We start from the raw sequence: 140,895 nt of genomic DNA, 5'->3' as shown, positions 1-140,895 counted from the left end.
TGCCATCTTCACTTGCATCCCTGCCCTGTTGGTCCTCCATTGTTTGGCCTTGTGTACTCAGTGAAGGACGCAGAGGCAGATACTATAAGACCTTATAGAGGAGCAGCAAGTAGTGATCATTATATTGGTGGGCATACCAATTTTAAATAATAATAAATAAATACCACAAAGAAGAAGCCCTGTGGAAAGAGCCCTGTTTAGGAGCTACCATTTTTCTGCCCCCCCATCTGTCAAAACTACAACTCCTTTAAATTGCTCTTGATTGACATATCGGTTAGCACTTCAATTCCCTCTTACGCAACTATAAATAGTTCAGTGGGTCTTTCTATTGCTTATTACTTCTATAGCTGGTTTGTTGCGTATCATTCTTCACTATCTAATTGAATTGGGTCTTCTCTCTACAAGTGTTTCAATCATTCTAGAATTATTTGTTTTATTTTTCTATCTGGTTTTAGTTTTAGTTTAGTTCAGATTATTGATTATTTTTGAAATTCCTACCATGGATGCAGCAAACATTTTTTTCTGATTTTCTTTAGAATACCTTGTATTTTTCATTTTTTGTTTACATTCTAATCTAATTTATTTAGTTGTCAGTGTATTATTGCATTTATTTGCTTCACTCGTGTTTGTTTTGTTCTTTTAAACTTTGCTGGGCATTGACCAAATAAATATTATTGATTCAATTATGTCCTGCAATTTGTTGACCTTTTGGGGTGAACTAACTTTTCCTATTTACTATTTTCCTGGATTATGTTGAAAGTGTATGTTCAATAATCATATGTCCATATTGTCCAAAATGTCCATCCTCCAGCATTTTATATCATAATTATATATTCTGAAGCCATAAGGAGATTTATCTCTTTGAAAGTTTGGAAATATGTTTCCACTTAAATTTTCAAAGAAAGTTTTCTGTATCTTCCCATAGTTCCTCAGGTTTACTTTTGCAAATATTTAATGTATATAATATGTTCCTTATTTTGAGTTTAACTCATGTGATAATCTGAATTAAAGTTCTGGTCCACCTTAACTGATTTATTTATTTCTCAGATGCCCACTTTAGTGTGCCTTAATTCTGCTTTGATAGTTTCAACTCTTTCTTGGTTTATGCTTCTTGCTTCTCATATTGCAATTCACTTTTCTTCTCTTTCACTATCAGTGACCAGACTTCCTTGAAAAATTGGTCTGGTAACATCATCACATGAAGATCTACTTGTGAAGTTCTACAATCTGGTTCTATAATTTGTATTATCCGATCAGCTCCTTGTGATTTGATTTGGGAAATTCTTATTTTAGTGGTTTGTGTATTATTTTTAATTTCCACATTGTTAGGCTTTGCGTTCAAGGGTGATTTTGCCAGGATGGCTGTTAGGGTCATTACCATATAAAGATAATAATCCCCAGAGAAGAAGACTAATTTAGAGAGATTTTAAAAATTTAAATTCCACTTATGAAATAGGTGTATTCAGAATTATGAATTCTGTCAGATTGTATAAAGTACAGAAACATGAACAAATTAATTTTATAATGCCAAATGATCATACATTGTTATTACAATACAGGTCATTGTGGCTACAGCATAAGAAGCATGCACAGATGTATCCTGCATCTTCCCCAGATAAAATCAAAGATAGAAAATTTCCATAAATTTTGTACAGAAACTACTTTTGCTCGGAAAGTATTTGTAGCTATTTTACTAAATAATCAGGCAATACCTTAGTCACATTCAGTTTGTCATCTTGAATTTATTTCCATTGAAAAACTGTGACAAGATACAAAATTTCTTAGTAACTCAAATGGGACATCAGTTCCTTTTGAAAAGAAAGGAGGGTAATAACTGGAGAAAAAAATTCAGAAAAGACTTAATACAAGGCATGATTCACAGAGGACCCACATGAAATGTTCTCAAAACATGTGCTAGGTCATCCTTTAATGAACAGTATTCTGTTTCTGCTGCTCCTCATAAATAGGGAAGAGCAGAGATCTGGAGATGTCACATAATCAAAGAAACTGATTATATAAAACAGATTAAAAAGGAGTTTTAAAAACAAGATAACTAACATCATGATTATATTTGTAGATACTTTATCTACAAGTTTATCTAAAGATTTTGTTTTACTGTTTTACTTATACTTGAAAGCCATTTTAATAGGAGAAATTATTAATTTCTAGGCATATATAGCACAAGATGTAATTTTACTAAAGAAAGCTGCTTTTTTTGGAACTTATGAATCATTTCCTTAAACTCTCTTTAAATTAAACTATTTGAGACTTTTTTATATTTCTCATCTAAAATAAGTTCTGTTCATAAGTTTAGTCTTGTTTAGTGTAATTAAATACTAGTCATGTACAGTCATGTACAGAATATATTATGCCTGCTGTTTTAAAAAGATAGGCACTACATTCTCGATGTACACAAAATGTGTACAATTACCATAAAAGAGAAAAAATAATGCTTAAAAGATTAAAATTATATTAAATTATATTAAGAATTTTTGGTATAAATTTGAAAGGTGAGAGGACAGAGAAGAGAAGAAAACTTACTTTCTTAATGTTTGCAAAAAGAAATCATGAATGAAGAGATGAGTCTTTTTTCAGCAGTTGCTTAAAATACATTCTGGCAGAACCATTTACTGGTATGTGAATGCTGGGAGCAAAAGCGTAGTTGTGAAGAACCACAAGGTGGCAGTTTGCAAGTTCAGGCACAAGTAACAGGATCAACTCTGATTATCTTAGTAATTATCTAACTCAATTGGTGATACAGGCATATTTTTAAGCTGTGCATATTCAGGTTAATTTGACAGCATTCAGCATTAATTGAAAGGCTTTTAGTAAATGTATATACATGATAGATTTACATCAGGGTCATAGTGAGATACTATAGAATGTCATTGATATTCAGCATGTATGTTAGTGCCATAAATTAGCCATATGGATTGGATCTCAATTATTGTTTGTGTAGGTGTTAGTTGTTAAATTTATTTGCCCTTTCTGTATCAGCTCTTCTATTTCCCCCTCTATTTTTTCCTGACTGCATTTACAAGATTAAAATTCTGTACTAGGGAACCTTAGACCCATAAATTTGATCTTAAAAATTCATTGCCTATTTTTTTCCCACTTTGGTTCAGTAATTATTTAGCTTTAAATATGCTAATCAAGCAGCTGCAAAGATTTAGAGTTTTCTGCATCTCTTTGCTGCTGTCTAATAATTTCAGATTTTTGCAGCCCAGATACAGTATGGTAGCCCTAGGATGGTAAGAAAAAATACTTACATTATTATTTTTATACTGTAATTTAATCTAAGAGCTCCTTAAGGCAATGTAATGCTATTAAGAAAAACATTGTAATGCAGTGTAATGAGCTAAGGATATAGCTAAATGTCATTCATGGTGGATATATGAACTCTTATAGACTGTAATGAAAAGAAGGTTTAAAAAAGGCTAAGGTGAAATATCTTTGCTATTAGCCCTATCATAAAAAATTATTTAGGCATTATCCAACATTAGCAAGGTCCAAAATTACAATATATGTTATTGTTACAAGAACTTTATGCCTTTTGATATCCTTGTCTCCTATCTCACCATAGTTAGCTACTGCTTTGCTTCCTCAAGAGTCAGACAAAAAGTACTTTGTCTCAGTTTCCTCCAAATTAATTGGAAAAATGTTTATTTTACTAACTAGCAGTCATAGAAGCGAAAAATAATACTGCTCAATTCTTAGCTTCTATTTCTAGCCATCCTGGAATGGCAAGTGTTAGTCAGTCATCAATGGTTAGATTTTCAACAAATACTTTTACATTATCAAATTTCAGGCTTGGGTGATTGTTTTTGCACCATAAACCAAGAATATTTAAAGAGAGAGAGATCAAGGTAATTATACTAATAATCTGTAGGCTCTGGGGACTTGAATATAAAGAAAAATTAGAGTTGAAAATTGCATATTTTCAAGCAAGAGATTATCGTCTGCAGGTGAGTATTACCAATCCTTTCTGGTCAGGGCATGCTTTGAGCTGAATCAACATCCTAACTGCATTTCTTCTGGCTTTTCTATTAGTATATTCCTGAGATTAGCAAGTGAAGCTGCTGTCAGTGTAGTCACATCCTTATATCACAAATGTAGGCTCCTATTTCATTGCAGAACTTGCTGTTTTGCTATGCCAAAGAAGAACAGAACAATCTACCAGTTGTTTGCCAACAGCAGATGTTCCCAGATCACCCCATCCCCAGGACTCTTTAAATGAACAAATGCCTAGAGACAGGAACCCATCTTGTCCCAAACAGACAGAAGATTACTGAGGGGGTTCAGTTCCACAGAATTCTGAGTAATTGTGGCTGAATGGAATGGTCAATGACCTAATTCAGACATAACTATGGCATTGTTTAATTATGATTTGTTAAATAAAATGCAAGTCTTTAATTTCACACAATATATACTAAACTTTGACCAAACACATTATGCTCAAGACAGCAGAGGAATCCAGTCAATGTGAGTGTAGAATATGATTTGCTCCTACAGGTCCCCCATTCAGCAGTCTTTTAACAGTAGTGTCTCTATGTGCAATGAACAGTCCACTAACCTCAAGCTGCCTGTTCTATTTTTATGCATTTCACACTATAAGTTGTCAGTTGTTTCGGATCACTCAAATGTCTAAAGATTTCTTTCATCAATTCATATTACATTTTGTTCTTAGTTACAACTCAAGAATATTTAGCAGATATCAATTAAAAAATATCTTTAAAAAAAAGACCATGTTTCAAAGTCAATTCCAAAAACACCTTAGAGCATGTGGGGGTACAAATACATCATTCAGTTGCAACTCTTTAAAGTAGCTGTGGCTTCCCCCCCCACCCCCACAGTGGCAGCTGCATAATTCCTGGAAAAGATGCATCTGCCTTAAAGAGTTGCAAAGAGATTGCATGCATACTTTCCCCTCCCAGGGATCTTCAAAATCAAAATTATTGGCTAGCTTCGGATGAAAATAATACAAGATTAAAGTCCCATCAAACAGTCATGAAAAATGATAGCAGCAGCAAATTTGTCAATTTTAATTATTAATATTGAAAATATCAATAAATATAACCCAAGTACTTTGGAGTTCTCCATAAGCACTGAGAGCAAAATATTTAAGAAGCAGTGTTCTATAGTCTTCATTTCTGATGACATAAGAGCAAAGAAAGCAGGTTAAACTGGGAAACATAGATCTCTAACAACTGCCAGTACTTCTCTTGTCACCCCCAAACATCACCTAACTATTCATTTTTCATATTTGTGCTGATGCATTACTGCTGGTACAGAGGTTTGTTGCGTGATAATAGCTTGGCAATCAAATGTTATTGCTATAGTAGTGTATTTCTCTTCACTGTGATACTGTAAGAGCAAAGAAAATTGAATATAGTTCATGATGCAATCTATCCAGAAGATGTAACTCATGATACAATCACTCTTAACCAGGGATGAAATCTAAAAATTTTCGTTACCGGTTCTCTGGGCGTGGCTTAATTGGTGGGTATGGCTTGGTGGTCAGGTGACCTGGTGGGCGTGACCTGGTGGTCAGGTGGGCATGGCCAAGTCGCTGTCACTTCTTTGCCATTTTTTTGACCTACAAAAAGAAGATATACCAATTATTTCATGCAATCAATACTTAAATAATAAATGAAGTACACAAAACAGTAAGAGGTACACAAATACTTACATAAGAGCAATAAAAGTGTTGTCTTCAACATCGTTTCTTGCACCAATGATAATAATGACCTACAAGGAGATACAACATGATATACAAATTAAACCATTTAATACGTAAATAAGAATAACAGAAGTACACAAAACAATAAAAAAAATAAAAGAGGTACATAAATACTTACATAAAACTGTTAGTTGTCTTTAGCTTTGAGATGTTTCCACATAGCTATTTCAGTGGCACTCTCCTCACTTCCACTTTTCTTGCACTTGATGCGCGGATCATTGGCTGAGCGATGGTGTTCTCTGAATCATTTTTTCACTGCAGGAATAGGGTCCCATTTTGGAAGAGGTAGCCTGGTAACACTGATGGTCATCAGGTTAGTTAGATTGGAAACAGCTAGGTGACTTCTGCTCTCTAAACATATGAGGTTCATTTTTGAAAAACCCCTTTCCGCTTCTGCAGAACTCCTTGCAATTGTTCTGACAATATCTTTTGCTTTTTTGATACTGTCAGGAATTGTATACCTCTTTGAATCTTTTCAGGCATTCTCCACAAAATCTCTATAGTCGTCGATGTCAATGTTGTAGTTGAAAATGTCACCAAATGTGCCCAGTTGTTCTTCAGCTGCTGTCCATGGAACGACTATTTCCTCAAAATCCCAGTACTCTGGCACCAAAAACTATAGAAACTGTAGTTTATTTGTGGTGTCTTGCAGTTGGTTCCCAGTTTTTATATGCTCACAGTCCATCAGTCGTTTCTGCAAATTTTTTATGATACTTTGTAGAAGTCTTTCTCGATGAAGACCAACAAATCGATGGTTTTCTATGAATTTTATATTCCTGAAGGTTTCTGAGGTAATTAGTCCTTCAACTTTTCTTTCGTATGGGCCCTTTCCCTTTGTTAGCAGTTCAAATGCCTTTATTGATCTTCTCACCAGTTTTTCCAGCTTTTATTATGTCCGTATTGCGTGCTTGCAGTGCAGTTGAAAGCAGTGAAATTTCTTCCAAAATGTCTATTATTAACGCCAAATCATTTATGTTTATTTTTCAGACGGGCAGCCATGCCTGAGTATTTTGCATTCGCATGAAAATATTGATATAGCACAAGCTAAGCACACCACATAGGTATCGTTGCCCATAAACTAGAGGCAGCCCATCTTGGCCCAAAAAATTGACCAATCCTTATGATATTAATTTCAAGTTCTTCAGATATTTTGTCAAGTTCAGTTCAGTTTTTATTAGATTGCTGGAAAATGGAGCATATCTTATCAATAACATTTTTAAATGATTTACTTGCTTTATTTCCTTTATGGCATCATCTAAAATAAGTTGGAGGTGATGGTTCAAGCAGTGCCATATGATGATGTTTGGAAACTCTTTTGCTATTCTGGTGCTCACTCCAGATTTTCTCCCAAGCATAATGCTGGCACCCTCAGAGCAGAACACTAATTAAATTTTTTTTGTAGGTAGTCCTGGGTAAATCCAACCTTATGTAAACTTTCAAAAACTGCAAAACATATTATCTATGCATCTTGTTTCTTCAATTCAACAAGCTCGACAAAAATTGTTGGTGGGTCCTCTGAGTCCTGAAATTTTAAGAAAACTATCAGAACTGGTTTGCAAGACTGTTGAGGTTTCATCTGTGCAATGATGCTGGAAAACATTTGGGTTTTAATTTCATCTGCAATGCACTCAACTATTTTCACAACTGTTGGCCTTGAATGCAATCCTACTCCCAGATCTACTCCATTTTCAGTTTTTAATTCTATCAATGCTTGAAATTGGTCTTTCTATGCTTGGTCTGCATGCTTTTGCCAGGCTGTAAACAGTTTTAAACATTTTAGAAGTGGTGCCAAATTGCCTTTCAGAAATCTTGTCCACTGCTTTTGTTATGGCTTCCTGGGCAGCTTTTTTTTACGTTGTCTCTACAAATGGTGTGCGATTTTGATACGAAATGTTCTCTCATTTTCTTCCTTAGAGATGCTTGGTGCACTTCCTTGTTTTTCCCATCCGGTTCAGTTTTGAAAAGCTTCCACACTTTGGACACATGAATACCGCTCTCCATTATGAAACCATGTTTCGCACAGTATGTACAACCTAGTTGCTTGTTTGAAACTTCCAACCTGTCATACTTCTCTTGGAAGTAGTTGTACTGTTGCATGTTCCAGCAGTCTGGAAGAAAGTTTCTGATTTCAGGTGCGGCGGGTGACTCTATACTTGCTTTGCTGCTTTCTCCGGTTTCAGGTGGTTGTGTTTGTGGTGCTGGTGTTGGTTTTTGTTCCACTTCTGCTGTTTGTTGCTTTTTCATCCTTCCTGTTAAAGGCAACAGCTACTACAAAAAGAAAAAAAAGGAGCTTTGTTAGCTGATGACACAAAATGTAAAAGCACACAAAAAGCCTCAAAAAGCTCAAAAACAAACTTTCACACTTTACACACACACAACACAACAGAACTGACTCACCCTCAATGTAAAAGCAGCTGCGTTTGACCCAAAATGGCCCTGCAACAAGCAGGAACCTCACACAGCCACAAAAAGCCCTAAAACCAACTTTCACTCTTTTTCCACACAAAATGCCACATACAGCTTTGTGAGATTGTGTGTGTTTGTGTAGTTAGAGTAAAATACTACAGAAACACACCAAATCTCAGAAAGCTGCACAAATATTTTATTTTATTATTTTATTTTTATTTTTAGATAAAATCAGCTAAATTTAAAACTTCCTAAACTTTAAATGGCTACGTCTAAAAAAAAACCAACCTCCTAAAACCCCCCCAATTAACTATTTTTTAAAGCCCCCCCCCAAAAAACCCCAGTTACTTACCCAATTAAAGACACAAGGCAGGCATATTCAGTTGCTCACCAATGAGATTCAGTTGCTTGCTGATGCAATCGATTGCAGGGATTGCAGCAAGCGAAGCAAGGCAGGCATTGAGACCAGCTGCTTGAGATTCAGTCCGAAGAGTGAAGGTAAGCAAGCTGGAGGCTGGGGCGGAAGGTGGGTGGTTAGCTAGGAGGCTTAGTCAGGCCAGGTAGGCAAGCACAGGGACCCAGGGACCAGGGGGATAGCATGAGGCTCGCAAACAATCCCTGCCAGCTGCGCAAACTACGCAAGCCCGGGGATTGGGGGGGGGGCGGTACACTAGGCCGCAACCGGCAATGCTTACTTTTTTGAGTGAGCAGCAGTCGGCGAGGTGTCCAAGCGAGGCAAGGCGAAGTCCAAGCAACCAGGTGTTGGCGAACTTCTGGGTGAAGTAGCTGGGCCACGTAGAAAGGGGAACTTATATAGGCCGGAAGTAGGGTGGGTGGGCCAGAAGCGCTGAGTGGCGGGAAAAGCAACTGGCGGAAGCAGAAGCACCGAGTGGCGGGAAAAGTGGGTGGCGGAAGCAGTGAGTGGTGGGAAAAGTGAGCAAGCCGAAAAGAAGCAACAAGTGGCCAAGCAGGCGACCAGGCGAGTGGGTGGGCATGAGCGGGGAGGGGGGGCAGGGATTTTTGCTACTGGTTCTCCGAACTACCTGCCGCCATTGCTACCGGATCGCCCGATCTGGTCCGAACCGGGAGCATTTCACCCCTGCTCTTAATACTGTGTCAGACAGAGCAAAGCTTTTTAAAATTGTTTTGCTTAACTGCAGGCTGTAATAATAGATTTTGAAATCTGTGGTTCAGATCTTATGTATGGTTTCTTAAGAATCAACATAAATTTGTATGATTCAGTGGGCAAGGAATTTTGGATATAATGTGATGCTTGAACAATGGGAAAATATATAGACAAAGGGTTTAAAATTTACATTAAGTTATAATCTAAAAGAAACATTTAATAAAATAATATATCTCTGGTATTTAACACCAGATAAGTTATCTAAGATGTATAAAGGTATGTCAAATGAATGTTGGAAGTATAAAAGTAAAGAAGGGACTTTTTATCATTTATTGTGATCATGTGATAAAGCAAAAAAACAACAAAAAGAATTGGAATACAATCCATTTTTTAATACAGAAAGTTTTGAAAATGAAGATAAAGATTAAATCAGAAATTTTCCTTTTGGGCCTAATGGAAAAAGACTTGGAGAAAAAAATTTGAACTTTGTTACTATATATGTCAACAGCAGCAAGACTATTGTACACACAAAAATGGAAGGACCCTTTGATTCCCACCATGCAGAAGCTGATGGAGTTGGCTCAAATGGCAAAACTGACCATTTTGATTAAAGAAAAGAATACAAGTACTTTTGCTTCCACATGGAGACTGCTTCTGAACTTTGTACTTGAAATGGAAAAGAATGAAACTTTGATTTTACCGAATAGACTGACAGATCCTTATAGAAATTGCTAGTTTATATTATTATGAAAAAACGAAAAGTTGTGATTTGATATTAATGCCTTATTTTACTGCAACAAGTCGGAAGTTAATGCTTCTTTTTCCTAATCCTTCCTCAACTTTTCTTCCCCCCTTCCTCCCCACTGTTTTCCTATTTACTTTTGTACTTTGTATCTTATTTTATCTTATAACTCAATAAAAAAAGTTAAACTGAAAGAATCAACACAAATTTATCTGACAATAGACTTAGAAATTGCAACATGAGACCAGACCTAGAAACACTTCTTTAAAACTGATTATGGATATGGATATGTTAGAAATAAGCTTATATAAATAATCTGCCTATAAAATAGCTTTCAGGAAATGCCAATAGATGATGGATGTTAATAACAAAAATTGCCTTATGTGAATAAATAGTTGTCTAGATTAATCTATACATTTTTGGAATTGGGATAGAGAAAGAAAAATAGTAATTATTTCTTTTTTTTTAAAGGGAATGTGCAGCCAGATTTTTGCTGTTCATTAAATTATTGAGAGGTATTGCACACTTCATTACTTTCATAACCCTCTTGAAAACAGTCCTGAATTTTGGAATTTGTATGTATGAATGTTGGTCTCTGAATGCACTGCATCTACCATACAATGGAAGTGAATTAAACAGAATTCTTAGTGAATTATTTTTAATAATTTATGAACAAATTGATGTTTTATTGATACTAAAAGCATGTTAGTTGGGAATTCGAATGCTGTGTACCTTTGCATGACAATATTATATGTTGGCTGAGAATCTGAATTATCTGCAAGCTAATGCAATAGTGTCTTTAGGAAGTCAAAGCAGGCACAATTGTAGTTGCAGCATTGCGATCAAAACCCTATCCTTTTATACATGTATTTGATGTCGATACACATCTAAAAAGGATAAGGCTTAAATTGTTTGAAGATATATAATGTTTCTGTTTATCTAATATGCTTTCTATGTAATTCAGTTCAGGTAAATTACCTGCATTGTTGCTTCATCATCAAGTAAATAGATGATCTTTCAGCCAACCCTGATCCTAAAATTAGTCAGCCATCTTCATCACAGGAAGAAAACACTGGAACTCTATATTTCACAAAAGGAACAAATCTTAAATTCTAGTGTTGGTTGTATTAATCTATCACTGTCTGGTAAAACAATAATGCATTGTTTAAATTTTTAAAAAAATAGGAACAGGTATTTTCAAGGACAAAGCATTCCCTCATCCCATCCATGTCATGGCAAGAATTTATGTAATATAGAAGTTAATTATTACTGCTGGATTACCATCCAACTTTCATTATAGACATTTTAGTACCTTCTGTTCAGTATCGGTGTTACAACATATTTTAGTGCAATTGTTTGCTCTTCCTTATCTTCTGCTAATCTCTGTATCTTTCTCTTATCTATGTACCGCAGTAGAATTTATGAAGGTTTCACTTCACTTCCAGTTTATGGGAATGACTGTAAAACATAGATACTTTTTCCAAAGAATGCTGAGAGGCTTTGTTGAGGTAATCAATGCAAATATAAATATACATGTTCAGTTTTACATTGGCCTCAGTAAAGCAGAACTGGGAACTAGAATTGATACAGATCATGCACTCTGCCAGCCTAATAAACTCCAAAATATTTTTAGTGATTTGAAGCATAAAGCTGTAATATATAATTATCTTAACAGCTCCTCAGGAAAGGATTCAGATCTCTTTTCCCATTGCTAATAATCCTTTGCACTTAATTGATGGCAGGCTCTTGGTTCAATCCTCATCTTTAATGGCGATTTTCCCATATGTTATTCCCATTTTGAAAAACAACCTATCAATTGAACATTTGTTCTATTTTTTTTGTAGCTTATTTTGTTGTTTGGGCTCAGAATGGGTCAGTTGGCTCATACAGATTTTCCTAAGAATTAATAATCATGTATTTAGCATATATAGTCTATGTCCATTAATTGTGAATAACCCTCAATCTAAACCGCCCTGAGTCCTTTGGGAGATAGGGCGGTATATAAGTTTAAATAATAAAAATAAATAAATAAATAAATTATAAAAAAATAGAAATACACCTAAGGCACCATAAATAATGTCTAAATATTTGAAAATTGGCCCCATATTTGATATTCTTCCAGAAGTCCCTTATGACTGTGCCAGAAGTCTAAGCAGTTTAATGTAGTGATTAAGGCACCAGGCTTGAAACCAGGAGACTGAGACTGAGTTCTAATCTCTGAGTGCATGCTTTAGGCATGAAAGTAGGCTGAGTAACTTTTATACTCTCACTCTAAGCCTCACAGGGTTGTTGTTATTGTGTGGAAAATAGAAGGAAGAAGTGTTAGCTATGCTCACTACCTTGAATTAGTTATAAAATCAGTAAAGGTGAGGAAAAAATAAAATGATTTCCTTGTTTTTTCGTATTTTTTTCTTTGATGACTTATAGACAACATTGTAATCCTGCTTCTTGTCTCTTCCAACCATTCTCTGCTCTTAACTTCCTTCCTTAGATCTTGTCCCTCTTGGCTTTGGTATCTCATATTAGCAAATTCCATTATTTCCTGACATTCAGTTTGCTTTCTTCAGTTTCTTGCTCTCTGATATTCTTTTGATATTCATTCTTAACAGGTCTTTTGATTTCATTCTACAGTTCCTCCTCTGCTTCTCCTCCTATCAGTGAGATCCAGGATTTCAAAGTGATTACTCAGGATTCTCCTTGAAAATGATGGATGTACATTAAGATCATATTGTGGAAACTGATTGGCTTTATTCTGCTTTAACTTGACTTGGAACTTGCACTTGAGTATTTCTGATATGTTCTACACTGGTCTGCTGGCCATGCTTTCCTCTTATAACTGAACTCTTCTATCTCCTTTACCAGTAATAAGGTCAATTTGGTTAGGGAGCTATCCTTTTGTAGAAATGTTGCTTTGGTTGTTTAAAGATTGTGTTAGCAATGAATCGTTCTCCTGCCTCATTTCTGTTTCCTAGACTGTATAATCCAATTACATTTTACTATTTCCAATGTTAGCATTCTAATTTCCAACTACAAGCACCACATCTTGTTTGTACTTTCTGTCAATTTTAATAATAATAATAATTTAATTTTTATACCGCCCTTCTCCCGAAGGACTCAGGGCGGTGAACAGGCAGATAAAATAATACAATATATTACAATAAAAACACTATTTAAAAAACTTATTCAATATGGCCTAAATTTAAAATACAATACAAAATATAAAATAAACCCCAATAAAATCCATGTTTAAAAACCCTATTTAAGCCAGTCCTGCTCGGAAGAATAGATATGTCTTCAGCTCGCGGCGAAAGGTCCGGAAGTCAGGAAGTTGTCGAAGTCCTGGGGGAAGCTCATTCCAGAGGATAGGTGCCCCCACAGAGAAGGCTCTCCCCCTGGGGGTTGCCAGCCTACACTGTTTGGCTGACGGCACCCTGAGAAGACCCTCTCTATGGGAGCGTACCGGCCGGTGGGAGGCATGTGGTAACAGAAGGCGGTCCTGAAGATATCCCGGTCCTATGCCATGGAGCGCTTTAAAGGTGGTAACCAGCACCTTGAAGTGCACTCGGAAAATCGCAGGTAGCCAGTGCAGCCTGCGCAGGATCGGTGTTATATGGGAGCCACGAGTGGCTCCCTCTATCACCCGCGTGGCTGCATTCTGAACCAACTGAAGTCTCCGGGTGCACCTCAAGGGGAGCCCCATGTAGAGAGCATTGCAGTAGTCCAGGCGAGAAGTGACGAGGGCGTGAGTGACTGTGCATAAGGCATCCCGGTCTAGAAAGGGGCGCAACTGGCGGACCAGGCGAACCTGGTAAAAAGCTCTCCTGGAGATGGTCACCAAGTGATCTTCAAAAGATAACCGTCCATCCAGGAGAACACCCAGATTGTGCACCCTCTCCATTGGGGCCAATGATTCGCCCCCAACAGTCAGCCACGGTTGCAGCTGACTGTACCGGGATGCTGGCATCCACAGCCACTCAGTCTTGGATGGGTTGAGCTTGAGCCTGTTTCTCCCCATCCAGACCCGTATGGCCTCCAAACACCGAGACAACACTTCGACAGCTACATTGGGGTGGTCAGGGGTGGAAATGTACAGCTGGGTGTCATCCGCGTACAGTTGATAACTCACCCCAAAACCACTGATGACCTCACCCAGCGGCTTCATGTAGATGTTGAACAGGAGAGGCGAGAGAACCGACCCCTGTGACACCCCACAAAGGAGGCGCCTCGAGGTCGATCTCTGCCCCCCTGCCAACACCGTCTGTGATCGATCGGAGAGATAGGATGAGATAGGGCCGCGGTGTGGCTCAGGCTGTAAGAAGCCTGTTATTAAAACACAGCTGCCTGCAATTACTGCAGGTTCTAGTCCCACCAGGTCCAAGGTTGACTCAGCATTCCATCCTTTATAAGGTAGGTAAAATGAGGACCCAGATTGTTGGGGGGGCAATAAGTTGACTTTGTAAATATACAAATAGAATGAGACTATTGCCTTACACACTATAAGCTGCCCTGAGTCTTCGGAGAAGGGCGGGATATAAATGTAAATTTTAAAAAAAATCAAAAAAAAAACCCACCGAAACACGGTGCCTCCCACTCCTAATCCCCCCAACCGCCGCAGCAGGATACTATGGTCGATGGTATCAAAAGCCGCTGAGAGATCTAGGAGAACCAGGGCAGAGGAGTAACCCCTATCCCGGGCCCTCCAGAGGTCATCCACCAATGCGACCAAAGCTGTCTCCGTGCTGTACCCGGGTCGGAAGCCGGACTGGAATGGGTCTAGATAGACAGATTCATCCAGGTACTGGGGTAGCTGCCATGCTACCACACTCTCTACAACCTTCGCAACAAAGCGAAGATTGGAGACTGGACGATAATTTCCCAAAATAGCTGGGTCCAGGGAAGGCTTCTTGAGGAGTGGTCTCACCACGCCTCTTTCAAGGCGGCGGGGAAAACCCCTTCCACCAAAGAAGCATTTATAATTCCCCGGAGCCAGCCTCGTGTCACCTCCTGTGTGGCCAGCACCAACCAGGAGGGACACGGGTCCAGTAAACATGTGGTGGCATGTAACCTCCCCAATAACCTGTCCACGTCCTCGGGAGCCACAGGATCAAACTCCTCCCAGATGGTCTCAACAAGACTAGCCTCCGTCATCTCGCCCGAAACTACCCAATTTTGGTCCAAACCGTCCCGAAGCTGAGCGATTTTGTCAAACAGATACCTGCTGAAATCCTCAGCACAACCCTGTAAGGGATCATCGCAACCCTCCTGATGAAGGAGGGAGCGAGTCACCCTAAACAGGGAGGCTGGGCGGTTCTCTGCTGACGCAATGAGGGTAGAGACATAGGCCCGCTTGGCCTCCCTCAATGCCACTAGATAGGTCTGAGTAAAAGACCTAACTAGTGTTCGGGCAGCTTCAGAACGGCTGGACCTCCACGCGCTCTCTAGGCGTCTTCTCCGGCGCTTCATCTCCCTCAGCTCCTCGGAAAACCAAGGAGCTGGTTGAGACCTATGCCGGGTCAGAAGCCGCAAAGGCACGACACGGTCCAAAGTGCCCACCGCGGCCTGTTCCCAGGCCTCAACAAGCTCCTCGGCCGAGCCGTGGGCCAGATCGCCAGGGAGTGGCCCAAGCTCCATCAGGAACCTCTCCGGGTCCATCAGTCGCCTGGGACGGAACCAACGTATTGGTCCCGTCTCCCTGCGGTGTTGAGCGGTGGTCCGAAAGTCCAGACGAAGGAGAGAGTGGTCTGACCATGACAAAGGTTCAATGACTAATTCTCGTACTTCCAGATCACTCAATCACTGTCCAGAGACAAAAATCAGATCCAGTGTGCTTCCCCCGACGTGGGTGGGGCCGTCAATTAATTGGGTCAGGTCCCGAGCCGCCGTTGATGACACACCGGCTGATGGCAAGTTGAAATCCCCCATGACCATAAGCCTAGGGGTATCAACTGCCATCCCGGCTATCAACTCTAGCAACTCGGGCAGGGCTGTTGCCACGCAGCAAGAAGCCAGGTACGTGATCAACAAGCCCACCTGCATCCTACGCCCCCACTTCACGTAAAGGGATTCACAACCGGCTATCTGAGGAACAGTGGCCTCCATCGGCTCCAGACTCTCTCTAATAACCACCGCCACCCCTCCACCCCTACCTTGGGCCCTCGGCTGATGAAATGCCCGGAAACCCGGTGGGCACATCTCCACCAGGGGAACCCCCCTTCAATGCCCAACCAAGTCTCCGAAATGCCCATAAGGTCCGCAGCCCCCCCTGTATAAGATCATAAATTAGGGGGGCTTTATTCACTACGGACCTAGCATTGCATAACATCAGCCAAAGGTCCAAGCCCTGGGGATACTGGCCACTCGGGGAACGGGAGAAGTCTGAGGGGCCGGAGCGCACAATCGCTCTCAAACAGCGAGTGCGCACCCCCTGAACATGATACGGCCCCCCACTTCCGCCATATCTGCCTCTTCCACTTACCGTACTGATGGAACGGCCCTCTGGAATTGGAGAATAAGACTTCCCCTTCACCTCCGAACCTAATGAGGTATCGCCGTGAGCAATTGCAAGGACTGGCTCCCTCCCCGACGGGTTTCCCCCGATACCCGTCTTTGCCCTCCCTCCCCTTAAAAATTGTTTATCTAAAAAGCCCCAAAGGTTCTTTCTTGACGCATGCCATCTCTCTGGGTCCCAAAACCCATCATTGAGATAGGCCCCCGATTACGTAGAGGGCCATTTCTGCGAGGCGGAGGACCCTCGCAGACGATGAAGTTCTAACGAAGAATAAATCGTATCTCGTATCAGGCATAATTGGCGCAAAAATGAGTTTATCCGTAACCGTAGATGATGATAAAACAATCATATTCAGAACCGATGACATAGGTCCCACAGATGGTAAAAGACGATGGACGTTCTCGCAAGGAGTCCCCGTTCAAGATGGTAAAAATAATAAAAGATATAAAGATGTTAAAAAGTAGCCGCTGCCAACCTCCTCCCCCTGTAAACACTTCACACCCAAACAGGGTAAGTGGGAAGGGGGGGTAGAAGGAATCCAGGATAGGCTGGTCTTAACCTGGTTAGCCCGAAGGCAAATCCCGGGCAGCAAACAAACGCTGACCCAAGCCCACGCATGATCGTATAGCGATCCTGATAGGTAGTCCCAGCTGGCCCCCATCCAACGCTCCAGAGTCCAGGGGGTGGGGGGAGACTGAGCTCCAGAGTCTAAACTCCCCATTCTAACTCCGAAATCAAGGGGAAGAAAAGGAGACCTCCATGACTAAGTACATATCCAATTGAACAAGCAAAGCGAAAACGACCAGCCCTGAGACAGTCTCATCAGATCTTATCAGGTCCAGGAGAAAAAAATCCAGGGAGAGGAGGGAGAAGAAGGAGAAAGCATGCTGCCGCCGCTGCTGCTAGGAAAGCTCCGACGCCGCCATTATCCACGACAGACGTCCTCGCTGTCCCCGCTGCAGCCACGGACATGTCCCCCCCTCAACAACCCCCGTTCCGTGGGGGACCTCGTCGGGGCTCTCCCGTCAAGAGCAGAAGATTTACGGGGCTCTCACCGCTGCCGTCGCCCCCCCCGCAGCAAAAGTTCGACAATGCTGCCGGGGAATAGGCCGGACGTCGCCCCGCCCCGCACCAAGATGGCCGCCGCCATTCGCTGCTGTTCAGCCCTGGCTCGGCAGCTGCGAAACTCTCAGGGGTGAAAAACCCCTTTCGCGGCTGCCAAGAGGATCACCCATCTGGCCAGGAAGCCCAGGCAGCTCAGGTCGTCCGCTGGCTGCATCTACGGCCCGGGAACAACTCCGCCTGCCGCTCCGAGAATCGGTCAGACTTCCATCTTTGTCATGCGCAGAATTTTAGATTGAACTTGATCATAAAACTTGTCAACCTTCTCTACTTCTGCATCAGTGGTTGGAACATAATCTTGGATAATTGTTATATCAATTGGCTGTTCATGAAGTTTAATTGATATTACTTGATCATTGGTGGTATTATACCCAAATACTATCTTTGGTATACCGTTTCTTCATTTTTGCTGTGTTTGTATGTGTCCAGTTTCATTTCATTTCATTTCATTTACTAAGGTATCAACATGGAGTCAATTTCACTTTCACTGTGTCAAGTGTTCCTATGTACATGTTTTCACACGAAAGTGTGATTGGTGGCTAGAAATTTGATTGATAAATAAATAAATAAATAAATAATAAATAAAATTCTATGTTCCCATTGTAATTCTGTTTTTGCAGCTTGGGGTTTTCTTTTCCTGAATGGCAACTTCAGCAAATAGGTGTCTGAAGAGCTTTATTCTGTGTCATAAATACCATTAGCATTCTGAAAGCCCTCAGTAGTCCCTCAGTAGCACCTTGAGTGCTCCAAATCGGAGGAGCCAAACATCCAGCACTATATTGTAAATCACTTTATTTTGTCTATCCATGTGATTGTCTGGGCAAAATACAAGTTTGCCACAGCCTTCTTCCATGCAGTAAAAATAATGTCTTTGCTTTTGTCACTAAAGTAATAGCAGTAGCATTTAGGCTTATATATCACTTCACAGTACTTTACAGCCCCCTCTATGCAGTTTATAGTGTCAGCATATTGCCCCCAACAATCTGGGTCCTCATTTTGTCAATCTCAGAAGGATGGGAGGCTGAGCCAATAATTTGCCTTCAGCATCTTCCCATATCACAGATCCCAATATAGATAGCTGTTTGCCTGTTTGCAATATAGGTACCTGTAGGCATCTGAAGTGACCTTCATGTCTTTGGTGACCCTGCTAAGAGAATATAATATTGGCATAAATATCCAGCCTTCTTTGTTCATCCCTCTCAGGACACACACACAAACACACACTTGCTGTTCCTGTTCCCCATTCCTATCATGCAGCCTCTGACTTGCTGTCAAATCATGATGTCATGATTTCATATGTCCAGAGTATATTAAGTCATTTGTTAAACCCTAGGTTGATGCCATCTCCTATTCTAAGCCTTATCAAGTGATGGGAACCATCTGCTAATCATAGCAGTGGTATGATTAGCAAATGTTTTTGGTAAATAACTAGACTTTTGGATTTAACTTCACCATTTCTTCATGCTTCCTCATCAGCAGACTGGAAGAGCCTTAAATTAGCAAGTAAATCTACTGCCAAAATCTGCTGCTTCCCCAATCACTGAATAATTGATTCAAAGGCTGAGATGTTTGCAGGTTTGAAACATACATATTTTCCTGTTGTACCCACTATGTCCTCAAGCGGTTGGGCAATGACTATAAGGATAGGGCAGAAAAAAGAGAAGTCGTCAAGACTGTCCTGTGTTTTATGCAGTAGAGAGAGATTTATAATCCTTTCCACTTCTTGAAGGCAAATTCTTGAAGGCAAATTCTTGAAGGCACTTCTTGAAGGCAAAAAAAGGGGCGTGGATAAGAGCACAAAAGTGCCTACCGTTCCTGTCCTATTGTTCCTTTCATTATATCAGATTAACGTAACTGTTGCATACTTTATTTATATATACATATTTTTTCTTTCATGATGTGTTGTTTTGTTTATGACGATGTTTGTGTATTCTGTTGTGACAAAAATAAATAAAAAAAAAATGCGGCACATCACTGTTTCAGAATGCATCTGACTGACAGCGTCCAATACAAAATACTAGGGTAGTTTCCTCCTCCCCATTTCTCCTAATATTGAATTTCCCTGCTGCTATCTAAAAATAGAGGAAAGGAACGAATGGGGGTAAACTGCACTTGACAGCAGAAGGATTTGAAGAGCCCTCGTCGGAATGTGGAGTAATATTCCGAACCGAAATGCTCTCTGAGCGCACGCCTCAGTCCCGGAAACCGGCCTGCTCTGCTTGTGCCGAAGGAGTTCTGGCCCGATCGCAGGAACTTTTCTTCCAAGCGGTCACAACTTGGAATCAGGCCGAAGGAATCCGCGCGAATCGGCCCGCTTGCTTCGCGCGCTCTTTGGCTGCTCTCGGGACACTCGGGCGGGGGAGGCCGAGGTGGAGAAGTGGGGAGGGCTGGCCGGGGAAATCAGTCTCTTCTCACTGGACTGGACACCTCCTGTGTCACTCAAAATAAGGTCCCGCCCCTTTCCTCCTGGCTCTTCGCTCCTGCAGTTTGTTTGAAGCAGCCGGTGTCAGGCGTAGCTGCGGCTACCTCAGAGAGGCTGGTTGGCTGCCGTCACTTCGGTAAGAATAAGGCAGCGCCTGGCAAAACAGGCTTGCTGCTCCTGAGGCCGCTGTCGCTGCCGACTGGGCTCTTTATTCGCTCGACTTAAACTCTTATAAACTCTAATATTGGTGCTCTCCTCCCCTCGCGCGTATTTCCTTGCTCTGCTTCTTTCGAGTAGGAGATGGGCATCTTTTCCCTGCTTCTTCTGCTGCCTTTGGCATCCGGCTTGGATTTCCGCTACCATCGCACCAAGGAATTGGAAGCTTTTCTGAAGGAGGTGCAGAAGAATTACACGGCCATCACTCACCTGTACAGCATTGGCAAGTCAGTACAAGGTAAGGCTGGGTGGGTGGATCTTATGCTGGTTCTCTCCGGCCTCTTTGCCCAGCATAGAATTTAGAATTTGCAGAAGGAAGAAAAGTCGGTATCACCCAGAGGTCTGGCCTAAACCTTGCCTAGAACAGGGCTCTCCAACCTTGGCAACTTTAAGCCTGGAGGACTTCAACTCCCAGAATTCCCCAGCCAGCGAATTCTGGGAGTTTTAAGTCCTCCAGGCTTAAAGTTGCCAAAGTTGGAAACCCCTGGCCTAGAATACAGTGCACTGAAACCGTCAGGCAGCCGCTCCAGACAAGTTGGGCTACACTTCCTACACACACTAGTTATTCCTGAGGGCCTAAGGTTTTCATGGGACAGTGTCCTCATCTAGCTGGAGGGTGTGCAAGTTTGAAAAGGGCTGTAATATCTCCTCTTCAGGGAAAGAAGACTGCTGTTACTTTTTAAACATACCATTTTATAAGGGGCCCATTGGACTATTTATGACAGTTGCCTTCTGTCATAAGTAATCCAAATCTTGCCAGTTCTTTTTTCTTCGTCCCCCTCTCCAGTTAAAAAGGAAATAAGTGCACCTATCTTTTGGTTAGTTAGTTTAACCATTGAGGAGCAAATGAAATCCTCAGTGCTATTTTCAAAGAATAATTTGTGCAAGATCAGTTTTTTTCTTTGATCGAAGGCAATAAATTTAAGATTGAGGTTTATATTCTAGTTAAACATTAATACAGTGTAATCCCAAACATAGTTAAAACTAATAAAAACTAAACTAAAAGAAAAAGAAATAATCTTTTTCATCCTGGTTCAGCAAAAAGTCCATTAGGAGTTGTCAGAGGTATCAAACAAATAGGGATTGCAAGATTTGATCTTTCATCATTTTGATGCTTAAAAATGTCTTCAAAGATTTTACTAGGATACTCTGTAAATCCCATAAAGAGGCATCATCCAGGTTTTCTTGTCACAGCTATTCCCAGTTCCAGTTCCTTTTCTTTCCATAAAGCGACATCATCCAAAATTTCTTACTGTATCTTTCCCATATTTTTTAAATTGTCTTTGGACTTGGATAATGTCAATTTTGTTGTCTTCCATGTGTCCAAACCAGTGGTGGAATTCAAGTAATTTAACAACCGGTTCTCTGCCCTAATGATTTCTTCCAACAACCAGTTTGCCAAACTGCTCAGAAAGTTAACAACCGGTTCTCCCGAAGTGGTGCGAACTGCCTGAATCCCACCACTGGTCCAAACTCTGTGTAAGGTCTATGTCACATAAAGGTTTTTGAAATTTTTCTCATCATCTTTTAAATCCTTACCCTTTCTGAGATATTAGCCCATGTAAAAACACTCTTTAAGAAATACTCAGCATGGCAATTTTAACTCTTTTCTGCTTGGCTCTTTGTTTCCTCTACTATTTATTTATATTTATGTACTGCCCAGAATTGTTTGATAGTGAGATGGATGGGATGTAAATTTAATAATTAAATAATCAAATAAATAAATTCTTTTTGTGGCTTCATCAAGCCTTAGTTCCTAATATGGATTTAGTTCCATTTCATTTTTTTCCAGTGAATATATTATTTATATATTAGTGTTTTGAATCTTTCATAAAAAATGCCCAATATTCTGAATTTCTCTTGTCTCCCAATATGTTTAAAACTTTCTTAAAGCAAAATCCATTTTTTTGCTTTTAGCCAGTTATATTTAATATTCTTGAAGCTGTATTTAAAATTTTTAAAATCTGAAGGTGGGATTCATCAGGTGTCAGATTGATCTCACCATTTTAAAAGTCTCTAATATCCATAAAGTAGTTAAACTGAAAATTTCCAAAGATGATTAAAAAGGGAGTTTAACTGGCTTTGTGTTGTTATGAAAGGCTCTACTGTTGTGAAGTCAAAGCAATTTTTTCCCTTGGCTCTTGGAGCTCAAACCTATGGGAGACCATTGTTTTATGATCTCCTCATGAGGAGCCGAAATTCAGAGTACTTGTGGACAATTTCCCAATTTTTCTTTCTGTGGAGAAATTCAAAGGATCTGTCTCCTTTTCAGTTTTTTTTAAATTTCATTTTGTCACAACAGTATACACAAACATCGACATAAAAAAAACAACACATCATAAAAGAAATATATATATATTATATATATATATATAAGCAAAAGTATGCAACAGCTATGTTAATTTGATATAATGAAGGGAACAATAGGATAGGAACGGTAGGCACTTTTGTGCTCTTATGCACGCCCCTTATAGTCCTCTTAGGAATGGGGTGAGGTCAATAGTAGACAGTTTTTGGTTGAAGATTTTGGGATTTTGAGTAGAGACTATAGAGTCAGGTAATGAGTTCCAAGCGTTAACAACTCTGTTACAGAAGTCATATTTTCTGCAATCAAGTTTGAAGCGGTTGACATTAAGTTTGAATCTATTGTTTGCTCTTGTATTATTGCGATTGAAGCTGAAGTAGTCTTTTACAGGAAGGATATTGCAATAGATGATTCTGTGTGTTAAACACAGGTCATGTTGGAGTCAGCAGAGTTCTAAGTTTTCTAATCCCAGGATTTCAAGCCTGGTGGTATAAGGTATTTTGTTGTTTTCGGAGGAACGAAGAACTCTTCTAGTAAAATATTTCTGGATGCGTTCGATTGTATTAATGTCAGAGATGTGGTATGGGTTCCAGACGGATGAGCTGTATTCAAGAATAGGTCTGGCAAATGTTTTGTATGCTCTGGTTAGTAGTGCAGAGTTTTTGTTCTACACGGCTTTGTCTCCACTCATTCATTGAGTTATATTTGGGCAGCTAGGACTCACAATACAATGTAATCCTTTTTGTCTTAATGAGTGACATGGTGGCTTCCATAAATTTTGGAAGAGCATGGGATTTTTTCATAAGTGTTTGCGTGTATAGATGTGTTTGGTTAATGATAGAGATTCAGTCCCGGTATTAATATGCACCTTGAGCATAGACTAGATTTTATTTGGTCAGTTAGGGTTAGAATATTTAACATTAAATAATATAATTATATAAAATATAAAATATTATACAATACATTTAATATTATTTAATATTTAATAATATTTAAATAATATATTATTTAATATTATTATTTAATGTTATTAAACATTATTATGGTTGATCACACAAAGTCAGCCAGCTATTTAGACAGGATTTGGCATTTTATGCACTTATGAAGTCCTTCTCAAGGACCTGGGATAGACAAATGTTATTGTTTGATAGTATTAAAGATTCTGTCGTAGGATGTAAACTGTTCCAAGAAAATCCACCTTTTGTAATTGATTGGTGGTGATTTTAAGAATATTGTTGGTGTTCAAATGGTGGTCTAGGTGTTTTAGGACTCTGTTACTATTGGTACTATCTTTGCTTTCTTTTTCTTGTTCTATTTGCAAGTTTTTGCACTTTGGGATTTTCCCCAGTTCTTTTTTTTCTATTCTGCTGTCTTTAGGTACTGCCATGGCCACTAGCCAGACATTTTTGCCTTTCTTATTGACAATTGTTAAGCCTGGGGTGTTATGTGACAGGTGCCTGTCTGAATTCTAAAGTCCCAGGGCAATTTAACTTCTTCATTTTCTATGACTTTCTCTATTTTGTGGTTGTTTCTCCACCTCCTCCTCCCCTCCCTCCTCCTCCTCCATCAAAATAAACTAGTTATAGATTTAATGTGGAGTCAGTTTCTTGATCTGGTACACTCAAAATGCTGACATGTACACATTGTTTTAACTTTCTTCACAAAGGCAAAGACTTGGATTATGCTTTGGAGTTTGAAAATGTCAGCATTTTCAAGTATTAGCCTTTCTTTTTATTGTGCCCACAAATTAGTCCTGATGGAATGTGGATAGATTTTTTATTATTTTAACCTATGTATTTCTAAACACGTCAGAAATACTAATAATTTGTGAAGCTAAGGAAGTCCCTTATTTAAAGACTCATTGGGGACTAAGAAAAATGATTTACAGGTTTGAAAGAAACAGTGAATGATCATTGAGTTGGGTAATATGAGCATGGTTAATTCTGCTTAATTACTGATGGGCATTAGGCCCGTTTTTAGCTCCATAACTACAGGCATAATCAAATTTCATACCCCTCTCTGCTTATTTAAAAAAAATCTTTGAATGAGATTAGTTTAGCCTTTAGTAATAAGTATCCCTCCCTTCCCCATAACATAATGCATGGGAGAGACAGGAAAAAAAAGTGTCACAAAAAGAATGAGAGAGAGAGAGAGAGAAATAGGTGTCAGAGAGGAGTGGGGGAAGTTTTAAAAACAGAAGTACTCATCCACTTTTGGCTATTTCACCCCTACTGATTATATTCCTCCCAACAAATTACATTTCTTGAGCCTTCCAATTATATAACCAGAACAAATTACCCTGGATGGAATATGGACTTCATTTTAAAACAATGCTTTCTCTGACTTAAATCATATCATATTTGTAATAGAATGAGGATGAAGGCTATGACATTAATGTCACAATTGTACTCTATATGGAATACCATCCTGTATATACTTGTCTTCAAGAGCTTGCATGCAAACAGTTACTTAGCATTTTTCAACTTAACATTAATTGATAGTGTAACAGAGTGATAATAAAGGCTAATTTACTTTTTCCTGCTTTCCTATACATTTTTATGATGGAGCCAATTCCATCTGACAGTCTAGAACAGGGGTATCAAACTCAAGGCCCAGGGGCCAGATCCAGCCTGTGGGGTGCTTCAATCTGGCCTGTGGGGCTGCCCTGGAAACAGCAGTGCCTCAGCCCTCCCAAGCTCTATTTTCACTAGCAGAGAGTTGCCAGGAGGCCATCGCAGCCAAAAATGGTGCTCGGGAGCCCATTTTCACTGGCAGAAGACTTGAGCCACCACAGATGCTCCTGACACGAGTGATGTCGAGCTGGCCTCACCCCCCTGCCTCCCCACCTCCGAGGTCAAACATAACCCTGATGTGGCCCTCAATGAAATCGAGTTTGACACCACTGGTCTAGGATTTTATATCACTTTGTTCCAACTCACATTGTCTGTCATATCGCAAACTAGAACTGTACAAATCCTTCTAAAGTTGTGCTTCAGAATGTGCAAGCATGTGCAGAACATTCTTTTTTAATTGTTAAAGTGGTTATAAGAGTTGATTCCCATATTGATAGAAATTCAAGAGACAATTACTGTACTGTACATACGCTATACCAGTGATGGCTAACTTTTTCTGGACTGAGTGTCCAAAGTGCGTGCACGTGCCCGAACCCCAAAAATGCAATGTGTGCATAGCCCCGACATGTGCATGCACCCCCAGGCACACACAGGTGACCCCCTCATGTGACCCACCCCACACATGCGCCCACCCACCCCCATGCCCCCCGTACATACACCCACCCCCTGCATGTGCCCCACGCCACGCGCATGTGCAGCAGAGACCCAAAGACAAGCTGGCTGGCGGAAGGTGCACATGCATGCACAGTGGAGCTGAACTGGGGTGACGGCTCATGTGCCCACAGAGAGGGCAAGTCATGCATGCCATAAGTTTGCCATCACGGCTCTATACATACTATATAGCTACTGCAAAATTCCCCTTATGCAGACAGCTGTTGGTTCATTAGAAGACTATTAGAAGGAGAATCAGAAAGATTCCATTGTAATGTGCATGGAGATATATTAGTTCTAAAGCAGGTGTCCCTAAACTCTTTGCCTTATTGATCCCTTCATGAAGTTCCATATTGTTCACCATTCACAAATAATTACTACATGAAAATAATATAATAAATGCTACTTTAATTAATAACTAGCTGGTAACCCAGTGTTGCCAGGGTATTTATAGATGTCGAAGCTTTTGTCTGACAGGGAGCCATTGAGAGGGGCCTTTCTTCCCCCTACTCCCATTGGCCATCATCCCTGCCCTCTCCCTTCCCTCTCCCATGCACTCCTCTTTCCCTCCCTGTCTATGATCCTGGCACTTTGCCCCAAATTCATCAGGCACTTCATTCACTGGAGGGAGAACGTCACTTTTGCCTTTCCAGAGGAAGTTGCGAAAGAACTGACATCACAGACAATTGCCACTCTAGGATGCCACACTCATTCTCCTTAACAACCCAGGCTCTCCCTTCCACCTCCCATGACATCACAAACAATTGCCGCTCTAGGACGCCACACTCACTCTCTTTAACGGCCCAGGCGTTCCAGAGTTATGCTGGAACACACACACACACCAGCGGTGTCTTACTCCCACAGTATTTGTTTCCAGATAGTAAGTCATCTGCATACCAAGTTTGGTTGAAATTGCTCAAGGTGTTCCAGAGTTATGCTGGAACATATATACATACAGCCTTTTTTATATAGATAGAAGAAGATACTACGAATAACAATAATAGTAGAGACAACTTAAGGCCTCTCTCACTGGTGGCTGATCATCAGACACTGGGTTAAGCTTGCCTCGCTGCTAGACTCATCATCTTCAGGCCTAGAGACAAGTTCTACAGAGACCCCAAAAAATTAATTGTCTCCAGTGAACCTTTCAATATTTATCAAACTACATACTGATCCCACCAGCAATTTCTGACTCACTTTTGATCCACAGCCATTTATCATCTCCTTGGATAGTCCCATTGATCTTTAGGGGATTGGTATTGATCACTTTGGTGAATTGTTCTAACTGAAATAATTCAGTTGTTGGAATTCTTATAACCTCATTTTTTTTCAAGCTAAAGTGTATATTGTGAGACTCATGCTTGAAATAGACTCTCTTTCATTTAAGCAGCTGCCATGGAGCCTGAGAGAAACTATGTCGCTTCCCAGGCAAATGTGGTTGTGCCAGTCACTCTTTCTGAGACCAATTCACTTTACAAGTTTATTGTTGTGAGGAAAATAGGAGGAAGAATGAATGTTAGGTATTTTCCTGCCTTGGGTTATTTATAAACATAATAAAGTGTTGGAAGGAAAATCCATCTGGTTCAATTCCAAGCTGAAAGAAAGATGCTGGAAATAAAATGGAGGCTGGAGGCTTATTGGAAAGAGGGTCCATTTATTGGTGAACAGAACCACACAAAGACAGTGTGCAGTTCTGGGTCAGCTGAACAACTACTAAATGATAAACTACTAAAGGATTTTTTATGCTGCTGGGGTGGGTGTGTTGTGCAGTGAAGGAGCTTGTGTTCTGAAAGGGTGTTGGGCAATTCCTATTGTGGCTAATGGCTTTCGTTCTATGCTAGATCTTGGGTGAGGGGCTGCTATACTAATCCTACCATTCTGCTTTTGTTAGCTATCAAATTTTGCTGCAAGGACTTTCAAAATATCCTGTCTTGAATTGATTTCTGCCTGCAGTATTTGCTTTGCTTATGAAGAGAGCCATCTAAATAGTTCAATATTATTTATTAATTACCGTATTTTTCACACTATAAGATGCACCTGACCATAAGACTTTTCTAGGTTTAGAGGAGGAAAACAAGAAAAAAAAATCAGGCGGAGCCTGAGAGGACCACAGATAGGTGTCCTCTCATGTGCCAGCTCTGCCTATTGACTCCTGCACTGCGGAAAAGAGACAGAAGAGATGGGCAATGAAAAAGGCAGAAGAGGTGGGGTTCAACACTGTAAAAGGACCACGCCGCAATGGCCCGGCTGCTATTCACCAAAGGACTGGCACTGACACACATACATTTCCACCCACTTTTGGGGGGAGGGAAAAGTGTATCTTATGGAGTGAAAAATACGGTAAATAAATAATTGAAAGTTTATCTTTCAATAAGCTCTTTATCTCCTTAAGTGCTGGCATCTGCTGTGGGCTATTAAGAAAATGTAGGAGCTGCTTTCTGTCTTTAAGAGCATGTTTCCCCATTTCTCCTTTAGGGAAATATAATATTCTGCCTTTTTTAATATTTCCCAAAATATTTCATTCTTCTAGGAGTGGGAGGTTTCCCATAATAATAAACAAAGAAAAAATAAAAATAAATTTAAAGACTGAAGAAAAAAGAAATTAAAAAATAAAAATTATAAATACAATAATAAATTATATTGGCTTTTTTGCAGCTGCTCATGTTTAGAATAGAATAGAATAGAATAGAATTTTTATTGGCCAAGTGTGATTGGACACACAAGGAATTTGTCTTGGTGCATATGCTCTCAGTGTACATAAAAGAAAAGATACGTTCATCAAGGTACAACATTTACAACACAATTGATGATCAATATATCAATATAAATCATAAGGATTGCCAGCAACAAGTTATAGTCATACAGTCATAAGTGGAAAGAGATTGGTGATGGGAACTATGAAACGATTAATAGTAGTGCAGATTCAGTAAATAGTCTGACAGTGTTGAGGGAATTATTTGTTTAGCAGAGTGATGGCCTTCGGGAAAAAACTGTTCTTGTGTCTAGTTGTTCTGGTGTGCAGGGCTCTATAGCGTCGTTTTGAGGGTAGGAGTTGAAACAGTTTATGTCCAGGATGCGAGGGATCTGCAAATATTTTCACGGCCCTCTTCTTGATTCGTGCAGTATACAGGTCCTCAATGGAAGGCAGGTTGGTAGCAATTATTTTTTCTGCAGTTCTAATTATCCTCTGAAGTCTGTGTTTTTCTTGTTGGGTTGCAGAACCGAACCAGACAGTTATAGAGGTGCAAATGACAGACTCAATAATTCCTCTGTAGAATTGGATCAGCAGCTCCTTGGGCAGTTTGAGCTTGTGATTCACCAAGATAACCAGATTCTTTTCAAATGTACTGCTGCTCAGTATGCTCTCCCTATACAGAATAATTCCTTTTATTTCTCCTTCCTAAATGTAGTCCTTTTGGTTTGTCCCCCGTGTTTCAGCTTGATGAGGTCTTCCTAAACCTTGATACTGTCTTCTAAGGTGATTACTATTCTCCCTATCAACTCTAAATGTGAACTGTGCTAAAATTTTGAACAGAGCCTAGAGAGGACATGTAGAATAGATTGTTCAGTCAGTTCTATGTCCATCTAGGTATCACATCTGCCTCATTTTTTGCCATCTTTTCTATTACAATCTCATGGGAAACTTTGTTAGATGTTTTGCTGAAGTTAAGCATTCAGCAAAGTTTCCATGAGATTCTAACAGATAACAAAATATATCATCCTCAGCATTCCCTTGAACAAATAATCTGCTTGATCTATCAAAAAAGCAGAATCAGTTGGTTTAATACATTCACCCTTGGCCCCTCCACAGTGCTCTGATCTTTTACTTGACCATGGAAAAAACTGATGTTTCAGAACTCATTCCATCCTTTTGCATCACACATTGTTTGAGTAATCCCTCTTGCCCAGGCAATTTGTGACATCCCATTCAGTGATGCATACAGCTGCAGGGGAGGTGTTATCTGCAGTTTGAAAAACCCTGTAATGAAAATAGGACATATTCAGTCAAATACTCAGCTGCAGGAGATAAAGATGCACAAATAAGATGGCTTATTTTGGTGGGGAGGGGAGATACTGCAGATTAGAAGCTTGAAAACAGAACATACCACATTGATGTATATCACTCAAATAATGATTTATTTAATGAAGAAAGGGTAGATCATCTCCTTTATTTTTTATTACCGGTATCATTTTAGAGGATTTTTTTTGAGACCTTCACAGCCCTTCTCCCACAGTCCATAGTTACAGTATTAAGAAATTTTGGTGAAGGATAAAAAATGTGATAATTAATGTTGGCGAGACACTTGGGAAAAGTTGCTAAATAGGTTTTATAGGTCCATCCATTCCTGCCGATTAGCGATAAGAATGCCTTCCATGTGGAAAAAACTGGAAAAATAATGGCAAGACAAGAAAGAGAAACCTGTCACATTCACAAGTAGGGTTGGAAAATGACCTGGTAGAGATCATGCAAGTGCCACAGCTTACCTTCAGAGATAATATTCAGAGGAAAAGAGATATTGTAGCAATAATAAAAATAGTCATACAGAAAAAAATTCTTACCAATGATACCACATATGGTTATTGAGATAGATTTGAATATGTAGAATTATATCATTTTAGAAGCATTTAGCAGTATTGTTTCTGCTGCTTAATTAATGCCTGCCAGGTATTCCACACTTTTGCAGATTTTTATAAGTTCAGTCTTAACTGCATGGGGAATGCATGCCTGATTTGATTCCACATTCACAGTTCACCAGACCGAAGATGAAGGCTGACAGGAAAGGCAAAAGCAGAGGAACATCTAAGTCCAAGAAGAGATGAGAGAGGCAAAGCCTCAAAGGAGGTTTTTGCTCTATGTCTTGTTTTGCAATACATTATTTTTACCATATTTTATGAAATAGATTTTCAGGAGATAAATTTTTTACTGTATAAAATATAACAACTCATTTTAGGGCATTTGGCTTGGAACTTTTGTGTTCTGGTTCGGGAGTCTTCAGTATTCTCTCCTCCAATTTAGAAGTGCTTTCTCTAACAGTGTCAAACTCTTCCGAAGGATGGGAGTTTTAATTTAACATACAGGATGGGGGGCACCATTTGGAAAGTGGATAGCATTAGAATTAGCAGCTTCTTAAGGCATACTGCTCATTGTCCACTTATTGCTTAAATGTTTATATCTTTTTCTATTTTTTTATGTTGTTTAACAAATTTTATTACCTGTGTAGGACTGCTCTGAAATGGAAGCATTTCTATTTCATTTTTTGTTGCTGACTGTCATTTCTCCTTGATTTTCTTTTCTTTTTTTCTTCCTGAGCTGCCTGACAACTTCTACCTGTTTTGTCTAAGGTTTCTTAACCCTGTTAAATGAGAAGGGAAAGAAGACAGACATAAAATTAAGAATGGAATGAAAGTTAAGCTGTGAAATCATAGTTATCTATGATTTATTTAACCTTGTTTATATAGCATTCTAAATTAATCACACTGGGTACATTGACCATTGTCTATTAATCACACTAGGTACATTGATACTACATGCCTGACTATAAAGTACAGTTGCCCAGTATCTAGTTCAGTCTGTTATGAGAACATAGCCTGGAAACTTATACATTATTAAAAAGGACATTGTTTTTTCAAAGGCATCAAGAGCAAAGATTGGAGTGATAACTTGACTTTGACTTAGTCTACAATATATAGACAAAAGAAACTTAATTATTCCTTCTCAGTTAAAAATCCACCAAAATAGGCCTCCTCCTTCCATCTACCTCTTTTAAACTTAGCAAAATAGTTTCCTTTGCAATTAATTGATATGGGCTCATAGCTATCTGGGTATAAGCGAGTGATTTTGCTAGGTTTATAAATAAGGAAGGCGGGGGGGTTAAACTTCAGCTCCCTGAATACTGCAGGCCTTCCATTCTTCCAAATGATGCTTTTCTTTTTCAGTGTATAAGACACACCTTTTTACCCCCAAAAAGAGGGTGAAAATCTGGGTGCGTCTTATACACCAAATGTTGCTCCACCCACTGCTGCCTCCCCCCTTCGGAGGTTGTGCATTGCACAGCCGCATGTCCTCATAAAAACGGTCTTTCAACTGCCATGGTGCTTCAAAGGGCCGCACTACACTGATCAGCGCTGTAGGCAGCTAGCACACCGGTGCTTCTATTTTTAAAGAAGGTAGACCGGTGTGCTCCCCAAAAAAAGCAATTAGTAGACCTATGCCTGTATTTTTAAAGAAGGTTGTCAGGAAATTGTTATTTGCCTAACTAGTTGGCCAGGCAATATATAAACTAACTATGTATGTTTGTAGAAAGGCATGATATTGCTTTAAGGCTGTGCTGTGCTGCATCATGCAAGCATCCTGATTGGTTGAGCTCTGTAGCCAATGTATAAAAGGACTATTAAATTGTGGTTTGTGGGGAATCTACAGGGACACTACAGCATTGTAACCTGATGACATGCTGCAACTGTATATTTGAGCTTTATGATCGTTGCTTGATCATGGCTAGTTACTGATTCCTCAAGATACTGACTATTGTGAATTAAACTGTGTTTTGCTGAACTGAAAGAAGACCTTGTTTGTTGTGCAAGTCTACGTTGGTAAGAAGACTTGATATTCGTATCATCCCTGACTGGCTTTATATGTGTATGACCTGGATTGTTTTGGACTATGTCTTTGCCTTTTCCCTAAAAGTAAAGGAATATCAAACCCCAGTTTGTCTGCAAGTGACTGTTATTGTATACAACCAGTCTCAGTCGTTTTCTTGCATAGGGTACTCTGCTCAACAGTCCACAACCTTGGTTGTGAACCCAGATTACCCTTAACAAAGGTAGACCGGGGCGCTCCCAAAAAAGGCAAGTAGACCGGTATGGCTCAGCTAGACTGAAGCAGGGGTGGTAGACCAGTATGTTTTCTGATTAGAAAAAATAATTTTTTTGGTTAAAAAACTCACATCGACTCTGAAAGAATCAAACAGAAATGGGCTGGAAGCCATATCTGCTATAGATGTTTCTCTAAGGCCGACTGAGTCGAAACTGGGCCCAACAGGAAGGAGGAAGGGGCATGGTCAAAAAACTATGACTCAGTCTCTAGGCAGATCTGGCTGTAGCAACCCATGTCTGACTGATGTCTCAGCCTCACTGGAGAACTGGTGGCTTGCTGGGCGCTGCGCAGGAGGTGTAAGGCAAGGCGCTGCCACCCGAAAACTGTTGCCGCGATCTCTGCTGCCTGGAACCACCCAAAAATGCAATGCTCTTTCTTTGCCTCTACACACCCCATTTTTGGAACTGGGGAGGCAGCGGAGATCTCCAGGTGGCGGAGATCGCGGCAACAGTGTTTTTCGGTGGCAGTGCCTTGCCTTTTGCCCCCTGCGCAGCACCTGCTTCGCCACGCAAGTCCCGACCTCCGCGCTTCCCCAGGCCACTCTCATTATCAAAATCTGAATGGAAGTGAGGATGCCGCTGATCCAGATGCTGGTAGGCAGAGGCAGAATTCTTTTTTTCTTGTTTTCCTGCCCCAAAATTAAGGTTTGTCGTATACTCCAATGCATCTTATGCACCAAAAAATACGGTAAATATTTGTTTCAGCTACTCAGAGAAAAGGGTTTGTGCAATTCTTCCAAGTGCTTCCAAGTATTCAAACAAGAATTTATTCTGTTTTAATATTAATTGTATATTATATTTGATCTTTTAAACATTTGCAACTCTCTGTTGTCTCTCACTAAGCCTTATTGATCTGACCTCTTATTTATCACTCACTCTTTTTTTTTTTTTTGCAGATTTCTTGTTCATATATTTTTAAACTTAGCTCTCTTCAGTAAAATTATTTAGTTATTATTAATGAATTCTTTTAGGAATGAATAATTTTTTTATCTTTTTTAATTTAAAATGTTTTGGTTTAAACCTACATCTAAAACTCATTTATTTAATGTCATGACAAATGAATTAAAGATAAGACAATTAGCTTAGCTTAGCTCTTAGCTTAGCTCTTAGCTCTTCATTGGTTTTTTTGTGTTATTATTTTACAACTATGTGCCTACATTCTGTATTTAGTAAAGGTAAAATTCTTTTCCATTCAAGGTAGAGACCTCTGGGTTCTTGCTCTGGGAAGGTCTCCAACCCAGCATAAGATTGGCATACCAGAGTTCAAGTACGTTGGTAATATGCATGGGAATGAGGTACGTCTATAACTTCAGTTGTTGTGGTTTCCTAACAGCACCGTTTATAGGAAGCACCCCAATTTATATGCATGTGGGAAAAGTTTAATATTTTATCTAAGCAGCCTCCCCCAAAAAAGACTGATATTTTCTCTCTCTTTCTCCCCCTCCTCCCCAAAGATTGTACAAAGTTATAAAAATGCTACCGTACAAGACAGGGAGGTCTGCTAAATGCTATGTGTTTTCCTTAATTTCATGAAGTAAAAAGAGTTATATTTTGCTATTATTAATGAGCATGATCTAGTAAGGTACATGTGACTTTCAGTGAAAAGGACAAGCCATAAATAGCCTGTTGAAATTTATGTCACTTAATAGATTACCATTCTAGTAGTGCTTATAATTAGGAGTAGAATTACAGTGTCATTTATATAATTTTATTAGTATTACCTTTTACCATTTCCAAGAATCTTTTCCCACTATAAGTTCAATTTCGTAAAGCAACATTCAAATAAAAGTTCATTTTTTTTTGCTGGTTCTGCCATTTGCATTTTTCTATTGAAGTTGATTGGGAATATATGATCCTGATAGTCTATCTGTAAAGAATAAGGGGTGGGGGGAGCATAACAGTTCCAAAGAAAGTTTAAGAATCAAAACATTTCTGATTTTTTAATCCTTGTGGCCATTATTATAAAAATATTTACGTTATTTTAGAAACCAACCATATGGTTTCAATAATGCTTATCAATAAAGAGACAACATAAATGGTCCTATGATTACTGGCAGTCAAATTTTGGATCTCTGTGTTCCTTATGCCTTGCCATACAACAGCCAAATAGTTTTTCCATTCTCCCTCTCATAAATAGAAACATAATGACATCTAAAGGTGAAAGAAAAAACCTGTCTCGGCTCCAAAGGTTTGTATTTATCTGGTTCCCCAAAGAGAAAGAGCAAAGTGGGAACAATTGGATCAGACATATGTATTAATTGAATAAACTAAAGCAATGCCTCATTCACCTCCTTTTTCTTGGTGTGGTATTACTCCTTTATTGTGAGGCTCTGGACAGGGTATAGAACAGGGGTAGTCAACCTTTTTATACCTACCGCCCACTTTTGTATCTCTGTTAGTAGTAAAAAAATTTAACCGCCCACCGGTTAGTAGTAAAATTTTCTAACTGCCCACTGGTTCCACAGATTGGGTTTGGAGGGGTGGGGCGCTGGCTACCAGCTCTGCTTGTCTGTTACAGCTGGGTGGTGCGCGAGCTATTCTGAGACGAGGCTTTTGTTTGCGGTCGCACTATAGTGCCATTTAGTTTTACTTACGTAACATGAACTAAACTTATGCGCGGGTGATACATATAGTATATTTTCAGAAATTTTGTCACGGGGAATTTTATGAAAACGTAATGAAAATGTTTTTAAATAATGCTATGAATTTTTTTTAAAAAGTCAATTAAATAAAAAAAAAGGAAAGTGCTTCAGTATTGGACAAAACCCCTACCGCCCACCATGAAAGCTGGAACGCCCACTAGTGGGCGGTAGGGACCAGGTTGACTACCACTGGTATAGAACATCAACTCAGAAAAATGAAAATAACTGATCAGAATGAACATCCACAGTCAGTCCTTTATGCCCCAAAACATAAGAATATAAGGTGAAAGGGAAGTATTCACTTATTTATTTGTTTGTATGTTTCAGTTTTGATGCCACCCAACTCCAAAATGCTAAAGGAAATAACAAAGTGGAATCAACAGAAAGGCAATCTAGACAACTTGCATCAAAACATATGTACATCTCTAAGAAGTCATATCCAAAGAATGAAATTCCTATCAATTCACTAGATGTCATATGCAGACTATTCAAATGGTCCCACTGCAATGCAGAGGTCCATGGCATCATGATGTCCAGTTTATTGAAGTACTGATCTAATTATGGTAAAGGGTACATGTAATTTCCTCCATTCTCAGATCGTATCTCATCTGCTCTGAAACAAAGACTAGGTCAAGCATGTACCTGCCTGCATGTTTTGGGGCTATACTGGTAGTTGCTGTGACAGAACATGGAGGTTGAAGTCAGCCAAGGAAATGATAACATGACATTCAGGATTTGCAGAGAGATGCTTGTAGTTGGTACATCAGCAATGGCCAAAGATCCTTATTGTAGCACAATTCTATTCAAAGGAACTAACTACCTCTGGAACAGTGCTTGATCACTGTGAGCCTCTTTATGATGTCACAGCTGATGAAGGCCCTGAAACAGGGTGGCCAGCTTTTTTTCGGATTTCATCATCATCATGCCTGATTCAATAAACCATAAAAAGGCTGCATGTTCATTCACTTATCATAGATGGACGTGGCCATGTTCTCCATAGTCTTAGCATTTACCAAAACTACTAGGGAATCAAAATGCCCAACAATTAGACTACTTGGACTGGGCAAAATGGCTTAGAATAAGGTTATATTACTGAATAGTTATATTGTTGAACTCCAGTATTTGATTCGATTTATAATAATTATAAATCAGTAATTAATTAGCTCAGTATTGGATCACATATTGTTCCTATTGGCAAAAATTTATGGAGTTAAAGCATTTAGGGATGTGAGAACATGCCATTAAGTGGTGTAATGGTTAAGGTGCTAGACTAGAAACAAGGGGAACATTACTTCTGTTTTTCTCTTAGGAATGGAAGTATAGTCATTCTTTCTTAGCCCACCTTCTACCTTGGAGGGGTTTTGTCAGAAAAATAGGAGGAAGGAGCATTATATACACGGCCTTGAGTTGAATATCAATGTAATAAATAATCCAGTTGGTTAATGTGTGTTTATATTGAAGCTTGTTTATTCATAAAGGAGTGCTTGTATAAGAAATTACCATTTTTAATACAACAAATAATGTATCAAAGTCAGTTGGTCATCTGAGCATAGATGAAAAAATAGATAGATTTTTCTCTGACTAATTCTAAAAAAACTAGAGGAAGATAAACTATTCAGTTCCCTTTTGCACTTTGACTTGTAGCAATTTGTGTGACAATGGAATGAAGGATAACTATTAAAATTCATAATTAAATAAAAACAATAACAGTTAAGTGTTTTAACTATGCAATAGGTTTGTCCCAGTGATACAGGATTCCTGGAAATTTTTAATACAGGAAGTCTCTTTACCTAGTCCCTTCAGGTATGCTGGACTTAAATTGCCATTATTGTCATCCAGTGTATCAAATACGAAAAATGTCACCCAACAATATTGGTTTAAAGCAGGGAGGGTATTTTGGCTAGCTGGTTTAGGAAAAGGGAATTAGTGAGAAAAAGTGGCAAAGAGATTAAACAGCTACCGGTTTTTAACAAAGTACTATTATGGATACTTCATTGAACCCTGAGGAAAAAACAAAATATATAAATTGTAATTTTTTAAAACAAGTCTCCTTTTTTTCTTTCTTGAAAGCATTAAGCAATAACATACTACCTTGGTGGAATTGATTGACAAGTTCTACCCTGCTGACAAAGAATCATCATTTACAGCAATAATCCGCATGCAAGCACAATACTTATAAATTATACAACCTGTTCCAAGGAAAATAATAAAAAGAAACCATTTGGGAATTGTCTATCTGCTGTCAGATTATTTAAATTAATATTAGAATTCTTCTAAAGGGTCTTGTTATTCTTAAGTTTTATTAGTTTGTCAGGATATTTGGATAGACAATTGTATCTCTACATGGGGCTTCCCTTGAAGGGCATCCGGAGGCTGCAGTTAGTTCAGAATGCGGCTGCGCGGGTGATAGAGGGAGCCCCTCGTGGCTCCCGCATAACACCCATCCTGCGCAGGCTGCACTGGCTACCTGTGGCCTTCCGGGTGCGCTTCAAGGTTTTGGTGACCACCTTTAAAGCGCTCCATGGCATAGGGCCGGGTTATCTACGGGACCGCCTACTGCGACCAGATACCTCTCACCGACCCGTGCGCCCTCACAGAGAGGGACTCCTCAGGGTGCCGTCAGCTAGGCAGTGTCGGTTGGCGACGCCCAGGGGAAGGGCCTTCTCTGTGGGGGCTCCCACCCTCTGGAACGAACTCCCCCCAGGACTCCGTCAACTTCCTGACCTTCGAACCTTCCGTCGCGAGCTTAAGACACATTTATTCATCTGTGCAGGACTGGCTTAGATTTTTTAAATTTAGTGGGGTTTTAAATTGATTTTAATATTTATATTTGATTTATATTTCTATTTTTAATAATTCGGGCGCTAGAATAAGTTTTTTAAGGATTATTTTAATTTGTATATTGATAATGATGTTTTATATGCCTGTAAACCGCCCTGAGTCCTTTGGGAGATAGGGCGGTATATAAATTCGAATAATAAATAAATAAAATAAATAAAATCTCTAAAAAATTGATTATATTGGCATTGATCTAGTAGATCTCTGTATTTCTATCCTCTCTTGAGGGTTGTGATCAGCAGACTGTTACTTGAATAGGAAGAGCAATTCTTACCAATTCCGCCCTACTTTTGTAGCCCACATTCTTTCTCTGCATCCAAAATGGGCTCAAAAATTGCTGGAGAAATACCGTTACAATGCTGTAGACTGCAAATAGGTTAGAGACAATCAGTAAAGTGAGTATTTGGCTTTCAGAACAGACAGAGCAATCTGAGCAGATCCCTCAAGGAAGGTCCTTTTGGTCAGAATAGTTTTCTATATCTAAGTCACAATCTATGCAATATGGAACCAAAATAATTTTATTTATTTTATTTTATTTATTTATTTTATTCGATTTTTATACCGCCCTTCTCCCGAAGGACTCAGGGCGGTGTACAGCCAAATAAAAACCCGCAATATACACTTTAAAACAAGATTAAAACAAAACATATTACAAGATGGCCAAAATTAAAACAGTTTAAAACCCAAAAATATAAATAGCCCCAGTTAAAATTTAGTAAAACTTCTAAGCCAGTCCCGCTTGAATAAATAGGTGCGTTTTAAGCTCACGGCGAAAAATCCGAAGATCAGGCACTTGACGTAGACCAGGGGGAAGTTCGTTCCAAAGCGTGGGAGCTCCAACAGAGAAGGCCCTACCCCTGGGGGCCGCCAGCCAACATTGTTTGGCGGACGGCACCCTGAGAAGGCCCTCTCTGTGTGAGCGTACGGGTCGGTGGGAGGCATAGGGTAACAGCAGGCGGTCCCGTAAGTACCCGGGCCCTAAGCCATGGAGCGCTTTAAAGGTGGTAACCAAAATCTTAAAGTGCACCCGAAAGACCACAGGAAGCCAGTGCAAACTGCGCAGGAGTGGTGTTACATGGGAGCAACAAGTTGCTCCCACTATTACCCGCGCAGCTGCATTCTGGACTAGCTGCAGCCTCCGGGTGCACTTCAAGGGCAGCCCCATGTAGAGAGCATTGCAATAATCCAAACGGGAAGTGACAAGAGCATGAGTGACCGTGCATAAGGCATCCCGGTCAAGGAAGGGGCGCAACTGGTGAACCAAGCGTACTTGGTGAAAAGCCCTTGGTGAAAAGGAAATTTCCTTTCCTTTTGCTTTTTAAGCTATTAGACACTTTAATTCTTTTTTCTTATCTTCAACTACAACAATTTATTAGATTTTTCTGCTTTTTTATAATCTTTCTTGGTCTCTCTATCCATACAATACAAATAATTACCATAATAAACTTTTAATCCTAAATTGCTTCATCTAGAAACTTTCCTTTTATATTTGTTCAGGCATTTTGGTATTATTTTAAGTAGTTACCTTATGGTAAGATGGGCAGCCAATAAATTTTATAAATAAATACATTTATGCATTTTGGCCTGATTTAATTGTTGGTTTTTTTAAATTGAATTTGTATTTGTTTTACTGTATTAAGTGGATAGGAACTTGCCTTTGATAATACCGTAATACCTGTAAGACAATGGACAATAATCTCTTAGCTTGATTTCACTGCTGTTGCAAGTTTGAGGGTTGATATTACAGGAATAACTAAGTTTAAAGTTAGCAATTACTACAATAAAGAAAATAAAAATATTCTAATTTCTTTTAAAGAACTACCTTGTTTCCCCAACAATAAAACCTATCCCAAAAATAAGCTCCAGCATGTTTTTATGTGTGTGTCTAATATAAGCCCTCCCCCTCAAAATAAGCCCTACTTAAGAGCCTGCACAGCTGGCCGGCAGCCTATTCTGTCTGGTTGCTTGCGGTGCCATGGCCACGAGGCGGGGTGTGTGTGTGTGTGTGTCTGCTTTATAAACCCCACACTAGCTTACTCAGGGTCCCTGCAGCCAGGCCATCCATGCCCCAACATCTGCCTCATGGCGGCAACATCAACAGCCATGTGCAGCAGGAGCCCACATGGCCACTGGCCCACTTCTGCTTGTTTGCAGCTACAGTGGAGCAGAAGGCTGAAGTGGTGTGTTGGTGCTGCACCTGCAAGATGAGGCAGCTGTTGGCGCATGAATGGCCTGGCTCTGGGGGCCCTGAAGTAAGCCAGTGTGGGGCATGTGGGGCAGGTCCACTCCCCATCTCATCGCTCAGCATCCTCTGTTGTGACCGTGAGCAAGCAGAAGAAATGGGCCAGGGGCCACACAGGGTCCTGCTGGACGGGGTTGCCAGAGTTGCTGTTGTGAGACCAGGCAGATGTCAGGGCTTAGGTGGCCTGGCTGCAAGGGTCCTGAAGTAAGCTGGTACAGGACGCATGGGGCAGCTCCACCTTCCCCTGCCTCATGGTGCCACCACTGCCCTGCCATGAGCAAGCAGAAATGGGCCTCTCATACATGGGGGAAAAAATAAGACAACCCCCCAAAATAAGACCTAGTGCATATTTTTGGGCCCAAAACAAAATAAGAGCCAGTGTTATTTTCAGGGAAACACGGGTAGTTAAATGTCAATAATAGTTATTTATTTTTACCAAAAATATAACGTAACATATGCACATAGTTACATTCCCAAGCATGAAATCCCATTGATATCTGATGTTATGAAATAAACAGGCTGGCTTCTGTTATGAAATCTGTTTCTCTCAATAGCTGAAATCATATATGTGTCAGTCCTGGAGAACATCTTTTGCAGTGAGCCTTCAGGTCTGCCACATTTAATGGTGTTGGAAACTGGGAGGGGGCATTGTATGAAGCAGGGGTGATATATAATCACAATAACATTCCTTTCTCAAAGAGTCAAGGACATCTTGCCCTGCACCTGGAAGGATTTGACTGGGAGGCATCTCCAGTTGAGACGGTGCTTTGATTGAACCATGTGATGGACACGTGGGTGCTGGGCAGGGACTTGGACCTTCTTTTGGGTGGGGAAAACCTGGAAGCTTTCAGATTCGGGTTTTCCCAGATGTGCCAATATGACATCTTTGAGGAACTTCAAGCTTAGGAGTCTTCTTTCGTTGGGGGTGTTACTTGGAGCCCCGACAACATATTGCTAAATCATTGCATGGTTTGTTTTTGGTTTGGCAAGCTATGTCACTCCAGCTATTGTGGTTTGTAATCCATAATTACAGATAGTTCTCGACTTACAACACTTCTTTAGTGACTGTTCAAACTTATAACGGCACTGGAAAAAGTTATGATTGTTTTTCACAGTTATGATCATTGCAGCATCTCTATGGTCACATGATCAAAATTTGGATGCTTGACAACTGGTTCATATTTATTATGGTTTCTGTGCCCCAGGTCATATGGTACCTTTTTGCAGCCTTCTAACAAGCAAAGTCAATGGGGAAGCCAGATTCATTTAATAACCATATTACTAACAACTGAAGTGATTCACTTATCAACTGTGGCAAGAAAGGTCATAAAATGAGGCAAAATCCATTTAACAATTATCTTGCTTAGCAACAGAAATTTTGGACTCAATTGTAGTCATAAGTTGAGGACAAACTTGTATAGTTTAGTATATAGCTAACTCAACTGATTTTGGCTGATCATGGTTAAATGAAACTTTATCACAATACATGAATCCATGATGTATTTGTATGATTATATGAAGCATACCCTTTAATTAATTAGTCTGGCTGTAAATTAAACTGATATTTTTTATAAATTCTGTTTTGTACACATGCATGCTGTACATATGTCCATACATATATATCCAATAATTAGGTACATGCATTATGGCATTTCTCTATATGTGGTATTAGGAACTGTTTCATGTAAATAAGATAGCCCTTTTTTTTTTCTGACTCTTCAGTTTTTAGGGAGATTATTTGTAAATTGAAAACATTAGCCATCACATTTGCTTGTTTTGTCTTACTTTTGTATCATGTGATTTTTGCTCAACTAATATTGGTTTGTTGCCTCTTATTATCAATTTAATTCAAGTACGTATTTCTCTGCTTCTCTAATAGGCTATTGGGCGGGAACTGCTCCTCCAATTGATTAAATATTTGGTGGAAAATGATCAAAGTGATCCAGTCATCACAAAACTCATTAACCACACTCGAATACACATCATGCCTTCAATGAACCCTGATGGTTTTGAATCATCAATAATGCTTCCGTGTACATCCATAATTGGCAGGTAAGAAAAAAGCAACCTAGGATATAGTGAGGAATGTCTTAGGTATGTTTTCAACATGCTACTTAACCCACAATACTTTTAGCAGAAGAACAATTTTGTAGGTTCAGTTCTTAACTACCATATTATTAAATCAAGTTATAGTTTCTTGAGCAGGAGTAGGAGATTTTATTTAGCCTGGTCTTTCCCACTTTCCTTTATATGTAGCAAGGAAGATTTTATTAACTCAAAAGCAGGCGGGGGGCAAGGGAATGGTAGTTGGTGAGTTTTTGCAAAGAGGTTTTAGAATTTCATGTAATCCTGCCCTCAGTCCACAAGAATGAATGTTCATCATTCCTCTTCCAATGTTTGGGTCATCTTTAGATACTTCTTCAAAAACTTATGTGCCTCTCTGAATTAGCCAGTCTCATATAATCCTTTATCAATACCTTCCATAATCATGTCCATCTTTCATTTCAGATTAGCATAAATTTCTCTGCTGGTCTTTAACTTTCCTTTGATTAAAAAAAATCCCCCTTCCCTGGGTTCCTTTGAGATGAAGGTTTCTATTACTCTTCCTACAGGCTTATGCCTTGTTTGCTCTCCCTACAGGTCATCTCTTTGCTCCTTAGATTTACTTATTTTATTATCTACTCATCTTTGCTCTGTTTCCTTGGAATTGTTCTTTCCTTATCTACTTGATAACAGATCATCCTGACTAATCATCAAGATACTTTTAGACCACCTTTCCTGGTAAAGCCAGTGCAGGTACTGTTATGTTACTATTTCCTGCAATTCTGTTAGCATTAGCCTAGCCTCCCTGATTCAATTATGACTGAGCTCATATACTCAAAAACTATATTAAAGATTATATAATAACAATGTTATCTCTTCAAGGTACAATGCTAATAGAAAAGATCTGAACAGGAATTTTCCTGATCATTTTGTCACCAATAATCAAATTATCCAGCCAGAGACTAAAGCAGTTATGAACTGGATAAATACTGGAATGTTTGTTCTTTCTGCTAATCTGCATGGTGGAGCACTGGTTGCAAGTTACCCCTTTGATAATGGCAATCACGGTAAGCTAATACTTGGATGACCATGAGGATACTACAACAAACAGTTCTCAATTATTTATTAATGTTACACAATCCTCATATCAAAATAAATGAATGAATTTATTAATAGCAAGTATTATAATAAATCAAAATTATTTTAGATTATATATATATATACGTATACACACACACACACACACATATATACTGTACTGTATATACATATATACACACACATATATATATACTATACTGTATATGTGTATACACACACACACACACACACACATACACACACACACATATATACAGTACTTTAATTTATCAACTCAACTCACATGCACATTTTATTTGTTAACTTATGCACATTTTTTATAGCTCACTCACTTCCAGAAACTCAAGGTGGTATGCAAAAAAAAAAAAAAAAAAGTAACACTAAAAAGCATAAACATTCAGTTTAATGAACTAATTTAGGCTCTGTTAATCCAGTCCATGATTTATCTAATCCAGATCAATTCCAAGGCAGGGAACAATTAGAAAACTTAACATTTTATCTGCACGTACATACTCATTTGCATCTAAATTATCAGAAAAATGTGAACATTAAGATTTTTTTTAAATGTAACATTTAATGGGATTTGTCACATGAAATCCATCTTATAATAATAGCCAGCTATCCTATAGGTAACAAACCAAAATAAATTTCCACTGAAATGCAGGAGAGTTCTTTCTTCATTCTGAATTGACAAAAGGAAAATTTACTACTGCAGTGAGCATTATAAATATAAAAATGTGAATTGTGAAAGTGACTATAAGAACTATAAGAATAATGCTAATAGAAAAAAAAGAGGGAGGATCTGCTGTGACATCATCATTGTTGAAAACTTCCCACCATCACCAGAAAGGCAAAAGAGCAGCATATAAATCTACAGAACTGGAAGCCTAACTTCCTGCATAATACAGTTATCCAAATTAAAGCTTCCCTAACAAATAGTTGTTAGCTACCATCTGAACATGCACGATGAAAAACAGCTCACCATTTCCCTCAGTAATTGCTTCCCTGGTTGAACTACTCTTACGAGTAAGTTTTTCTGAAAGAAACTTAGGAAAACATTCAACTGGAATTTTCTTTCTTGTAACTTATGAATGTTAATTCATGGCTTGCACTTTGGAACTAGAAAAATATATCTTGACATTCTCTGCACCACTTAATTGTTTTCCTTTTTTCACAGTCAGATATATCCAGTCCCCTCAATCTCTCCATATAAGATTTTGTTTCCACTTCCTGGAGCATCCCTGTGTTTTAGGAAAAAAATCTGTTTCAATTTCTCTGATTTTTTTTTAATGTGGTGCCCAGAACTAGAAACAATACTTAAGGTAGGGTCTGACCAATGAAAAATACAGAGTTTTTAAATTTCTCATCACGGAAAAGTAGTCCTGTTGATGCAGCTTAACATTGTATCAATCTGATACAGTATATTACAGAAGTGAGTACACTCCCTCACATTTGGTAAATATTTTAACATTTAACAGTGACAACACTAAAGAAATGACGGCTACAATGTAAAGTAGTGAGTGTACAGCTTGTATAACAGTGTAAATGTGCTGTCCCCTCAAAATAACGCAACACACAGCCATTAATGTCTAAACTGGTGGCAACAAAAGTGAGTACACACCTAAGTCATAATGTCCAAATGGGGCCCAAAGTTTCAATATTTTGTGTGGCCACCATTATTTTACAGCACTGCCTTAACCCTTTTGGTCATAGAGTTCACCAGAGCTTCACACGTTGCCACTGGAGTCCTCTTCCACTCCTCCATGGTGACATCATGGAGCTAGTGTAGTGTTGTGTCTGTGCCACCCAAGCCGGGCCCCCTGCCAGAAAGTGACTCGGAAAGTGAGGGGGAAGGGCCATCAGGACTTACCTCTGGAGCACCGGCTCCTCTGGCTCAGCTCCAGGAGCCAGAGGCAGGCCAGGTGGAGGAGATAACGAGGCCTCCATCTCCTGACTCTTTCCCCCCAGGCCACGCCTCCAGACCCGGCTGCTGGCAATCAGGCCTGACTGGATCCCAGGTTTCGGAGATACAAGAGGCGGCTACAACAAAGGAAGGGGTGGGGCAGGTCTAGAGAATGCTGAGTCATGGAGCCACACCCCACAGAGTATAAAAGCAGCCCTGGCTGCTCTTCTGCTCTGGGACGAGCAAAAATTGAGGTGAACTATTTGACTCGTGGAGAATTGAGCTGAACATTCGGTCTGGATTACTGACTTCTTGGTTGCCCGGCAACCCCAAGATAAGGGAGACTTTTGGGCAGGCAGCTGCAGATTCCCTGCCAGGACTAATAGCAGCTGTGAACTCAATTACTGGCTCGTTTAGCCAGCTCGCGTGGCTGAGGCCGGGAGGGGACAGAACAGGATGTTAGAGACCTGCGCACCTTCACCTTCTGTTTCAGGATGCCCCACAGATGCTCAATAGGGTTTAGGTCTGGAGACATGCTTGGCCAGTCCACCACCTTGTCAAGGTTCCAGAAAAACCTCTTCTGCATAAAAAAAACTCAGAAGCCATTGTCTTTCAGAGTTCTTTACTAGCATAAGGAAACTGGCACACAATGAGTGAAATTCCAAAACTGAACTTCCGGATTCTTTTCCCAGTTATACAAAACCCAAGAGTCCCACCCCCCTAACCCCTGTGCTGGTCACATGGTCCCACATTCTCCCAGTTCATTTGAATATCTTCTCGCCACTCCTCCTGCAGAAGTGAACGCCATCCGACCTTGACCGCTTGAAGAATGTTACCATACCCCTCAACCCCCCTTCTTCCCCTCAGGGGAAAAATGTGGCAGCGTCTGGAACCCTAAGGCCTAGTATGGTTTCCAGGCCTGACAGGCATCCCCCCTTGGAAAAGAAGCTATATCCTAGGAAAGAAAACAAAGAATTAATAAAGAAGAGTGCCGGTGGTCCACACTTCCCTTCTACCCCCCTCTCCCCCCTCCAAGAGGTTTTCTAGGTTTGTCAGGGAAAGTGTCGTGAAATTGTTTAATCAAATTGTCTGCATTTACTTTCCAACTTTTGACCCAAGTAGATTCAGATAATGGATATCCCTTCCAGTGGACTAAATATTGTAATTGACCTCTGTATAGCCTAGAGTCAAGGATTTTCTTGATCTCATAGTGGGTTTCACCTTGGATTATCAAGGGTGGTGGGGGAGCGGCAGGTTGAGGTCTCAGTCCAGATTGTCTAGCAGGTTTTAATAAATTGCTATGGAATACCGGGTGTATTTTCCCCAACATTCGAGGGAGCTTGAGTTGGACGGTAACGGGATTAATAATCTTTACAATGGGGAAAGGACCCAAAAATTTTGGACCGAATTTTCTGCTGAGTATTCTCAACCTCAGATACTTAGTAGATAAAAAGACTTTATCCCCAATGCGAAAAGGGGGTTGAAGGGAACGGTGTTTGTCAGCTTGGGCTTTGTAATTTCGAGCTGTTACAGCTAAGGCCTTTTTTGTATTTTCCCACCCTTTTTTCAACGAATTCATCCAGTCCGTTAGAGAAACGGAAGTGGGGGGTTGCACGGGGAGTTCAGGCATTGGAACGAAGTCCATGCCGGTGGTTATTTGAAAAGGGGTTAACCCCGTGCTGCTGTGTACAGCATTATTATATGCGACCTCTGCAAATGTAACAAATCTGACCAGTTTTCTTGTTGGTAATTTACATAACACCGTATGTATTGTTCCACCATCGAGTTCAATTTTTCAGCCGCCCCATTGGTCTCCGGATGGAACCCAGAACTAAGTCCTTGAGACGACCCAATGGACCGTAGGAACTCCCTCCAGAACTTGGCTGTGAATTGAACACCCCTGTCGGATATTATCCTTTTAGGAAGTCTATGCAGTCTGTAGATGTGTTTGACGAAGAGCTTTGCTAATTTTCTCGCCGATGGCAATCCGCTGCACGCAGTGAAGTGGGCCTGTTTAGAGAACAAATCCACTGCGGTCCATATCACTGTATTTCCCCCACTAGGTGGGAGTTCAACAATAAAATCCATGGCAATCTCTTCCCAGGGTCTGGTGGGTTCGGCTATGAGTTGTAGGAGTCCAGGGGGTTTCCCTGGTCTGGACTTCATGGTGGCGCAGGTAGCACAGCTCCACACATAGTCTTCGACATCTGATTTCATTTTTGGCCACCAGAATTGTCTTCTAGCCAAGTGGAGAGTTTTCAAAAATCCAAAGTGACCTCCTAGGTGAGAGTCGTGGCTTCTCTGTAGTATAGGCAGCCACATAGCGACAGGTACATAAATCTTGGTTCCCTTCCAGGGTAGTCCATCCCTTAAGGTGAGGTGTGGCAAGTTTTCTTTAAACCAAGTATCGTCAGCGAGTGCTGATTTTAATTCGGCTAGTAGTTTATTTGGTGGGATGTTAGTACCACGGCGTGATTGCGGTCGAGTAAGTGCTTGGCTGGCTGGTTCGCTATTGGGAATCATCGCATGTATTACCTCTTCAAGTTGGCTGTCAAATTGCGGTTTCCTAGATAGGGCATCAGCCAATAGATTTTGGTTGCCGGGGATGTATTTGAGGGTGAAATGGAACTGTTTGAAAAACTGAGCCCATCGAACTTGTTTGGGAGAAAGCTTTCAAGGGGTTTTTAAGTATTCGAGGTTTTTGTGGTCCGTCCACACCTCGAAAGGTTCCTTTCCCCCTTCAAGGAAGTGTCTCCAGGAGAGGAGTGCCCAGCGCACTGCAAAGGCTTCCTTTTCCCAAACTGCCCATCTGCGTTCAGTGTCTGTCAGTTTTTTTAGAAACGTACGCGCAGGGCATAAGATTGTTGTTGGTATTCCGTTGTAATAAGACAGCAGCTACTGCTACATCACTTGCGTCAGCTTGGACCACAAAAGGTTGATTTGGATCTGGGCGTTGAAGAATTGGTTCCATCGAGTATAGGCGTTTCAGGTGTTCAAAGGAATGTTGGCAGTCCATTGTCCAAGGTAGGGGTTGGTTAGGCTTGGGTTTGGCTGGTAATGGCCCAGTTTTTAGCAATTCTGTTAATGGTAGAGCTACTTCTGCGAAAGAAGGAATGAATTTGCGGTAAAAATTTGTGAATCCCAAGAAACTTTGAAGTTGTTTACGTGTGCGTGGCGGTTGCCAATCCAACACCGCTTTCACTTTTCCTGGGTCCATTTCGATACCTTTGTTTGATATCCGGTAACCTAGGTAGTCTAGGGATTCCTTATGGAATTCGCATTTGGAAAGTTTGACATATAGCTTGGCCGCTAGGAGTTTTTTAAGGATTTGTCTGACCAATTGGATGTGTTGTTCGATATTGTTTGTGTAGATAAGAATGTCATCTAAGTAGACAAGAACCCCATTGTAGAGATGGGGGTGCAGGGTTTCATTAATTAGTTGCATGAAAACAGCTGGAGCCCCCTGGAGGCCAAAAGGCATGACATGGTATTGGAAACTGCCCAAGGGGCAGTTGAAAGCTGTTTTCCATTCATCACCTTCCTTGATGTGGACCCGGTAATAGGCTTCCCTTAAATCCAATCTGGTGAAAATTTTGCCTTTTGATAAGTGGTTCAACAAATCGTGCATAAGTGGTAAAGGGTATGTGTTTTGTATGCAAATTGCATTGATATTTTTGAAGTCAATACACAATAAGCGAACCATCTTTTTTTTGTTTAAATAGCACGGGCGCAGCTACAGGTGATTTTGCTGGTTCAATGAACCCTCTGGCTAAGTTAGTGTCAATGTATTTCCTTAGTTCAGACATTTCGGCTGGCGTCATTGAGTACATTTTGGATTTTGGTAATTTTGCCCCAGGGTGCAATTCAATTGCACAAGCAGTTTGTCGGTGGGGGGGGGGGAGGAGGTTACAGTCATCCTCGCTAAAAACGTCTGCTAAATCCATGTGTGCTTTAGGGATGCGTGGTTCATTAGGAGATGGATTGGATTTGGTGGTTGTTGGTTCCCTCTGGTGGTCATTTTGGATAAGGTTTTTTTCGGTAGGGGGAACTGGGTCTAAGGGTATGAAAGCCCATATAATTTTCCTGAATCCATCCTCCCATTTGATTGTGGGTTCCCATTTGTCCAACCAAGCTAACCCTAGGATGATGGATTCTGACATCTATGGAATTTTTTTTGTTTTTTTTTGTTTTTACATTTATAACCCGCCCTTCTCCGAAGACTCAGGGCGGCTTACAGTGTATAAGGAATTACTATGAATCTTATAAGTTCATGATGGGCTCCAATTTCTAAGCGAACCAGTTGCGTGATTTGGGTCGCTGGAACGCCGCCAATTAAGGTTCCATCTACTTGGTGGAATTTAATTGGGTGTTTCAAGGGAAATGTTTTTATACGGAGTTGGGCGACCATAGAGGTTGAAATTAGGCATCTGGTACATCCTGTGTCCACAATAGCCTCTAAATCTTTTTTGGCCTTTCCCTCTGGAATTATTAAGTTTACTTTGATAGCAAAAGGAGAAATGGGTGCACTCACCATTGGGTCGTTTTCTGCTTGGTTCAAGTTGTCAGGAGGTGAATCAGCTGACGGAAGGTTAGTGGATACTTCAGTAGGGAGGTCTATGGCTTGTCTCGCAAAGCGACTGGTATTCGGATTTTTTCGAGGGGGTTTGCGTGGTCGAGTAGCAGTTGGTGGGTGATATTGTGGGAGGGGTGTTGGGCTAGGCAAACTGACGCCCAATGTCCTAGTTTTCCACAACGGTAGCATTTAATTATTGTTGAAGGTTGAAAGGTGGAGGGTGTGGTAGGTCTTAAGAGGGAGGGTCTTGTAGGTAGCCGCTGTGGAGTTGTAGTTGTTGATTGGCTTTGGCGGGGGTTGAATTCTCTGTCCAGAGCTACGGACACGTTGTACCAGTCATTTAGTTGTTCTGGGATTCCTCTGGTGGAGCAGGCTTTTCTGATTTTTTTGATCGATTGCTTCTTTGAAGTAGTGGAGGAGGATGCGGTCTGGCCAATGTCTAAGATTACCGGCAACTCTGCGAAAATCCCATACAAATTCTTTTAGAGGCCTGTTACCTTGTTTCATCTTTTTAAAGGTGGTTTCACATTCTGCAATTAGGTCATCATCCTGAAACCGGTTGCGAAGCAATGCCATAAATGAACATCATTTAGTTCTGGTGCACGTTCATTGTGTAGTTGAGCTATCCACTCTGAGGCTAGCCCCACGTTCATACCATCCGAGATGGCGTTCTTTCTGATGGGTATTGATGTCTATATTGTTCAACATAAGCCTCAATTCTGTTGAGAAAGTAAGCCAGGTGGTGTGGATTCCCATCAAAGGTTGGTTTGAAAGGGGGAGGGGCTGGGGGAGGGGGTGCAGGTGGGTTTAGCTGGCCTGCTTGCGGTTGAAGAGGAATTTGTGGGAAGGCTGTTGCTATCGTGGCTGGTTGCTGAGCTGTAAAGGGGGGTGGAATTCCCCCTGGCTGCTGAGAAGGAAGTCCTTGAAATGCTTCAGCTGACGTGGCAAAATTCGGCCTGGGGCCCCCAGGAAAGAAAGGTGCTGATTGCTGGTTGCCATTGGTATTGGATCCATCCTTGTCCAGGATAAAATGCCCAACCGGGAGGAATAGAAGCAGCAGGAGGCAGCGTAGGCCTCTGTTGACGGGAAAAGTCAATTGGGGGGGGGAGTTGCGGTTCCCCCCAAGTCCCTGATACTGCCTGAACTCCCTGCCATCTGAAGGAGGGAAGGGAGGTCCTCCTGCGTTCATCGGAATGGCTTCGAGCTTCAGTAATTTCTCCCTCTCTGGTGGGAGGGAAGGTGAATTTAGGCTGAGCTAAACTCAAAGGCTCTCCAGGTGGGTGAGCTGAACTTATACGAGGCCTCACTTCCAAACGCTCAAAAGTTTCTGGCAGGTCCAGTAGGGACTGGGATTTCAGGGGGTTTCTCAGGTCCCAATCCAGTGACTCTCCCGATTCTCCGGTTTTTACTGTCCTCCATTGAGGTTGAGAAGAGGGAGGGGGCTCTCCATTCCCCCCGGGGGAAATGTTTTCTCCCAGGGATCTCACTTCTTGCAATTGATGGGGTGGGGTTTGGCCGCTACGACAGCTTACCCATGAATCGGAGTCTTTAGGCCGTGACCAAGCTGACAAGCAGGCTCTACCACTTCGGGTTTTTGAGTCATATCTTCCGATGGGAAGTAGGTGATTTCGACCAAGTCCTCAGATTCTAGCCTTTGTGCTCCTTCCACGCTTTCAGCTTGCTGCCCTTCCATCTTCGCTGGGTCTTTGCACCACTGTGGAGGTTGCGGAGGCTGGGGCCTAGCACCCCCCTAACGGGGCCCCCCCAGAGCGGAGGAGAGGGTACCATTAAGCAAAAGAAAGTTAAGAGTTTTGGAATAATGTCAAGGTTCCAGAAAAACCTCTTCTGCATAAAAAAACCTCAGAAGCCATTGTCTTTCAGAGTTCTTTACTAGCATAAGGAAACTGGCACACAATGAGTGAAATTCCAAAACTGAACTTCCGGATTCTTTTCCCAGTTATACAAACCCCAAGAGCCCCACCCCCCTAACCCCTGTGCTGGTCACATGGTCCCACATTCTCCCAGTTCATTCAAATATCTTCTCGCCACTCCTCCTGCAGAAGTGAACACCATCCAACCTTGACCGCTTGAAAAATGTTACCATATCCCTCAACCCCCCTTTTTCCCCTCAGGGGAAAAATGTGGCAGCGTCTGGAACCCTAAGGCCTAGTATGGTTTCCAGGCCTGACACACCTTTACCTTCAGCTTCTTTAACAAGGCAGTGGTCGTTTTGGAGGTGTGTTTGGGGTCGTTATCATGTTGGAATACTGCCCTGCGGCTCAGTCTCTGAAGGGAAGGGATCATGCTCTGCTTCAGTATGTCACAGTACATGTTGGCATTCATGGTTCCCTCAATGAAATGTACTCCCTAGTGCTGGCAGCACTCATGAAGCCCCAGACCATGACATTCTCACCACCATGCTTGACTGTAGGCAAGACACACTTGTCTTTGTACTCTTTACCTTGTTGCCGCCACACACGCTTGATACCATCTGAACCAAATAGTTTTTTCTTGGTCTCATCGGACTACAGGACATGGTTCCAGAAATCCATGTCCTTAGTCTGCTTGTCTGCAGCAAACCGTTTGTGGGCTTTCTTGTGCATCATCTTTAGAAGAGGCTTCCTTCTGGGAGGACAACCCTGCAGACCAATTTGATGCAGTGTGAAGCATATGGTCTGAGCATTAACAGGCTGACCCTCCCATCCCTTCAACCTTTGCAGCAATGCTGGCAGCACTCATATGTCTATTTCCCAAATCCAACCTCTGGATGTAACGCTGAGCACAGACACTCAACTTCTTTGGTCGACCATGGCCTGTTCTGAGTGGAACCTGTCTTGTTAAAGCACTGTATGGTCTTGGCCACCGTGCTGCAGCTCAGTTTCAGGGTCTTGGCAATCTTCTTATAGTCTAGGCCATATTTATGTAGAGCACAATTCATTTTTTCAGATCCTCAGAGAGTTCATTGCCATGAGGTGCCATGTTGAACTTCCAGTGACCAGTATGAGAGAATGAGAGCGATAACACCAAATTTAACACACCTGCTTCCCCTTCACACCTGAGACCTTGTACTACTAATGAGTCACATGACACCAGGGAGGGAAAATGGCTACTTGGGCCCCAAGTGGGGTGTACTCCCTTTTGTTGACACCAGTTTAGACATTAATGGTTGTGTGTTGCATTATTTTGAAGGAACAGCACATTTACACTGTTATACAAGCTGTATATTCACTACTTACATTGTAGCCAAGTGTCATTTCTTCAGTGTTGTCACGTGAAAATATATACTTGAATATTTACAAACTGTGAGGAGGTGCTCACTTCTGTGATATACTGTATATGGAAAAAGTAAGTAACCCTGAACTGCATGATTAAGCTGAATGCACAGGAATATGCACTTGAGTCAAATAATGGAGGTTTCCTATATCATGGCTCTGAAAGGGAACAAGTGAAGTTTTAACTAGTACAACTCCTAAAGATCCAGTCAGTGGAGAGATCGATTGGAAAAAGTATGGAACATCAGAAAATGTCCCAGGATAATGGATTGCATTGTTCTATATTCAGATAAAGAATGGAGAACAAAGTTAGGAAAGCATGCCAACAAACCATTACTGTAGTTCAAATGAGACACTACCAAGGCATTAACTGTATGGCCATTTCAACAGTAAGAAATGGATAAATTTTCTGGACATTTAGGAGATAAACATTGCAGGTTCTTGTGGCTTTATCAATCAAAGGTTTTAGGTAAAATTTCTCCTTCATAAGAATGCCCAAATCTTGCACCAGTGGTAACACTACAGCTGACAGTCCTGAAAAGCAAAAAATGGGAGAAGGATGATCAAGATAAGGGACAAGCTTGGTCTTCTTCATATCTAGTTTAAGGTGATGAGAAACAGACTCAACTGCAAATTCAACTAGGAAGGCAACAGAAAAAGGATGATCATGCCTGAGAATGATATCTCAGCATGTCATCAGCATAAATACTATATGATAGTTTAACTAAAAGAAGAAATGAGAGCACTCAAAGACAAAATGTACAAGGTGAACAGATTATTGAAAATTGAACTTCAGGGTTGACACAAAATATTTGTGGTTCTATTTTGGGTTGTGAAACGGAATGGACTTTGAGATCCAGGGATCCATAGCATGAGGGGTAGGATTCAGCTGGTTCAGACCGGTTCAGGCAAACCGGTAGTTGGGACCTACGGGTCCACCCGCCCCAGCGTTATGCCATTCTATTTAGATGCGTTTTTTAAGGCTCGCATGCTCACATTTTCAGTGCTGGCAAACTGGTTGTTAAATTATGTGAAGCCCACCTCTGCATAGCATCATCTCATATTTCATACCTCCAAATATTTTTATTTACCACTGTTGTAAAATTTTCAAATTTGAAGAGGCATCAGCTGTTTTTAAGACACTGTCTCTAAGTACAATCATCTTTCTGTCCTTGTAGGAGAAAACAGAACATTCTATAGTCTGTGGAAGACCTGTAGGATTTCTAACTTATTACCTTTATTTGTATATTAATTTGTTAAACTGACTAAACATTAATATGAATTTCATTGCAACCTCCTTTCTACAGTTACAATTGATGCAAATGGTGTTAGCAAAACAGTGGATGATGATGTTTTTGTTCATCTTGCAAGCACATATGCTAACAACCATCGCACAATGCATAAAGAGATTATGTGTGATGATACAAATTACTTTAAAGATGGCATTACAAATGGATATTACTGGTATGCAGTGAAAGGTACAATTTCCCATTCTTTCCTTGTGCCTCTTCTGTTTCTTTGATAGTATAAGGCTTATTGATTTTAAGATCTTTGTCATCCATAAAGAGTTTGAAGAACTCACAATAGTGAATGTTGAGATTAATATGGAATCCAGTATGGATTAATTTTATGCTAAAAACATAGAGACAGATTTTCACTTACTTTTGGGGCCAAAGATGAAAATAAAGAAGAGTAGGGAGCTATTTATTTATTTATTTATTTATTTATTTATTTATTTATTTATTTATTTATTTATTTATTTATTTATTTATTTATTAAATTTTTATACCGCCCTTCTCCCAAAGGACTCAGGGCGGTGTACAGCCAAAATAAAAAGTTGATATACATACAATTTAAAACCAAAATTTAAAACTAAGCAAATTGCAAAAGGCCAATATTAAAATTTTAAAAAAGTTAAAAACCCTAAGGCAATAAAAACCCAATTTAAAATTAATAACAATATTAACAATATTATGCCAGTCCCGCTTGAATAAATAGATGTGTTTTCAGCTCACGGCGAAAGGTCCGAAGATCAGGTACTTGGCGTAAGCCAGGGGGAAGTTCATTCCAGAGCGTCGGGGCTCCAACAGAGAAGGCCCTACTCCTGGGGGCCGCCAGCCGACATTGTTTGGCGGACGGCACCCTGAGAAGACCCTCTCTGTGGGAGCGTACGGGTTGGTGGGAGGCATAAGGTAACAGCAGGCGGTCTCGTAAGTACCCGGGTCCCAAGCCATGGAGCACTTTAAAGGTGGTAACCAAAATCTTGAAGCGCACCCGAAAGACCACAGGAAGCCAGTGCAAACTGCGTAGTAGCGGTGTTACATGGGAGCCACGAGTGGCTCCCATTACTACTCGCGTAGCCGTGTTCTGGACTAACTGCAGTCTCCGGGTGCACCTCAATGGCAGCCCCATGTAGAGAGCATTGCAATAATCCAACCGAGACGTAACCAGAGCGTGAGTGACTGTGCATAAGGCATCCCGGTCAAGGAAGGGCCGCAACTGGCGAACCAAGCGAACTTGGTAAAAGGCCCTCCTGGAGACAGCCGCCAGGTGTTCATCAAAGGACAGCCGTCCATCCAGGAGGACACCCAGGTTGCGTACCACCTCCTTTGGGGCCAGTAACTCGCCCCCAACAATCAGCTGTAGGTGCAGCTGACTGTACCGGGGTGCCGGCATCCACAGCCACTCCGTCTTGGAGGGATTGAGCTTGAGTCTGTGTCGTGTCCCACTCCTCCGCTGACGGCCGGGTCAGGGAAATCCGAATCAGGCTTGCCTCTGCAGCTCTGCCCAAAGTCCTAGCAAAGTCCTCAGAGCAGGCAGGAGACCAGAAAGTGACTTCAGCAAGATAAGTTCGACTTTGCCTGACTCAGAGACTGCCAGAAAGCAGATCCTTTATATAGGCCATGGGGTGTGGCTCCATGACTCAGCACTCATTAAGGCCTGCCCCTCCCTTCCTTCTGTTGCCTCCGCCTATCCAGTTTTCTGATGCGAGGGTCACTCCAATCAGCAGCTGTTGGAAATAAACCTTCCTCAGGCTCACATGCTGTGGAGGAGGCGGAGGGGTCTAGCTGCTCCGTTTGCCTGGGCATGGAGCCAGGGCTGGGGCCGGGGGGTGCTCCCTCCTCTGCAGCCTGCTTGGGCATGGAGCCAGGGCTGGGACCGGGAGGTGCCCCCTCCTCTTCAGCTTGTCTGGGCATGGAGCCAGGACTGGGAACGGGAGGCATACATTCCTCCGTGTTCGGGAGCAGATAAGAAGGCCCCGGCTGCTGTGAGAGCGGGCAAGACACAACAGTCTGTTTCTCCCCATCCAGACCCGTACGGCTTCCAAACACTGGGACAGCACTTCGACAGCTTCGTTGGGGTGGTCCGGGGTGGAAAAGTACAGCTGAGTATCATCAGCGTACAGATGATAACTCACCCCGAAACCACTGATGACCTCCCCCAGCAGCTTCATATAGATGTTGAACAGGAGAGGCGAGAGAATCGACCCCTGAGGCACCCCACAAGTAAGGCGCCTCGCGGACGACCTCTGCCCCCCTGTCAACACCGTCTACGACCGGTCAGAGAGATAGGAGAACCACCGATATACGGTGCCCCCCACTCCCAATCCCTCCAACCGGCGCAGCAGGATACCATGGTCGATGGTATCAAAAGCCGCCGAGAGATCTAACAGGACCAAGGCAGAGGAGCAACCCCTATCCCTGGCCCTCCAGAGGTCATCAACCAACGCGACCAAAGCTGTCTCTGTGCTATAACCGGGTCGGAAGCTGGACTGGAACGGGTCTAGATAGACAGCTTCATCCAGGTACCGGGGAAGCTGCCATGCAACCACACTCTCTACAACCTTCGCCACAAAGCGAAGGTTGGAGACTGGACGATAATTCGCTAAAATAGCTGGGTCCAGGGAAGGCTTCTTGAGGAGGGGTCTCACCACCGCCTCTTTCAAGGCGGCGGGGAAAACCCCTTCCAACAAAGAAGCATTTATAATCCCCTGGAGCCAGCCTCGTGTCACTTCCTGGGTAGCCAGCACTAACCAGGAAGGACACAGGTCCAGTAAACATGTAGTTGCATGCAACCTCCCCAGCAACCTGTCCACGTCCTCGAGAGCCACAGAATCAAACTCATCCCAAATAACCTCTACAAGACGCGTCTCTGTCATCTCGGTTGGATCATCGCAATTTTGGTCCAAACTATCCCGAAGCTGAACGATTTTATCATATAGATAACAGTTAAACTCCTCGGCTCGTCCTTGTAAAGGGTCATCCCGTCCCCCCGATGAAGGAGGGAACGGGTCACCCGAAACAAGGCGGCCGGGCGGTTATCTGCCGATGCAATGAGAGTGGAAACGTACGAATGTTTCGCCTCCCCCATTGCCACTAGGTAGGTCTTAGTAAAAGACCTCACTAGTGTCCGATCAGCCTCGGAACGGCTAGACCTCCAAATGCTCTCTAGGCGTCTTCTCCGGCGTTTCATCTCTCTCAGCTCCTCGGAGAACCAGGGAGCCAATTGAGATCTACGCCGGGTCAGAGGCCGCAAAGGCACGACACGGTCCAAAGCCCCAGCCGCGGCCCGTTCCCAGGCCGCAACTAGTTCTTCAGTCGTGCCGTGGGCAAGATCCTCAGGGAACGGCCCAAGCTCCGTCCGGAACCTCTCCGGGTTCATCAGGCGCCTGGGACGGAACCAACGCATCGGCTCCGTCTCCCTGCGGTGGTGGGCGGCGGTCCGAAAGTCTAGGCGAAGAAGAAAATGATCTGACCATGACACCGGTTCCATCACTATGTCTCCTAATTCCAGATCATTAACCCACTGACCAGAGATAAAAATCAGGTCTAGTGCGCCTCCCCCCGTGTGTGTACGGCCATCAGTTACTTGAATCAAGTCCAAGGCCGTCATGGAGGCCTGGAACTCCTGAACCACCGTCGACGACAAGCCGGCTGATGGCAAGTTGAAATCCCCCAGAACCAAAAGTCTGGGAATCTCAACCGCCACCCCAGCAAGCATCTCTAGTAGCTCAGGTAGGGCTGTAGTCACGTAGCAAGGAGCCAGGTACGTGATCAACAGACCCATTTGATTCCGATGGCCCCACTTCACAAGGAGGGATTCACAACCAGCTATCTGAGGTACAGTGGACTCCCTCGGCTCCAGACTCTCTTTAATCACAACCGTCACCCCCCCACCCCTACCTTGGGCCCTCGGCTGATGGAATGCATGGAAACCTGGAGGGCACAGTTCGACCAGGGGTACACCCCCCTCTGTGCCCAACCAGGTCTCCGTAATGCCCATAAAGTCCGCAGACTCCCTCTGAATCAGATCACAAATCAGGGGAGCCTTATTCACCACGGACCGGGCATTGCACAACATCAGCCGAAGACCCAAGCTCTGAGGGTCCTGACCATCCGGGGAACGAGTAAGGACTGAGGGGCCGGAGCACGTGATCACATTTAGACATCGAACACGTGCTCCCAAAGGACGATACGGCCCCTTGCCTCCGCCATATCTGCCTCTCCCACTTACCGTACAGATGGAATAACAATCTCTGCTCTGCCCATTCCCCTCCCCCCCTGTCTTCGGACCCGCTAAAGTAATGCTGTGAGCGCACGCTGGGACTGGACATACCCCCTCCGACGGGTTCCCCCCAACACCCGTCACTACCCTCCCCCCCTTAAAAAACCTCTTTAAAAAACCCCAAAGATTCTTCTTTGACGCATGCCACCTCTCCGGGTCCCAAGACCCCTCGTAGAGGTAGGCCCTCGATAGAGAGGAGGGCCATTCCCGCGAGATGGGGGAATCCCGCAGGCCAAGGAGTTCAGTCGGAGAGTAGCACATATAACGCAAATCGGCATACGAATGAGTTCATCCCTATTGACCACGATGTTAAAACAGTCCGGATTGAACCGATCTTAAAGACCAGCTTTTGATGTCACCAGGATGGCAGCTCCTCCATGGTAGGCCCCCTTCAGGCCAGCAATTCTCCACCCTACAACCCACTCCACAAGAAGGGGGAGGGGAGCAGGTCCAGGCAGGCACCGGGGAATAGTCCTTAACCGGGTCCTACAGGTCTTACGACCCTAAGCTGGCAGTCCTGATCGTCAAACCCTCCCTCAAACCCCAGAGTCCAGACGCCAGCACAGAATCTGGAATCCAGAGTCCAGGGGGAGGAAGGAAGGGAGACCACTGCAGGAGGGGCACACCAATTCCTATGCCTCACTCCCAGCCTGGTCCATTTGGTCCAAAAGTCCAGACCGTAGGCAAGCAGATAGCAACATAAGGTCCAGATGGAAAATATACCAAGGGGGAAAGGGCGAAGAGGAGGTAATTAGCCGAATCCACAGCCGAGGGAGCTTCACCGCCGCCATCACCACCCAGAGGCTAATTATCCCGGATGCTGTTGCGGCCATCTTCACCACCCCAGCTGTGGCCTCGGTATCCCCCCCCTCCAACACGCTCTCTCCGCGTGGAGGGACCTTACAAGGGCTGCCTCCTCACCGAATCCGTCGCTGCTGCCCTCCATGCTGGACCGGAGGGCGCCGTCGTCGTCGCCGGCAAAGAAGCCGGGAAAAAACGCTGCTGTGGCGGAGTTCAGCCTCTTCTGCCTCCTCCGCCCCCGCAGCCCTCCACAATGGACCGCAGGGCTCCATACGTCGATTCCCGGCAAGAAACGCCGGGAAACAACTCCATTGCGGCGGTTCTCGGCCGAGACGCCGCCCCTTCTAGGCTCTGCGCCAAAATGGCCGCTGCCAGTCACCGTTCACTCCCCTCGGCCTCGTTCTCGGCTGCCACGGACCCTGAGAGGGCAAAAAACCTCTCCCGTGGCTGCCTGAATGTTCTTATCCTTGGGCCTGAGGGGAGAATCGGCCAGGTCGGCGGCCAAGATGTTCCGTCAGCCGGGACTCACTCATTCTGCCGCTCCGAAGATCTCAGCAAGCGGCCATCTTGGACATGCGCAGAAGAATCTTAGATGCTTCATGCATCTTAAATCCTTTGGATTTGTTTCAATGTACATTTGGTTGAATAAATACACAGACTAAAATGCCTATTCAGACTAACATCTAAATTGTACTCAATATTATTTGTATTGTTTTAGCATTTTATTTTGCAGTGACGTCATTTTGTATGCCTGATCTTACGTGATATGTTACACCAACAAAATGCGGTATGAAAAGGCTAATGGAGCAGTAGTGCACTGTTCCCATTGTCTATCGTGCAATGGGGAGGAGACACAAGTTATACAGAATGAATAGTTTGCCCCACCTAACAGTTCACGGCAGTTATTTGTGCGTTCACCTCCCCAGTGGACCCTTAAGTGGAAGCAGTCACTAGGCAATAGTGATAACATTAATAATTAGCATTATTATAATTAATTATTTGGAGTTCCAAAACCTGATAATGATATCTGCAGAGAAGTTCTGTTTTGGTGTTGTCCAGCCTCATTCATGATGTAGAAATGCTTGCTTTCAGATCAAGAGCACATTTTGATGGATGAGAAGCAATATGGAAGTGATCAGGAGAATAAAATGCTTGTTTATTTTTGGACTGACCTTTCAGTGATGTAATTGAACATTTTACTTCAGGTAGCATGCAGGATTATAATTACGTTTGGGGACAATGCTTTGACATTACGTTGGAGTTATCATGTTGTCGCTATCCCTCAGAAGATCAGATTCAAGATTTCTGGGATGACAATAAAATTGCTCTGATTGAATACATTAAACAAATCCATCTAGGTAAGTAAGTTCTACTGTTTTTAGCTTATTGAAATCTGATATATTGTAAATCTTGTGGAATAAATTACTAAAAGGACAATTTATATTTGTTGGGTTGTTTCTACAAGAATTGTCTCTGATAATAATATTGTTAAGCAAATCCAGCTTCCCTAATTAACATTGCTTGTCAGAAACTGGCTGGGAAGGTTGCAACTAGTTGTAAAGTGGGAACCTGTTGCCAAACTTCTGAATTGTGATCATGTAACTACTGGGGTTGTGGGAGCATCGTAAGTTTGGGGACAGGTGAAATTCACTTTTTCCAAAGCTGTCATAACTTGGAACCATTATTAATTGAACACTTGTTAGTTGATGACCACCAGTACTGACAATCCATCCTGGCAAAATAATGTCCATCTAATCATATAGAATCAGAAGTGTCTGAATGACTGAATTATAAATATACATTTACAATTACAAATTATAATTCATATGTGAACATGCAGTATGTTTTTTCCAGAAAGTACATTGATATTGTCTACTCACTGTTATTCATTCTACATGCTCAATTCATTTTAATGTATATATAATAAATATTCTCATTATTGCTAAATTTATTTGCTGCCTGTCTTGCTATGGAGCTTGCAACAATAAAAAGGGAGAAATGAAAAGAGGGTAAACAGAAAAAGATAATAGAGCAATAAAATAAACAATGAAACAATGAATAAAACAATGAAAAACACAATGAGAATACATCATCACACCATCTTGTACTGTACTCGGAAGCAGACTGGTTCCAGTGAAGTTCTCGGAGCAGAGATGTAATATGGGCCATCATAGGGGCCCTAAAGACTGCTCTCACTACTGTACTTTGCACCAGTTGAAACTTCCAAATGGAGTAGCCCCATGGAGTGCCCATACTTGTTCACATGGGCACAGGGAGTCATGATATAGGAAAGATTACAACTGGTGCACAAACCAGAACTATGCAAAAGCTCTCCTAGTCATGCTTACCAGCTTCTTTTTGAAAAGGCATGAATAAAGGAGAATCCCTAGATTGAAAACTGGATCTGATCAGGGATGTGCAAATGCATCCAGAACTAAGGTTGACAAACACTGAAGTCTTGAGGCTTGCTGTACCCAAAGCCACTTGATCTTGTTAAGATTAAGTCGAAATCTGTTGTCCCCCATCCAAATCTCTGCAGCCTCCAGGCATCATGAGGGCATAGATAGCATCACTCAGGTTTCCTTGTGTTGTCCCTTCCAGGGAAAGATTATTTATCTATTCATTCATGTTTTTTCCAGAGACTCTTAGTGGGTTACAGTCATCATAATGAAAACATGTATAGTACAATTTCAAACTATCTAACAATAAAACATGTAGTTCCTTAAAATAAAATCATGTATTAAATCATAAAATGACTTACAGAAGAACAATAAATATAAATGGCAATATCTAGTGTTATTAATCAAAGGCCCTCTGAAACAATCCTGTTTGTAACAATTTTCCTAAAGCCTAACAAGGAGCTGATTGGATTTCAGGGACAGGGAGCTCAATAAATTAGCACCACCACAGAGAAAGAATATCTGCATTAACTCTGTCTGGGATACTTTGGAGCATATATGTGTGTGTTAGGTATTGACGATTTAGGCTTGTTCTATTGTGCAGTCACAGCCAAGAAATTCCAACTTGCCCTTCAGTCACAATTGGGCCTGCAAAGAGTCATCACTGAATTGTGATCATCTGTAGCAAAGAAAATTCTCAATTACAGCCTGAAAAAAATAAAAACACCACCTTCTCTTCTTTCCTCCTTATAGGTGTAAAAGGTCGTGTTCTGAATCAAAAGAACCAACCCATTGCAAATGTGATAGTGGAAGTTCAAGGAAGGAGGCATATATGTCCTTACGTAACCAATAAAAATGGTGAATATTACCTTCTCCTCCTGCCTGGAGCCTACACTCTCAATGTAAGTACAATACTCTTATCTAGCTCTTATCCAAAATTCTTTTGTATTTTGTATAATCTGTCCCAGGCCCTTAAAATCTATTAATCTGAGGGATTTGAAGTAATTTGTGCTTCAGACTTTAGGATATGAAATGAACATTCTGCACATGGAGCAAAGAGTTACATTGATAATGAAACTTCAAGTAACACTCTGAAAGTAAGAATAGTAAACATAGTAAAGCATACTGACAGAATAAAATTTGTTTTTCAGGCAACCCTCCCTGGATTTATGTCATTACAACAGGAAGTGTTTTTACCAAATGGAGCAGAAAAACTCAGTGCCTATGAATGTAACTTTATTTTCTCCCTGGAATCTCCCTCAAAAACGCCTATTCCATGCCCATTGAGACCACTTTATTCAAACAGCATTAGTACAGTTACTGTTACAGTGTTTCACTTTCTAATTTTTGTATATATAGGCATATAAAAAATTGTATTTTTATATTTGCTTTTTAACAGTACTTAACTATAGATTTTAAATTTTATTGATATAATAAAGCCTTTGAATTAACAACTGCATTTTGTTTCAACCTTTGAGAATAGGAAAATGTGCATTCAGGTCACAGTGGTATAATTATTAATTTATGGTTAATTTAATGAAACATCCCCTTTGCCCTTCACTTAAAATAGAATTACTATACTAATACAACTGGATCTTAGGGATAAAAACGAGAAGTCAGAAGAGACCAATGACATTTTTTACATGATTGGTCTTTTCTCTTTAATGGACAAATGAGTGCAAACATTTGCTTGAAGAACTTGTTTTTTTCCCCACTGTGTAGGGCATCTGTACATACATGGAACCTACTCTGAGCAACCTGAGCCAATGAGCTTATTTTATTAGTACCTATTAAGCATTTATAACTAATGCTCTTGGATATGGTACTGTATAAAAAAGCATGATCTGTTGCTTTTACTTTTCCTCATCTTGCTTTGGAATCACATTTTAGAACTCTGAAGTCAAGAGAACTCTAAATTAGAAAAAATATTTCAATGACAAACTATTTTTACATTCCAGGTAGAAAAAAATACAGTACTGATGCAGTTTTGCCCCAGAATTAATACAAATAGGGAAATACTATTTTATGTGCGTATACACACACATCCAAATTGCCCAAGAAATACAACATAATATGGAGGCTCTTCTTTATCTGATCTCATTTTAGAAAATATGACAAGTAAATTGATCACCATTACAATCTTTAGATTGTAGATGTGGAGGAAAAGAATCACCGTTACACATTGCTGCCTCTCCCTACTATCAAAGAAAGACTGGAAATCGATAACCTATTACTGCTGTGAACTGATTTTTTTTTTTTTTGCATTTATATCCCGCCCTTCTCCGAAGACTCAGGGCGGCTTACACTACGTTAGCAGTAGTCTTTATCCTATTTGTATATTTATATACAAAGTCAACTTATTGCCCCCAACAATCTGGGTCCTCATTTTACCTACCTTATAAAGGATGGAAGGCTGAGTCAACCTTGGGCCTGGTGGGACTTGAACTTGCAGTAATTGCAAGCAGCTGTGTTAATAACAGACTGTCTTAGCAGTCTGAGCCACAGAGCCCCCTATATTATATGAAAATAAAATGTGGAGAATAAACAAAAGCAAAGATTGTTTATTGGTAAATTATAGATTGCAACTCACACATTGTATACTATTTACTTGCTGTGAATGTATTACAATGGGTATGTACTTGGAATGCTACATCTCATTTCAGTGACTTTTAGAATTAGTTCTTCTAAAAACATTTTAAACAGAATTCTTGCCATAATACTTGATCATAGCACAAATATAAGTCATCCTTTATAATTTCACCAAAGAAGTACAAGTATGGTAACCATGGCCTAAAGAACGCAATTCGAGTAGACCACCAAAACCTCATTGGATTCACTGAGGCAAAGGCAGAGCTTTCACATTGAGAACAGATTGTAAGCTTGTCCAGGCCCAAAACTACTGTCTGCCTCTTGCTTTAATCAGCATTAAAGGATCTGTTAGAACTAGTTTTTTCACATCAGTTTTAAGCTCTTTTTGAGATAATCTTAGCTTGCTAGCCAATAACCACTTAGATACAATAAAACTATTAAGACAAGAGGAAACTTGGAAAACAACTAAAAACCATTGTTTAAGCACCTTCCATTGTATCCGCAGTGTTTCGCCTACAGTATTTGGATCAACCTAGGTAAGTAAATCAGTTTAAGATTTAGAACATAATATATACTTTATTTCTGTGGTCCCTACAAGAGTAATAAGATTTCTTTATATTTAATATAAAGAACAAACTCTGTATTATCAGTCTTCATCATATATACATGTGCTTATTGTTTTGGCAAATTTCAAAACTAAATTGGAGAATGTTATGATCACACTTTCAATTGCAGAGCAATGTTTAAAAGTTTCTATCTTTTGGAAAATATATTCCTGTAAACATTCAAAATTGCATTCTGTGTTATTCTACATGTAGAATACATGTAGCTACATGTAGAATACATTATTTGTACTGCAGCTAGCAAAAATAAGTTAGCAATATCATCTCAATAGGCTGCCTGCAGACTGGACAAGGTTTGTTCCTTTTCTTCAGCTTTTTTGCACATACAAAACATGACATTAAGTGTCCTGTCCTTCCATGTACTATGCAACCATTTTTAGGTCTTGTTTGACATATGACACAAGGCTCTACACTGGAGACAGGCTGCCCCAGTTCCAGTCTTTCTTCTTTGTCTTCAATATCTTCTTTCTCAGATTCTTTATAATCTTCTTGGCTACCACAAAGCATACTGCTAGATGTAGATGGCTGTGAATATGCCTCACTTTCCTGAGATTCAGGACTTTGTTCTGCACTTTCTTCTTCTTTATCATCATCAATTTTCCCTTTCTTACAGTCAGGAACATCAAAGCCCTCCTCAGGATCTAATGGTGAGGGATTTAGAAATTTGTTCTTCTTGACTATCTCAGTCTTTTTATCAGGAAGCCAATCCTTCCGAAGAGTCCAGCATCTTGGGCAATGGGATGGAAGAGGTGGGTTCATTTCATTGCACTTTGAGCATTTCCAATAATCCTTTGGTGAATTAAATAGAAATAATTTGTGTTAATACAAATGCTTTATCAAAATAAAAGATAAACTATAAAGTTCTTTGTGCACATGATGGACTCTAAGAAGATCTCAGAAGGGGCCATATTTGTAACCAAAACTTAAAGACTGTCTCTGATTACTGCAATCCTTATTTGTACAAAATAGGCATGAAAAGTCAAAGCAATGGCACTATGCCATAGATGCATGGCAATCTAAAGAGATGTTGAAGAGCTAATAATGTTGGATGCTTTCACATAAATACAGTATGTAAAGCCTATACTTCTACATTCATGACAGATTGAAGCTTTACACATAAATAGCAATTGACTAGAAGTCCTCTGGTAAGATATGAGGTGAATATATTCTTAAAGGCAAAATGTCCATGACTGGAATAAAATTTCATTTTAAAAGTATTTTAACTGGCTAGGGTCTGGACTGCTTAATATACTTTAGGGTACAGCTATTCACAGCACTTTGGCTTTAGCCACAGAACAGTTATGCTTAAAGAAAAGCAATTTAAAATGAATACGTTTTTGCCAAGATTATTTCAGGAGAGGATCCTGACAGGATTTCAGACCTGGTGCCATATTTATTGTAATGCACTCTGCTGAGATGCTTGATTTCCTGCAAAATGATTTGGTGATATACCCAATTCACATTTTGTTACATCAATGCAATCACATTGATCCTATTATTAGGGAAATTATTATAATTCCACATGTAATGGTTTGTGAAAAGGGAACAATATATATTTTTTCCTAAAGTGTACTCTTATTACCCAATATGTGTGTGTGTGTGTGTGGGGGGGGGGAAGCGGAGCTCTTCCTGAGGGAGAAGAATGCAATTTGAAGTCAGCAAATACACCCACAACCTGGCCAGTAAAGATTTGGTGATTACTGAATGTTTTCAGGGCAGTGAGAAGACTCGAGAAGAGCTCTGCTCCCCCCCCCACACGCTTACACTTAATGAAAAGTGAGAAGACATTCACAGGTATCAAGAGGCTCTCTCTCTCTTCTCCCACCTCCTGCACTACACTGCTACACGCTGCTCTGAACAGGCCTTTCTCCCCTTCCTTTCTGCAAAGAAGACACAACACATGCTACATATTCAACTGATGTATCCCAAGCACCTGATAGACAACCAAACACCAAACTTTTTACCCAGACACAAAAATGATGGAGACTCAAGGTTTCGTGTGCTTGCAAAGGGGACAGTTTAAAATGAAGCTATTAGGTCGGTTTCAAACTGTCCCCTTTGCAAGCAGACAAAGCTTTGTCTCCCTCTGGGTGAAAAGTGCGCAGAAGAGCCAGGCAGAGGCAGAGGCAATCCCAAAACCCACCCACTCCATCCGTGTCTCAGCTTGCCTGCGCCTGCCAATCACCCACACAGGGCATCAGAATTGCCTGCCTCCCCCATGCCTCTGCCTGTTGCCGGGGTCACCACACAAGCCTCCCATGAATCAAGCAGCCACACAGCACATCTGGATTGCCTGTCTTCTCCCCCCACCTCTGCCTCCACGCTCAGAATTAACCGTATTTGTGCTACACCAAGGGGCTGTCGGGCTGCAGCCTGACACTATTGACACTTGCGCACTCGCTGTCTCTCGTGCTGGCCACACCCATTCCCCCAGGCTTACTTTTGGAGTAGGGCTTATATTAGGCCCACCCCCAAAAAAATCAGGCTAATTTTCGGGATGGGTCTTGTTTTCAGGAAAATATGGTATTTACGTATGTATGTATGTATGTATGTATGTATGTATGTATGTATGTATGTTTACAGACAGATGGATCATCTCCTGGAATAAATTAAAGAATATGTTGCAAATTCAAAAGTACAATTTGTCTCAAACCAAGATTTTACTTACTGCTAGTGAAATTTCAGGGTCTTCGTCAAATGAATCTATATCACTATCTTCTGTCTGATATATAGTTACTTGATATACCTGATGAAAAATTAAATTATTTTTAATTAAAAGTCACACAAAATATATTCTATAACTCTAAAGTTAATTTGTGAAGCTTTAATTCTCTCTTATCAATGAAAATAAATTTCACAATTTTTTTACTATCTGGGAAGAAAATACAGTAATTTCCCCATTCCAAGTCAAACAACTCTTTAATTTTAGAATACTTTAAAATCAATAAAATCTTATTAGGAATTATCCTTGAGAACAAGATTGAGATAAAAATGAAAGTTACCAGCTTCCTACTCTTTCAGAATACTTCCAGAATCAGCTATCAATTGTACTATACAATTACTTATTTTAAAAAGCTGGAGATCCAGTTCAGAAAATTAAAACATTAATTAGGCTATTCAGGGCAATATCTGGCTTCATACAATGTGCTAAACCATATCAAATAACTCGCATCCTAACTTTGCACTATAAGGAAACCCAGACTTTGTCTAAAGCTTTGGGGGTGGAAGCAAACATGGATGTAAGAGAGAAAGCTTTATAGGCATTGCACAGCCTTCAGTACATGGTTTTTGACATTAGCTATTTTTGGATTTCCAATTTTTTTATACTAATCTTCAAGCTATTGAGAACTTGTCAGTACACAGCTTAATCAGACACATTCGAAAATACTAATGGTGTAGAATTTTGCACTGAATAGTCCTAGGTTTAAAACCTGGATTCTATTTTCAAAACAAGAGGTCCTTGGTGGTCTCTGAGCTTGTTTTCTTACAGATGTTTCATTGCCCAAATTAGGTAACAGTGCTTTAGCCTAGTTTGGGTAATGAATCATCTGCAAGAAAACAAGCAAGGTAAGAGACCACCAAGGACCCCTCATTTCAACTTCAAGCTATAAATATTCTCCTTTATTGATTTTCAAAATAGAATAAAGAATATCCCATTCAGGAAGGGTTTCCTCCCAGCATCAAACTTTATTTCTTCATTCAGACTCCTTTTATATATATCAGAAGGACTTACATGAAGAGCTGATAATAGTGAGTAGCAAAGATAAGCAGAACTTCTGAAACTTCACACAAATGTACCTCTAGATTTTGAGAGATTGATAGTTCACTTGGTTATATCCACTTTTAAGTGTTCCTATATGAAGTTACATTTCTCAAACAACATTCCATCTGATTTTGGTTCAAATATACATACTTCATCATCCTCATCTGTTAGTTCAAATCCTTCTTCATTAGGACTATAGTCTTCTGAGTAGATAGATTCAACTTCAAACTCTACACTGAATTGATCTGAAATCGAATCCTCATCTAACCAGTCTGAATTTTCACTTAAACTGGCATGATCCTAGAGACAGAGAATATTTCTGATTAGAATAGTAATTAAATTTAAGAGATAAGGTCCCTAAACTTTTAATGCATATATTGGATGAAAAAGAGCATCTGAAATAATGGAAACAAAACTGTGCTAATAGGATACAAACTTCTAGTAAAATGCTAAGTAGGTAGGTTTTTTGTTTTTTTTTACCAAAGTACATCCCTTGATTTACAACTATTTATTTGACCTTTCAAAGTTAGGACAGCATTGAAAAGTGACGTGACTAGTCTCTGCACTTATGATTGCTGTAGTATCCCCATGATCACATGATCAAAAGCCAGATGCTTGATGACCAGCATGTATTTACAATGGTTCCAGTGTCTCTGGATTACAGGATCACCATTTGTGACCTTCCCAGAGGCCTTTCAACAAGCAAAGTCAATGGGGAAGGGCAGATTCAGTTAACCATGTGATTTGCTCAACAATCATGGCAAGAGGATTATAAAATTGGGCATGACTCACTTAATGACCACATTAGTTTAGCAATCCCAATTGGTTCATGTCCCAATTATGGTCCCAAGCTGAAGATTGCCTGTAGCTCCTACAATGAAAAATGCATATTCCCTGAAATAGAGGAGCATTGCTATGGGAAAGAAATATTTTCTTTCTTTAAAAACAAGGCTACTTCCATAATTAAAAAGAAGCATTCATCTTTTTAAAGAAAGAACATTATTGAAATGGCATGGGTATAAACTGAACAGAAGAGACAAACTATGTTTAAGCAACAATGATCATAAGGCATCAGTTGTCATAGTTTTAGGAATTGCCTTACCATGGTTCTGTGTGGAATATTTAGCATTTTAACAGGTGTTGTGCTACAAAAAAGTCTAAAAAAATTGTTTAGCCAGCATTATATTTTACTGTACTGGTTTCCAGCTTGTAGAGGCAAATTCTGATATCACTGAATACTAATGATTCATTATTGCATTATGCTTTGTCAAATCAAATGTTGCAGAAAATGCCAGTCAACCCAGAAATGCTATTACCTACCCTGAATAAAAGTTTCCTCTATTTTAGAATATTTAATTTAACAAATCACTGACTTGTTTAAGCAGAATAAACAGCTCTTAATTTGCAAAATTTGTACTGTGATTGCATTTACAGAAAGGCTCTAGATGTAATAATATACTAGCTAAGAATACATTGCAGTTAAAATTGCTGAAGCCCCCAAGAAACACCACCTTAGGCAGGAAGGACAAGGACATTTAAGTTTGAAAACATATAGTGGATGGAGGTGGACAAAATACAGCATTTTGAAATATGCAACTCGGACTAGGAACAACAAATTTCACTCTGGTAATTCTATCCTACAAATTATGTAAATTAATCAACAAAAAGAGAGTTCAAACTGTGAAAGCTAACAATCATAGTACATCTACATCAAAATGACTATCTCAATAATAGTAACCGTTAGAAGGATCTTAAGAGTCCTAGTGGACAATCACTTAAATATAAGCCTGCAGTATGCTACAGCTCCCAAAAAAAGCTACCGTATATACTCGAATATAAGCCGATCCGAGTATAAGCCGAGGTCCCCAATTTTACCCCAAAAACTGGGGTAAACTGGGGACTCGAGTATAAGCCGAGGGTGGGAAATGAGGCACCTACCGGTCGTGAAACCTCCCTCGGCCGAGAAGGCTGGCGGCTCCCCCGCCCCGCCCTCTCACTGCACCGGCAGGGCTTCCCCGCGCTAAAGCAAAAGCCCGCCAAGTTCGCGCCGGCCGGTATAATGTGAAAAAAACGAAAAAAAAAAAAAAACTCGAGTATAAGCCGTATATACTCGAGTATAAGCCGAGGGGACGTTTTTCAGCACAAAAAACGTGCTGAAAAACTCGGCTTATACTCGAGTATATACGGTAACACAGTTCTAGGCTTTAACAGAGGGATGGAATCAAGTTGACATGAAGTGTAACTACCACTTTATAATGCATTGGTAAGACCGCACTTTGAATATTTCATCCAGTTTTGGTTACCACAACATAAAAAAGATGTTGAGACTCTAGAAAGAGTGCAGAGAAAAGCAACAAAGATGATTAGAGGATTGGAGGCTAAAACATATGAAGAACAATTTTAGGAATTGAATATGTCTAGTTTAATGAAAAGAAGGGCTAGGGGTGACATGATATCAATATCTAAGGGGATGCCAGAAAGAAAAGGGGGTCAACCTATTCTCCAAACCACCTGATGGCTGAAGAAGCAATAGATGGAAATTAAATCAAGGAGGGAATCTGCCTAGAACTAAGGATAAGTTTCCTGACAGTTGTAACAATTAATCAGTGGAACAATTGCCTCCAGAAGTTTTGAGTACTCTAACACTGGAAGGTTTTAAGAAAAGATCATACGTATTTGTCTGAAGTGGCATAGGGTTGTCTGCTTGAGCAGAGGGTTAGACTAGAAAACCCCCAAGTTTCCTTCCAATTCTGTTATCTTTTTGGTGGGTATATGCCAGTGCAACAGAATTGGGGTAAAACATAATAAATATCAAAGGGGAAATTTTTTCCTCTTGTATATAGTGCTACACATGAGCGCTAATTGTTTCTAGTACTTCCCAAGAGGCCTTTCAGCCTCTCACTTCATGAAAAATTTTCTCCAGCCATTTACTGTCTTAGAATATGGACATGAATTCAATACTCTCCTATTTCTGATGGAGAAACTCTATAGATAACAAATTAGTATGTTTACTGAGAAGCCTCAACTAGTTTTCTTCTTTTTTGACATGTCAGGTTAAAATAAATCATATCATTTTCTCATGCTACTTACTTCCAGTGATACAGATTTAATATAGTTAAGTTTCTTGTTTAAAAATTCAAACTATTATCTACTTACTGGTCTTGGTGAGGAATTGATTGAACTGCTGCTGTTGCTTTGCTCACAATGTACTACACACCATTTAAGACTTTCATCAAATGTAAGAGAAATACTGTCAGATTTCTGCCTTTTTCTTTGTCTTTCATAATTCATATCTTCTGAAGCACTTTCTTCTGTTGGAAAAAAACTTTCTTAAACAAATTACCAAATCTCTGATTTTATGTTAGAAAAGAACTGAATGAAGAAACTCTGCTATGCAATTCCTAAACTTCAGAAAGTGTAGGTGATTGCTACGTCTTATTCCTATCATTCTGAGGACTAAATCTTCTTTCCATATTCTGAAAGAAAATAATCAGTGCTACCTAAAATGTTTGCATAAAATTCTAACAGCTCACTAAGATACCTATTGACATCCCCCAAAAAGGTTACATATTTTCAATGTAATTCCAAATTACGCGAAATTATTCATTGGATTGCTATCTTTAAAAGCATCACTCCTAAATCTTTTTAAAAGCAAACATTATTCTATAAAGATTTAAAAAAGCTTCTACATGACAGTAGTAATGGTAACTAGATTTAAAATGTTTCTAGTGCAATTGCTTTTCACTAAACCAGTTGGAACAGTGTGAAGTAAACTGATCTATAGGACAAATAATATTCAGGATACAATAGAATAAACAAAGCTGCTATATCTCACTTAGCTATATCTCCACAACACACTGTATTAGACAGAGAAGTTAAATTCCAGTGTTAAATTTGAGGACAACAGCCAATGTTTTAAAGAGTATGAGAAGTCAGATCTCAATCAGAGGTCAGCCAATCAATAAACAACTCTATTTCCACATAATGTATACAATCAATTATTAGTCAACGATTACCTTTGAATATTCAAATGACTCTAAGGACTGAAACATAACACAACAGATTTATATACCTCTTTCACGGGATCTTGTTCTTTGGGAAGTAGTTGCTTCAGTGGCTTCTTGTATTGTTTCCTGTTTAATAATATATTAAGTAACTATTTCAGATTTACATGTGAAAGAATAAAGAGGCATATACCACATATATTCCTGAGAAATTATCTCAACCCATTGGGACATGCGTGTCCCACCTGCACCGTCAAAGGAGGTATACTGCAGATCGGGTCAGTCAAGGAATTTTGGCTGATGAGGTCCTGAGGAGCCTTCTCTCCTGTGGCTCCTGCTCTTTGGAACATCTTACCCCCTGGGGAGAGATTCCTTTTTTTCCTTTTTACATCCCTTTAATTCCTTTATTTGGGGTGGAGTCGGGGTAACTAAATGGAGCCTAGTGTTTACTGGCTGGATGCCCTTCCTGATACCTACATGGAATTCACTGCAGATATTTTCTTTGTACCCCGATAGAAAAACCTCTACTGCTATCTAGGATTGAACTTTCAATCTTCTGAGTGGGAGGCAAGTATGTCTTCACCTCTAGGCCACCACACCACTCCCTTCCATAAGGACCTGAAAACCTGGTTCTGCCAGTTGGCTTGGGTCTCAATGGGGGAATGCTACACTGGAAATGGTTGGTAGATTAATAGCTGATTCCACTTCACCATCCACACAACCTGTTACTTCCCTCCCCATATTTTTACCATAACTTATAATGTTATTGCTATATGTATATTTGTACTGTTTTGTTGGTTTTAACTTTGTAAGCTGCCCAGAGTCACCATGTGATGAGATGGGGGCAAATAAATTTAATAAATGACTGAATGAATAAATAAATGTAATATAAATCAGTGATCACCTTTAGAATGTTTCCATTTTCTAGCTGGCATCTGGACTGATTCACAGCTATGTTATTAGAGTCTTCAAAAAAAAATACATATTGGAAGTCATAAAAGAGGAAAGTTGGCAATTCAGACAGGCATTTAAAATAATCTAGTTATTACTTTATAATTGTATAAATTTGAATTCCTTAAAATTCAGTAATAAATGTTGACCAATAGAGTTAGAAAGGATTAAACAAATATTTATATAATTGCATTTCAGGACCTATTATTCCCTTTTCAAAATTTTAACCATGCAATAGTTCAGTGGGTTCATTTGCACCTAGTTCTCTGTCCATCAATTGTAGTGCAAGCTTATTAAAAAAATTAACTTACCTTGCTGGGTGGCTGTTACCAGGTTTTTGGAAATCATCAAATATAACTGCCTTTTTAAAGATAAAATAAGATCTTAGCTTTAGATATAAAGAACAGTGAACAAAACAACGATGAAAAAAGCTTGTATGTATTCAGAAGCTTCTGGGAAAGAAACTGAAAACTGAAAATGACTGCTAAAAGCAGAGTGAAAGAGGGCTCTAAGCCATTCAGCAATCAGTACAGATCTTTCAGTATACATACTGTATTTTTCAGAGTATAAGATGCACCTTATTCCCCAAAAAAGAGGGTGAAAATCTGGGTGCGTCTTATACTCCAAATTGGGGTGAAATGCTCCTGGTTCGGACCGGATTGCGCGATCCGGTAGCGATGTGGGTGGGTAGTTCGGAGAACCGATAGCAAAAATCCCTGCCTCCCCCTCCATGCCTCGCTGTTCCTCTTCTCTGTCCCTGAAGCTCTCAGTGGTGATATAGCTGCAAATGGCCTTAAATGACTGCCGCGGCGCTTCAAAGGGTGGCACTATCAGTGCTGTAGGCGGCTAGTAGACCAGTGTCTCTATTTTTAAAGAAGGTAGACCAGTGTGCTCCCCAAAAAAGGAAATTAGTAGACCAGTGCCTCTATTTTTTAAAAAGGTAGACGGTGCATTCCCAAAAAAGGCAAGTAGACTGGTATGGCTCTGCTAGACTAAAGCAAGCCTGGTAGACCGGTATGTTTCCTGATTAGAAAAAAGAAATTTTTTGGTCAAAAAACTCAGTGACTCTGAAAGAATCGAACAGAAATGGGCTGGAAGCCAGATCTGCTAGAGATGTTTCTCTCAGGTTACCCAATCGCCAGGTCCCCACTTGCTTACTTGCTGCTTCTTTTGGGCTCGCTCCTGTCTTGTTTTGCTTTGGCTGCTGGAATCAATTGCATCAGCTAGCAACTGAATCTGCCTGCCTTGTCCCTTGAATAGGGTAAGTAACTAGGGGGGGGGGGGGAGCTTAAAAAATAGTCAATTGGGTTTTTTTAAGTTTTAATTTTTTTTAGACGTAGCAATTAACTTTAAATTGCTACATCTAAATTTAAAAAGAAGTTTTAAATTTAACTGCTTTTATCTAAAAATAAAATAATAAAATATTTGTGCAGCTTTCTGAGATTTCTGTGTTTCTGTAGTGTTTCACTCTAACTACACAAAATCTCACAAAGCTGTATGAAGCATTTTGTGTGTGTGTTTGTGAGTCGTGTTGTGTGTGTAAAGTGTGAAAGTTGTTTTTTGGTACGTCTTATTGTTTTGTATACTTCATTATTTTTATTATTTATTGTTACTGGCCACGCCCATCCAGTCATCTGGCCACCAAGCCACACCCACCAATTAAGCCATGCCCACAGAACTGGTAGGGAAAATTTTTAGATTTCACCCCTGCTCCGAATGTAGCCCCGCCCAGCTTCTCAAGCAGAAGTTTCAGGGGCTGAAAAAAGCATCAGAAACGGAGCTTCAGAAAAGAAGCCCCCAAACAGAGCTTCAGAAAAGAAGCCCCCAAATAAGAGCTTCAGAGGCTTTTTTTCTGAAGTTCTGTTTTGGAAGCTTTCAGAGGCAGAAAAAAGTTTTTTCTGAAACAGAGTTTCAGAGGCAGGAAGAAAAAAGCCAAAAAAAAAACAAGGCACAGAGCTCACAACCAAGGAACCTGTTGCTAAAATTCACCACTGGGAACAGCTGATTGGGGGTATTCTGGGAGGCCAATCCACCTGCCAATCAGCTTTTTTTCCTCCCCAAAAACAAAGGTGCGTCTTATACTCCGAAAAATATAGCATATGATTCTTCTCCTCCAGCCCAGCCTCTTTTTTTATTTCTCTGAGTTCTGACAACTGCCTGGACAAGTCCTTGCAGTTTTCTTGGCAACATTTTTGGAAGTGGTTTGCCCTTGCCCTGTTCCTAGACTGAAAGAAAGTGATTAGTCCAACCTTGTACAACTGACTTTGTGCCTAAAATATGACTACAATTAGGCAGGATTGGAATTAAATTTGCATTTACTTGATACCATTTACTTATACCAACTAACAGCCTAACTGACACTTATTAATCATCTGTCCACTTCTGAAGCTAGAAGTGTTGGTTGAAATAGCATAATGTTTTACATTTTTTTCCAAATTCTAAATGGCCATATTAAGGCTACATTCAATTCCAGCCATATGATATACTGTTAAGCTGCTGAGTTAGCACTTAGGATTCAGATTCCAGCCTACCTTCAGTCTTGACCCAAAGTCATCCAGAGTTTTCAAGGCTAAAAGATGACTAGAAGCTGTATCCTCAGCGCTGGTCCAGCACCTTAAGCACTGTATCACACTGGTTTTAGTAATTTAAAAATAATCTAGAAGAAACTCTTATCTACAGCCCCCAATAATCTACTGTGAGCTCTCTCATAAGTATATAAATGCAATAAATAAATATTGCCAAAATTTGGATGATTTTCTTGTAGACAGTATTTTATTTTACAGTAAATTTATTACAGCTACTAAGGAAATACAATACAGAACTATAAAAGGTTAAATTAGATTTCTACATTAAAAATAAATTCACTATAAGCATGCAGACAATCTGAATTGATATGTTTGTAGCACATAAAGTCATGCCAACAAAACTATAGCATAGCATTATACCAAGCTACAAGTTTGGGTTTTTTTTTTACCTGTGTTCTTTTATAGAGAAACTCTGTACTCCAAACAGATCCCCCAGAAGGTCATTTGCACAGTGGACAATATGCTGTTGCTTTTCATCATATAGACGTTTAGACATAATATATTGGCCAATATAGAACAAAATCTACAACAAACATTAAACAGTTTTATAACACAAGCTTTAGAAAGTAGAATTTGTATTGCATTTACTACAGAACCATTATTTATTAAATTGAAAGCTAGTTCCCAATAATGTCTCAGTTATAATACTGTTATGGTGCCCTTCTGAAATTGGAAATATTCCAGTGAGGACTAATGGTGCTTTAATTTGAGGGGTGGGGACAATACAATACAGCTTGATTGGAACCCAGCATCCAGTGTGGGATGCTGAACTTCCTCTGGAAGAAGGAGGAAGTGTGAAATAAACCTACCTGATCTTTAGATCCCATTCCCTATGGGTTAAACACAAAGATGGAAGTTTTTGTGGTTGTTTCACAAGTTAAGTATGGTGTAGCCTATGGACATTTGGATCTGCCAATCCTCATTTTTTAAGTACATTTGGAAATTATTATTCTTCAATTTAAGAGAGATTTTCTTTTGCACCAGATAAGTACTTCTTTCCGTGACAATAAACTTAGAAGTTTTAGAAACTTAAAAATATATTGATGTTTTACAATAAGCCAGATAATAGGTGTCATATAAGAAAGTTATTAATAGACGGGGAAGATTACTTTTAAAAACATTAGTTTTTCATGAATTTGCATTGTAAAAATCTCAAGTGCATTAACTTGACTTAGTTCTTCCATGGGAATGCTTTTTGTTTTGTATTAATATGCTTGATTGTTGACTGGATTTGAATAGATTGTGTATTTGGCTGAGACATGTGCCTGTAATTACAGCTTTAAAGAGACACTGGAGGAGTGAAGTAGATAATCCTTGATTTACAACAGTTCATTTAGTGACTGTTCAAAGTTACAACAGTGCTGAAAAAAATGACTTATGACCTTTTTTTACAGTTACATATGCAGCATCCCCATGAACATGTGATCAAAATTCAGACACTTGACAACTGATCCTATTTATGACTGTTGCAGTGATCATGTGATCACCTTTTGCAACCTTCTTCCAAGCAAAGTCAATGGGGAAGCCAGGTCATTTAACAACCCTGTTACTAACTTAACAACTGCAGTGATTCACTTTAACAGCTGTGGCAAGAAAGGTAATAAATGGGGCAAAATTCATGTAACAAATTTTTCACTTAGCAACAGAAACTTTGGGCTCAATTGTGGTCGTAAGTGGAGGACTATCTGTATCTATTTTTTTTCCTGCCTACTGCTTTCGCTCTGGAATGACAGCAAGCAAAGGGAGAATGGAGGCTTTTCAGAACTGTTAGAGTAGAAAAAATAATGAAGATAAAGCAATCCCTTTAAGTTTATTAAAATCAATGTTTGATGATTTCAGGACTAAAACTGGCTCAGTTGCTTGAAGCCAAGTTTATGAACCTTGAAGAAAAGACAGACTTTTTGCATGAACCAGTAAAAATATTAAGAAAAATATTAAATTAGAAATAAAAGTAGATAAAAGAAAAATGGAAGTTAATGTTGTAAATTTAGGGTTTAAAGTAAATCAATATGTATACCTATTGTAAAGGAAAGGTGGCGGTAACTTATTTGTATTTATAAAGAATAAAGAATGAAAAAGAAAGGAAAATCGGAAAAAAAAGATCTAAAAATAATAATTTTTTTTTATTCTGCTTTCTTTATTTTTTTTCTCCTTTTTCATTTTTGAGCTTAAATATTATTTTTGCTAGTTACCATTTATCTTAAAATCTAATGTTATTTTTTAAAATTAGAAAATAATGAATTATTTCTAATAAAATTAGAAATGTTCACAATGTAGAAAATTCTTTCAAAATGGGCAACTTTGGAAAACAGAACATGGGTCTTGCCTTTGCTTTCATATATAAAAGTCACAACCCACCATCTCAGCTGTGTAGTATTCTTCACTTTTCAGCCACATTACTACTAACTCAACATGTTGTTCAATGTATGAAAAATAAATATCTAAATCATTTTCACTTTATACGTTGACTGCAAATCTATTTACCTCCTTCATGGTAAAAGTATCCTTTTCTGCACCAGCAAACTGTAGAAGTTTCATAAGCAGTGGTTTGGGTTTAATCTGAAAATATAAACAAAGATGCAGTTTGTTTAGTTATGTCTTGTTCAAAATATGGGAAATGTTTCAAAAACGAACCTAGCTCTAAAGTTTTTAATATGCCCAACAACAGCAAATCTTTCTGAGATCAACCTCAAAAAGCAGAAGGGGGGAAAAAAGCACAATTTCCTAAAACTTGTTTCTTTCATTCCCCAAGATCATGTCCAAATAACAGAGAATGCTATTTTATTTAAAATCTTATATTCTGCTTCCTTATCATGAGATGGGCTGAAACTGGCTCTTAACATATTTTATATATTTACATAAGATGCAATAACATAACCAAAACTAAATAAATAACAGAACAGCTTTAAACATATGAAATGAAAAACATCCACACATGGGCCTTGATAACCAACTGAATCTTATTCTGATGCCTAAAGGAATATTGGGGCTTCTCAGATACTATGTCACCACTATTTAAAAATGCTTTGAATACAGCTGATCAATTCAAACAAAATAGCTTCATATATATTCCACATATTTTTTAAATGACAAACGTGACCTAAGTTTTAGTTTTCCCTTAAGAATGGAAACTGTCTGCATGACTTTTATCCAGCCAGTCTTCAGCCCTGAACTAGGAAGTTAAAGCCATCCCTTTACCAACCCACAAGTAGGTAGGTGAGGTTTGCATAATATTCTTATATCTAAGCTAAATTACAGTTCACCACAAAGTGGTACCCACTCATAGCATCTTCAGCCTTGATCCTGTCTCCAAATGAGGATAAATTTAAGAGATCTTCAATTTGCCTCAAAAAATGTCTTACCATCTCAAATACAGAGTAATACTTAATTACTGCAATTCCACCTAGCAATTTTTTATACCATTCAAGTGACAGATTCTACCTTGCACCTGAGAAAGTTATGTCAAGAAATCTCATTAGCCTCAACTTCCCAGCATACTTTATAGCTTTTTCACTGTGTCTTTGGCTTTATGTAAACAATCCTCTCAGGCATAATTACACAAAAGCATGTTCTTTAACTCCAACGGATTTTTCCCAAGCAAATTAACAGTAGCTTTTTTCTGAATTTTTAAACTGAGACACTGCAAAAATTTTTGAACAATGAAGTGGATCGGTTCTCCAATTAAAAAAAAACCTATTAGCAGCAGTCCCACATTGGCTAAATCAACCTGTCATTTGCTGATCTCAGGATGTTGATGGAATCCCTCATTGCAATTCCTAAATCATGTTTTAAAACTTAAAAGGTGTGACCCACCTAACTCGTTTAACCAATTCCCTCCCCCACCCACCCCAAGATTACGTGTAAAGTCCAACATGCGTACACACAGAGTAGCTAATAAACAACACAAACAATCGCCCTTGTTCTTCCTATAGTCCTGTCGGCAGGACGCTTTTAACAGGGGCCTCGGGGAAATGCAACCATCTCTGAGGGTCTCGGCATCGCCTCACACGCTTACCAGGCCTTCTTGATCCGAGCGACCAATGACAGCTGAGCCAGCCGCAGGCTGGTCGGTCGCAGAAGCCATTTTAGTATTGCACATTTGCCTGGTAGGGAGGAAAGAAAAAAAAACCACACCAAATAAGACGAGGCGGTGCATTAGACGACAGGGCAGCAAAACCCAAAGCGCCTCGATGACCTTACCGTAAGGGGCCCTGCAGCTATGTGAGAGTCTCAACTGCCTCGCAAGAGCCGACCATAAATAGTAGCCCCACGACCTCGTTTACGGGCATGCCTGGACTTCACTCCTCGAAGCAGAACGGCCAGGCATGTCCGAGCATGACTAGAGAGAGGCGCTGAGTCAACAAGGTAGGAAGGACCGGAACGAAGCCGCCAACCGTCCCCTCCGCTTTTTCCCAACGATTCCTCCACGTTGAACGCGCCTTCCGGAGAAGCCCAGACGAGAAATCCCTCTTCCCGCCCAACTGCCAAGCCACTCCGCGACTCCTTCCCTTGCGCTCGTCCCCCCTCGCCCGTTTCCGTACGCGCCTCTTTCTCTGTTAGCGAAAACAAACCGCTTCCTCCTGAGAGCGGAGGCCTAATTTCACGCCACGCGTCGCCATTTCGAACCAAGGTGCTCGAAGCTGCTTTCTGTTTTATGCGGCGGCAGCTGCCGCTTCCTGGCTGGCTATGGTTGCGCGGGCGGCCTAAGTGGCGCCCCCAGCTGGGCCTGCTGACGCTCGCGCCATCTCCCGACTTCCCCCAGCCAGCTCGAGCCCGCGGCTTTCAACGGAAGGGGCCTCTTTTTTTCCCAGAGCCCCTGTCCCGCGCTATCGTTATTGTTTGAAACCGGGGAGAGAGGGCATCATCTGCTGCTGCAGACTTCCTGCATTGCACTGCATTCCGCGTGCTTAATTTAAAAAAAAAACTGCACAAGGTTTATAGCAGCCATTCTATCAGCGTGTATTTATTTATTATTTATTTATTAAGTATATCTTGGTTTGGCTTCGATTATTTTTGGGTCATACACAAACATAAAATCCGATGCACGTTTACTCCGTCTTTTTCCCACAACCTGAAAGGCCTACATATATTGATACTTTGGAGACCGTTAGTTCTACTCCTGCCTTAGCCATGACAGCCAGCTGGGTGACTTTGGACCACTCAGTCTCTCTCAGCCCAGCTCATCTCAGGTTGGTTTTGGGGAAGATAGGAGTAAAGTGTGTTGAATATTTTTGCTGCCTTGAGTTATTTGTAAAAATAATAAAGACTGAATATATCCATCTGGGTTCAGTTCCAAGTGGGGAAAAAGACATTGGAAACATGGAGACTGCTTGGAAAGATGGCTTAATGGTGGTCAGGATCACATGGCTTGAGTTCCTGAACAGAAAGGGATGAGATCCTGTGCGCTCCCTGGCTTTATGCTTTTTCTGAGCTTTGAACTTCCCAGGGCACAGGAAGAGTGTCCTGATTGGTTGTCAGACTCCCAGGGGGTGGGGGTCTTAGCTAGCCTTGCTGGCTGATGTAATCTTCCCAGGTGTCATGTGGTGAGTTTCTGTTGCTAGATGGGTCCTATTGTGTTGCAGATGATGGTCCCATTGACAAAGGTGGGAGGGAGTGAGTTTCTGTCTCTGACCCATTGACAAAGGTGGGGGGAGTCAGGAAGCTGCTTTGTCTTTAAAACATGTTTCTCCATTTCTCATCCAGGGAATTATTTCTGCCTTTTAAATATTTTCTAAAATATTTCATTCTTCTAGGAGGGGGTGGGTGCTAACTTCCTACAGCTTAGCTAGGAAATGTATTTTCCATAGGCTGGAACCGTAATGTACCGCAGTTCATTTATGTGTAAAATACTATGTATGTGGAAGGGCAGCTTAAGAGACTTGCCCTGACATGCTTCTAACCTCTATCAGCCTATGGAAAATACAGCTCAGCTGCTCCAGTGAAGCTCATCTGTTGGGTACACAGACACATCCTTGCTCTTTTTTCACTGACCAGGGTAATGATTTGCCATTTCAATCTTCATAGTCTCCTTTACAGCTCTGAGAATTCCTGGTGGTCTCAACCAGGTTGAAGTCCACTTTCAGCCATTGCACTTCCTGGATGACTTAGAGCAGGGGTGTCAAACTCAAGGCCTGGGGGCCAGATCTAGCCCACGGAGTGCTTAGATCTGGCCTGTGGGACCACCCTGGCAACAGCAAAGGACCAGCCCATGGTGCCTCTGCCAGCGAAAATGGAGCTCAGGAGAGCCATGTGCGGCCTTCCTGAGCTCCATTTTCCCTGGCAGAGGGTTGCAGGAGGCCATCACAGCTGAAAACAGAGCTTGCGAGGGCTGCGTGTGGCCCTCCCAGGCTCCGTTTTCTCTGGCAGAGGGTTGCAGGAGGCCGTCAGAGCCAGAAACAGTTCAGGAGCCCATTTTTGCTGGCAGAGCGCTTGAGCCACCAAAGCTGCTCCCAACATGAGTGATGTCAAGCTGACCACACACCCCGTGGCCCCTAGCCCCCCCAAGGTCAAACACAACCCTTATGCGGCCCTCAATGAAATCGAGTTTGACACCCCTGACTTGGGGCCTGTCATTCTCTCACCTGAACTTACTTCACTGTTGTGAAGAACAAGAGGAAGGAGTGCTGTATATGTTGCCCTGAATTTCTGAACAAAAGGAAAATCTGGGATAATGTTCCTGCTAAACAAAGGGGTACTTTTCATGTCTGCACCTTACACTGACCTTCTCAAATAGGTGGCGATGCTTATTCTTTCTGTGAGACTTTGATCCTCTCAATACAGTAGTGAAATGCAATAGTACAAAGCAGATATACTATTTTATCCTTGATATGTTGGAAATAATAATAATAATAATAATAATAATAATAATAATAATAATAATAATAATAATAATAATAATAATAATAATAATAATAACAGAGTTGGAAGGGACCTTGGAGGTCTTCTAGTCCAACCCCCTGCCCAGGCAGGAAACCCTACACCATCTAAGACATGGTTTTCCAACATTTTCTTAAAAATTTCCAATGTTGGAGCATTCACAACTTCTGCAGGCAAGTCGTTCCACTTATTGTTCTAACTTTCAGGAAATTTCTCCTTAGTTCTAAGTTGCTTCTCTCCTTGATTAGTTTCCACCCATTGCTTCTTGTCCTGCCTTCAAGTGCTTTGGAGAATAGCTTGACTCCCTCTTCTTTGTGGCAGCCCCTGAGATATTGGAACACTGCTATCATGTCTCCCCTAATCCTTCTTTTCATTAAACTAGACATACCCAGTTCCTGCAACCGTTCTTCATATGTTTTAGTCTCCAGTCCCCTAATCATCGTTGTTGCTCCTCTTTGCACTCTTTTTAGAGTCTCAGCATCTTTTTTACATCGCGGCGACCAAAACTGAATGCAGTATTCCAAGTGCGGCCTTACCAAGGCATTATAAAGTGGCACTAACACTTCACGTGATCTTGATTCTATCCCTCTGTTTATGCAGCCCAGAACTATGTTGGCTTTGTTAGCAGCTGCTGCACACTGCTGGCTCATATCTAAATGGTTGTCCACTAGAACTCCAAGATCCCTCTCACAGGTACTACTATTGAGCAAGGTACTACATATACGGTACCTGTGCATTTTGGGTTTTTTTGCCTAAATGTAGAACCTTACTTTTTTCACTGTTGAATTTCATTTTGTTAGATAGAGCCCAATGTTCAAGTCTGTCAAGATCCTTCTGTATCTTGAACCTATCTTCTGGCTATTCCTGCCAGCTTGGTGTCATCTGCAAATTTGATGAGTTCCCCATCTATCCCCTTGTCCAAGTCATTGATGAAGATGTTGAAGAGTACTGGGCCTAAAACAGAGCCTTGGGATACTCCACTGCATACTTCCCTCCATGTGGATGTAGTTCCATTGAGGACTACACTTTGAATGTGGTTGATCAGCCAGTTACGAATCCATCTGGTGGTGGTGCTGTCTAACCCACATTTTTCTACTTTATCTAGTAGTAGGTTATGGTCAACTTTATCAAATGCTTTACTGAAGTCCAAGTAAATTATATCGACAGCATTCTTCTGGTCCACTCATTTTGTCACTTTGTCAAAGAATGCAATAAGATTAGTCTGGCATGATCTGTTTTTGACAAACCCATGTTGGCTTTTGGTTATTACTTTGTTTGCTTCTAGGTGTTCGGTGATTCATTGCTTGATTATCTTTTCCAGAATCTTCCCTGGTATTGAGGTCAGGCTGATAGATCTAGTATCCTGGATCTGTTTTCCCCCCCCCCTTTTTTGAAGATGGGAACTGCATCAGCTCTTTTCCAGTTCTCTGGCAGTTCCCCTGTGCTCCAGGATCTTTGAAAAATATAGTTCAGTGGTTCTGAGATCTCGTCTGCCAGTTCCTTCAGAACCTTGGGGTATAATCTATCCGGTCCTGGTGATTTGAAGTCATCTAGGGTAGACAGGTGTTCACTTACCATTTTTCCTCCTATTTTAACTTGGGTTCCTAATCTGTTTTTTTGTGGTGCTGTTTTTGATAGGTTGGATTGTTTTTTCCTTTTGTGTAAAGACAGATGCAAAAAATGAGTTAAGTAGATCTGCTTTCTCCCTGTTGCTTGTCATCTTCTTGCCACTTTCTCCCAGCAATGGGCCAACTGTTTTTTTGACTTTTTTCTTGTTTTTAACATGTTGAAAGAAGCTTTTTTTGTTATTTTTTACTTTTGTCGCTAGCCTTTGTTTATTGTGAGCCTTAGCTTTCCTTACTTCATTTTTACAGACTCGGGCTATTTGCTGATATTCTGCCAGTTATTTGCCCCTCTTTCCACTTTTTATACTTGTCCTTTTTGTCTTTCAATTTCAATTGTATTCTAGGTATACATCAGGGCTGCTTAAAATGTGATCTGAAAACTCTTGTGTCCCTCAAGACCTCTTAGGGGTTCATGAAATCAAGACTATTTTCCAGATATTGAAGATATTTGCAAAAATTCAAAACAATGTAACTCTTCTCATTTTTTAAAAAATAGGATATTTTTCCTTAAAAATATATTAATACCAAGTTGGTTTAATATTTTACATGATTAAATAGACTATGAATGTTTCAATTGTAATTTTTAATACAGTAAATATTGATAAATATAATCCAGACAGATAAAAGCTGTTTTTGGGGTTTTCTATAATTTTTAAAAATGGGAAGAGGAACTGAGCAAAAAGTTTTCACACAACAATACGGCAATATGCTGGCTGGGGAATTCTGGGAGTTAAGTCCACCACTCTTCAAGGGGCCAAGTTTGGACATCCCTGTGTTAAAGAATGTATAAAAGTAATCAGAAAAACAATTTGGTTTAGTGGTTAAGGTATCAGATAAAAAACAGGGAGACTGCTAGTTCTAGTTCTATCTTTTGCATGAAGTCAGCTGGTTGATTTTGGACCACAGACTCACCTTCTGCACTAGGAAACAGACAATGACAAACTACTTTAGAAATTTTGCCAAGAAAACTACAGGGATATGTCCAGGCAGTTGTCAGGAATCAAGACTGACTTGAAAGCAAAAACAAAATAAAATAATAAATTGTATCCAAGAGTAGGGAGCATACACAACCTTTATCTTGATCAATTTCTGAAGCCATGGCAGCTTTAGATAGCTGTCCAAAGCAATATTCTACCTTCTGATAGAATTCTGAAAAACAAAAGGTTTCCTCTGTGTAGGTTTCGCAGATATTCATTTGGTCATTATTGTAAGCATGATCTTTGGTCTGACTCAGGAGGGATACTATGAGATTATCTTTGCCCAAACATGTTCTGTTCCAAAGCAGCAGCAAATAAATATAAATTGTTGAGCACATAATTTAAATATCCAAAACAAAACCACATAAAAATTGGCATTTAAATAATAATTGGATTTTTTTTCTCCAGAATTTCTAAAAATCTAAAATGTTTTCAATCTTACAACTGACCAGATCAAAATCTTTATTTTATTCTTTATTTGGCCACTAAAACACTTAGATAATTCCATGTTTAAAATGGAGTTGCCCCGGAAATGTGGGTGGATTTCAGTATTTCAAACAGCTTCTCTCTAGAACGTAGACTGGCCATTTTGATGACATTTGTCAAAAAGTTATCAAAGATCTAACTTTGCCAATGGGCCTAAGGAGTATGATTGCACATTTGATGTTTTATATACTTTTATATTATAATTTCTATTTCTGTTTACTAGCTGGGTACCCATGCTTCACTATGAAACTATGTGATGGGGCTTGATAAATTGACAGTTAAAGCTTGAAAATTAATGGGTAGTTATGATCGGCCTCTCCTCTCCCCTTCTCTCCCTCAGGCTTGTCCCACAGAAGTCTCCCCTATTCCCTTCTCTCCCTGAGACATGCCACACAGAGGCCTCCCCTATCTTCTTATCAGGACCCAATCTCCTATTTTATAGTTGTGAACTGCAAACTCCAATGGTGGCATTTGTGCTAGCAATCCTTTCCTCCTGAGGGTAGAAAGAACAGAAGACAACCCCAGAATATAGTTCTTCAGAAATTTATTTTTAATCTCAAAATTTGGAACTCCTTTCTGGTTTTCCAAGAGTAGGATTCCAAATAACATTTCATAAGGGGAAATGCCCAAGTCTTTTTTTTTTTTTTTTTGGGTGGGGGGGTTGGGTTCTTATTCTTAAAAGAGCCAAGGGTCCATGGCAAATGGGTTTCCAACATAAGTTTAGTTAAGGTTCTTTTTAGGATTTGGTTCTTAAATTCTGTTTTACCACAAGACTGGGGGTTCCAGGAAACATGATATTCTCATTTTATTCCCACTCTTCCATTATTCCCTAAAGTACTTTGGAAGTAAGTGAGTGCCTTTATCACTATCTATTTCACTAACCATCCCATATCTAGGAATAATTTGCTCTAATATTATTTTGGACACCGTTGCTGTAGTAGCTCTGGGAGTAGGGAATGCTTCTATCCATCCAGTTAAATGATCCACTAAAACTAAATATATTTTAAACGGCCTATAGGTGGCACTTCAGTATAGTCTACTTCAGGGGTGGGCAATTAATTTTTATCAGGGGCCGCATGAGAAGCCTGAATTGTGTCAGAGGGCCACCAACTTTCTTTCATTGTAAAATACTTAAATTAAATATTTTGAATAGCTGGTACTGATAATCAGAAGAATAAAGCACTCTGTAAATATGTATATTAGGTTATGTGAAACTGTGGTCTATTGGTTAAATAAGAAAAACAATTATTGAACCAGTGCAATTTATTTTTCAAAATAAAAGTTAAAAAAAAAGTTTAATTTATGGTGTTTATGATTGGTCTCACGCGGGCCGGACAGGGACGTACAAAGGGCCGGATGTGGCCCGCGGGCCTTAATTTGCCCAGGTCTGGTCTACTTGGATGTTCTGAAACAGTCTGGGGGGGGTCTTCCCCCTTTTTCTTTTTGCCTAAGATGTTGTTTATGTTTATTAGTTTCTCTGCAAATTAAACATCTTTCACATATCTGCTGCTGGATGTATACATCCATATTTTTGCAAAAAGGTGTCACATAATGTTTGTGTTCCCCAATGACTTCCTTGGTGTAGGATTGCCAGTAAAAACAAACAGTGATCTGTTTGTTTAACATCTGCTTACCATCAGGTAACATCCATTCACCTTTCTCAATTTGTTTAGCTCCTATTTATTCCAATTGTTCTTGTTCCTTAGTGTTAAACACTGGAACTTGTTTTGGTTCTTCCAATTGAGGTACCAAAGGCACCATTTGAATAGGCTCCTCAGTGCTGCTGCTTTGGTTTCTGAGTCAGCTAGAGAATTACCTCTTCCTTCATAAAAAGTCAATTTTTGATGTCCTTCTGCATGAACTACTGCTATTGCTTCTGGTAATGACAAACTCTCGAGGGTTTCTCCAATTTTAAATCTTTCCCTTTTGTATTGATGAGTCCTCTTTCTGCCCAAATCTTTCCAAATATAGACACTACTCCGAATGCATATTTTGAATCTGTGTAAATGGTGCCCTCTTCATCTTTTAAGAGCTTTAAAGCTTGATTTAGAGCATAACACTCACAAGTCTGAGCTGACCAGGCTTCTCTGCTTCCACTAGAGAATTGTTATTCCCATCCAGAATAGCATATCCATTATGTCTTTTTCCTTCAATCTCTCTAGATGACCCATCAATAAATAAATTGTACCCCTAATTAAGAGGTGTTTCTTTAAGGTCTTCTCGCACCTTAGTTTGCAAGTCAATGATTTCAGCACATTGATGTTCAGGTTCCACATTAGAATCAGTGTTTCCACTCAAAAACTGAGCTGGATATACTGAGTTGTCTACAACTAAAACTAAATCATCTCTTTCCATCAGTATTGCTTCATAGTGCAGGATTCTTGCATCTGTTAGCTACCTCCCTGCTCTCTGATTCAATACTGACTGGACTTGGTGTGGAATGCCCACTATAAGGGCTCCTCCAAAAGTCAATTTTCTGCTTTCTTCTACCAGTATTGCAGTGGCAGCTATTGACTGAATACAGTTTGGCCACCCACAACATACTGGATCTAACAATTTGGATAGATAAGCCAAATCTTTTTCCTCCCTACTTCGGAGTCAACACTCCTAATGCTGTCCCTTTATCTACATTTACAAATAAAAGGAAAGGCTTTTCTAGGGAGCAGTAATTAGTTCCTTCTTAAGGGATTGTATTAGACCCTTCTCTTGTTCTGTCCATTGTAACTTTTCCGGCTCTTTATCAAATAATTTGGCATATAGGTCCTTAGTGAGAGTTGCATAGGAATTGATCCATAAACGGCAATATCCTACTAGACCCAAGAATCTTCTCAAGTCCTTTTTGGTTTTTGGCAAGGTTTGTGAAGTTATTCCTTGTATTCTTTCTGAACTGATTCTTCTTTTCCCTTCACTTACTAAATGACCTAAATATTTTACTTCCTTTTCTTCATATTGCAATTTTGTTCTTGACCCTCTAAGTCCTTGTTCTCCCAGAAAGTTCAATAGTTTATCCATGGCTTTCTTAACCTCAAGTTTCTTTTTACCCAATATTAATAAATCATCCACATATTGTATCAATTTAGTTCCCACTTCAGGGTGGAACTGTTCAAGTACTTGTTCCAAAACTTGTCCAAATAAATTTGTTGATTCTGTAAAATCTTGGGGAAGAACAGTCCATCTATATTGTTGTTTTCTATGTGTTTCTGGATGCTCCCACTCAAATGCAAACATGTTTTAGATTCTTTATCTAAGTGGCAGATCAGTAACACTAAACTAAGCATGGGCATGTGGTATGGTTCTTAAAAGAGTATAAGGATTCAGAACCACAGGGTGTCTGACTTCTACAATGGTATTTAGTTTTCTAAAGTCCAGAATCAATCTGAAAGAACCATTTGGTTTTCGGACTGGCAATACAGGCATATTAAATGGAGACATGCAGGGTTCCAAAAGCCCATCTCTTAATAATCCATCTATCACTGGTTGTAACCCTCTTCTTCCCTCTAGTGAGATATTGTATTGTGACTGCACCCGCCGAGCCTGTCCTCATGGAGGAGAGTGACTCGGAGAGTGAGGGAGAGGAGCCAGCAAGGCCTCCCTCGCCAGGACCCTCCTCGCTGGCACCGCCCCAAGTTCCAGCTGCAGGCCAGGAGGAGAGGTGACAAGGCCTCCCTCTCCTGCACCCTCCTCCTCCCTGGCAACGCCTCAAGTCCCAGCTGCTGACGATCAATCCTGGATTGATCCGAGGCAGTGACAAAAAGATAAGTGTGTGCAGCAGAGGAAAAGGTGTGGCAGGTTCAGAGATTGCTGAGTCACTGAGCCACACTCCACAGGGTATAAAAGTGGGTGGAGCTGCCATGTGGTCCTTGTAACGGACAAAAAAGCTACCAAGGGTGCACTGCAGCTTGGTTGTTGGAGGGTTAAAAGCAGGGGTGAAATCTAAAAATTTTTGCTACCTGTTCTGTGGGTGTGGCTTGGTGGATGGGTGTGTCCTGTGACTGAGTGGGCATGGCCAACTCAATGTCACTCACAGCCATGCCCACTCAGTCACAACCCCCCCACCAAGCCACGCCCACAGAACCCACTAGGGGAAAAAAAATAATTTCTATTCTGCCTTTTCCCTTTCCCTCGCCACCTGTTCTCCCTTCACCTAGGCCCCGGAGCCGCCACCTGCCTCAACGGGGTCAGGGAATGCACCATTCCACAACTCCGGCCTTTCTCCGGAGCTGCTGCCCACTCGCCGCCTGCTCGCCCTTCGCCTTTGGTCAGGGGCTGGGGCCCAGGGACGCCCCATTCCCTGAGGCCCCGGAGTCGCCCCCTGCTCGCCATCTCCTCAACTGGGTCGGGGAATGGCTGCCAGGAAAGGCAAGCGTCCAAAAGTTACCGGAGTTGCTCTCCTTGAATATGCCGCCTTGTTCTATGCGCCGGCTGCGCAAGCGCACACCCAACCTGCCGCTGATAAATAAATGAAATAAACTGTGTGCGCTTGCGCAGTCGGTGCATGGAACAAGCAGCAATGGTGGCGGCATATTCAAGGGGAGGAACTCCAGTAACTTTTGGATGCTTGCCTTTCCTGGCAGCCAGCCGTTGGAAGAAATTAAGTATACGCTGCGTGGTGAAGGAAGAGCGGGCAGCAGCTCCGGGACAAGGCTGGTGTTGGGGAATGGTGCATTCCCCGACCCGGTTGAGGCAGGCGGCGAGCAGGGGGTGGCTCTGGGATCTCAGGGGAATGAGGTATCCCTGGGCCTTGACCAAAGGCAAAGGGGGAACAGGCAGCAAGCGGGCAGGAAGTGGGCAAAGGAAGAGCAGGCGGTGGCTCCAGGGAAAGGCCAGAGTCGGGGAAATGGTGCATTCCCTGACCTGGTTGGGGCAGGCGGCAGCTCCGGGGCCTCAGGGAATGGGCCCTGGCCCCTGACCGAAGGGCAAGCAGGTGGCGAGCTGCCTTCCCGGTGTTCCGGTGTCCAGCTTGCGAAGGCTGGACTGCAGGCCGTGGAGTGGTTCGGGGGCATGGCCAGCCAGCGATTGCTACCGGATCGGCGAACCAGAACCAATCTTCACTACCTACTCGCCCGATCCGGTCCAATCGGGTAGCATTTCACCCCTGGTTGAAAGACTTTGTCAGTGAGTTTTGGCAATGGATCTTGGACACGAGATAACAGACTCAGAACTTGGCAGGCCTTTGCATGGTCACTGCCAAGTATTTCCTCAACTGAAGAAAATCAGGTCTGTAGCAAATAAAAAGACTGGGAGACGTCTTTGCGTTTGCTCTGTGAAGTGGGGAGAGGGAACAGAACATATTGTGCTGTCTTTGACTAACGGTTTCTCCTTCCTTTTTCAATTTGATTTTCAAGGGGGGGGATTTTTAATCCACCTGTATTTCCTTCACAAACTCATACTTGTGGATCTATATCTTTTTCATCTTCTTATGTTAATGTAACTATCTTGGTATTTCTATATGTACAAGGTGATGTGTTTTCTACTTTTATCTCCAATCCAAATAATATGATTGTAACTCTGCATAACAGACAGCTGTGAGCCTCAGGTACATGCAGAGGCTTTACTTCTATAATGTCTTTCTCTGGTATTTTCGTTTTAATTGGTTCAAATTCTTTTACTTTAAAATTTTCTCCTTTGACACCAGTTACAATAGTAGTTTGATCAGAAAATTTAAGTCCTTGAGGTATGCAACTTAGAGATGTTCTAGCTGTTCCTGTGTCTACTAAAAATGCTATAGATTTTTGATACTTATACATTTATCAAGGGATCTCGGTGGGATTTTAAAGTCAATAACCCCTAATTTTCTAGTTCTATGGGTGAGTAGACCTCGCCCTCTTTCTTCAGTGTAGGACAATCTCTCTTAAAGTGTTCCTCCAGCCCACAGACATAACATTTGGGTCTTGGTCTAGGAAATTCTCCACCACGACCCATTCCCCAAGTGTATGGAATGTCTCTGCCTCTTGCTGCATTTCCCCTTACACCTTGTGTAAGAATGAATCCTCTTCCTCATCCTACACTTTGGGAGGTCTCCTCTTTCTTTCTCTGTTTTCCTTGTTCCATTGTGTTAACTATGATTTTTGCTTTCTGCTTCTGCTCTTCCCTTCTCACATACACTTTTTGAGCTTCTTTTAAAAGGTCAGGTATGGACTTACCAGCCCACCCTTCTGTTTTCTGTCTTTTTCTGTATGTCAGGCCGTGACTTAGATACAAAGTTAAATTTCAGGAATCCTTTTCCTCTGTGAGCATCTGGGTCTGTGCCTGAGTATTTTCTCATGTGATTTTTTAGTCTCTGCAGGAATGTAGTTGGTGTTTCTCCTTGTCTTGATATATATTGAAGGCTTTTCTTTTCTTTTCTGTACACTGAGAGCATATGCACCAAGACAAATTCCTTGTGTGTCCAATCACACTTGGCCAATAAAGATTTCTATTCTATTCTATTCTATTCTATTCTATTCTATTCTATTCTATTCTATTTCTATTCTTTGCTCAAATTCTGGTTCTTAGGTACAGCCTCCTTTATTCCTTCAATTGTAATCTTTCTCAGGTCTTCCATGTATCTCCTATCCTGCTCATTGTTACTCTGCCAATTAGGTTTCTAGAGAGGAAATTTCTGTTCCCTAGTAGGATTATTATTATCCCCACCAGCAGGGTGTTTGCAATCCCAATAATTCATGGCAGACCTCCTAATTAATCCTCTCTCTTCTCCAGTGAACAAGATATTCATAATGTGATGACCTGGGGTGTGACACAAAGGCAACACAGCCAGAAAACTGATATGAGTCCCTTTGTTATCACCAACTGTGCCCCCAATGTCTCTTTCAACTCTCCGGCCTGGAGAGAGCTCTTCCACCAACCTGTAATAGTCTTTGGCTGACAATACTTCAATCCCAAACATTGTAAACAGAAAATTTCCAACTAAAAATCCAACAAGGCAAGACAAGGTAATTAATCCGGCAGGGCAAGCAAAATAAAGAATTCCAGAAGTGAAGTAGCATGGCAGTAAATCAAACCAGTTGGCAGGATGCCAAGAACTCAGATAAACACTAGATGAACTCAGCGTTTGTTCCCGACAACTGCCCCTCCCATTTGCCTCTTCTTTTTAAACTCTCATCAGCAGCTGTGCTTTGTAAAGAGGATCAGGTCCCTTTCCTCCCTCATAAACCACACAAGTCGGAGAGTTTTGCTTGTTGCTTATTTGAGTTTCTGTCTTGAGCCAGTCTTTCTGAATGGATTACCAAACCTACATTTCTAAAAGCAAGCCTCCTCAGTTTCCGCTTGGGACAGAAAAACTGGGGCTGGTTTCTGCCTCCCTTAAGGTTTTTCTATTTCTCCTTTAGGGAATTATTTTATCCTGTCTTTTTAATATTTCCCAAAATATTTCATTCTTCTAGGGGGGGTTAGGTTAGGCAAGACAGAGAGCAAGAGAGAGAGAGCAAGAGAACAATCCAATTGGGTCTAAAGCTCGGCAACTGCTGCAGTGAGAGGAGGGGTGCTCTCCAAACTCTGTGTTTGTGTGTGAGAGCGCGCGATCCCTGCTTTAGTTGGGGCACTCAAGCTGCTGGCAACGGGGGGGGGGGGGGGGGCCAACTGAGCAGCCCTTTTTATCCTCATCTTCCCCACTCAAGCAGATCTCATTTCTCCCCTAGTGCGGCAAACTCCAGCTTCAATTGGGGCATTTAAGCTGTTGGCAGCGGCAGTCACCTAAGCACCATGATTGTCCCCTCCCCAACCAGCCAGCCAGCCCCACCTGACCTGCTCCCTGGTGCAAAGCCTCATCATTCTTCTCATCTTCATTGTTGTCCTCCTCGCCCAAGTGGCAGCGGGCTCCACGGGACTGGGTCTCATTCCTGCCCCGGCACAGCAAACTCTGGCAGGCTGGATGTGAGTGTGAAGGGCCTGGCCCCGTAGTGCTTCCTTGCTCAATTGAAGGCTTCGTTCAGCCCTTCAAACAGTAAGGCTGGCACATGCAAGCGAGCAGCGCACCAGGGCCACGGGCAGCGTTGGTTCCTGCTCCCGGCCAATTCCGATTCCACGGCCAGCCTTACTGTTTGAAAGTGGACAATTGCAGGAATATTTGTACCAACACAATCATGTTTTCTTTAAATATGACCTTTTTTTTTTTAGCATAACAGTATTCCATTGAAGTATTTTGAAAAATAAAGAGTATTAAAAATATATCACTTAATCTGCTGCATTTTAGGGGGAGATATTCTAGATATTAAACAAGTGAAAACTGTTTCAGTTTTCTTAAAAAAGCAAAAAAGAGTTCAGAGGCAAGACTAATAAAGATCTATTTTATTCATAAAAAAACAAGTATCTTGCATTAAAAACATTGCCATTCTGTTTTATACAAAGTCATAAATATATTTTATGATGATATATTCTATTTCTGACAATAAAAAGACTCCCACACAGTGCAACTGCCATCTACACCATTCTATTAATATTTTGTACATTTGTTGTGTGTTATAATTACAGTATATTAATAAGCAGATGAAAAGTTATTAAGTCTCTAGATATTAGTGGATTATAGCTCCAGTTATTCTTAAAAACCTGTAAGTCTGATAAGAGGTGGAATCCAGTAGTATGTAGAGACCTAAAAATTCCCCATCTTTGATTATTTTACAAATGCAATAAATGTTACAGCTGAATGAGATGTGGAGTTACCATTCTGTTCTCTAAAAGACTTGAGGAAAGAATATATTGAGCTTGGATGGATAAAGATACTCTAAATTATTGTTACTCTCTTCAAGACATAGGTTGCAAGCACTTGAAATTTTAAAATTGTATTACATTTCAGAAAATACGCTGCAGAACACAAAATTGCTTTGTAATACACAATGACACTGCACTGGACATGCTGTTTTGAACATTACCTCTAGCAGGCTGTTTTGAAAAATAACTACAACTATCAAATATTGCATTTAAAGCATTCTTCAGTCTGAATAATAGCTAAGATCCAGCTAATCGTTATATGAAATAGCTGAGCTTTCATAATACTGAGAGAAAGAACAAGGGTGATTTACTGAATAAATTTGGTTTCGAAGATATCAAATACTTTTAGAACAGCAAATGGAATTGAGGGCATGTTCTGTGCTATTACTCTTGTGCATCTGGATAAATGCTCCCCTTTAAAAAAATTATCCACTTAAAGCAGCTTATAAAATATACCTGCCCAATTTCTGAAAGCATATTAGATTTATATTCTTCATGACACTTCAGAGACATTTTATTGGAGGAGATAGATTCAGTTTTTTGCTCATTATCACAGCTTCCTAAAGTGATATGGACAAAAAATGTATGGATAACACATTAAAAGTTCTGTTTTATAGCATATTTTATAAAAAACAAAGCAAAAAATAAACCCCAGAATATTGTAATGTCTTTATTCCAATATAATGATCAAGTATATTTTTGAAATAAAAGTGAACTGCCTTCCAAAATGAATACTTTTGAAAGCATACTGTAATATGCCAACTTTGAATTTCAGGTTCAAAGGAGCCAGTTTGATTTAGTGGTTAAGGCACCAGAACCAGGAAATTTCGAATGAAAACCAGCCAGGTGTCTTTAGGTCAGTCACACACTCTCAGCCCAACTTTCCTCATAGATTTGTTGTGGGGAAAATAGGAGGAGGAAAGAGTTATGTTTATCTGCTTCAGTTATTTATAGAAACAATAAAGACAGGATAAAAACAAACCTAAATCTTTTACGGGAGCTAAGTATCTACTTGTAACCGAAGATCAAAGACACTGTTCCTCATCTGCTTTTGGATTTGTTCTTTGTAAAAATAGAAATTGCCAGGGGGCGAATGGATGGTATGTACACAACAACATAATACAGACAAACTTACCCAATAGAGTCAGTAAGAGATTAAGGTGCTGGACTAGGACTGATCCAGCATGACCTTCAATGGACAAAACTTCATCCCAAAGCATATTGATTCAGACTGATTTTTATATACACTCACAAAAGTAATATAAGCCTATAAGGTTAATTTCTAACATAAATGTATACAATTAAGAAACAACTACATTTTCCTGTAACAAACAGTACAAATGAATCAAAAGTGCAAAATACAGACTGTGCTTGCATTTTCAGAAATTTAGAAGTCATTACATTAGTGTATAGTATGGTGAGGTTTTAATAATTTTTGCAGCTTTGGATTCCGAAAAAGTACATTAATCAGACAATAAGTTTAGTGAGTACATAAAACCAGCTACGGATTTTGAATCATAGTGTAAATATATTGGTCCAGTTCATCTCATGTTTTACATTCCCTACTAGAATTTGGCCAAACAGTTAATTATTACAGTTGATCAATTCACGTTATCTGTACTGGGTTCTTTCAATTAGAACTACAGTTAATATTTGGAATATCCAGATAGTAACTATTTTAAAATTAAAGATTCATTAGGAAAGTGACCTTTGTTCCTTTCCTTAGAAAAATCTTTTCCCTAATACATTTTTAAAGATTTATATATACCCCCTCGCACACACACAAACACACACACATTCAAGACAGCAAACATACCTAATTTTCCTGCCTCCATTTTCCCCACAATAATGGAGAATGAGTTCCAAAGTCACCCAGCTGACCTTCATGTCTAAGGCAAAACCAGGAATATCAGTTTTGTGGTTTCTAGCCTCAGGCCTTAACCACTACATAGTTCTTGACTTATGACCACAACTGAGCCCAAAAATTTCCATTGCTAAACAAAACAGTTATTAAGTGAGTTTTCCCCTTTTTATGACTGTTTTAGCCACAGTTGTTAAGTGAATCATATGGTTGTTAAGTGAACCCAGCTTCTCTCAATTATTTTACTTGTCGGACGCCAGCTGGGAAGATTACAAACAGTGACCCCAGGCCAGTACAACTGTCATAAAGTCATTTTTTTCAGAGTTGTTGTAACTTCAGTCATTAAATGAATGGTTGTAAGTCAAGGACTACCAATAGACCAGACTGGCTCTCAAAAATAAAATAGAACATAACACTTTTCAATATATAAAGCAATAATAACAAGATTTGTCCCAGACTACACTTTTATTATAGCATTATTACCTTTTTTTTAAACGTCTGCTGTTCCATTACAGTACTTTGCCCTTAGGGCTGGTCGCAGAGACCTTGTAGCATCCCCCTGCCTGTTTCCCATCCTCCTTCCCTTCCTTGGATTTCTGCAGGTCTCGGACCTGCTTCCCATCCTGCCAGGCCTTATATCCTCCTCCTCACTTACCTTTCAAAGATCTCCAGAGCTCAGTTTAGGGAAGGACAGGCTGCTCGGTTCCTGGGCTACGTGGTGCGACCACAGAAACTGCTGTCATTTTCCAAGCTGCCACATTGAATTGTTCCAGGATAGTGCCATGCAGCCCAGCAATGGAGTAGTTTGCTTTGCTTCCGTAACATGAGTTCCACAGTATTCCGCAGCCCTGCAGAACGTGGTGGAATACTGCAGAACTTGTTTTAGGGAAGCACAGCAAGCTGCTCTGTTGCTGGGCCACGCAGTGCCATCCTGGAAGCAGCCTGTCCTCTTTCCATAACCTGAGATCAGAGATCTTTGAAAAGTGTGTGATGGTGACATGAAGTGGGGAGGAAGGTGTGGCACTTGGTGGGATGGGAAGCAGACTCAAGGCCTGCAGAGACTCTGAGGGGAGGAAAGCAAAGTTTAGGGTGTCTTGGGGGTGGGGAGGCCCTGTACTAGGCCTTCCAGAGCCTCTCCTGCCAGCCCGAAGGACATCATGATCTATTGAACAACCACATCTGGGAAAGCAGGGATGAAGGGGTTGTAAGTGAGTCACTTCCTTTAACGGCTGTTATGACTTCCAACCATAATAAGCAGTCTCTATTATGGTCAAGAGTACAGAACTACTCCATACAGTGCTGATAGCATAGAATCTGGTAACATGACAAAGCCATAGCTAATCATAATCCAACTAAGTTGAACTAATCAATAATTTCAAGTTGATATAACTACAGTTTAAAAACAGGGGTCTCCAATCTTGGCAACTTTAAGACTTGTGGACTTCAACTCCAATTGCAGTCCACAAGTGTTAAAGTTGCCAAGGTTGGAGAGCCCTGGTTTAAAACATAAGGATACATTTGGGTGAGGCTGATTAATACCCTATCTTGGTTTAACCATGGTTATCTTTACATCCTAGTTAATATTCAGTGAGAATTTATTCTTAACTAGGGGTTAAGAGGATGATGTTGATTTTTAAAATTCCCATAATGCTTTAGAAGTTCTGTCTTAAATATGTTTAAATCATAGCAGAAATATATACAAGTTGCAAGAAAGTTTACAAATCAAGTTGCGAGTAGCAGTACATTTGCACTGGCCAAAATAATTAGAAAAGAAACCTCTTGTATAAATTACTGAATCTTGAACAAAGTAAAAAGAAAACACTTTCAAACTACAGGAGCCAGCCTGCACCGAGTTAGGTAATACTTATAAACTTAGAAAACTTAACAACTTGTAAAATTCTCAGTCTTAATAATTTTGAAGTACCAGTATTTTGCTCAACTGTGAATGTTAATTATACTTAAATATACATTTTTAAAATATGCAGAAAAAATATAACAATGCATGTGACTATTAGAAATTAAAAATCCAGAAAAAACAATTTGGTTTCTCAGTATTTACCAGATCAAGAAACTTCAATGTTCACTTGAGTACAAAAAAGCAGTCTCTTTTAATACTGACATAATCATAAGGACATGATTGATTTTCTAGCAAAAAACACTGTATCTGTCTGAATGAGTTCATTTGGTATAAATAGGACAGTTTACAATGATTGCACTGTAATTACAAACAGCCCTTTAAAGAAACAAATTGTGCATACATACATATGCGTACACAGAGAGAGAGAGAGAGAGAGAGAGAGTGAGAGAGAAAATCTGGCCATGCCAACATGAGCAGACACCCATCGTCTACCAGTTTTCTTTACTGTGCTTTTCTTTCTACTGAGTCCTGTGACCCCCCTCAATGTAATGTAATCCAATCCATACCCCACTGGCCACAGTAGAAGGAGGCAGTGCATGGCAGCTATAGGAGAGAGAATACCTGCTCTGCTGGGAGATGGACAATTTTAAATTTCTCCATAGACAGTGCATTGCTTTTGGAATCAGTGCATATTAAAGCAATTCATTTGCTACCAACAAAAATACTTAGTTTACGGACGTTGAACCAGCCTGCTTTTGTTCCCATTTTGCTCACTAAGTTTGAAGTGTGTGTAAGCTAGAATGCCAAACAATGTGCATGTAATTCCAAGGCCTTGATTAATTGATAAAGGATCCTTAAATAAGAGATATCCTCCCATGAGGGTGATGCAGAATTTGAAGTGTCCAAACATGTTGTATCTATATAACCGTGTTAAGGAACATAATTAATCCAAAACCAATAATTAATCCAAAATAATCAAATACTAAATCCTGGGCCAAGTTTAGCTTCTTAAGTCCTACTCTTGTAAATAAGGTCAGAAAACACATCCCTCAAGAATAACTGGAACTCTGCTTCATTAATACAGATTATAGTAATTGAATCTTGAAAGCCCAATAGCATTTTCCTTCCTCTTTCTTATTCCCAAGCAAGTTAAAAGTGGAGTCAATTTCATTCTAAAGTTTTCCTCTTCTCCTGAGCTTAAATAATATTTTTGTTACTGCTAGTGCATACTTTTGCTAGGGTCACGTCCATAGTTCCTTATTGTGTACAATGGTTCTTAAAACTGCCTAAAATTGAAAACAAGAGTTTCTCTTGTATTTGTTAATTCATTTTTGGCTTAAAGGAAAACTTCCTCACTGTTAACAATAGTTAGTCCTTGACTTATCACCACAATTTTGAGTCCAAAATTTAGGTTGCTAAGTAAGACATTTATAGGACCTCTCCTGCCATAATTGTTAAAGGAATCCACAGCAGCTGTTAAGTTAGTAACATGGTTATTAAGTGAATCTGGTTTCCCAATTGGCTTTGCTTGTCAGTAAGCAAAGCCAATTGTTTACTGTTCACATCATCCCGAGACATTGCTGAGAATTGAGAATTTTGATTATGGAGATGCTGCAATGATCATAAGTGTGAAAAATTGTCATAAGTCACTTTTTCAGGGCTGCTGTAACTTTGAACACTCAGTAAATGAACTGTTGTAAGTCGAGGACTGCCTGTGTTCATTTTATATATTTTTTCAATAAAAGATTCATCATTATTTTACTTCTACTATAGAAAGTAACTCCAAGAATTGGAGATGAGTTCTTCTCTCATAAAACAATGCAAACAAACTTGTTGAAAGATCCTAAAACATAGTGTTTAAGTCCAATACAATATGATTCTACGGTTTCTGAAAGTTTTACTTAAAATATTTTATTGGTGACTCACCTGATGTTTCTGATTTGTACAGTTTATTGCCACTGTAATACAGTAAGGATACGTCACTGGGGAAGTATTCCCAATAATCCAGTAAATAGACAAGTTCACCATAAATGCTATTATTCCAGAGACCAGCACCATAGACTGTGAATTAGGGGGGAAAAAGCACTTACAAATCACTGCAAATGGTTTTTAATAGACAATATCCTCTATAAAGTGACATAGATGGTTGCAAACGGTATCTTGTTCATCGCCTTTCTGATCATTTTACATTCATAGTAAGAATTACAGCCTGTGCTTATAAACAATTGAATCTGATTTCTTATCCTTAGCTTTTTCTACTTTGAATCATTATTCCATTTGATAAATGTTAAAAATCTGGAAGCATTTTTCTTTGAACATTTAATTGCAAGCTGAAATATGGAGTATAAAAATTAACAACACTATATAAAAAGGGTTTAATAGATTTACATTTCACAATACCTACTTCCAGCAATATCTCAAGTACCATTTCCTAAGCAGTTTTATTTATCATTGCAATGTGTTTGAACATTAGTAGCTCGGCTTGGTAGTTAGGCTGTTGGTTTGAGCTTTGCAATTTGGTTGCAAATGTGTCATCACTATTTAAGGAGACATCGTCAGTGTATTTTGAATTATTTATCATTTACTGAATTTATAAACTATGCCTTTTGATTACATCATGCATGGAGTAATATACAATAAAAGCATGAATTAGAAGCTAAATTTTATTCTGGAACAAAAATATGCCACCACAAAGTATGGAGTAAAAATAAACATTAAGCAGCTAGAATGCCATTACAATTGGAAAATGACCAATCATCAGAGTATTAAAACCTAATGGTACTATATAGTCTTTACTGTCCTCCAAAACAATATAATAAGGAGCCTTTTGATTATTCTTGGAAAATAGTGTGTGGCCCAATCCATTGCATGTTTACATAAGTAATCTGTATACTGGCCTGCTGTTTCTGTTGCTGCTGCTCTCAAAACTTTTATTATGAAGCTGGCAGAGTCAAAAATAGTCAAAATTCAGGACAAGAGAAGAACTAAGGAATACCCCAAGCCACCCCTCTAACCAAGACAATGTAAATCAATCAATCAATCAATCAATCAATCAATCAATGAGGACTCAGATTGTTGGGGGCAATAAAAGTTGACTTTGTATATAATATACAAATGGATGAAGACTATTGCTTAACACATTGTAAGCCGCCCTGAGTCTTCGGAGAAGGGCGGGATATAAATTCAAATAAAAAAAATCAAACCAGCTTGTTTGATTTCAGCAAGATTAATTCATTGTGTGCCTTCAAATTCCTGAAGAAGTTTGAAAAGCAATATACTGTATGCAGTCATTATTAGTCAGACTAATTTATGTTAATGTATAAAGTAAAGATTATTTTAAAAAATAATTCAGTATTGGGTTGACCTTTCCATGCAGTCCTTCAGTTGTAGTATCTCACATTTGAAAATTCAGTGGCTAGCAACTAAATAATGAGAAACACTGATTCAATAAAGAACTTCCAAATTTAGGATTATATTTGCCTATATTTGAACAGGAATGTTGTTTGTTAAATTTTAAGAGCATTTAGAAGAAATAGAATGAAGAAGAAAAATAAACAATTTACCACAGCAGAGAGAGTCCAAGGGCCAAAAATTCCACCTTCTCCAAAGATTGGTTCAAAGAAGGGTACAACGCACAGCAACATGCCACATGACATTGGTGCTTGATAGTATAGTAGCTGCATAGAATTTACCTGAAGTTCATGTTGTTTTGCTCCTACCCACTGAAACAAAGAAAAATATATTAATAGCCCACATGTCTAACCTTGACATAAATAAATTACAATATGCCTACTAAAATTATTGTTAACCTAATTTTGCAAAGCTTCTTCTCCACTAACTAGGGCATACAAAACCTTTGCCAGACCAATTCTTGAATACAGCTCATCCGTCTGGAACCCACACTGTATATCGGACATTAACACAATTGAGCGTGTTCAGAGGTATTTCTCGAGAAGAGTACTCCACTCCTCTACTTACAATTGAATTCCCTTTGCCTCCAGGCTTGAAATGTTGGGCTTGAACAATCTGGAACTGCACTTTAAAACCACAATAATACATAGGCAAACAATTGATATAAACTCAAGGAAAACAGCTTCAAACTTGATTGCAGAAAAAACAATTTCATCAACAGAATGGTCAACGCCTGGAATGCTCTACCTGACTCTGTTGTTATAGCCTCAAACCCTCACAGCTTCAATCTCAAACTGTCTACCATGGACCTTACCTCATTCTTAAGAGGTCCGTAAAGGGGGCATGCACAAGCACACCAGCTTGCCTACCGTCCCTGCCTTACTGTCCCCATTTATCTGTATTTATTTCCTTTGTTCATGTTTATGTTCATACCTATACTTGTTATCTTGTACATGTTTGACAAACAAATAAAATAAAATAAAATAAATACTGCATTGGTATGTACTTTAAGAAAAGCATGTATAGCTCAAGCGTATTTATTCCAATTGTACAAGGCAGCTGAAGAATCTGAAAGAAAAGACAATCAGTTTCTTCTGTTTATCCTGATACAATGGCATAAAAATCAGTGTCTAGATCACAGATTCCTTAAAATGCCAAAAAATGAAACTGAATAAAATATTTTGAAAGCAGAGAGGCATCTTAGTACAATTAAATATTATGGAGAAAACATGAGCTAAAACTTTTGAACTTGAAGTTGATGCAAGCTAAAAACTGCACAGTATGGGTAAATTGAGGAAACAAGACAATATTCCAGCTATGACCTTCATGGATCGTTCTAGAGTATACTTCCCCAGTCTGGGCATCTTCTATATATGAGGATTTTAGCTGCCAATATTTTTAATAATAACCATGCTGGCTGAACAACTCTAGGAGTTATCAGCTTGGGAGGAAGCAGGGCAGTGGTACAGGTAGAAGACTCCTAGGTTACATTGTCAATGTAAGGACTAATAGCCTGAAGACCATGGAATGTGCAGCAAGAAAGGACTATGAGGCATAGCATCTTTTGTTGCTGGATGTGACAGAACAGGCAACGGTGGCTCCCTGGGTGAAGGTGGTAGCTGTGCAGGAGGCATTATTCAGTGTGGCACAAAATGAGAGGAAGTGGAAGAATGAGAGCTTGCCAGAGGCGCAGTGCATGCCCTGCAGCTTGTGTTGAACACACTCCTGGAGAATCAAGCTTGTAAGCTTGCATTAGAAGCTGTTGGCCTATTGCTGGGTGGAGAAAGCAGAGGCCTATGGGTACTACCTGTAATGACTTATTGCTCCCAAAGTCAATAGAAAGTCAACAATAATTGTTTTAATTTTTGTATAAGTCTTTTTAACTTGGCTATAAACCGTCCTGAGTCTTCGGAGAAGGGCGGTATAGAAATGTAAATAATAAATAAATAAATAAGACAAGTAAAAAGTTCTAAAAATGATCACTTACTGTTTTGCTTAATTATCTTTATTGAAAATATTTTAAACTTTAAAATATCAGTTATTTGTATTTGCCTTGAGGAAACTCAATTTAAAATGTATGTTTAGTGATAAAACCTCCACTTACTCTTTCAGAAGTCTTTTCAACTCCCTTCCCATTTCCCAGGAAGAAATGTCACCTATCTCTCACCAGAAAATTATTATGGGGAAAATAATGCATATAAACTTGGATGAGTGCCTGTTCACCTAACCACTACAACCGAACCAACACAAGCTATGAAATGGAACTACCAACCATCAAGTAGTAAACAACAGCCTAATCAAGGAATTACCAAGGAGAAAACACCATCACTATCAACACTGATAGGGCAAATTACTATATATAAACAGAGAGCAAACCCCATGTTCTCCTAGCTTTGATGATGTTACCTAATTGGGTAATGAAATGTTGGAAGTAAACAACCAAACTCAGAGAATACCAAGGACTCCATAGTTCATCTCTGAGCTACCTATATTCTATTCTATTGAAACTGGGGTGAACCACTATCAAGACTGTTCAAAACCGTTCAAATGGTTTATATATTCACAGACAAAATAATTGATATTACAATGCAGTAGGCTTCATGCAAGCACATTTTTTCATCCTTATGCACACAGTTTATTGTTGAGTACAAAACAGAATAAGCAAGTTTCTCATCCCTGTAGATCAATACACAATCCTAATATTTTTTAAAAACTGGTCATGCCACTATTCATCAATTAACTCTTCAATTAACTATTTAAAAATATTAATAATATTACAAGTATTTTGAACAAAACTCCTTATTAATTTTAGACAGCATCATCCATGGTCAAAAGTCATGGCCAAAAAACAACTTGGCACCAGGTTGGGATAAGAGTGCATATGCCAAACTTCTGTAAATACAATTTATATATTTGTACATAGAGTTTTTCCAACAGAAAATAGCTTTTCCTACAGTTAAATAAGACATATTTAAATAACAAGAAACTATGTAGAACAAATATGTTCTACTCAGCAGACTGGAACTTAATACAGAATAGATTACATAAAATATTATTCTAAGTTTGCATTTAAAAAAAAACATTTAACTTACCACTTGATAAAGAGATGTCACTATAACACCAAGAGCAGCAAATATCATCCCAAGTAAACTAAATTTCACATCATAATAAGAATTTAAAAAAACACCTAAGGTGATAGGAATCTGTGAAAGAGAGAAAGAAACATTTGATGCCTAAGTATTCCAGTATTATTTCTTACTACTGCAACAATCTTCATAAACTTTTTGATCTCCAAATGATTAGAATTTCTATAGTTTCTAAATTCTAACCTGTATAAATAAGACAGGAGGCTAGCAGGCGCTATATCCCAAGCTTTTCATAACATCTTGTCTGACAAAATTTTAAAGCAGCATATATTTTTTGGTTTTGTGATTGAACTTGATAAATATCTTGCAATTTTAGGATGAAAAGCGGCCATTTATATTTTATAGCTTTGAGTCAAAGCCCCTAAACAGCTAGTCACAATCAACTATAAACATTCATTATTTTACATTTTTATATATATTTAATGTACAATACAATGAACTGGGCCAGTACAGCAGCCTTCACCAATTCTTTACCCTTTGAGCTTGTTGGCTTTCATAATCCCTACTCAGCACATCCATACTATCTAGAAATTATAGACACTCTTATCCATCAAATCTAGGAGCATCAGACCTGGGAAAGCAATTGTCTAAATCGATATATTTTTAACCAGCCTTCATACTCAACCAAAAAGGCCATTCCGTCTACAGCGCACGCTGTTTCTTACAATACTTCACTTCCAGCTCAATTTCTCCTTGCTCTAAGATTGCAGCCCATTACTTCGGGAACCTTCAGCACGCCCAAGCGAGGGCAGCCCTCTTCCTTTGGCTGCTGCCCACCCGTCACACCCTGCCCTGCTTCTCACCAAAGTGAGCTTGATGCGGGTGGCAAAGGTCTTGCCGTAGGCCACACTCTGGATGAGCACGATGACCGGCGTGGTCATGGCCTTGGCCAGCTGGTAAGTGCCGACCGTGTTGTTCTGCAGAGAGAGGTTGGTGAAGACCACGAAGCCACAGAAGCTGAGCGCTAAGGAGAGGATCTGGCGCGGCCTCAGGCTTTTGGGGGCGAAGACGCCCAGCGACTGGCACACATACAGCCCCAGCCAGGTGACGGCAAAGTGCACCAGCGTCAGGCTGAGGTTGGGGAAGCCCATTCGCACGTACAGCCACTTGTTCAGGAAGACGATGCAAATAGACGCCGCCAAGTTTACTAGCAGCCCCGCCGCCAACCGGCCGCGCTCTGGAATCCACCCCTCCATGCTCGAGCTTCTTCCCAGTTCCACGTCCACTTCCTGGGGAGCAGCAGCAGAAACAGCCACCGCTCCCGGGGAAACAGCTGGCACAACGGCTGCCACGGCCTCTTCCTTGCCCGCCCACGTGACTCGGGCGCAGGAACTTCCGCTGCCGCGGGAGCCCGGTCCTTCCCCGGCAGAAACCCATCCGGGAAGGGTCTCCTCGGCTTTCTGGGCCGGCTGCCCTGTCTGGGCTCAGGATGGGTGCCGCTTAGGCTCCGGCTATTGTTGCGCGGGCTGATGTCATCCTGGCTCAGCGTGAGCTGCCGGCAAACGCAGCCCAGTCTCGACCCCGCTTGGCTTCTGCGGCTGTTTTGGGAATGGTGAGAAGTTCAGTTCAACCCGGCGCCGGGTGAGAGAAGTCTGCCGGTAGGGTGTAGGAGAGAGGATGTTTAGCTCTGTAAAGGCAGCGGCGCAAGTCCACCCGAAAGTCTGGAACCGGCCATTTAGGAATGCGGGAGTTTCTCAGTCACAGAAGCCGTCATCGCCTTTCTATCTCCGTTTGCGCTGAATTGACACGTTTTGTGACTGAGCGAGTGGTGCGAACGGAGCCAGAAAGAATCAGCCCCACGATTTCAGAGACATGGCACAAAGGCAAGATGGGTTCAGTTCCTGGCGGCTTTATGAATACATAAAACTTCTTTCAGAAATATTTCCTCACCTGGGGAAAAAGATTGACCATGGGCAAGTAAAAGCAATAAGAGCAGGAGTGATTTTGGACTTCCCCAGTGACTTTCCTTTGGGAAGTTGACAGGGAATAAAATGAGTTTGTCAAATTTCAATCCCAAGGGAGTAATGGGATCCAGCAACAACTTTGCTAAATTAAATTCCTGAGGCATATGGTGCTTTCCCGACTTCTGAAGAGTTCACACCTTCTGCTTGCTTCCCCATTGGTTTCTGGGAAGCTGCCAGGGGACATTATTCTTTCTGTACAGGTAGCCCTCAACTTACAACAGTTCATGTAGTGATCTTTTGAAGTTACATTGCACTGAAAAAAGTGACTTATGACCGTTTTTCACATATGACTGTTGCAGCATCCCTATGATCACATGATCAAAATTCAGATGTTTGGCAATTGACCCATATTTATGAAAGATGCAGTATCCTGGGTTCATGTGATCATTTTTGTGACGACCTGACAAGCAAAACTCAATTATCTTGCTTAGCAACAGAAATGTTGGGCTCAATTGTGGTTGTAACTTGAAGACTATATGTATAATATAAGTTGGTTGCCTTCCCCTCATGACTCTCAGCAGAGCCTCCGATGCATGGAACTGCCTGCCACTTACTGGAGGGAGAGAAGGGGGAACAAAGAAGCCTTTGACCAGGAAGGAAAGTGCACCAGTGCTCTACACCAGGGGTCTCCAACCTTGGCAACTTTAAGCCTTGGCGGACTTCAACTCCCAGAATTCCCCCAGCCAGCAAAGCAAAGCTGGCTGGGGGATTCTGGAAGTTGAAGTCCGCCAAGGCTTAAAGTTGCCAAGGTTGGAGACCCCTGCTCTACACTGCAGTCTATTCCCAAGGGCCACCTCCCTCCAGGGAGGAAGCAGGGGTGTCACCCACTGTCAGTAGGTGCTCTTTGGGAAGCCCTACATCTCCTCTGATTTTTCTTTGTTACTTAATCCTTTGTTAAGGGATTTCAGATTTTGGCCTTGGTTCCAACGTAGCCAATTGTCACTCACCCATCAGACCTTGCCACCAGCCAATTGGGTGAATTGATCAAAGAGTGGCAAGAAAGGTATCAGGGATATCAGTTATCATCGTATACCTGGGCAGGAGAACAAATCTACCCTCTATTCCCTGTGACAACACACAAAATATTGGAAGATAGCTATCATGTCTCACCTTGGTCTACTATTCTTTAAGCTAAATATATTCAGTTCTTTTAATAGTTCTTCATAGGATTTAGCCTTCAAGCCATTTGTTTCTCTTGTCTGTATTCTTTCCAATTCCTCAGCATCCTTTTTGTATTGTAGCAACCAAACATGCTTTGTCAATGACTGCAAACCTGCTATTTATTAAGCAGTTCCCTGTGTCGTTAAGCAGACAGGGTGAAAAAGCTGCCTGTTGAAGATTGTTCCATTCCTGCAGGAGGCTGCTGAAGGGATTCCCCTACCCTCCACATAGGGAGGGAAAATCCTTCAGGGGACTGCGGAAAATCTTCAGGATTCAACTCAGTTCCTGCAGCCATCCTTTGTAGGGCTGGAGGGGAAATCCTTGGTAAGGCTGCAGGCAATTGGTCATAAATGTTTGCCAAATGCCCAAAATGTGGTCATATGACTGCAGAGGGCCCCCTGTGGTGTGACGTTTTAGAAAGAAATGTTTTATAGACTGTACAGCACTTTTCTGATGCTGTTGTTAACTTTGGTCATTAAACAACAAGCTCTAAATTGAGGATTATCTATAATACTTCCTTGTTACATCTATTGGCCACTTCACAATCTGGCAGGTTTACTGATGCAAACTACTTCCTACATTTAAGCAATATAAACCTCATTACAAATTAAATTGTTGTTTACAATTTTATTGAGAAAAATACAAAGTATTATCCATGCAATTCTTTATTTTACATATTTTAAAAAATCCAAACTGCTGTGCACCAATGCCAATAAAATATTTAAATATTTCCATATAAAACAATGGGGGTTGAATCCAAATATTCTCTATTTCATGGAGGCCAAGAATCTGGGGATTCATTTGTATCACTAATTTTATTTGTATTATCTAGAACAATGCAATTAAGACTGAATTTCATATCCAAGGGGATCAAGACCTTGATCCAGAAGCATGAGGGACGACTCTCTTAACTTCTGTAAGAGCTTCTGGAGTTCGTCCTTGGAAAATATCTGCAAGATAGGAAAAATCACAATCTGAGATAAAATATCTATTTTTTTTTGCCTGGAAAGCTGGTGACCAAAGATAAAATTATTTTAATGAAATATCCATTCTGCTTCTTAATTTTCTGGATTCTGTAATAACCAGCATAGTAATTTATTCATTTTTGTGGTTAGCCTACTAATATCCTAAGTATTCAAGTGCTTAATTATATTTCACATTTTATTAAAAATTGGAAAAGCTAGCTTATTCATACTTTTTAATAGTTTGACTAATCTTTGGAATTTTCTATGCAATACTATAGACAGTGAAATTAAAGAAATGTAAATTACAGCATTTTAGAGACAAGCAGAACATTAACAAAACAGTCCAAAGAGTATATTACCATATAGAGTTTGTGCCTATCTGAAGCAATCAAGTCAGCAAGTCTTAAGTCTTCCTGATACTGTCCAGTGCTGTACAAGACTGTATGAAGGAGGAAGCACAACACTGGCAAGCAGAGTTTTCGCAGCATGATCATCTGATGAGAACGCTCAGGGTCATCTTCAGCATCCTTGATTAAAAAGTATAGATATGTATTAAGCCAAAGTCCTATAGACAATCTTAATTCTTTCTACTCCAACCTTTGAAAACCCATCACTCTCAAAAAGAGAAAAAGTGAGTAAATGTGCAATTCTTCCAATTCTAACCCACAAAAACTAACCTGGCTACAGGGCTATTAAATTTGGCACTTCGTTATAATGTAAGATAATAGAATATAATTTTAAACCAGAGTATATGTGATCTTGCAATTTCATTTCTGTTTAAGTGTAGGCACTATTTACATGGTTAGTTTGTGTAATTATGTAATTATGATTACTTAGAATCTAAGAGTCAGTCCAGAAGTAAACTCTGAACACTACATAGCAGCATTCCAGTGGTAAAAAATACAGCTATTCCATTAACTTTTATTCTATTATTATGTAGGACTAGCTTTAAATGTGTATTTGATTTCGACCAACCTCTCTGACATCAACCATCCATCCTCCATCGATAAACAATAAGACATTATACATTTTTTCTTTTACATCAGCTGTAAGAGCATCTAAAAGACCTTTCCAGATGCCATAATCTACCTAAAAAAAGATAACAAAAAACAAAAAAAAAGATATGAGCCAAAACAGCATACACACACAAAAAAGTCAAAATCCTAATATAAATTTATGGCTGTGGCTAGCCTGAAATATATTGATAAGTTATTCACACTTTATCCGTATGGATAAGGTATTTATGAGTAAGATTTATATTTCAATATATTATGAACAAGTCATTTTTTCATATATATTTACCTCATATTTCTTTTCTTTAAGTTCATGGGCAACTTTTTCTGTGAAACTTGCTTGTGAAAGCTGCCCTGGCTTCTGTGGAACTGAATTCATGTGTTTAAACCATTCATTAAAAGCTTCATGGGCTTCCTATATTGAGTTGGAAATACATAGTTATTATCGAATGCATAAATCTAGAAATATGTAGGTTATGTGTTTATGAATTCTCTGACATCTCTGTCCTTGAATATATTTAAACAAATATTTTGAACGTCTAAGCTAGTTCAGAGACCCTTTGTTCCCTCGTCCTCATTAGTTAATAAGAATAGAGAGCTAAGCCTATCTAACTCAGTTCAACTTATTTTTTAAAAAAAGAACAGAAATGACTAAATTTGACTTAATCTGAAATAAGATTCAATCTCAGAATGCAATAAGGTTTTACTATTGGATTAGTTTATGTTTAAATAGTGACCTCTGGATTAGTTTATGTTTATGTTTAAATAGTGTATATTTTTCACACCTAATATTAGAGCACTGACATATTTTTGGAATTAGGAGACAGGGTGTCCTCTCTGGAACTTTGTCACATTCTTACCAAGTATGCTCTAATACATAAATGCTCTCTAATAGCATTGTCATCTTCAGCCGGAAGTGGACTCTCCATTCCTTGTTCTTCCCATTGATTGTATATTTCAGCTATAGAGTCTTGTGGAATCTTTATAAATACTTCTGTGGCTGCTTCATGCTTCTTAGATGCTATAAAATATTATTTAAGAACATAAGTTGCTTTCAGATTCAATATGTTTTATCTATTTATTTAATTCAAAATCATGAATACTGCAGTACCCAAGAATTTCCTCATTATAGCATTGCTTTGCTTAAGTGCTTCAGCTCTCTGAGCAGGATCAAATACTAGCCAATCAATCACATCAATCTTCAAGCGATCATCCTGGGGGGAAAAAATCCTGTGTTAATATCTAGGGTAATCAAATGTACCAAATCAGCTTTTAAGGCTAGAAAAGGGATTTGCTGGCTATAGTCTAGAGATTTTAATTGTGCATTGTTGGAGAATCACAAGTATCTGTCATATTTAGTTATAATTAAATTTATATTAAATTATATATTTGAGTTTTCAGCATTTTTTGAGTTTTCTTGTCTTTTACACAGTTTTCAAGAATAGCGTATAACTGTAGAATCAGGATTGCTATTTTGAGCCATTCAAACATTTAACAGAAGTACTTGCCAATGGATTGGAACACAGACATGCAAAGAATTCCAATGAATTATTAATAGCAATTGCAACTTTTGCAATTATTTTTATTAACTAGAAGCTGTTGGAAAAAAGGTAAAACAAAGTGGCTATGTGTTCAAATTCATATAGGAACAGCTTCTGCAGCTGATAAAAGTAGGAAGAATATGCTGGTTAGTGTTAGAGACAGAGCACATGAAATACCTCCACTCACCTCTGTTGTGCCTGTCTCTATTGCAAGATCATGGTGGAAGAACTCACTAGTGTCTTTTTTGCAAATATTTTCAACCACTGTTTTTGTTATAGTTGCAATGTCCAAACCTATTTTGGGAAAAAAAGAACAAGGATTATATACCAAGAGGAGGAGGTATTTATAACATCTGTATGGATAAAAAATGGCATTAAACAGAAACATTGAAGCTGACTGTGTAGTAGTTTTCTAGAAGGTGAGACTAAAATAACTTTCAATGTAAATAATGTCTTTATTTAATTTACCCTGGTAATGTCTTGGGAGGCAAAATTTCACTGCAGATCTTTTAACCAAGTAGGCATTGTGGCACATTAAATAACTAATATTATAAAAAATCATATCCACTATTAACATTTCAAGCTACGACTAGCTGAATTGTGCATACTCTGTTTAGAAGTATTATAATCATACTCATCCACTTACAAATAGCTGCCAACCAGGGAAAGAGTTAAATGTTCCCTAAGAACATGTCCAATCATCACATTTTTACTAACCTGCTTCCTTGGCAAGCTCCAGACAGTGGTGCCGTTGTTCAGTGTCTATGACATCTTCCAAGAATGCAGCATACTGAGCAACAGCTACATCTTGAGGCAGGTGGCTGACATAAAATGCTATGAGATCAGTGTGCTTCTCACATATTAACCACTGGAACAGAAAACAAATGGCATTTTGGGAGACAATAAAAATATTGCTACAATATCTAATATAAAATATAATGGTATAACAACTCAAAACAGACAGACACACATGCATATGTATTTACCAGTGGTGAAATCCAATTTTTTTTACTACTGGTTCTGTGGGTGTGGCTTGGTGGGCATGATGTGGCTTGGTGGGCGTGGCAGGAGAGGGATATTACAAAATCTCCATTCCCACCCTACTCCAGGGAAAGGATACTGCAAAATCTCAATTCCCACCCCACTCTGGGGCCAGCCAGAGGTGGTATTTGCCAGTTCTCCGAACTACTCAAAATTTTTGCTACCGGTTCTCCAAACTACTCAAAATTTCTTCTACTGGTTTTCCAGAACCTGCTGGATTTCACCCCTGGTATTTACACTTACCTGAAAGGGAGAGTAAATAGCAATGCATTAGTATACCTGTGCCATTAAAATCTAATGCCTTCTTTCAACTAATTTGATGATATCCTCTATATGTAAAAAGGATGTGCAATTATACAAAATAGGTACCATTTTTGCTCTTTATTAATGTTTCCATTTGTGTAAGTAATGAAATAATTTACCTGAATGTAGGCCTTTAAAACATCAATTGATACTTCCTCCTATATAGAAAAGCAAATATTTTAATAAAATTGCCTAATTATTTTAAAGTATAAGGTTAACCTTAATGTATTATAATATGTAATTAATATTAAAACTCTCATTTTGCTACCTTTTTAATGGATCTGAAGGTACTTTTTGTAACCAGTTCTCATATATCACTGGGACAGGAATAGTAACTCTTCATGATCACATTTAACATTTAGAAAGTTCTGTTTGTTAACTGTGATTCTCTAGTTCTAATTTTTTGGATAATTTGTATACTTATTAAAGCTGAATAAATAAATTCATTTACTTTGGTTTGAAGCCCCAAAGTACGGAAAAATAAAATAAGATGAGTCATGAATCGAAGCAGATGCCCAGGGAGCATATTTCTGCCTTTGGAAAGCCATTTGTAAAATTCATCCATAAGACCTGAAAAATAAAAGCAAGAAATATAAAATAATTACAACTGCCCATCACAGAACTAAAGAAGCTAAGTTTTCCCCATTAGCTCCTCTATTCCTCTGGGATATATCCCACAGTATTCTCAGCCAGGAAAATGTATTTCCAAAAAAAGCAATAGGATGATGCCCTCTGCATTTTTCTCTGTGCTTTAATTAAGCAGTTAAATAAAGATGTTGGTGATTGGCACTTTAAAATATGCAAACCAATTTTAATTTAAAAAATCTTATGGGCACCCAGGATGTCTGGGAGCACCAAGTCACATATCTTTGCTGTACTGTTTCAAAAGGCAACAGAGTCACAAATGCCCCCTTATGTATCAACTACATCCCACCCACCCCCCTCCACCTATAAACATTTGAAATTACAGACTTTTCTTTCTTACCCATCTTTTCTGAAGAGAATAAGTAACTAAATTCTTAAAGCTCTGCCTGTATGGCTACTCCATAACAGCACTACTAAAACACAGAGAACTGAGAAATGAAAAAAGACCTGGTGCAAAACTTACCATCCACATCTCCTAGGATAACAAACTTTTGAATCATATGATAGTGTTCTTGATTCTCTTCCAAAATTCTCTGAAAAACAATTTATGTATTTATGAAGTCATAACATATAATCATAGAAAATTATTTGTAATCAGGATATTTAGGCATATTTGAAAAAGATTATTTTGCACCATACTTATGCTGAAGGGCAATATTTCTGTGCAGTAATAAGGTACATTTACTGGCTGATTCATATTCCATTATAAATTCATCAGGTGATTTACTTGTTCTGATTTAATGATGTGTAAAAATCTATCTGTATCAAATTTGATGTGCAAGGCGGGATGATCAAGTTTACTCAACACACAGTTTAAATATTCTGGTTTAAAAGTATACAGGTGAAACTCAAAAAATTAGAATATCATGCAAAAGTTCATTTATTTCAGTAATGCAACTTAAAAGGTGAAACTAATATATGAGATAGACTCATTACATGCAAAGTGAGATAGTTCATGCCTTTATTTGTCATAGTTTTGATGATTATGGCTGACACCTCATGAAAACCCCAAATTCACAATCTCAGAAAATTAGAATATTACAAGAAATCAATAAAACAAGGATTGTACATAGAACAATATCGGACCTCTGACAAGTATAAGTATGCATATGTACTCAGTACTTGGTTTGGGCCCCTTTTGTATCTATTACTGCCTCAATGCGGCGTGGCATGGATGCTATTAGCCTGTGGCACTGCTGAGGTGTTACGGAAGACCAGGATGCTCAATAGGAGCCTTCAGCTCTTCTGCATTGTTCAGTCTCATATCTCTCATCTTTCTCTTGGCAATGCCCCATAGATTCTCTATGGGGTTAAGGTCAGGCGAGTTTGCTGGCCAATCAAGCACAGTAATCCCATGGGCATTGAACCAGTTTTGGTACTTTTGGCAGTGTGGGCAGGTGCCAAGTCCTGCTGGAAAATGAAGTCAGCATCACCATAAAGCTCGTCTGTGGAAGGAAACATGCAGTGCTCCAAAATCTTCTGGTAGACGGCTGCGTTGACCCTGGACTTAATGAAGCACAGTGGACCAACACCAGCAGATGACATGGCTCCCCAAATCAACAGACTGTGGAAACTTCACACTGGATTTCAAGCATCTTGCAGTGTATGCCTCTCCATTCTTCCTCCAGACTCTGGGTCCTTGGTTTCCAAATGAGATGCAAAAGTTGCTCTCATCAGAAAAGAGGACTTTGGACCACTGAGCAACAGACCAGTTCTTTTTTTCTTTAGCCCAGGTAAGATGCTTCTGACGTTGTTTGTTGTTCAGGAGCGGTTTGACAAGAGGAATACGACATTTGAAGCCCATGTCCAGGATCCGTCTGTGTGTGGTGGCTCTTGATGCATCTGACTCCAACCTCAGTCCACTCCTTCAACACTTTTGAACGGCCTTTTCCTGACAATCCTCTCCAGGCTGTGGTCATCCCTGCTGCTTGTGCACCTTTTTCTTCCACACTTTTCCCTTCCACATGACTTTCTATTAATGTGCTTTGATACAGCACTTTAGGAACATCCAACTTCTTTTGCAATTACCTTTTGAGGCTTGCCCTCCTTATGGAGGGTGTCAATGATGGTTTTCTGCACAACTGTCATGTCAGCAGTCTTTCCCATGATTGTGATTCCTACTGAACCAGACTGGGAGACCATTTAAAGGCTCATGAACCCTTTGCAGGTGTTATGGCTTAAGTAGCTGATTTGAGTGGGTAAGCCTAGAATATTGAACCTTTTCACAATATTCTGATTTTCTGCGATTGTGAATTTGGGGTTTTCATGAGCTGTAAGCCATAATCATCAAAATTATGACAAATCAAGGCGTGAACTATCTTGCTTTGCATGTAATGAGTCTGTCTCATATATTAGTTTCACCTTTTAAGTTGCATTACTAAAATAAATGAACTTTTGCACAATATTCTAATTTTTTGAGTTTCACCTGTATGTGAACACATCCATTGCATAAATGATAATAGATAAAACAGTATGGTGTGGTCACTGCATCAGATTTTTTAAAAATTAGTGTCTGTTTGACTAATAAAATTATGCTATTGCAGATTAAGACTAGGGCAATCCAATGTGTTTTTTCATAGTTCAGTAAACTGTGCCCAAAGTCTTTTTCCCAAGTAAATGAATACATTATTACAACTTTATCTTGAAGCTTGCCCCTGAAAAGTTTGCCCCTATGGGACTTGGTTATGAGAAAATACATATAAGAGTAGGCTATAATTTACTCCTTTAATTTTGAAAAAGCTTCAGATTTACCTTTTTGTCTGTTGCTTGAAGTTCTTCAAATACTTTTTCTAAAGTCCAGCTTTAAATTATGAAGAAAAAATGCCAGTTAGCATTGCCTTCAAAATTTCATAGCAGCTATTGAACAAACAAAAAATAACTCACTTTGTTTCCAAATATTCTCTGGGGAGTTCTTCCTTCTCCTCTGTGTTCATCACAGATGAACGAATTTCCTGTTCAACAAGTGTGTCTACCATGACCCTGAAGTATGCCCAAACAGCATCTTCCCAGGTATCGCAAACTGGAAGAAGCTTTAAAGTCACAAAGAAAGCAAAACAAAAGCCCCAACAAATTAATGTTTTGGAGAAAGTATAATATTAAAACAAACCCAAGCTAGCCCTACTTTAGCTATGAATTACTGACGCACACAATGAGAATGAATTGCAGCAAACTTTGATTTTAACATCTTTCCACATAAGCATGACTAGAGAGAAGCACCTGGAAATTCTTGCCAACTACAGTTAATATTAGTTACAATTCATTTCAAAGAAATCACCTTGTTCTTAAAGATAAGATTCTTCTCAAAAGACAGTATCACATAGAGGTAGCCCTTGACTTATGACAGGTTGCTTAATGACCGTTTGAAGTTATGACCGATTCCAGGCTACTTGCGGCCTGGTTTCAATGTTACAAAGTTACAATGGTTGCAGTAACCCCAGTCACCACTCTTACAACTGACTGCAAGGATGCTCCATTACTCCCCCACCCACCCCATTCCGTTGGCTCTCTGCAGCCACTCAGCGACCCAATAGAGATCAGACGGCTGCACTGAGCACAAATCAGGATTAGTTTCTTACAAAAGGCTGTGGGCCATGGTGGCTCAGGCTGTAAGATAGCCTGTTATTAAAACACAGCAGCCTGCAATTACTGCAGGCTCGAATCCCACCAGGCCCAAGGTTGACTCAGCCTTCCATCCTTTATAAGGTAGGTAAAATGAGGACCCAGATTGTTGGGGGTGCAATAAGTTGACTTTGTAAATATACAAATAGAATGAGACTATTGCCTTACACACTGTAAGCCGCCCTGAGTCTTCGGAGAAGGGCGGGATATAAATGTAAATAACTAAAAAAAAGAAGCAAACTCCCATTTTGCAACAGGTTCTATTCTTGCAATACTGTCAAATTAATTTTTTTAAGCAGGCTCCATTTTTCTGTAGTTTATGGGCATGTGAGTAGTCTTGGGAGGCCTACAGCAGGCAATCCTGAGCCCCCCCCCCCACCCCCCAAGGCACCCTGTGCTTTGTTAAATGACTCTCCTGTTTGCTTAACATTTTCATCAGAGAGCGCAAGGACTGGGATCATTAAGTGAAGAAGTTTTGCTTAATGACTGTCATGACATGCAACTGCAATAGGCAGGCTCCGTCTTGAGGACTACTTGTATGGGCTTACTTATAAGCATCAGAAGCTACAGCTATACTACTTTTTATTTGTAGAATCTCTGGCTTGCAATTATATTATATGCCTCAGAATGATAGCAAAGTGTTCAAAACTTCAAACAGTTACTGGAAAAAAACCATGTCGTACCTGTTTGAGATTCCCACTAAGTGCCGCATAGACTGCTCTCTCATATTTGTCAAACTGTTCCTAAAAATATTCAATTCAGAAATATTTTTGATATCATTATATTTAAGAAATGTAATACAAGGTATATTATTACTAAAGCATGACATTCAGACACATCTGAAGCAATCAAAACGATAAAATACCATAGGCCATTTCTGCGGGTAGGGCAGCGTAAGAAGATACATTTGTCCTGCCAAAATATGAAACCCCTAAGATTGGGACTCGCATGAAAAAAAATGAAGTAAGACCAAGTCGGCCTCTGACCCGGCGCAGGTCCCAACCGGCTCCTTGGTTCTCCGAGGAGCTGAGAGGGATGAAGCGCCGGAGAAGACGCCTAGAGAGCTCCTGGAGGTCTAGCCGTTCAGAAGCTGATCGGACACTAGTGAAGTCCTATACTAGGACTTACCTAGTGGCATTGAGGGAAGCGAGGCGTAGCTACGCCTCCCTCATTGCATCGGCAGATAACCGCCCAGCCGCCCTGTTTGGTGACCCGCTCCCTCCTACACCAGGGGAGCGGGATGACCCGCTGCAGGGACGTGCTGAGGAGTTTAACGTTATCTATACGATAAAATCGCTCAGCTTCGGGATGGTTTGGACCAAGATTGCGGTGATACGGGTGAGACGGCTGAGGGTGGTCTTGGTGACATTTTATGGGATGAGTTTGACCCTGTTGCTCGAGGACATGGACAGGTTGTTGGGGAGGCTGAATGCCACCACATGTTTACTGGACCCGTGCCCCTCCTGGTTGGTGCTGGCCACGCAGGAGGTGACCCGAGGCTGGCTCCAGGCGATTACGAGCGCTTCTTTGGTGGAGGGTGTCTTTCCGGCCGCCTTGAAAGAGGCGGTGGTGAGGCCCCTCCTCAAGAAGCCTTCCTGACCCGCTGTTTTAGGTAATTATCGTCCGGTCTCCAACCCGCTCGCGAAGGTTGTTGAGAGTATGGTGGCATATCAGTTTCCTTACACCTGGATGAAACTGTCTATCTAGACCTGCTCCAGTCCGGTTTCCGCCCGGTTACAGCAGGGAGACGGCTTTGGTCGCGTTGGTGGATGATCTCTGGAGGGCCAGGGATAGGGGTTGTTCCTCTGCCCTGGTCCTATTAGATCTCTCAGCGGCTTTCGATACCATCGACCATGGTATCCTGCTGCGCCGGTTGGAGGATTGGGAGTGGAGGCACCGTTTACGGTGGTTCTCCTCCTATCTCTCCGACCGGTCGCAGTCGGTGTTGACAGGGGCAGAGGTCGGCCCCGAGGCCCCTCACTTGTGGGGTGCCGAGGGATCGATCCTCTCGCCTTCTGTTCAACATCTACATGAAGCCGCTGGGTGAGATCATCAGTGGGTTCGGTGTGAGGTACCAGCTGTACGGATGACACCCAGCTGTACTTTTCCACACCGGACCACCCCAACGGTTATCAAGTGCTGTCCCGGTGCCTGGAGGCCGACGGGTCTGGATGGGGAGAAACAGGCTCAAGCTCAATTCCTCCAAGACAGAGTGGCTGTGGATGCCGGCATCCCGGTACAGTCAGCTAAATCCGCGGCTGACCATCGGTGGCGAGTCATTGGCCCCGATGGAGAGGGTGCGCAACTTAGGCGTCCTCCTGGATGAACGGCTGTCTCTAGAAGATCACTTGACGGCCGTCTCCAGGAGAGCGTTCTACCAGGTTCGCCTGGTGCGCCAGTTGCGCCCCTTTCTGGACCGGGAGGCCCTTTGCACGGTCACTCACGCCTTGTGACGCCTCGCCTGGATTACTGCAACGCCTCTACATGGGGCTTCCTTGAAGGGCATCCGGAGGCTGCAGTTAGTTCAGAATGCGGCTGCGCGGGTGATAGAGGGAGCCCCTCGTGGCTCCCGCATAACACCCATCCTGCGCAGGCTGCACTGGCTACCTGTGGCCTTCCGGGTGCGCTTCAAGGTTTTGGTGACCACCTTCAAAGCGCTCCATGGCATAGGGCCGGGTTATCTACGGGACCGCCTACTGCGACCAGATACCTCTCACCGACCCGTGCGCTCTCACAGAGAGGGACTCCTCAGGGTGCCGTCAGCTAGGCAGTGTCGGTTGGCGACGCCCAGGGGAAGGGCCTTCTCTGTGGGGGCTCCCACCCTCTGGAACGAACTCCCCCCAGGACTTCGTCAACTTCCTGACCTTCGAACCTTCCGTCGCGAGCTCAAGACACATTTATTCATCTGTGCAGGACTGGCTTAGATTTTTAAATTTAGAGGGGTTTTAAATTGATTTTAATATTTATATTTGATATTTATATTTCTATTTTTAATAATTCGGGCGCTAGAATAAGTTTTTTAAGGATTATTTTAATTTGTATATTGATATTGATGTTTTATATGCCTGTAAACCGCCCTGAGTCCTTTGGGAGATAGGGCGGTATATAAATTCGAATAATAATAATAATAATAATAAAGTAAAGACCAAGAAATTCAAGGCAATATGCATAAGATCTCCAAGAGAAGTTGCATACTCCTATGTACTCTGCCATCACCTGCTGCTCTCCATCCTAGGAAACCAGCATGCATAATAAACCATACAATTCCTTATTAAGATTATATTTAATTTTGCAGTATTTTATTCAGAGTTCCGGGAGCTGCATACAACTGGAGAAAAATGATTGGGAGAAGATACTCTACAGGAGAACATACAACATTTAGTTAATAGAATGTTTGAATCCTGGGATGGGATGTTCCAAGTATTGCAGAAGGCATGCTAATAATACTCTTACATTCACATAATTATAAAAGACATACTGATAATATGCTTATGCTGCTACTGGCAATATTAGAAGTGAAAAGTAGATTTGTAAGTTTCTTACTTTTTCTGCAAGTCGCCAACAACTGATTTTCCAAATACATCTGTATGGGTTTCCTTCTACTGGCTCTAGCTCTTGCCCTATTTGTAAGAGGTAATTTTATGAAAGATGTAGCATGAAGCAGGGATAAGAAGGAGCACATTCTGAAAAAGCAAGTTGTCTCCACCACCAAAACATTCATGTCATTTCATATAAGCTCCAGGACAATACACTTTAATAGTTCTCTAGTCAAATTAATTTCGTTTTTGCACTGAAATCTCTCTACTAGTAAAACATTTAATTTAACAGGTAATCTTGTAGTATGATTAAATCATAGTCTATGGTTACATTCCAATTCTTAGTTAAATGAGCATTTTAAACCAAGTTAGAAGTCCACCTTTTAATTTTTATTCTTTAAAATCACAGACTTTGATTTTAGATGCAGTAACAAACTGAGGTTTCACCAAACTAGGAAAGTATTCTCTAAATTAAATGTAAAAGGAAAGGAGGGAACTAGAGGTATATAGCTAATTATGGATCCTTCAAATTGTTACTGAGAAATTAAATTTGAAGCAGGCAGTTCCTGGAAATTGTGATAAATCTTTAAGAAACATTGCAAATAAGAAATCTGGACCCTTTATATAAAATTCGGAGATAAGGCTAGATTGAGTCTTATTTCTATTATAATTAAGGACTTAACTTTATATTTGTTAAATATATTTTATGAATATGTAACCTTGGATGAACTGAAATACTTTTTTCCTTTCCAAGTGCACATTTGTAGAAACAACTAAGGGCAAACATGTTAAAATAAAGAAATAAAACAGTGAACCTTGTCATTCTTTGTTCTATATGTGCTTATGTCATATTTCATTTCAATACCTCCATTCATGTTAGGATCATGGTACAGTTTCCATCCTTCAAGTGTTGCAGCTCTCCAGGCCTGGCCACACCTTTTGCAGAGTCTTTGGGCCTGCCGATGACGTAAAATTATTCAATTCTACAGATAATTCTGTTGTTTTGCAAAGTGATCTCAATTATGTGTTGAATGTTCATCTATTTAGCAACTTCAAATTTCAATTAATAAATGCTCTGTCTTACATATTGGACCCTCACTTTGTTAAGGACCTAGGTGTACTTATCTCTGACAATTTATGCTTCAAAGCTCACTCTAACAGTGTTGCTAAAAAAGCATTAAGAGTTATAAAGTTAATTTTGCAAAGCTTTTTTTCTGGAAACATTGTATTACTAATTAGAGCTTATAAAACTTATGCTACACCAATTTTAGAGTATTGTTCAACTATTTGGAATCCCCACCATATATCTGACATCAGTACAATCGAGCGAGTTCACTAGGAAAGTCTTACACTCTTCTGTACACAATAGAATTCCTTATGCTACTAGGCTCAAAATTCTTGGTTTGGATAACTTAGAACTGCGTCACTTGCAGTCAGACCTAGGTATTGCATACAAAATTATACGCAATTTTATACCTGTAAGTGAATTTCTGTTTTAATTGCAATAATATGTGCGCGAACAACCACTTTAAACTCAATGTAAATCATTCTGAACTTGACTGTAAAAAATATGATTTCTGTAATAGAGTTATCAAAGTCTGGAATGCTCTACCTGATTCAGTAATCTCAGCTACAAATTTTCAGTTTCAGTCACAAATTGACTTCCGTGGACCTTACTTCATACTTAAGTGGTCAATAGAAGTCCATAAATGCACTAACATCCCTATCGTATCGTCCCTGTCATTGTATTTTTATTCTCTTATTCTTGTTCTCGTTTTTGTTTGACAAATTCAAATAAATAAAATAAATAAATAAAAGTATCCAGGAGAGAAAGATAATTTTGTTAGAAATCTGGTTAATATGTACCAAAATAGAACAGTAGAGCTTCATCTTTTAAAAACTTTTGTTTGGACCTTTATTCTAAAATTTTAATGGTTAACATCTACTCAATCAAAGATACAAGTCTTATTATTCAAAATTCCGCTCAATGCACCAAGCAGAGTTTAAAATATGACAACTTATTCCAAGCTTATGCTGACAAAAAATATATGATTTTGCCAATTAAATCTTTCCTAGCTGCTTAAGGAATTGAAGTTGTTGTTAATTTTTATATATTTATTTATTAAATTTCTATGCCATCTATTTTCCTTACAAGGTGACTCTGGGTGGCTTACAAATTAGTTAATAGTATTAACTAATTATACTTAGTTATATTATATTATAAGCAACAAAATATTTTTATTACGTCACGGATACTGTTTATGACACAAATTCACAATTCCACAGAAGAAATAATGCTAATTCAAGCAGTTCAGATTCTATAGCTAGTTGCAAAACTTTGTATTTGAGCCAATTTTATATTTCTGTATGAGTTTTTAAAATTTTTATTCCACCTTTATTATTTTTATAAACAACTCATAGTGAACATACTTAATAGTCCTTCCTCCTCCCATTTCCCCCACAATAACATCCCTATGACATGGGTTGGGCTGAGAGAGAGTGATTGGAGCAAAGCTATCTAGCCATCTTTCATGCCTAAGGCAGGACTAGAATTCACAGTCTCCTGATTTCCAGCCTGGTCTTTAACCATTTAACCCAACTAGCTTTCATTGGCTTACCTCATCTGTCATTCCTGCTCTAATGAGAGTAAAAAGGAACTTGAGCAATCGTGCATCATCTTCACGATCTAAATCTTCAAGTGGCATTTTCTGCCTTACAGGAGCATCTGGGTCCTAAATACAGAAATCAAACAGAGTCTTTTATATACAGATTTTAAGGTAAAGTAGGCAATTCTATATAGTAATATCCTCTGGATTACTTTACAATTCTACTCTTTAAGAAATTAGACAAGATATTTAAAAACTTTTTCCTCAATTATCAATTACAATGCCTGTTTCTCTCCTTTCTTTAAAATTACCAATACGTGTATGAAAAATTCAGTTGTATCACTACTTTTTTTCAAGTCTTCTCTATCCTAAAAATGTTTTTCCTTTAGAGATAATGCTTAACCTCTCTCTTTTAAACTTTTTAAGGTATTCAGGAAAAAGCCTGACATATTTCTAAGGATTCTCCTCAAATACAAATTGTGATTAATCATTCAATTAATATTTAAATACTATTAGTTAAAATATTTGTTAATGGTGCATAAAATTCACAAAAAATCACTTAAAGATAACTGATTTCCCTAATATACATATCTATGACTAAGTTTTAGTTATAAAACCTTTAGATCCTATTGTTTTCTTATTATTAGTTACTCCAATTAACTATTTTTTTCTAACAGTCTTATTCTTTTAAATTAACTTTCTGTCTACCTTCCATTCCAGCCTACGCTCTATAATTTTCCTTTCATTCCCTTATTATATCTGAATACTACTAATACATTTAATTATTCCTCATAATGAGTAGTCTATTTGAATGTGTATTAAAGCTGAAAATAAAATATTGTCTATTGTAATGGTAGTTTAGCAAATGGATTTTTATGTAAGAATGTTTGTCCATATTTAATTTAAATATTTAAGGCCTGGAATTGATATGTTATACTTACTACTTCAGTCACTAATGGACGTAAACTCCCACTGAATGTGTTTGATTGCCACTGTTTCAAAATGTGTAATGTATTCTCCCTAAAAACAACAACAAAAAACATTTAATCAACAGCATTTATTGAATTAAATATTCTAATGTTATAGTTCTGTAGGGATATATTTCAATAGTTCATATCCAAACATCCAAATGAATGTCAATATGGCTTTATTACATCGACTATCACCTATCCTTAGTCTTTATGTACTTATTTTCCACAACCTACTTTAATAATTTATGCAATTGAAAGTTTCTTTGTACATATATTTTAAATGGTAATTGTAATAACTTCTCTCTCCAGATACTATTCCCACAGAGACTTATATTGGAGATATACAATATAGCTCCATAAACAAAACAAGGAACAAAAAGCTCAAAACACCTCCTCACCAGCAAATGATCAGATTAACACCAATTAACATCAGACCAATTAAGATGCAAACAATACCCCAATCAAGGAACTGCCACCAAGCTAACAGTAAACAGTCCAACCAAAGAACTACCAAGTCCACCACCACCAATACTGACAAGGTAAGCTACTAGAACATAAACTGAGAGCAAACTTCATTCCCTACTAGCACTCACGATGTTACCTAGTTTGGGTAATGAAATGTCTGCAAGAAAACAGTCAAGTTCAGAGAGCAACAAGGACCCTTCATTTCAACCATGAGCAACAAATATTTTCTTCTATCGATATATAGCTCCTTTTGTTTAGAATGACAAAATCTTTATAACCTAGCCTAAGTTGCTCCAGAGACACATTTACTCTCTTTTTCTGTACCAGGTAATTTCTCACTCAACCACGGTTTATTACTATCCCCTACTTTCTGGCAATAGCAACTATCTCCTATTTCCTCTTCTTCTTCTTCTTGTGCCATATCCGTCATTGGATGTTGGCGATCATGTTGGAGATCCTATTTTTATCAACAGCCACACAAAAAAGTGCTGTTGAGTTTTGTCGAAACAAATCCCTTAGATTTTGAAGCCATGATGTTCTTCTGTCTGAGCCTTGTTTGCCTTCAATCTTTCCCTGGAAGATTAAGTGAAGTATGCCATATTTTTCCATGTGTTGCATCACATGTCCAAAATATCTAACTTTCACTTTTTAATGATTTTGATGATTTCCCTTGGCTTTCCCGGGGTCTTATTACCTCCTCATTTGATTTTGTCAACCCAGCTTATACGTAACAGCTGTCTGTAATCCACATTTCAAATGCTTCTAGTCTCTTCAACTGGTTTTCTGTCAGAGACCAACTATACTCCCTAGAGCAGGATAGAAAAGGTTTAACATCTGACAAGCTTGATTTTCAATCTTAGGCTTATGTCATGACTGCAGAAGACCTTTTTCATTTTGAAGAATGCTGTTTGAACTTTCTCTATTCTTGTCTTTACTTCAATGGTCATATCCCAGCTTTCATGTAAATCAGAACCGAGATATGTGATCCTTTCAACTTTTTCTAGTGGTATCCCCTCTGAATTTATCGGTGGTAAATTAATGGGTTGTTTGCTGATGCCCATGATCTTGGTTTTTGAGGTGTTAAGCTTCAAGCTGTATTTTTCAGATATTTCTGTGACTGTTGATAAGGAGCTGAAGGTCTTCATGCTTACTGGCAAGCAGAACTATATCATCAGCATATCTTGTTGATCCGAACACTGTTTACTTTTAGGCCAGCATTGATATTTTCCAGTGCTTCATTGAAAATTTACTCAGAGTAGATATTAAACAACAGCGGAGACAGGATACAGCCCTGTCTGACCCCTCTTCGTATTCTGCATCATTTGAGTATTTTCATCCTAGTGTCATGTTTGCTACCAATGTAGATTCTTTATGATTTGTATGTCTCTGTCATCTAGCCCCACTTGTTTCAGGATTTGTAATAGTTTGCTGTGTCTTATTTTATCAAATGCTTTTTCAAAATCAATGAAACACATGTGAACACTGTGATTGACATCTCTACAACGCTGTACAAAAACTTGAATGCTGAATAGGGCATCTCATGTACCAAGATTGTTTCTGAAACCAAATTGTGTGTTATTTAGACACTCCTCAATTTTGTTGTATATTCTTGGGTGAATTATTCTCAGGAATATTTTCAGGGCATGACTCATTAAGGTTATTGTTCTGTATTGGGTACATTTCTGTATTTGGTATACTTCCTCTTATATTGGCAAATAAAATCAATTTATAAGATCCTTAGGTCTACATCCTCATATGACATGTAGATCATAGGGACTGGATAGATGGAAGACCTACTTGTCTCCAATTGTTTCTGCCTTTCCAGTATCTTCCAGCAGAGTGAGTGAACTCCAGATCCACTTCATTAAATATTGCAATTTTGTGGAACCTAGGAAACATTCCTACACTGTTGCAGCCCTCACCCTCTGAAACAGCATCTTCCCAAAGATAAGAATGGGGCTCTTTCTCTTGGGTTCCAGAAGACTTTGAAATAAAAGTAAAAGCAAGCTTCTTGTAGCTGCTTTTTCTGTAGAAAAAGGTAAACCCAAACAAGGGAATTGTGGTGTATCTCAATAGTGTGAGATATAACACATTTTAATATTTCAAGGTATTTATCAGTTTGATATATAGTGTTTTAATATGTGCTATAAATTAAAATCCAATATATCACGGAAACCAGAGGTTATCACAATATTTGGCAGAGAGGACATGGGTTTTAAATGCTTGTAATATATGCATTATAAATGCTCATGAATGCTCAATAGTAGATCAATAACTTACCAGTATACAGACTTTGCATAAAATTCAATATTATCAGAGAAGTCTCCAATTTCATCCTTTGCAATGCTCTCTAACCAGTCTACCACCAACTGAAAATTTAAAAAGAATTACAAAAATAGGATGAGTAATTTATCTCCCACCACATTCCCACTATCAGATAGTAAAAAATATATACGCTTAAATCCAATTCTAACTCAAAGGTAAATTTCATTAGATTTTTTCCCCTAAATATGAATTGAAAGGACAGCAGCCTATCTCAGATCACTTCCTCACACTCAACCATCCATCTCAATCCACATTTATGTTTGGGTATGCCACCAAGTGCCTGGTTTTGTTAATGGTCTTTTTCAAAGTCATGGGATGATGGGAAATGCAATGCTGCTGTTTTCCCCTAGCTGTTTTGGTGACACTGACTGTATAAAAACATGGTATTTTTCTGAATAAATTATAAGTATTCAGGGCAGAATGGTACGATGATTTTGTTGCTATCTGCCAATCCCAGGAAAGAACACTGAGAGAATTTCTGTTCAATTCCATGTCACAAGTCTTGTGAAGGCACTCGACATTTCAGCACATAACCACTTTATCTTATTTTGTCATACCTGGCTTTGTCGCACCAATGAGTCTCTCTGGAATAGATTGTTCACAACAGTCTTTTCACTGGCATTTATAACCTACGGAAAAATACATCTATTTTCAAATGACTGAAATACTATTCATATAATATTTTAATACCTTCCATGTTCATTCAGTAGAATCCATCTATCAGAACAATGGCCCTCTACAATAACTCTACTACTCTTATAGCACCTTCCAAATCTGCTTATGGAGATTAAATTCTGAAGTGCAGATTAGGCAAGAGGGAAGTGAAAATTCTGTTTCAGAAACAGAAGTATACAGTAGTGCTGAAGCTACCATTTGCACTTTTTGACTTTTTAAGGCAACATCTGAAAAAAATTATTGCTGTTTTAATTATTTACTTCCATAGTTTTGCCTAGTTGTATTAGACATTTTGAAGAGAGCGATATTTGGCTAAACAATAATATACTTTAGACTTGTATGTTGTTTTGCAAAATAAAATGAGTTTGACAAAACTTACTGCAAGATCAAACATAGTTTCATCTTCCAAAGCAGACTGTATTCTGTCTCTAAGTTCAAAAGACAAAGCAAATTATCACGTATGATAAACATTAAACATATTTGCTAATATATATAGGGATTTTGGAGAAGATAGCAACAGAGTGACAGCTCTTTTATGTACTCTTGATTTTTTATTTATTTGTTTTATCTAGTTTTAATCAAGTAGTCTTAGTGCTTTTTTGGTTTCATTAAACACATACCTCTTACTATAAATTAAAACATATAGGCTATCAGTCATGTGAAATCTAGGTGCAGTTTTCATGAGAATTTTGCAATTCTATTTCTGACTCATACAGAGTGTGTTGAGAAATTACATGTATCTTCCATTTTCTCATATAGTCTTGCTTTTGATGCCTTACTAGTAGTTTGTGCTATGTGTTCCATAGAGGACTTTAAAACAATATTGTTGAAATCTTCAAGAAGTTTAATATTTTCTTTCATGTTTTTCAAATTATGTGACACAAAATCTTATTCCTCTACTACATTCTGCATTGAATTAATTATCTATTATTCAATCACCAAGATAAATAAATACACTTTAGACTGAAAACATACTTCCTAAGTAATAAATGCAATAGGACTCCAGACAGGATTGTGCTGCAAATTTATGAATAACATACATTTCATGAATAATGTTCTTTTCGAGAATGAAGAAAATGAAACTTTTCTTAGTGTTTCTTATAAATTGTTTGTTTACTTCATATAAGAAATATTTCTTTTTTATTCAAATATGGACTGTAACACAGGAAGGTAATATGTTGAGGAAAGAGTTCAGTGGCTTTTAGAGAGTTACCTGTAAATTGATGACAAGAGTCTCCATGTTACCATTTCTTGCTTTAGAAGCCACAAAATACTAGCAGTTTTGGAAAATTTCTGTTGTCCAGGAGTTGCTCGATACACAATTTTTTGAAGAATGTTTAGCTAATGTTTAAAAAAAATGAAGAGCTACTTTATTTTGTTTTATTTTATTCATTATAATTTAATACATTGTGTAGCATAAAACAACAATTATCATTTTCGTATTTTACATCTTGAGTATGTGAATATATTCTTAGATGTTAGAATACAAAGAACAGTTTTCAGGCTTGCAGGATAGATTTTAGAAGAAAGTTCCTTGCTTACACAGAATAGTACAAAAAGCTTGGACTATAATTGGGCTTTGATTCTGTAGGAGTGTATTGGCCAAAGGAACTGATTATACTATTCTTACCATTAGCAGAGAATGCTACATGTGGTATGAACACTACTAAGACTATTAATCTAGCCTATATCGTCTCTGTGTCATCATTTACTTTATCTTACTATTTTCACATAATTATGTAAAAGCGTTTTGATTGATCAAACTTTAGATAATACAAATAAGTATCTATAAGCCCATCTAGTTATGATCATAATCTATGAAAACCCTTGGATTGTAAGAAGTATAACTGAAGGTCCCAAGAACTGGATATTTGCTCATTTCTGCTTTGCAACATAAACCCCAAAGAAGAAAGAGTGAGCAAGTAAGCTTCCTTTCAAAACAAGTTTATAATAAAAAATCTGATAAGAAAAGTACAGGCAAAGGGAAAGAACATAGATAATAGAGTTTTTAAATTTAATTTTTTTAAATTTAATTTTTTTAAAATTGAGTTGAAATGATGGTGAACTAACTCTTCTTTTAAACCACATATTTCAAGTAACCCATTCTACCTTTACCCAATGACAACTGTTGTGTCCATGTCCTAAACATTTGATGAGTGACAAACTTACTATTCAAGCTTATTCGAAATAAAATATTTTTGGTTAAGCAAGAAATCACTGAATAATATAATAGAAGTCTATATACCTGATTACTGCATGTATCTTCATACTCATTTATAAGTTCAAAAACAGTATTTGAACTGTGCTTTAACAGGGAATGGAGAAAGTCGGGATACATGCTCCGCGCAGCTAAAATCACAGAAAAAAATGTATTCATTACAGTATGATTTGCTTTATGCAATCATTTCTTGCTATGGGTTTACATTTAGACTTCTAGTCATAATACAGATCATCCTCAAATTATGACAATTGAGGTTGGACTCTCGTTAAGTGAAGCAGTCATTAAGGAAGATGTTCATGTGACCGTTTTGCTCAATAACTGTAATCCCAACTCTCCCAGTTGCAGTCATTAAGCACAAAGGGGTACTTTGGGAGTGGAGGAGGCCCAGAGGCCAGAGCCTACTAGCATGTGTAAAGATGTCATGGGCCAGGAGGCCTCGACTGACTATAGAGACCACTGGCATGCAGAAATTTGTCACAGGCTGGGACAAATTCCCTTTCCCTACTTGGGTCTATTACTTTACCTTTTTCTACAACTGCTGAAAGAGCCTTTCTAGCCTTCAAAATGATCATCTTTGCTAGATTTCACCTTTGCTGGCCAAAAACATCCTCACTTTGCTAGCAAAGGCAATCATTCTGAAGGCTAGAAAGACTCTTTTCTGGCCAGAAGGCTAGCAAAGGTTTCTTTTCCCCCCCAAGAAACTGGTGCCCTATTGTTATTATCCAAGAAAGTTCATGAAGAAAAGCTTATTCAGTTCTCTGTTCACTGTACATTAAACAACTCACAAAATATGTATTTTATCTGCTACTTTCACAGGCTCATTAGTCAATATTGTTAAAACTATTATTCAAATGAAACAGGAAGATATTCATCTTACCAGCTTCCCCCGGGTCATCTTCATTCAAGAGGACAGCACTCTTTGTGACATCTTCTGCTGCACTATAATTTAAGTTTGCGAACATGGCTGAATGTGGAGGTGTAAGTGTAGCTGTCCAGTCACTGTCATCTAACTAAGATACAAAGCATTTTATCAGTATCAAGGCAGATTTGTATTCTAACTGCAGTCTACTTTAAGATACACGGATGATAATAGTACACCATAATCCCAATTATAAATTGAAGAAATGTGAGGTAGCCATTGGCTTTCAAAGAAATGATTTTAGCAGAGCATTAAAATATATTTTATTTACACTCAGAACAACCTAAATAGCCATTATGAGTTTAGAATTTCATCTCTTTATCCATATATTAAAATGTAATCTAAAAATTCTTTTTATTAGCTACAAAAACTTTATTTCAACCAATATAAATATCCTATTATTTTTAAAGGGGTTATATATCAAGACAAGGTTTTGTGATAAAAAAATAAATCAATCAATTCATAAAGGATAATACACTTTCCAAAATAGTAAAGAGAGAATACCAACTCTCTTCCCATCAAGTTAAGACTGACATAATTTTGCAGCTTTCAAAATGACAGTAGGAAATAAATTGATGCATTTATTTATTTACTAATTCAATTTTTATGGCCTCCACTTCAAATAAGTGCTATGGGTGGGGACCAATCATAAAATCAATTAAAACCAAATACAAACAGAATTTAAAAATAATATATATAGCAACTGAAAAAAATCACAACCCTGTATGTTAATATAACCAGGAAACAGTCTTCAAGGCTTTATGAAAAGCCAACAAAGTCAGGGCCAGTGAGAAGCCAGGTACTTGGTAGAGAAGGCATGTCTCCTGGTCCTGTGACATTCCTTGGCTGACAGGATCCTGACATGTGTATCCTGCCAGACCAAATTGGATGGTTAGAAACAACTGGGAGAAGACATCTCAGGTAACCCAGTAGAAAACCACAAAGGCCTTTAAAAATGATATAACCAGCACCTTGAATTTTATCCAGAAACATGCTGGCAATCAATGCATGAAGCAGTGGTCTTACATATGTTGTATAACTGACACCATTTACTACCATGCAGCTTCATTCTAGACCAGTTAAAGCTTCTGGATGCTCTTTAAGGGCAACCTCATGTATAGTGTACTGCAGGTATCCAGATGGGCGGTCACAAGGCACGATTATGAGCAGATACTTTCGTTTAATAGTAATATACTTACTAGCAGTAACTAGAGCCATCCTTTCTGGGCTGCAGAAATTCAGACAACCAGAGACAACAGCAAAGACTACTGATGGCCTGGATTTTGTAATCACTACAGAATAGCCATGGGAATAAACTATAGCAACCAATTATATTCCTCTATGTCATAACCAACTAATGGGGGAAGGGAGGGGCTTTCTTGAATATTTTTAACCTCTCTAAATCTCAGACAAATACTGCAGCATAATTCATAAAACCCTTAGTAACTACAGTGGTAACTGTTATTTCTTTACTTATCGATCAAATACCTCATTCATAAAAACCACAAAATATTCTTACACTGGTATATCTTATATTGAGGAATAGTTAAGATCCAACAAGTTCTTACAAAGTTTTTCATATTAACTTAAAGACACATTGGAAAGGAGAAACCATCCAATGTTGCCAGGGTTCATGTCATATCGCTTGGAAAAAAGAATGTGGTGAATGTCCTACTTGGATGAAATAAAAAAACAAGTGTCACAAACTGATTGATTTTGGAGGTGGAAGGACACAGTGCACAACTGATTGCAGGTCCCATCGGTACTATTTTTTTTTCTTAGAACTATACACTAGCAATCTTTTCAAAACTCCTTACAGGAAGAAAATTAAAAGAAAGACTCACACTCTGCTACTTTATGCATATCTCCATGAACATGTTAAAGGCAGGTGGATGAATTTCTGAGATTGCCGTTTTGTGATAATAGTGGGTTATCACAAAGTATAAGTAGAAGTTCAACTATCTTATGCACCAATCTGTCCATTTCTGTTTAGTATGCTCTTACCACAGACAAATTACCAAGGTGCCCAGGAATCTTCACAAAGTAAGCCGATTTCCTCTCTGTGCCTAGGTTGGTAGATATATTGGACTGCTTTGTGGCACTTCTGCTCCGTGGAGTAACTGGAAAAAAAATGTTTTTTTATTTTTCCCCCCTGAAAAAAAGATACTCTTGCGTTTAAAACTTTTAATTTTATTTTGAAAAAATGAATTCTGGATGACAAGTAGAATACAGGAAAGGTAAAGGACTATTTTATTAAAGAAATTTTACTGTGTATTAGCTGTAATTTTTAATATGTAGACATTAAATAAAAAGAATCTTACCAGACTGAGAAAACAGCCCTGGAGTCCTGGGAATTGCTAATCCTCTTGTTGACATGCCACTTAAACTGTCATCTAGGGCAGCCAAGACTAAGAAAGGAAGCTAAGCTAAGAAAATGTATGTCAGATTTTGCCTCATCACATAGAAAGTTCTTCTATCAAAATTTGGTAAACTGAGCCCTCTTTCATTAGGTCCTGCAAATTTTTTTCTAGTTGGTTAGTTACTGACAACCAAGCCAGATGATGCTATGCACAAAATTTATTTTTTAAATAAAAACCTTGTTTTATTCCATTAACTGGAAATTGGGATAACCTAATAATTAATGGCAGAGAAAAATCAAATTCAAGTGTTCACATTTTACACAATGCTACAATCAAGAAAGCTATATTATAATTAGTGCAGTAAAACAACAAGCATTCTATGATATTTTTTTTCATTACAAATTGTGTGTGGTAGTTTGTGTATTAGATTAAATCAGTAAGAAATGTTTGCCACCTAATTCATTTTAAAATACATTCCAAACAAGAAACACTGAAAAATTTTAAAGATTGAAACCATGTGGAATGTTGCATCTATTTTTATTACAAGTGAGTGTATTTTTTTCGTTTTCAAGAAAAAGACACTATTTTTGCAGCACACAAAAATAACGGGCATCTCCCAAATTACACTATTTATGGTTACAAGTTATATTTTAACTATTATAATAAAGGATACTAGAAACTTTTTTTTGAGTATTTTGCTTTTGAACTGGCTGAATCATTTCTTGTGAAGACGTATTCTGAAAATCATTCCTGAAAAGATAAGAATGAAAATTATTTTGAACCTGGCTCCATATTTTGTCTTCACAGACAGGATGTATAGCTTTGCCTCCTTTTGATTGAAAAAAAATATTTGGGAAATTTAGACTTAAATTTCGGGGCTGGCCTAAGCAGGGCTGGCCTAAGCGGGGCTGGCCTAAGACTTTTGTTAAATTTTTAAATTTCTAAATTTTAGATGAATTTTAATGGGTTTTTAGATTTTAAATGTTTTTATAATTTCGGCCAACTGTATAATAAGTTTTTTAATTTGTTCTTAATTGTATATTGCTTGTGTTTTATTTTTAGCTGTAAACCGCCCTGAGTCCTTTGGGAGAAGGACGGTATAGAAATCTAAATAATAATAATAATAATAATAAAATGTATTCCTCAGCAAGTCTTCTCTCCTTCATTCACACAAGCAGTTTTCATGATCAATCACATGTCTATGTGAAGATTTATACAGACAATGAGGGGTGAGAGCTTCTGATTTATGCATATGTATATGTGTGCGCATCTGTGCGCACACCCATCTCCCTTCCGGGCTATAATTTTGAATTGGAAGAGGGTGAAAGAAAGCATAATCATCATCAATTCGATGAAATAATCCCTGAGTAAGTTTTAAGCATTGGCCAGTTATCAAAGAGCAAAGCATCTAAGGAATAACTTCAATGATGTAGGAGAAGGTCCAGCACTTTTGGTGCCTATGCCATATATAGTTTTAGGGTGAGGGGGAAGACTTCCATTTCCCGTTTTTTATAAAACCCGCTGTTACCACCCGGGCCGCTAAAAGTATGCCATTAATTGAGAATAAGTTAGTCCCAGCCACTAATTTTAATGTGTTTAATATAAAAAGGTAAAAAAAAAACCTTTTTACCAAGAGTTTTAAATAATAAAAGCCCAGTAATAACAACAATAAATCTGCTACTGCGCCTCCATTATGCAAACATCATCGTTGAATAAATGTAGGCGATAATAAACACGTCCATTTTTAAGGTACCCACAGAAGCCTTCATCCTCTGCCTAGGGCCAAAATAGCTCACCGGTCCATGTCGGCATTTGAGGCCATCGGAGCTCCAGCCCAACTCCAAGGAGCTACTTGAGAGTTCCCGCTTCCGGAAATTAGGTAACGGAGACCGGAAGGGAAGCACACTTGAGAGGCAAGGGGTGGAGTTGGAGCCGTGAGACGGCGGTGTCTTTCTTTGGTCCCGAACTAACCGCCTGGTGAAAAGCCCGTTGATTTTGTTTTTTAACGTTTTTTTCTAACGTTAGAATGCCAATATGCCTCCGGGTTTCAGAATGGAAAAGAAATCTATATATCCGTTAACTGCCTTGACAAAGGCACGTTAATCGAGTTCCTGTCTTCAGATCAGCAAGTAGGGCGCCCTCTACCGCTTTGGAGGATTACATTCCCATCGATGTTCAGAGACCTGCTTGTTTCCTTCTTGCTGCGTTAGGCGATAATTTGACGCCCGCTAGATTTGAACTGTTTGGGGAAACGGCATTCGGAGGCCGAAACAATGGAGTCTGCGCAGATAGATTCTTTGTTATAATTATAGAAAATTTACTATGAGCGAATGGATTTTATCAGCAGTAGTCTGGATTAAATATCCTGCCTTTATTACTTTTATAAATAACTCAAGACTGCGAACATAGCTAACATAGCTTCAGCCTCATTTCCCCAGAACTACAACCCTGTGAGGTGGGTTGGGTTGAAAGAGAGTGACTGGAGCAAAGTCACCCAGCCGGCTTTCATACCTAAAGTGAGACCCACATTCTTCCAGGTATTTTAATCACTAAACCAAATTGGCTTTTAATTCAAAAGTAAATCAATGGAGATCAGATTTGGCTGAAAATATCCAGCTGATAGGATAACATAAGTAATATAATTTCCTATATTGCCATGTAACTAACAGATTTCTGCCATCCAGATTAGGTAGGTACTGGGAAACAAACCCAATGAACTAGATAAGGTTTGGATACTCTTATGCTAACAGGTTGAAAATGTGTGTGTATGATATTTTTATTTTAAGATGTATCTATTTTACTGTTTTTAAATTTTTCCAGATAAAATGCCTACTTGTAAGCCCAAGCAAAACTTGGGTGGGTGGGTGGGGGACGAGTTACAAATAAAATCATGTAACTTAAAATTTATATATAGGTAGTCTCGACTTATGACCACAATTGAACCCAAAATTTCTGTTGCTAAGGGAGCCATTTATTAAGTGAATTTTGCCCCATTTTACAATGTTTCTTGCCACATTTGTTAAGTGAATCATGGCAGTTGTTAAATTAGTAACACGGTTGTTAAGTGAATCTGGCTTCCCCATTGACTGCTGGTCAGGTCACAAAAGGGGATCACATGGCCCTGGGACACTGCAACCGTCATAATGTGAGTCAGTTGCCAAGTGTCTAAATTTTGATTACATGATCATGGGGAATGCTGTAATGGTTGTAAGTGTGAAAAAGAGTCGTAATTCATTTTTTTCAGTGCCGTTGTAACTTTGAACAATCACTATTGAACTGTTGTAAGTTGAGGACTACCTGTACATGCTCCTTATTTATTAGTCTTGCTTCGGATATCACAGTTCAAATAATTCTTTAAATGAATAAGTTGCTTAAGAGTTAACATGAAGACAGAAATAAAATAATTGAATCTAAAATATAGCAGCTTTTAACAGTAACAGAGTTGGAAGGGACTTTGGAGGTCATCTAATCCAACCCCCTGCTCACGCAGGAGACCTGTACTAGGGATCCGAACTGCCAACCTTTTGGATTGACAAACTCATCTTGCATATGGAAATATGGTAACAGGTATAATAGTACCAGTACCAGCAAATCTTTCATAGATATTGTGTATGTAGCCTGTTAAAAAGATCATTTCATTTTCCCAGGGGAAAGCAATAAATAGCACTTTTTTTTGCTAACACTTGTCATTTGAATCTAGCACTATTAGTTATATTCACCATCCAGAATAATGCTTCTTTTTTTTAAAAAAACGCTGCTTATAAATTTCACAGAATAAATCGATCAACTAGGAATTCTCCCTTCTGCTTTAATAAAACATGGAATACACAAAATATTTTGTAAAATCCAAATGGCAAAAATAGATGGTAGAGTTTATACAGAGCTTCTACAATGTAATTTAATTCTAATTGTGATACACATATATTCTATTCAGATTAAAATAATTGCTGAATCCACAACACAAATTTGATGTTTTGAACAGATGATTTGCTCTGTGTCTTAAGGGCAGATACATCTGTAATAAATTAAATAGATCTGATATTCTTAAATTAGAAATGATAATTGTTTAAGTCTAAAAGATTCGTTGTCCAGAATTCAGACGCATTGTGAAATTTTACATATAATGATGTATATATATTATATATATTTTTTGTTAGCCAAGATTGGAGATATTAACCTTGTGATAACATTACAAGAGAATGCAAACATTGTTCCGGTTTCTTAGTGCTATATTTTGTGGCAAAGGTAAAATATTGGTGTAGTTAATAATTGGATTATTGAAATCTTTATTACAATGTACAAATTTTCAAACATTGTGATACCACAACTCCTTAAATAACTTAAGATCTACTACTAAATACCATGCTGTAAATTTCTAAGTAGAAACCATCTAGCAGTGGATAGATGTGTAGTTTTATACATCCTATAACTACATATAGCTATCACTGAACCCTCTCCCAGGAATTTACTTCCTGCTTTGCCTCTAGGTTTGATCAGCTGTGCAAAATCCTGTAATTCCTCCAGCTGCTGGCATTTGAAAACCCCCAGTAAATTATAGATTTATGAACTATATAAAATCTGCCTCAGAGCATTTGTGTATGCACTTTTCAGCTATTACACATTACTTCCTAAAATGATCACAACTCAATTAAGCTAGTATTGATACAATGGTAGGAAAATTAATGTCAACTTTCTCTTCCTCCTTGCAGCAAGATTAGAAACAATTACTCCGAAGAAATGAGTCTAAAAACTCTTGATTAAGAATATTTAATAAAAAGTTAAGATTACGACAAGATTCCAGTGAGTATTTACTTTTAAATAGTGTGTGAGTGAATTTATGGCAGGAAAACTGTTTTTTCCATTTTTCCAATAAACTGGGTGAAGCCTTGTCTCTTTTGTGAAGGAGATGCTGTCTGAATCTGGTTGCTCTGGTCCTGCTTATCTTTATTATTTTAAGAACCAATTACATTTCAGTATTTTATCTTAAGATTTCTTTTAAATTCATGATTGCAAAGAATGAAAAAGCTATTTTTTCAATGCAGAGGAAATCTTCAATATTTCCTCTTCCTACTTCAATGCAGAGGAAAGTAGCAATATTAGGGCAAAGAAAGTAGAGAAATATGCCAAAGTTTGAATTATATTCTAGATTCTAGAACAAGTGATGGCTAACCTTTTCCGAACCGAGTGCCCAAAGTGTGTACGTGTGAATGTGTGTGCGCAAATCCCCCAAATGCAATGCGCCCCCTGCATGTGCGCCTCCCCGCATGCGTGGCAGAGATCTGAAGACCAGCTGGCCAGCGAGAAGTGAGTACACATGCGCGGCGATGAGCTGGGGCAACGGCTTGCAGCTGCATGCCACCTCTGGCACGTGTACCATAGGTTCACCATCATGGTTCTAGAACATAATTCAAGCTTTGGCATAATTTCTCTACTTTCTTTGCACTAAATATTGATACTCACTAACTTTTCAATTTTTGATATTCTACCATCGGAATGCAATATTGGAAAAGAAAAATAGCCTGATTATGAAAGGTGCTTCCTATTTGTGTGGAAGAAGCACCCACATAATAAATTAATTTCCCAATACAGAAAAATGGATTTTTATGTTATGTCGGTCAGGCTTCCCATTCCTTCCAGGCCTTTTATGGCACATTTGCAACTAATATGACAATAAAAGAATCCCTAATCACAGTATAAAAAAAAAAAAATTACCAGTCCTGTTAAGGTCTAAGATTTTTCTAGAGGAGGTGCAGATATTTTTCAAACAGGAAGTAGTAGTCACTGAACGTATTTAGTGTTCCTTTCTCAGCTACACGTGCAGAAGGCAACTACTGTACATATCTGAAAGGTGATAATGGGTTAGAAACATGAGTAATTCAAATTGAAATCGAAAGGCCTTTTTTGGAGCCAATGGAATTCAGTAAGAAACCACCTGCTTTAAACCTTTATTTGAAAGAAGACACGTATTAATCTCACAATGCCTTATAAATGTAGACATTGAGTCTCTTTCACACTTCCAAAGGGGAACAACAATCCCCTATTCTAAAGGGAAATATTAAAAAGCATTGAAGTACTGATATAGTGGATGCTATAGTATATACACTGCAATTCAAATTGGAATATAGGCTGGATCTTGTGAATTAAAATTCAAAATGATGGGTAGATTAGATCATGTGCTAATATCTTTTCCAAAACCCATGATCACCCTGGTAAGGAACTAGTGGGTGTTCATCTACTGTTTCTGTCTTTGAAGATTGGTGAGAAGAAAGAAATTGGGAGAAAAGCATAAAACCCTTCCCCCTTGGCCAAGAAATAATACAACAATCTCTTGTCTTGGACTCTATTTTGCTGTGGCAATTTGTTTTCGGTTTTGGAAATAAAGTTTGAAATTTCATGTTCTCAGGTCTAGTAAGTGGTGATTCTCAAGAAACCAAACTTCACACTGGATTCCCTTCAAATGTATTACTGTTTTTGTGGATATATTATATTTTGTCCTGGAAGAAGGAATTGTCCATGATCATGTCCTGCTTTGATTTGCTTGATGGATATTTTTGCTATCACATCCATTCCCAAGTGTATACAGTGAACATAGCATTATTGATAACAATTATGCTCTGCAGTGCTTGAAAGGAAATCCGCTTTCTCATCATAGTAACTTGTTCATTTGAAAGTACCATAGTAATATTTTGAATTGTCGTCTGTAAATATGGAAGAGTCAATATATCAGAAACTGTAGAATCATGGTTTATACCTTACGTTTTTTTCCCTTCCATTCAATTGTATCAGATTCTTGCAGACTGTCTGGACAAGTTCCTGCAGTTTTCTTGTCAAGATTTTTCAGGTTTGCCACTGCCTCTTTCCTAGGGCTCAGAGAAAGTGACTAGTCCAGTCACCTAGTTGGCTTTGTGACTAAGGTAGGACTAGAACTCAGTGTCTCTTGTGTTCTCTCTAGCCTGGTGCCTTAACCACTGCACTCTCACCC

General features: G+C 39.5%; 4 protein-coding genes and 1 long non-coding RNA gene across 11 annotated transcripts; 2 read left to right on the top strand and 3 right to left on the bottom strand.

The window, feature by feature from the left end:
- The first annotated feature begins 20,105 nt into the window (after positions 1-20,105).
- Positions 20,106-63,577, top strand: CPM (carboxypeptidase M). Of its 3 annotated transcripts, none has more exons than XM_058190072.1 (9): positions 20,106-20,202; positions 20,364-20,520; positions 33,942-34,039; positions 42,346-42,518; positions 43,392-43,576; positions 54,666-54,836; positions 60,930-61,082; positions 62,877-63,025; positions 63,275-63,577. In XM_058190072.1, exons 2-9 carry the CDS (start codon positions 20,367-20,369, stop codon positions 63,488-63,490), a joined length of 1,299 nt encoding a protein of 432 aa, XP_058046055.1. In that variant the 5' UTR covers positions 20,106-20,202; positions 20,364-20,366; the 3' UTR covers positions 63,491-63,577. The 3 variants fall into 3 exon arrangements, with proteins under 3 accessions (XP_058046055.1, XP_058046058.1, XP_058046057.1); XM_058190075.1 differs by having other exon boundaries at positions 20,112-20,202; positions 33,946-34,039; XM_058190074.1 differs by lacking the exon at positions 20,364-20,520 and having other exon boundaries at positions 20,115-20,202.
- A 1,092-nt stretch (positions 63,578-64,669) lies between these two features.
- Positions 64,670-81,394, bottom strand: MDM2 (MDM2 proto-oncogene). 3 transcript variants are annotated; one of them, XM_058190070.1, is made up of 11 exons: positions 81,184-81,394; positions 80,654-80,741; positions 79,123-79,197; positions 77,028-77,161; positions 74,365-74,414; positions 74,007-74,068; positions 73,171-73,231; positions 72,255-72,409; positions 69,249-69,398; positions 68,004-68,081; positions 64,670-66,124 (listed from the first exon to the last, which is right to left on the bottom strand). In XM_058190070.1, exons 2-11 carry the CDS (start codon positions 80,735-80,737, stop codon positions 65,573-65,575), a joined length of 1,401 nt encoding a protein of 466 aa, XP_058046053.1. In that variant the 5' UTR covers positions 80,738-80,741; positions 81,184-81,394; the 3' UTR covers positions 64,670-65,572. The 3 variants fall into 3 exon arrangements, with proteins under 3 accessions (XP_058046053.1, XP_058046054.1, XP_058046052.1); XM_058190071.1 differs by having other exon boundaries at positions 81,210-81,394; XM_058190069.1 differs by having other exon boundaries at positions 80,839-81,393.
- A 13,474-nt stretch (positions 81,395-94,868) lies between these two features.
- On the bottom strand, positions 94,869-106,907 carry SLC35E3 (solute carrier family 35 member E3). 2 transcript variants are annotated; one of them, XM_058190026.1, is made up of 5 exons: positions 106,388-106,907; positions 105,531-105,641; positions 102,591-102,749; positions 100,954-101,088; positions 94,869-95,868 (listed from the first exon to the last, which is right to left on the bottom strand). In XM_058190026.1, the coding sequence occupies exons 1-5, from the start codon at positions 106,778-106,780 to the stop codon at positions 95,812-95,814; spliced, it is 855 nt and encodes a 284-aa protein (XP_058046009.1). In that variant the 5' UTR covers positions 106,781-106,907; the 3' UTR covers positions 94,869-95,811. The 2 variants fall into 2 exon arrangements, with proteins under 2 accessions (XP_058046009.1, XP_058046008.1); XM_058190025.1 differs by having other exon boundaries at positions 94,869-99,944; positions 101,006-101,088.
- A 92-nt stretch (positions 106,908-106,999) lies between these two features.
- Positions 107,000-109,756, top strand: LOC131201802 (uncharacterized). Its single transcript, XR_009156012.1, has 2 exons — positions 107,000-107,136; positions 109,542-109,756. It is a non-coding gene; the product is annotated as an uncharacterized LOC131201802 (long non-coding RNA).
- Positions 109,322-135,941, bottom strand: NUP107 (nucleoporin 107). Of its 2 annotated transcripts, none has more exons than XM_058190023.1 (28): positions 135,671-135,941; positions 134,587-134,663; positions 133,875-133,961; positions 133,558-133,673; positions 131,512-131,644; positions 130,659-130,762; positions 129,627-129,754; positions 128,793-128,841; positions 128,296-128,367; positions 127,694-127,782; positions 124,919-124,997; positions 123,990-124,103; positions 122,237-122,327; positions 121,379-121,455; positions 118,519-118,578; positions 117,101-117,246; positions 116,969-117,017; positions 114,681-114,750; positions 114,024-114,142; positions 113,692-113,730; positions 112,946-113,096; positions 112,416-112,522; positions 111,799-111,901; positions 111,548-111,708; positions 110,977-111,102; positions 110,650-110,763; positions 110,034-110,201; positions 109,322-109,659 (listed from the first exon to the last, which is right to left on the bottom strand). In XM_058190023.1, exons 2-28 carry the CDS (start codon positions 134,630-134,632, stop codon positions 109,552-109,554), a joined length of 2,706 nt encoding a protein of 901 aa, XP_058046006.1. In that variant the 5' UTR covers positions 134,633-134,663; positions 135,671-135,941; the 3' UTR covers positions 109,322-109,551. The 2 variants fall into 2 exon arrangements, with proteins under 2 accessions (XP_058046006.1, XP_058046005.1); XM_058190022.1 differs by having other exon boundaries at positions 135,710-135,941.
- Between the last annotated feature and the right edge of the window lie 4,954 nt (positions 135,942-140,895).

This window comes from Ahaetulla prasina, chromosome 7 (assembly GCF_028640845.1).
Source record: "Ahaetulla prasina isolate Xishuangbanna chromosome 7, ASM2864084v1, whole genome shotgun sequence".
NCBI lineage: Eukaryota > Metazoa > Chordata > Lepidosauria > Squamata > Colubridae > Ahaetulla > Ahaetulla prasina.
The sequence above is the reverse complement of the archived record's forward strand: the minus strand, read 5'-3'. Positions and strand labels throughout refer to the sequence as shown.

Bases quoted from the DNA above. Each gene is read 5' to 3' on its own strand.
- NUP107 (XM_058190022.1), bottom strand. From the start codon at position 135,735: ATGGCCTCAAATGCCGACATGGACCG. The intron at 128,842-129,626 runs GTAACTCTCTAA...TTTTGAACTTAG, and splicing joins CTCTTGTCATCAATTTACAG to AGACAGAATACAGTCTGCTT. The intron at 110,764-110,976 runs GTAAATATATAT...ATCTTTTTTTAG, and splicing joins TTAAAGAAAAGAAATATGAG to GTAGATTATGGCATCTGGAA.
- CPM (XM_058190072.1), top strand. From the start codon at position 20,367: ATGGGCATCTTTTCCCTGCTTCTTCTGCTGCCTTTGGCATCCGGCTTG. The intron at 34,040-42,345 runs GTACGTCTATAA...CTTCTCTAATAG, and splicing joins GTAATATGCATGGGAATGAG to GCTATTGGGCGGGAACTGCT. The intron at 54,837-60,929 runs GTACAATTTCCC...ATTTTACTTCAG, and splicing joins TTACTGGTATGCAGTGAAAG to GTAGCATGCAGGATTATAAT.
- MDM2 (XM_058190070.1), bottom strand. From the start codon at position 80,737: ATGTGCAATACTAAAATGGCTTCTGCGACCGACCAGCCTGCGGCTGGC. The intron at 77,162-79,122 runs GTAAATAGATTT...TGTTTGTTGTAG, and splicing joins ATACTTTTACCATGAAGGAG to ATTTTGTTCTATATTGGCCA. The intron at 72,410-73,170 runs GTATATAAATCT...TTTTTCCAACAG, and splicing joins AACAAGATCCCGTGAAAGAG to AAGAAAGTGCTTCAGAAGAT.
- SLC35E3 (XM_058190025.1), bottom strand. From the start codon at position 106,780: ATGGAGGGGTGGATTCCAGAGCGCGGCCGGTTGGCGGCGGGGCTGCTA. The intron at 105,642-106,387 runs GTGAGAAGCAGG...TCTCTTTCACAG, and splicing joins CCCGCATCAAGCTCACTTTG to ATTCCTATCACCTTAGGTGT. The intron at 102,750-105,530 runs GTAAGTTAAATG...TCTTTGTTTCAG, and splicing joins TGACATCTCTTTATCAAGTG to TGGGTAGGAGCAAAACAACA.